We start from the raw sequence: 144179 nt of genomic DNA, 5'->3' as shown, positions 1-144179 counted from the left end.
ATCTCTGGAGGAAGGATAGACTCTTTCCCTTGGCTGATTTGTTCTTTTCTTGAGGTGGTTGGAATGGAACCCAGGGCTTTGCCTGTGCAAAGCAACCACTCTACCACTGAACTGCATCCCAGAACTTGGCTGATTCGATGCTAATGCATTTCCTAGTGGTCACATACAGCATGGTCCTGATTATGAACTGTCTACAATGGCTCCTTGGTCATTTATGGGTACCTGTCTTGTCTACCTTATGGCCCTGGACCCATGGCTCACACTATGAATTCTTTAGCACAATGCATTGTGTAGATCCACACAGAGTTCAGTAACCACTGTTGGGTTGACAGGTAGCTCCAGAATTCCCTTGACTCACTCTGGTTCCTTTGGCTCTTCGCTCATCTCCTTTTCTTACTCCCAAATCTGGGAGGATCCATAATCTTAAATTAAGTTAGATTCAGGCTAATGGTATACACATAAGCTTTGAACTCAGCTTTAAATGCTAAGTGTCAGCATAGGGGAAATAGTTGAAGGATTTGTAAATTCATGAAGCACTTTCCAGCAGATTCCTTTAATAACTCCATGTAGATCCAACATGGCAGGATGGGACCCAAGATGTCTCCACAGGTATAAACAGCCAAACTATTCCTTTTTGGAAATGTAGGATCTGACCAAGAATAAATATAATGGAGTAGTGGAAGGGGTGGAGTGTATTCTCTCAACATGGTGCTTCTAGTCTATAGTTTATGAGTTGTTTCAACTCCTTCATCCAGAACCTAAAATCATGCCTGGCATCCTCACCCCCAAGCTTATCTGTATACCAAGTAACTTTGGGGGGTCTTTAGAATGCTGCACCCAGGACAGAATAGATGTTTAAAGGACTCTTCATAGCTTACTGAAGGGTTTTTCCAGCAAACAAACATCTTAAACTTAGATAGAAGAAAAGGGTCTGGAATGAAGGGATCTAATAATGGGAAATCTGGTAGAACCCTGTTGGGCTTCCTGCTCAAGACAGTCTTTAATACCAGAAACAGTTCCTGTTTTGTGCAAAAAAAAAAAAAAAAGAACAGCTACCTGATTTTCTTTGGGCCTACCCATTAATTAGTGAATGCTTTAATTCTGCTACAGCCTGACATCCAGGGGAAGGGTCTAATGCTGGTTTGCTAATTGGCCCTCTTCAAAAAGCCAGTTCAGTGACTTTCAAATGGTCAAGAAGCCACCTAAATTGATCTTTCCTGGAATGGGCAAGAGAAGGAAAGTGCCTGGGGAAGAAGGTTGGGCTAGGCTCAGGAGCTTGTCATGCCACATTTGTCCTCACAGTGCCTGCACTGTTGTAAAAATGTACGATTCTGGGGAATTAGAATCAATTCATGTGTCAGGTGTTTAGTCAATTGAGATGATTTTATGCCACCCCTTGGATATCCCCAGGTTTTGGAATTTATGGCCACCACAGGTTCTCCAGGGAACCCCAAGCACAAGCACTGTTTGTAATATTGCAGTTTTTCTCTCAAATGCTTAGCAAGTTGGACTGATCACTCAGCTTCAGACTGGGCTAATGCTGACACCCAAAGCAGATTGAGGGGCCTTGATTCCCTGCCCTGGGTCCCTCTCTACTCCCAGTCTTCCAGATGAGGACAGGCAAACAGAACTCAAGTAAAGGAGGAAAATATCAAAGCTTACAGGAGAAAGGGGCTCTACTAAGGTCGCTCAGAGATCACCGTGTCAATTCTTATGTACCTTCTTATCCTGGGATCCAAACCTTTCTAGCTGCTCAGAGGACAGGGTAGGGAGTTTCCAAACAAAAGGTAACACCAGAATCATTTTACTGTGCCAGCCAAAAACTGGATGCGATGCAAAAGACATTGAATACCAAAACCCAAGAGAGACTGGAAGAAGTGGAGGGCTCTTATACAGGGCTGCTGAAGGTGTAACACTGATCCTCACAGGGTGTTGATATATGCGTGGGTTCACCCATGGTATGGTGTGCATTAGCATTCCCTTATTGTTTGTTCATGGTTTGTGTATACCACAATTAATTTAGTTCCTTTCATTTGATGGATATTGGAGTTATCTATTTTGGGCTCGTGGGGAAAAAGCACCATGAATACTTTTGAAAAAGCAGCTGTGGATGTTTGCATGTATTTCTAGATAATACTGTGGTTATATATCTTTATTAGAAGCTGCCAATGAGTTTTCTAAAGTGGATGCACAATTTTACACTCCCACTGATGATGTGTGTAAATTCTAGCTGCTCCACATTTCAACAACATTTACATTATCAGTCTTTTTAATGTTAATTCCAGTGTATTAGAAATACTATCTTGTTAAAAAACTTAAAAAAACTTATGAAGTTCTAACTTATACATAATAAAGCATACTCATTTTAAATGCACAGGTTGATGAGTACTGAAAATTATGCACCTGTGAAACTACCACCACAACCCAGACACAGTGTATTCCCACACTCTTGACCCTCCTCCCAGTCAGTAAGGATCCCACTCTTATCTCAACCTCAGAAACACTGATTTTTGTCGCTACTGATTGTTTGTCTTTTCTAAAAGTTTGTATGATCAGAATCACACAGTATTACCTCTTTTGTTTCACCCAGCATGAGTTTCTGAGTATAGCTGTGCTGTTGCCTGTATTTAATTGAGTAGGATTTCATTTAATGAATGCACAGCTGTATGTTATTCATTCACTTGTTGATGGACATTTGCATTGCTTCCAGATTTTACTTACTACAAATGAAGCTGCGCTAACGTTTGTGTAGAAGTCCCGTGTGGACACAGAAGGCAAGAAGAAACAATGAATTATGGAAAAAATATAAACTTTAATACACTTTTCAATACGAAGAGTTGGTTCTTTGAAGAGAAAAACTGGATGAACTTCAAGCAAGGCTTATGGTGAAGGAAAAAGAAGGCACTTTTTTGTGTAAGAAAAAGATAATTACAGATAGAAAAGCAATATGAGAAATGAAAGAAAAACTTTTATCTCACTAAATAAATTTATTTTTATGAAAAAATAATAAAATCATCTCAAGAAAAAAGAAGATTGGATGCATAGCATAATTTTTAGGAGCAGGTACAGCTGATGATAGTGAGGCAGGAGTGATTAGTGAAGTTGCCTTATTTATAATGTCCAGAGCCTACACACTAGGAATGACCATTATTAAAGCAAACTAATTAAAAATCTCCACATCCAAATGGCATAATATCCAGAAAGATTTACAGACAAGTTTTACTGAAACCTTAAGAGACAATTTCTATCATTTGCAAATTTTTTTCAAATGGAAAGCTACACAACTTATTTTATGAGGCTAGATTAACCTTAACAAAATAATTGTAAAAAACCCACGAAATAGTCAATTCATATGCATGGATTAAAAAATCCCAGCACTATATTATACATTTACACAGAAATTTATTAGTGTAATTCTTCACTTGATCTGAGCCAAAAGGCTGAGAAGCAATAGGATAATTCCTTACATTCAGAGATTAAAGGGAACGCTACATACTGATTTCCCAAAATTTCTATTCTTAACTGATAAATAGAAAACAAGATTTGTGCGTATTAATGAGGTGCCACGTAGTGTTTTGATGCATGTGTACATCGTGTAATGTTTCAATCAGGTTAAAAGTAGCTCCTCAAACATTCAGGAGCTCCTGAATTTTGTATGAAAACATACAAAAGTCCTTTCTTCTAGTTTTTTATGCATGATGATTTTAATAGGTGCATAAAAAAGTATTTTAATTGCATAAAAAATATTTATGAAATTTCAATACACATTTGTGATTAAAAAGAAACTTAAAAAAATTCCCCAGTGCTGGAGAATGAACCCAGGCCTTGCTACTAGGCAAGAGCTTACTATTGAGCTATACCTCCCAACTCCCAAAAGAAACTAAGAATGAAGAATACTCTCTTAACTTAACAAATAACATCTTTCAAGTACTGTACCAAGCATCATATTTAATAACTTAAACTCAGGAATAAGAAAAATATGCATTCTTTTAAAATTCACTGTAGTATTAGTCATAATATGAAAAGACATGAAAAATGTAAGATACAGGAATTGAAATAAAAAATACAAAACCATCATTATATACAGATATATTGTTGTTTCCATAGAGAATTCATAAAGATTTAAAAGCAAATCAGTAGAAATTAAAGGAGAGCTTAACAAATTTGTTGGTTAAAAGATTTACATACAAAAACCAATAGCCTTCCTTACATCAGTAATAATCAATACAGAATAAAAAATATCATTCACTGTAGCAACAAAGCCCAAAGGTATTTCTGAATACATCTTATTGCAGATGAAAGGTGTGCAATTCTTTTATAGAGATTATTACTGAACACAAATTATTTCTGAATAAATGAGATATATACTGTGTTCCTACATGAGAAGACTCAATAGCACAACTATGTCAAGTCTCTACATATTTCATAAATGCAGTGAACTTCAGACCCAAATACCAATAACAGAAAAGACATTTTTGAAAAACAAGTTTAGGAACCTTTCCTATGGAGAAATAAAACTTAGTTTGAAGGTACAGATGTTAGAATAAGCATGCTCTTGACTGAGGGAGCAGTGATTACGTTGATAGTGCAGGTTTACATTCACAGTAAAATAGCAAATTCATCATGATGATGGTGGTGGTGTTAGTGCGGGTGTGTGTGTGTGTGTGACTGTGTATCTATATTCACTTAATGTTTAAAAATTCAACAGAAAAATAACAAATTCATATGTATATTCATATGCAGTAAACATAAAAACATGGATGATGCAAGCTAATTTCAAAGTAATTATTGTTTCTGGGAATGAAAGGAAGAAAGTGAGATTAAAGGGATATATGAAAGGTTTCACTTTTCTTATTAATGGCTGATATTTTTGAAACAAAAGACTGGGAACAAAGATGGCAACTTGTCAGGATTTGTTGGAGCTGTCAGGTGTGTGGAAATACAGCTTGTGTTATTATTCGCCATAGTTTTCTCTAACTTAAAACAGTTCGTCAAAAGAAGTAAATGAGAAAACTATATCGTGTGACAGAGTTTTCTTTTTTTTTCCTTTTTCTTTTATTATTCATATGTGCATACAAGGCTTGGTTCATTTCTCCCCCCTGCCCCCACCCCCTCCCTTACCACCCACTCCGCCCCCTCCCTCTCCCCCCCAATACCCAGCAGAAACTATTTTGCCCTTATTTCTAATTTTGTTGTAGCGAGAGTATAAGCAATAATAGGAAGGAACAAGGGTTTTTGCTGGTTGAGATAAGGATAGCTATACAGGAAGTTGACTCGCATTGATTTCCTGTGCGTGGGTGTTACCTTCTAGGTTTATTCTTCTTGAACTAACCTTTTCTCTAGTACCTGTTCCCCTTTTCCTATTGGCCTCAGTTGCTTTTAAGGTATCTGCTTTAGTTTCTCTGCGTTAAGGGCAACAAATGCTAGCTAATTTTTTAGGTGTCTTACCTATCCTCACCCCTTCCTTGTGTGCTCCCGCTTTTATCATGTGCTCATAGTCCAATCCCCTTGTTGTGTTTACCCTTTATCTAATGTCCATATATGAGGGAGAACATATGATTTTTGGTCTTTTGGGCCAGGCTAACCTCACTCAGAATGATGTTCTCCAATTCCATCTATTTACCAGTGAATGAAAACATTTCGTTCTTCTTCATGGCTGCATAGAATTCCATTGTGTATAAATACTACATTTTCCTAATCCATTCATCAGTGGTGGGGCATCTTGGCTGTTTCCATAACTTGGCTATTGTGAATAGTGCCACAATAAACATGGGTGTGCAGGTGCCTCTGGAGTAACCTGTGTCACAGTCTTTTGGGTATATCCCCAAGAGTGGTATTGCTGGATCAAATGGTAGATCAATGTCTAACTTTTTAAGTATCCTCCAAATTTTTTTCCAGAGCAGTTGTACCAGTTTACATTTCCACCAACAGTGTAAGAGGGTTCCTTTTTCCCCGCATCCTCGCCAACACCCGTTGTTGGTGGTGTTGCTGATGATGGCTATTCTAACAGGGGTGAGGTGGAATCTTGGCGTGGTTTTAATTTGCATTTCCTTTATTGCTAGAGATGGTGAGCATTTTTTCATGTGTTTTCTGGCCATTTGAATTTCTTCTTTTGAGAAAGTTCTGTTTAGTTCACTTGCCCATTTCTTTATTGGTTCATTAGTTTTGGGAGAATTTAGTTTTTTAAGTTCCCTATATATTCTGGTTATCAGTCCTTTGTCTGATGTATAGTTGGCAAATATTTTCTCCCACTCTGTGGGTGTTCTCTTCAGTTTAGAGACATTTCTTTTTATGACCAGAAGCTTTTTAGCTTTATGAGGTCCCATTTATCTATGCTATCTCTTAGTTGCTGTGCTGCTGGGGTTTCATTGAGAAAGTTCTTACCTATACCTACTAACTCCAGAGTATTTCCTACTCTTTCCTGTATCAACTTAAGAGTTTGGGGTCTGATATTAAGATCCTTGATCCATTTTGAGTTAATCTTGGTATAGGGTGATATACATGGATCTAGTTTCAGTTTTTTTGCAGACTGCTAATCAGTTTTCCCAGCAGTTTTTGTTGAAGAGGCTGCTATTTCTCTATCGTATATTTTTAGCTCCTTTGTCAAAGGTAAGTTGGTTATAGTTGTGTGGCTTCATATCTGGGTCCTCTATTCTGTTCCACTGGTCTTCATGTCTGTTTTTGTGCCAGTACCATGCTGTTTTTATTGTTATTGCTTTGTAATATAGTTTGAAGTCAGGTATTGTGATACCTCCTGCATTGTTCTTTTGACTGAGTATTGCCTTGGCTATTCGTGGCCTCTTGTGTTTCCATATAAATTTCACAGTAGATTTTTCAGTCTCTTTAATGAATGTCATTGGAATTTTGATGGGAATTGCATCAAACATGTAGATTACTTTTGGGAGTATTGACATTTTTACTATGTGATTCTACCAATCCATGAGCATGGGAGATCTCTCCACTTTCTATAGTCTTCCTCAATCTCTTTCTTCAGAAGTGTATAGTTTTCCTTGTAGAGGTCTTTCACATCTTTTGTTAGGTTTATACCTAGGTATTTGATTTTTTTTGAGGCTATTGTGAATGGAATTGTTTTCATACATTCTTTTTCCGTTTGCTCATTGTTAGTGTATAGAAATGCTAATGATTTTTCTATGTTGATTTTATATCCTGCTACCTTGCTTTAGCTATTGATGATGTCTAGAAGCTTCTGAGTAGAGTTTTTTGGGTCTTTAAGGTATAGGATCATGTCGTCTGCAAATAGGGATAGTTTGACAGTTTCTTTACCTATTTGTATTCCCTTTATTCCTTCTTCTTGCCTAATTGCTCTGGCTAGGAATTCCAGTACTATGTTGAATAGGAGTGGAGATAGTGGGCATCCTTGTCTGGTTCCTGATTTTAGAGGGAATGGTTTCAGTTTTTCTCCGTTAAGTATAATGCTGGCTGTAGGTTTGTCATATATAGCTTTTATAATGTTGAGGAACTTTCCTTCTAGTCCTAGTTTTCTTAGAGCTTTTATCATGAAATGGTGTTGGATCTTATCAAAGGCTTTTTCTGCATCTATTGAGATGATCAAGTGGTTTTTGTCTTTGCTTCTGTTAATGTGGTTTATTACATTTATTGATTTTCGTATGTTGAACCACCCCTGCATCCCTGGGATGAAGCCTACTTGGTCGTGGTGAATAATCTTTTTGATGTGTTGCTGAATTCGGTTTGCCATTATTTTGTTGAGGATTTTTGCATCAATGTTCATTAAGGAGATTGGCCTCTAGTTCTCCTTTTTGGAGGTGTCTTTGCCTGGTTTTGGGATAAGTGTAATATTGGCTTCATAAAATGTGTTTGGCAGTTTTCCTTCCCTTTCTATTTCGTGGCACAGTTTAAGGAGGGTTGGTATCAGTTCTTCTTTAAAGGTCTGATAGAATTCAGCAGAGAATCCATCAGGTCCTGGACTTTTCTTTTTGGGGAGACTCTTGATTGCTGCTTCAATTTCATTTTGTGTTATAGGTCTATTCAGGTGATTAATTTCCTCTTGGTTCAGTTTTGGATGATCATATGTATCTAGAAATCTGTCCATTTCTTTTAGATTTTCAAATTTATTTGAATATAGGTTCTCAAAGTAGTCTCTGATGATTTCCTGGACTTCCATGGTGTTTATTGTTATCTCCCCTTTTGCATTCCTAATTCTACTAATTTGGGTTTTTTCTCTCCTCATTTAACTCAGGTTTGCCAGGGGTCTATCGATCTTATTTATTTTTTCAAAGAACCAACTTTTTGTTTCATTAATTCTTTGTATGGTTTTTTTTGGTTTCTATTTCGTTGATTTCAGCTCTTATTTTTATTATTTCTCTCCTTCTATTTGTTTTGGGATTTGCTTGTTCTTGTTTTTCTAGGAGTTTGAGATGTGTCATTAGGTCATTGATTTGGGATCTTTCAATCTTTTTAATATATGCACTCATGGCTATAAACTTTCCTCTCAAGACTGCCTTAGCTGTTTCCCATAGGTTCCGGTAGGTTGTGTTTTCATTTTCATTGACTTCCAGAAACTTTTTAATTTCCTCTTTTATTTCATCAATGATCCATTCTTCATTAAGTAATGAGTTATTTAGTTTCCAGCTGTTTGCATGTTTTTTGTCTTTACTTTTGTTGTTGAGTTCTACTTTTACTGCATTGTGGTCAGATAGTATGCACGGTACAATTTCTATTTTCTTATATTTGCTGAGGCTTGCTTCGTGCCCTAGGATATGATCTATTTTGGAGAAGGTTCCATGGGCTGCTGAGAAGAATGTATATTGTGTAGAGGTTGGATGAAATGTTCTGTAGACATCTACTAGGTCCATTTGATCTATTGCATATTTTAGATCTTGGATTTCTTTATTGATTTTTTGTTTGGATGACCTATCTATTGATGATAATGGGGTGTTAAAGTCTCCCACAACCACTGTGTTGGCGTTTATATATGCTTTTAGGTCTTTCAGGGTATGTTTGATGAAATTGGGTGTGTTGACATTGGGTGCATACAGATTGATGATTATTATTTCCTTTTGGTCTATTTCCCCTTTTATTAGTATGGAATGTCCTTCTTTATCTCATTTGATCAATGTAGGTTTGAAGTCTACTTTGTCAGAGATAAGTATTGCTACTCCTGCCTGTTTTCGGGGGCCATTGGCTTGGTAAATCTCCCAGCCTTTCATCCTAAGCATATGCTTATTTCTGTCAGTGAGATGAGTCTCCTGTAAGCAACAAATTGTTGGATCTTCTTTTTTAATCCATTTTGTCAAACGGTGTCTTTTGATGGGTGAATTAAGTCCATTAACATTAAGCGTTAGTACTGATAGGTATGTGATGATTCCTGCCATTTAGTTATCTTAGTTGTTTGAAGGTTTGATTGTGTGTACCTAACTTGATGTTACTCTCTACTGTCTTGCTTTTTCTTTTCCTGTGGTTTGGTGCTGCCTGCCTTTTCACGGTTAAGTTGGGTGTCACTTTCTGTGTGCAGAATCCCTTGAAGAATCTTTTGTAATAGTGGCTTTGTGGTCACATATTGTTTTAGTTTCTGCTTATCATGGAAGACTTTTATTGCTCCATCTATTTTGAATGATAGCTTTGCTGGGTAGAGTATCCTGGGGTTGAAGTTATTTTCATTCAGTGCCCGGAAGATCTCACCCCACGCTCTTCTTGCTTTTAATGTTTCTGTTGAGAAGTCTGCTGTGATTTTAAAGGGTTTACCTTTGTATGTTACTTGTTTTTTCTCTCTTACAGCCTTCAATATTCTTTCCTTGGTTTCTGAACTTGTTTTAATGATGATATGTCGTGGAGTAGTTCTATTTTGATCTGGTCTGTTTGGTGTCCTGGAGGCCTCTTGCATCTGTATGGGAATATCTTTCTCTAGATTTGGGAAATTTTCCGTTATTATTTTGTTGAATATATTACGCATTATCTTTGCTTGCACCTCTTCTCCTTCTTCGATGCCCATGATTCTCAAGTTTGGTCTTTTGATGGAGTCAGTGAGTTCTTGCATTTTCTTTTCACAGGTCTTGAGTTGTTTAATTAATAGTTCTTGTGTTTTTCCTTTAATTACCATTTCATCTTCAAGTTCTGAGATTCTGTCTTCTGTTTGTTCTATTCTGCTGGATTGGCCTTCCATTTTGTTTTGCAGTTCTTTTTCGTTCTTTTTTCTGAGGTTTTCCATATCCTGGCAGTTTTCCTCTTTAATGTTGTCTATTTTTGTCCTGAGTTCATTTATCCTTTTATTCATTGCGTTCTCTCTTTCACTTTGGTGTTTATACAGTGCTTCTATGGTTTCCTTTATTTCTTCTTTTGCTTTTTCAAATTCTCTATTTTTGTTGTCTTGGAATTTCTTGAGTGTCTCCTGTACATTTTGGTTGACCCTATCCAATATCATCTCTATAAAATTCTCATTGAGTACCTGTAGTATATCTTCTTTTAAATTATTCTTGTGGGCTTCATTGGGTCCTTTGGCATAGTTTATCTTCATTTTGTTGGAGTCTGGATCTGAGTACCTGTTTTCTTCATTCCCCTCTGGTTCCTGTACTAATTTTTTGCTGTGGGGAAACTGGTTTCCCTGATTTTTCTGTCTTTCCGTCATTGTCTTTGGTGTTGTTACTGTCCCTGTACTGTGTGCAATTAAGTATTTTCTAGCTTGTAATAATAACAATGGTAATATTTAGAATGGAAGGGTGAGCTGAGATGGAAAGCAAGAAGTTAAAGAAATGGGAAAAACAAATACAGTGACTGGAAGGAGAAAACAGAACAAGGTATCAGACAAGAAGATTTCAAAGGTATAAACAGGGAACTTTAGTGTACTAATCGACAGTAAGCTGAACAGACATTAGAGAGACAGAAGGAGGATTGAAAATAAAAAATAAAAAAAAAGATAAAAATAAAAAATAAGCAAATGAAAGAAAAATCTATATATAAAAATGTATTAAAATAAAATGAAAAAATAGAAAATTTCCAGCTTACTGTCGATTTTTTCCTCCCACTGCCACTTTCACAAGCTTTCCTGCTCCTGATTACTGGGTGGTGCTGCTGCTCTTGCCAGCCGCCATGTTTGTTTACAGTTCACGTGGGAAGTGGGTCTTCAGTCCTCTCCCGTGGAGTTTTCCTCCCTCCGCCACTCTCACAAGCTTCCCCGCTCCTGGTTGCTGGGCACACGCCCTGCTCCCACCAGAGCCTCTCCGGCCTGCCCGGCTTGTTTATTTACAGTCCCGGGAAGGATTCCCTTCCCCCAATCTTCAGCACTCAGGGCGCCCCACCCTCTTTCCAATGTGTCTTAATTGTTCTTATTGCTTATTACTCAGTTTCTCTTTTTTTTCCTGGGTGGAGGTCAGTCTGTCCAGGGGGCTATGCTGCTCTGGCCCAGGCTTGTCTGTGGGAGAGCCGCGGTACCATGAAGCTCACCTGGTCCGCATCTTCCCAGTGGGTGCCGGCCACTGGCGGCCCGGGGACCCTCCTCGTTTCTCCGTTTAACGTGAAGTGGAGATTCTCTGCGCCAGCTGGAGGTGTGGAGGCGTCAAAGTTATGCCTTTTCTCAGTGATTATGCCTGCAAAGTGTGTCTCCAGCGTCTCTCCAAGATTTCACTATAGGAGGCTCGCTTTCTGCTTCCTACCTCTAGCCGCCATCTTGGAATCCTCCAGAATTTTCTACAAAGATTGGATTGTAAGGACTTGGTGAGGATATTGAAATCTAATAAAAGTACAGAGAAGGGGGCTGTGTTCTCATTCTTTAAATTAGAAAGATGCTTGAGTGTCAATTCATTTTCTGTTGCTATAACTGAATACAATAGACTGGAGAATTTATTAATTAAAGAGGTTTATTTAGCTCAGAATTCTGGGAGCTCAGGACTATGGTGCTGCATCTGGTGAGAGCCTTCTTGCTGTGGGGATTTTCTGTAGAGTTCCAAGAACAAGTTTAGGAACCTTTCCTATGGAGAAATAAAACTTGCTTGAAATACCTTGCTGTTGTAACAAATTGCTCCCCCAAACAATGAACATATTGATCCATGAGTGAAGTTATCCACTAATGACCCATCCACCTCCCAAAGTCTCACTTCTCACATACCATGAGCATTAACTTTAGGGATTAAGTTTCTAATCTGAAATTTGGGACACACATTCAAACTATATCACGATATGGCATATACTTAAGCTTTGGAGTAAGATGACCCAGGTTCAAATCTTAATTGAGCTGCTTTTTAGCTTTGTAACTGAGTATTTCATTGTGTTTTCATTTTCATATCTATGAGAAATAGGATTGTTGTTATGAGGGTCAAAGTGACATTATGCATGTGAACTTTGTGGCATAGTTGTCATCCTTAAACTGTAGGTTTACATACATTAATGTGGATTTCATTCCTTTCCTTTATGCCTGGGACTTTCCATGTACCTTTTGCATTTCCCCTCTACTTCAAAGTCAAGAGGAGATCTTCCCAAATAAGAATAAAACTACAAACTCGGTGAATGCAACCTTGAGAAATGTGAAAAGGCGCTACCATTGTATTTTGGAAAAATGGACTTTACCAAAGCTTTATTGCATGTTGAACACCTGCCTGATTGATCTTACAGAGTAGCTATGAAAATTAATTCTGTGATAGGGATGAAAACTGCTCTGAACTCTTAACAGTCTTACTTTGAACTCTAACTGCCTACTTTGAAGGCGGTAGTGGGTTTGTGGCACATTTTCTCATTTTGACAGATTTGAGTGGAAAAGACCAAGCCATGGGGGTCTCTGAAACCAAGAACTGGCACTATGGAGACATTGGATGTTCATTATCAGAATGCCCTTAAATCCCCTTCCGATGAATGCCAGCTTGCCATCAGAATTGACAGTGATCTTCGTGCAGTTGTCTAATATGCTCCCTACAGGTATGCAAATATGAGATATATATTCCTAAGGTATATAGCATTGTGTTGTGTTTACAGAAAAAACTGCCTGACTTCCTTCCTCAGTTGATCAGTCACACATCTGTCTAAATGCACAGCCATTCATCCTTTTGACCAGTCAAAGGAGAAGGCAAATGATAAAGGAGAACTGACTATATGTTGAGTACCATGTTGAGTGCATTTTATAGGCAGTGTCTCATGTAATTCTATGATAACGTGCTGGGTGCTATGTGAGTACTAAGACTACCGGGGTCACTGAAGCATGGCCTCCATGTTGATAGATAGGGTAACCAGGGCAAGAGTCTGAGAACACAAATAACTAAGAAAGCACAACAAAAAGCTATTGGTGTCAGGTGAAAGAGATGCCCAAACCAGAGGGCGGTGTTAGGAAACAGAAAGCTGTGGGACTGCTTATGATGTCATCATGAAGAACCTGGAACAGGGTGGGTGAAGAGCACACCAGGTGGAGGGAAACAATGAACAAAAGCATGGATGAAGGAAAGATCTGAATAGGTGGGGACTACATGCAAGGTCTTAGATCCCCCAAAGACTTAAAGATGGCATGCTTATAGCAATGTCCTAGAACCAACAAGATTTGGAGGAGCACATGTTGGAACCACTAGGGTTTGATTTCTTTCTTTCTCATTGTTTCCATTTTCTGTGCTATGTGGTCCCCTTCATCATCTCTGTCATCCTCTTCATCATCTCCATGAACATGTGTCTCTTTCCTCTCCTCTGCCTCGCCCAGGACCTCCATGCATAAGCATTTTGGTTTTTCTCCCAACTCTTTAGTTCTTTTTGGCTTTTCCTCTCTCTCTCCCTTTTTAACCACTGAATAATTGCTCACAGTCAAGTTTCATGAAAAAGTTCTACATTTCCTTATTCTATTTCCTCTTGTCTAAATCACCATTTAATCTAGCGTGTCTTGGGTTCCATCCCATTGTTCTACCAAAATAACTCTCACTCTATTAGTTATCTATTGCCATGTAATAAATTTCTGAAATACTTACCAGCTGACAGTTACAAACAGTTGCTATTTCACACATTTTCTAAGGATCAAGAATTTGGGGGTTCAACTGGGTGGTTCTAGCTCAGGTTTCTCAAATGCTTATAGTAAAGCTACTAGTTGAAACGATGGTCATCTCAAGATTCATCTAGGCCTGGAGCACCAACTACCCATTCTGCTCTTGCCCCATTCCTCCATCACACCTTCTCTCTTGGTGTCTGTGATTTTCTTCTTTTTTGGCTTGCCTGCTACCTCTTAGGCTGTTAATTTCCACCCTCCACTTCTCTTTCTTATTTGCCTCCTACATATTAGCATGCTCTGCAGGAGATTTCTTCTTGTTCCAATTTTCTTTCCCAAATTTTTTGGCCCTAAGGTGGATGCATAATGGTTCTCTCACCTTGTCCTCCTGTGTTGATCACATCCGCGTCACTGACTGCTCTGGGACTGCTGCTGCCCCCAACTTCAGAGATCTCAGCAATGCAAGAATGATAGGCTGAATCAGAGGCTATAAACTATGGAGTCTTGAGCATATTTATTTGTTTAAACTAGGTGGTGTTTCCAAAATTGGAAAAAAATAACAAAAATCCAGATTTCATTTCTTTCTGAAACCTGGATTTCTGTATGGGGAGCATACAACAGCCACTCTGTTTCTTCTAAGCGTGTGGCATCCAGTATGCTAAGCTGTTGGCCATCAGTGTTGGCATGCTTTTCTGGTTTTTGCTACTTCACAGACTGTACTAAAGTATGTCTTAGAGTTATCTGGAAACATCTGATGGTTTTCTAATGCTGCAGAACTATTCATTGCAGATACAAAAATTTAGAAACTTACTGCAACCACACAGGAAATGTGGACTTTGCATTATGTCAGATTACCTTCTAAATAAAGGAGATGGAAGTCGAGCTCCCTTTGAATGAAGACTGGTGCCTTTTAGCATCCATGGTAGCTTCTCTCTGTTCCCTGCTGCTGTTAATTACCAATATAGAAAACAAACTGCCTGATTGGTTTGAGCTTACACAGCATTTAGAAAGAGAATTTAGGGAGAACATATTTGGTCTAAGGACCATGGAAAGACCCCCAACCAAAACTTAATTATTGAGTCACTTAAGTTTGCATGGTGATTTCTGCTGTCATGGCTCAACTTGTTTGAGTCAATTGAGTTGTTGCTGGCCAACATATTTTTTCTTATGTGGTACTGGGGCTAGAACTTGGTGCCTCAAGCTTACTATGCAAGCATGCCACCACTTGAACCACACCCTCAGCCCTTTGTGCTTCAGTTTGCTTTTTTAGATAGGGTCTGTGCTTTTGCTGAGTGAACCTAAGACCATGATTCTCCTAGCTCTCCCTCCTAAGTAGCTTGGATGATAGGCATATGCCACTATGCCCAGCTCTGGTCAACAGATTTGATAGGAACTATGGTGTCACATTTTTATAGCATGAACTTATCCCAGTGGAAATGGAGTCAAACCTCAAAGAAGCTAAGCACTTGTTCATCTTTTCTAAGATTCATTTCCTTCCTGGGTTGTGTCTACAGGTAAGGGATGGTGCTAGGCTTTGGGAACACTGGTTTGTGATTGGTTAGCCTCAGCTCTATTGAAGAGGGACCCCAAAGTCACACAACCTGAGCCCAAATAACTGCTTCTTTATAAACAAAATAGAAAACTACATTTTGAAAGCCTCAAACAAAAATTATTATATTATTAAACTGTGAGTAAATAATCTGTAGAAAAGTAATAAAACTGCTATTGAATGGTAGATGGTTTGTTTAATCTGTTTCATTTCCATAGAAATGAAAATCACCCCAGAAATGTCAAAATGGGCTGCAAGTCACCCCAGGAACATTGTCTGCCTGCAATTTTCTGGTCATATTTACAATCAGATTTTCCACATATAAAGATCTCTAGAAACCTAATATTTTCAAGGGTCTTCATTTGCTCACAAAAGTTTATCTACTTCTCCCCTGCTTCCTTTCATAAAGTGGTAGACACAGTTTAAGAGTAGGTTTCTTTTAGAAGGTCTGCATACAGTATTTTTCTACTATACTAAGCTATATTACATAAATAAAGAGATGGCATGAACCAAATACACTCCTATTTCAACAAAATAGCTTCTCTGCAGGCACTGAGATTTAAGTATCCAATCAAATGAAATCAGCTCCACACTGAATTCCCCTCTTGCAGCCACTGTATTTCAGAGATCTCATTACTTTTAGCTGCAGAAGGAATTGGTTGCTCCTCCATTAATTCAGGCTGGACGGGTAAGGGGAATAAAACCAGGTCTGTCTCTTCATTCAAGTGAACACAAATTGAGTTAGTTTCAAATGGCACAATTTGCTGTCTGAACCTGAGAGTCTAAGTTCACATCGTCAAAAGTAGGGTTTGAGAAGGCCCAGTTCATTTGGCCAGCTACTTCAGTTTCAGCTTTCTTTTTGCCAGGTTCTCCTTTGGCCGAGTATACACAAGTTTACTCTTGATTCAAGAAGAAAAGGAGGCTAAAAAAGAAAGGGAAAGTAAGTAGATACTGGTGGGAAGGAGTAGGAAAGGAAAAAAAGAAACATTTATTGAGAACTGAGTAGAACCAGGTATTTTGTATATTTTATATATTTGGTGTCTTGAATCCTTGATAAGCAGGTACTGTGCCCGTGTCATTAGACTTGTCAACTCTGGCTAGGATTCTATCCCACGTCTCCAACTCCCCAGTCCATATTCTTTCTACTATTCAATGCTACCTGGAGCATAAGGAAAGAGACAAGAAACAAGTTTGAGGGATCATGACCCATTCACTTAAGGATATTTTGAGAAACTGATGCAACAGAGGTGGGTTTTGAGGTCAGGGTGAGGGTGACACAGTTAGAAGTACATGTTTCAACAGCTGAGAATCAAATACAAGCCCTGGGAGATCTGGAGAACTCACCGAAGGCTTAAGTGTACATTTTGATAGTTAGAGAGTTTGGAAGGTTCTTCTTGTTTCTTGAGTTAGCATGATGTGAATGGTGAATGGTAGAGAAGGCACCACTCATTAGAAAGGGGAAGGGTGGCAAATCCCAGACGTAATCTGATTTATGTGCTGAGAAAATGACTGCTTCTTGTGTGGAGATAGAAAATAGGGGACCAAAGAACCAAGGAAACCAGTCATGGGATTGGAGCAGTGGTCTAGGTGAGGTAGGGTGGTGATAAGAACCATGGTGGTCATGGAGAAAATGACAAATGATAGTATTTTTATTATATTTTAAGGTAGAGCTGATACTATTGCTGATGGATTGGATGCAATGTGAGAGAGAAGTCAAGGATGATGTCAAGACTGTTTTTGGCCTGAGAAATAGATTGAACAATGACCAACTGTTATGAGAAAATATCAGAGGGGAAAAACTTTTGAAAACAGAGAAGGGAATCAAGTCTAGTTTGAGACATAATAATTTTGTTCTATCTACTGTTTACTTAAATGAAAATTCGGGGAAGACTATTTTGGAAATATGAGTCTGCGGAGAGTAAACACAAGTTGGATATCAGGACCAGAGGTTTGACAACTATGTATGGCATTTAAATTCATGGTACTGAGTGTGGCCACCAGAGGAGTGGGTGTAGAAACAGAAGAGGTCCAAAGACCGAGGGCAACTTTGGCTTTTGTGTTAAGAATTGCCGCTGAGCTATCTTGGAGCCAATTTCACTTCTGTCCTCTTACACCCACATCCAATTCATCAACAACCCTCTTCTAGTCACTTTCCTAACTATAGATGATCCCATATCTTGGTGATGATTGCAGTAGGTTTCTGGCTGCTTCCACTGCTGGTGCTGTGTATCCCATTCTTAACACAAAAAACAGAGCAGTCCTTTTAGAATGTTAACTGAGATCATGTCAGTGCTGTCAAACTCTTCAATGGCTTCTCTTGTCACTCAGCGTAACAGAAAAGGAATCCTTACCATGGCTTATAAATAGAGTGGTTATGTTTTGGCTAGTCTGGCACAGTTCATTTTATGCCTGTTGTCCCTGTATTAGTAGTATCATCTCCTTCATTCTCAAAATGTTCTGGTTTATATGATAAGATTAAATTGTCACCTGCATTATAAGATCTGTGATGTGGTCTCCCATCTCTTTCTCTGCTTTCATTTTGTACTATTATTCCTTGTTCATTCCATTTCAGGCACAGTGGCCTCGTAGATTCATCAGAAGAATCAGCATGACCCCTACTCAGGAGTCTGCAACTGCTAGTCCTTCTTTAGGGAGGCTTTGGATTTATGTATCTGCATAGCTTTGCTCCTTTGTTCCTTCAGGTATCTGCTCAAATGTTATTAGAAAAGCTTCCATGCCAGATGTTAGCTCTTAGTTCTCAGAGGCATGGCTGATATCTATGTCCTCTACTGTGTTGCAAGGGCTGGAAGCCAGAGTCCATTTCTAGTAGAAATGCAGCTGTGGTCTACCAAGTGAGGCACTCATCCAGGATCACAGGAAACTATTCTGTTTCTGGTAGTGACAGCATCTTCAGCAGAGTACTCTTGGTGGCCATGGAGGAGGCTCCAGTATACTACAGGCTGTGATGATCTCAGCTCTTACAGCAGTGACTGTTCTGAGTGGAGTGGCAGAAAGTCACAGGTGTGGTCAGGGCACAACAACACTGAGATAGAGGAGCCTTTGAGTGGGAGTGCAGTCCCCCATGGAGATGCCACACGGACCACCACAGACTGCTGGAAGAGTGGGTGAGTTGTGAAGCAGACCAGTGTGGGCTCCTACAGGGGTTATGGACTAAACTGCATTACCTGAAAATTCATATGTTGAAATCCTAACCCTTGGTACCTCAAAATTTGACTGTATTTGGAGACAGAATCTTTAAAGAGGCAATTAATATGAGGTCATTAGACTGGACCCTCGCTCAGTATAACTGGCATCTTTAAAAAAGAGGAAATGTGTATATAAACACAGAGGGAAGATCACACAAAGACACAGGGACAAGATGGCTCTGTAGTGTCTGATAACTTGACTGGGTCATAAGGTGCCCAGATAGCTGGTTAGACTTTATTCTGGTTGTGTCTGCAAGGGTACTTTTGGATGAGATTAACATTTGAATTAGTAGACTGAGTAAAACAGATTGCCCTCACCAATATAGATGGGCTTCATTCACTGTGTTAAAGACCTGAATTAAACAAAACACAAAGTAAAGCAGAATTCACTCTCTGCCTAAAAACTTTCTGTCTTTGAACTGGAACATCAGACTTCTACCTTTGGACACAGACTCAGACTGGGACTTGCACAGTCAGCTTCCTAGTTTTCAGGTCTTTGAACTTGAACTAGAATGATACCAACAGCTTTCCTGCGTCTCTAGTTTGCTGACTGTGGGTCTTAGGACTTTCATCCTCCAAAACCTCATAAGCCAATATTTTATAATATGTATGTACGTATGTATGTATCTACCTATCTATCTATCTATCATCTATCCATCCACTCTTCTTATTGGTTCTATTTTTCAGCTAGACTAATGCAATAACCACTCCAAGTCAAGGGGAGAAGACTCGGGAAAAACTAATCTTACTGACACCTTGATCTCAGACTTCTAGCCTCCAGGATTGTGAGAAAATAAATTTCTATTGTTTAATCCCAAGTCTGTGGTACTTTGTTATGGCACTGCTTACAAACTCGTACTGGTGGTAGTGGTGATCTGTGGATAACATATGTCCCCCCATCCCCACTTCAGTCATTTTAACTCTTTAAACAATACCCACTATATTAAGTCCCCTCATGTTTAAAATGTCTGAGGAAGTTCCTTTCTCTGACTAACCCTGACTGGCACAGTATTGGTTACCATGGATGATGACACATTATGTTGGATCAAATTACATTATCTGTATGGGCCCAGTTGCCAGGGAGTTTGAATCTGTATATTACCATGAGCAGCTAGTGGTTGCTATCAGTTTGTTTGTTTAGTTGATTGAAACCTGGGCCTGACAGTGGCCTAATCCAATGAAGTTAAGGTGCCATGACTTCTCAGTACAATGGAAAAGAGGGAACACAAAGGCTTAGAAAGAGGAAGGGTGGAATACATTTTTCAGGTGTGACCTTCCACTGTGTCTCCAGGAAGCCTGAGAGCATTAAGAAATGCATCAATGCTGAGGAGAGGTAGCTCATGCCTATAATCCTAGCTACTTGGAAGGCTAAGATCAGGAGCCTCATGGTTTGAGGCCAGCCTGGGCAAATACTTAGTGAGATCCCCATCTGCAAAATAAGCACAGCAAAATGGACTGGAACTGTGGCTAAAGTGTTAGAGCACCTACTTTGCAAGCATAAAGCCCTGAGTTCTTCAAACCCCAGTCTCATGAAAAAAAAAAAAAAAAAAGCAGCAGCAGCATGCCAATGAGGGAATTATAACCTTTCTCCAAAGTTCTGTAGTATCTATCTCCTGCCAGCTGCAGGTGAAAGTGATAGATGCCACCATCATAACAGATGTGCTCCAAGAGTGGCTGACCCAGCACTTAAGATACTGGGACAATGTGGGTTCAGTCACTGAACTGCTTAGCAGAGGTGGATCAGGGATCAGAATGCCATGCCCCAGTGTGGCTTTTGGATTGACGCTTTTGTGTGAGTGCTTCTTTCTTCTTTGAATTAGTGGAAAGTACCAAGGGCTTTCACTGTGCTATTTCACACAAGTATGTGTTGTACTTTTTATCAGATTACCCTCTATTGCTCTCTCTTTCCTTCATCCCTGTCTGCCCTATTTTTCAACAGCTTTCAGTGGGGCTCCTATGTCATCTTTATGCACAGACACAATGTATTTTTGATATTGCTCACTCCCATCATTGTCTTTCCCTTTTCTCCTGCCCCTACCCCATAATTGCAACCCCACAATTGCAACCCCACAATTGCAACCCCACAATTGCAATCACATTGTTTATATTCGTTTTTAAAAAATGTTTATATTAGTCCATAATAGTTATGCAGGGAGTTTCATTGTGACATTTCCATATATGCATACATTATACCCTGGTTTGGTTCATCCCCTCTATTATTCTCCCTCTTCTCCCACTCCCTTTCTTGAAATGACTTTGACAGGTTTTAAATTTCCATATTCATGCATGCATAAAAAATGCATCAACCATATTCACCCTCCTTTACCCTTCATTTACATCCCCTAGCCTCTTTATCCTCTCCTTAGAGAACCTGTTTTACATTCCTGTGTCTGTTCGTTGTTCAGTGGTGTTTTGCCTTGGTATTTTACCTGTAAATGTACTGTATTTTAATCAGTCAAACCTCCTCTATTACTCCTCCTTACCTTTTCCCCCTACCCTGTGTTGTTCAACAGTTTTCAGTGTTTCATTATGTCTTGTTCCTACACAGATGTGATGTATTTCATTATTATTTTCTATCATTCTTTTCCTCCTCCCTTATCTCCTCTAACAGTCCCACTTTTGGAAACATGTACTGTACATATATATATATGTATATGTGTGTGTGTGTGTATGATAATGCTTGTACTTGTATTTGAATCTATCTTCCACATATGAGAGAAAACATGCAACCTTTATCTTTCTGAACCTGGCTAACTTCACTTAACATGATATTCTCCAGTTCCATCCATTTACCTGTGAGTGACAAAATTTTGTTCTTCTTTATGATTCACATTTTCTTAACCCATTCATCAATTGTAGGGCCTTTAGAATGTTTCTACAGCTTGGCTATTGTGAATAATGCTGCAACAAACATGGGTGTGCAAGTGTCTCTATTGTGTCTGACTTGCATTCCTTTGAGTATCTGCCTAGGAATGGCATTGCTGGATCATATGATAGCTTTATTTTTAGTTTTTTGAGGGATCTCCATACTGCTTTCCATAATAACTGGCTACTTTAGATTCCCACCAACAGTATATACTGGTCTCCTTTCTCTGCATCCTTTCCAGCATTTGTTGTTGTTTGTGTTTTGATGATAGTCATTCTGAGTGGGGTGAGATGAAATCTCAATGTCATTTTGATTTGCATTTCTTTTATGGCCAGGGATACGAAGCATTTGTTCATGTATTTATTGGCCATTTCTCCTCCTCCTCCTCTTCTTTCTTCTTCCTGTTCAATTAATTTGTCCCTTTATTAATTGTGTTATTTGTTCTTCTGGTGTTTCATTTATGGAGATCTTTATATTCCACATTGCCCAGGCTGCCTTCAAATTCATGATCCTCCTGCCTCAGCATCCCAAATGCTAGAATTATAGGCATGTACCACCACACTCAGCATTATCAGTGTCTTTAAGACTGATAGGTGGGCAGGCCAGTGAACTAGAAACATTATCAGAAACTTTGAGAATTGTGCAACTGATATTGTCAAGTAGCCACCATAGTGGCTCATCCTTGACACAAACTGTTCAGAAACTTGATGCCTTTTATGTGGAAAACAGATTAAGTGTCCCTGAGGAAGGTGCTTGTGACATCATCACAGTTCTATAGTGTAAAGGACCTGTGTCCATATGTCAGCATGACAATGAGTTGAAGGAGAAATAACAATATATTTAGAAATTATAGGCAACAAGAGTTAAATTAATGCTCATCCCTAGGGACCCAAAAATACATCCAAGATCTACCAGAATGGGGGCTTATAGAGTGGGTGACAAACGGAGTTTTGGTCTAAATCCATTTCACAGTGGTCTTAGAAAGTCTTTGAATTTGCTTCAGGGTTGTTTCCAAAGTTCCTAAATGCAAGACTGGGAAAGACCTATTGGTGACTGGTGAATTCCTATGCAGGTTTCCTGACTGGTGGACAGAAGGCTATTAAACTAGGAAGATCTAAATGGAAGCCTTGGGAACATCTTCTCCCCACCAATAGCAATCCAAAGCCAATGCCACATACCTGGGTGAAATGCAGAAGTTAGTCCACCTTCAAAGACTTGCAAGATGAAAGGATGGTGATTCTTCCAATATCCACACTTACCTTGCTTGCTGGTCTAGCCAGAGGCAGTTGAGTTATGGAGAGCAAACTGCAGTTTTGAAGACTTAATCAGCTGTGATTCCACTTGCAGAAGCGATATAGGGGCCGTGGGAGACTGGAGCCACCTGCTCATCCAGCTGACTTGTTTCAGGACCATTTCTACTTAGCTATGGCTGCTGTGCATGCACAGTGCTGCAAATGGGGGTTCAGATAATGCCCAGCTCATAACTTTCAGTGACTGTGTTTGAATGACATTTTAGGTTGTATGGTCAGGCATTCGGTCTTAATTTTGCTCAGTAGTAAGCCAGGGGCAGTTTCTCAAAATAAAATAGTTATTTGAAGAAGAGGACAAGGCTTTGGTCTAGGGGTCAATATCACCACTGCTTGCCACAGATACCATCTATCTGCCACAGACACTGAGCAGCACTGGCTCTTCTAAATTATAAGCTCCAAATGGTTGAGCTGCTTTCACTAACTGGACTAATTGCAGAGTATTCTCTTGCTCTCAGTCTAATTTACATCTGGCATGCTTGTGGGTTTTTTGGCCTGTGAGTCAGAGTAACACATTTATGTGTGGTAGAGTACAGTGTGGCTTTCCATCCCAGTTTGCTCAGACCAGTCCTAGTGGACTCTAAAAGATAAAAATCTCAACCAACAAGGAACTCCTCCATGTTTTATTTTTCTGTACCCTTTCACCTTCTCTTATACAGATCTTTACCATTTGGCTCTCCTAGAAAAAGGACTTGTCTGGAGCTTGAATATATTACTCCCTTAGCCAAAAAAGTGTGAATTTTTATACATTTTTAATATTTACCAGGCAAATATGTATCCTCTTTTGAATGTATGCTATCAGTACCTATTTCAAATAGCCTATTTTGTTTTTTGTTTTGTTTTGAGACAGGGCCCAGATATGTAGTTCAGGCTGTCCTTGAACTCACAATTTTCTTGTCTCAGACTCCTGAGTGCTGTGATTACAAGTATCAGCCACCACTTTTGGCTTTCAAATAGCCTACTTGAAAAGCATCTAATTTATGATGACAATATCCAATCCCGTCATCCTGCTGAGGTCTTGTTTCCCTGTCTGGGGCCTCAACCTCTGAGGACTTTAAGGCAACCCTGAGAGGATTTTTGGCTTACAGTTTATATAGAACAGAAATGTTGACATAGTGAGGGTGTGGTAGTCAATGCCCTCGTCTTTCCTGTAAATCATTATCTGAAACAAGAGTCTTAAAATTTAAATTCCAATCTGGGGTCTTGTAGTTCCATAGAAATCTCCAACTGCCATTTCTTACCAAGGCTTTTCGAAGCCTTCAGCATGGCAAGTCTTAAAGAATTAAGTTTAATGATCCAATTTATTGGTATTTTTGTTAGGGTCACAGTGGGAACATACGTTGGCTCCCATTCAACTGCCAGTTTCCTCACAGATAGAATAAAAGATGTAGATACCATCTACATCCAGAAAAGGGTGAAAAAAAAAAAAGGCCGGGGGAGGAAGCTGAAACTCTGACACATGCTTAGCTGAGAAGACTTTCTTTCTGGTAACAAATTGTAATTACATGCCATAACGGGGTGTTATCAATTGTCAAAAACAAGCCACCATCACTTAATGCCTACTGAGTCCACTATTGTGAACAGAATGGCCAGGGTCCAGCCGTGTAAATAGGGTCATCTGAAAGACCTCAGTATAGCACCCGCTTCCTTCTCTTCCTACACTTAAAATCCTGCTTATCAGGAAGAAAGTTGTTGCCAGCCAAGTGAAAATTGTAAAATTGCCTTAGTTCATCCTGCTTTGAAGGGAGACAATGGGGGGCTGTGTCACCACAAAGGGAAGAGCCAGAGCAGAAGTTGTAACAAATGCCACAGTGGATTTGGACAAGGCTTTGTGAGGTGCAGAGTGAACTGAGTTCTACGGAGGAGTTTTGATAGTTTCCTGGGAGATGATCCCCATCCTCACTGCCTGTCACAGTGGGGAAGGGTAGCCCCACCTGGAGGCAGGGTCATGGTTCCCTCAGCCTCCTCAGAAGAGTCAAGCTAGAATTGACAGCTCTCTCTGGGCCCTGCACACATTGCAATTCAATTATATGTGAAGTGCTAGTAAAAAGGGTAATTGGTCTGTGCTAAGGTAACTGTGGATAGTTCTAATGTCTTTGCAAGGTATTGAGTTCCTTGAGAAGAGAGTGGACTCCATCTTTGTCCCTGTGAAGCCATCCTCTGCTCAACAACTAGAGTGATCATTTTAATAGCCCATCAAATGCTGTAAGATAAAGATCCCTTACTCCTTCCTGAGACTCCTTTTCTTCATCAGCTGCCTCCCTCATGCTGTTCTAGTCACTCTGGTCTTTTCCCAGTTCCTCAAACATGCAACTTTCCCTACACCTCTGAGTCTTTCCACGTGCTCTTCCTTCTCTGGAATTCTTCTCCTTTTTGCTTAACCAGCCTCTAATATTTCAAGTCTCAGCTTACATGTCCTTTATTCTCAGCAGGACCCAACTAAGGGAGGGGCTACAATTCTTCTCTCTTTTGTCATGCTTTTTGCCATTGTGATTTAAGTTTTTATTTGTGAGATTAGTTATTTAATGCATGTCTTTCATACAAGATTAAATACTGCAGAAAAGCCAGGACTATATCTCTTTGTCACACAGCTACATCACTGAACATGGTATTTGGAAGAAGCCATATACAAATTTGTCGGAAGAATGAACGGAATGAATTCGATCCTTGGTAGCTCTGCAGGAAGCATAGAACTTCGTAGAGCAACAGAGTTTCATCAGTGGCTGTGGAATTAATGGAATTCATGGTCACCTGTAACTCTGAGCACCAGTGGCCACTCCTACTATTTGGCTTTCTTTTCCTGGCTGCCGAGAAATTCTGAGGACTCAGTTCAGCCTTCTCCACTGGCTTAGGAAGTCCAAGGAGTCTCTTGGAACAGACACTTGGAACAGAAGTCAGGGACTTGGGTCCTGGTCAACTGTTGTTCTGATGGGACCATAAACAGAGGTACGAGAACAGCCTCACCACTGAGGCCAGATGCCCTTGTTCAAGGGACCAGCCTGTCAACAGCACACGATTCAGTCCCTCCACCTGGCAAGGCTCCAGCAGCACTGGGTGCCATGTCCTCCTGTTTCCAGGCCTTTGTGTTGGGGGCCCTGCTGCTTCTCTCTAGCAGCCTTTCCTCTCCTTGCCCTCCTGCAAACACCTACTCACCTTTCTAAACCAGTCCAACCACTGACTCTATGTGGACATTTCCAGGACTCACTCTCCTTTCTGTCTTTCCCAGAACTGACCACTCAGCTACTGTGCCTGCACTCTGCACCCAGTGTCTAGTCATGGCTCCTAGAAAGGCTAGTGAAGGTATCTGCCCGTATGTGGTCCAGGTCCTTGTGGTTATGCTCTCGTGTGCAGAAGCTGATGAGGAATCCATGATTTCCAGGTCAGTGTCTGCCTCTTAGAAAATGAATGAGAAGGTCAGGGAGCCCAGCCCATTATTTCTATCCTTTAGAGATGGACACTCGTTAGGTGCTTAAAGAGTGCATGAAAACACTCTGTAAGTGAAGTGAATGGCACGTTACGGCGATGCTGTCTGGGGTAGGGATGTTTTAGGAGGATAGAGTCTCCTTCACTTACTAGCTTTGGTATTTGGATCAAGTTACATCCTATGGTTTGGGTATAGTTTGAGTGTCCTCCAAGGGTCTACTGTGATTGGAGGCTTGGTTCATAGGGTGGCATCATTGGTAAGTGCCGTGGAACCTTTAAAAGATGGGGCTGAGTGGGAGGTCTTAGGTCAATTGGAAGTATGCCCTGAAAAGGGATTGTGGGATTCCAGTCTGTCTCTGATTCCTTTTTGAAAGGTGACTGTTCCTACATGTGCTCCTGCCATGATGTCCTGCCCTTGCTGGCCACACCACAGGCCAGACCAATGGGGCCACCCAAACTTGGACTTTGAGCTTCCAAAACTGTGACCTAAGTTAACCTTTTTTTCTTTATAAGTAGCCTGTGTCAGGTATTTCATTACAGCAACACAAAGCTAATACATTGCTTCACCTCTCAGCCTCAATTTTCCCAAAACAGTGGATAAGAAGAATATAAGCTTTATAGGTTTGCCATGAGGACTAAAGAGTCAGTATGTAAATAGATAGCCTTTTTATATGACTATTTTCTGTCTCAAGTTGTTTACTAAACCCCTTTAGCTGCCTTTCTAAAATTCAATTCATTTACCAGGCCCTGAAGAGTCAGTGATGAGCAAATCTGGGGCTGACAGTTTCTCAGAGAAGAGAGATTGTCAAGCAATAACAGTGTAGCCCGTGGGGCAAGCTGCTTCATTTTTAGAACACAGAATGAATGTCTTTGAGTCTTGCAAGTTCAGACAGTTATGGGAATCTGTCTCACTGTTTCTCACGGGTCTTTCTTCAAAGGCTCCTGATCAACTGTGGGCAGATCTTTACAGGAAAGCTTAGACCGCTGCTGTAAAGCTTTATAGCCTGGGCTGCTGTGGGTGGTGGCAGGAAGCCAGTCACAAGAGCCTGGTCCTATTCTTAATACTTCGTTGTTTGATTCTGAAGAAGAGATAAGGTTACTTGACTAGGCTTTGTGAAGTGGTGGGTGTGGGGTTCCGTGTGAGTGGAGTTCTTAACTCTCCTCTCTCCGGTTCCTGCTGCTGTTTCCTTATAATCCCTCATGCCACACACTAGGTTCATAACACACACACATACATACATACACACCCCCCGCCCCCCACAACTTTGCTCAAAATATGCCACATTGCCCTAAATAAGTAATCAATTCTCAGCTCTCACCAGCTCCTTCTGAATCTTGGAAAGTCCCTGCTCCAGGAGGTCACCATATGCCAGCAGGTCTCCCTTCCATTCACTGTGGCTGCTACATAGATGAGAAGGTTGGCCATTTGACTCATGTCGCTACCCCTCAGGTAGTGAGGGGTTATGGCAGGTTTAGGGCATGGATAGGAAGGAAGAGTGGGTCAGCAAACATTTTTTGTTATGGGCCAGATAGTAAATATTTCAGATTTTGCTGCCCATACAGCCTGTATTGCAATTACTCAACATCATCAATGTATCATGAAAGCATCCATAGACAATATACAAAAAAATGAATATGGTTCTATGTTCCAACAAAACTTTATTTACAAAACCAGGTGGAGGGCAAGATTTGACTTGAGGACACCATTGTTCACCCTTGTCCTAGAACATTCTAAATGAAACAAAGTGTGTCATCAAAAAAATTATTTTCTTCCAAAAGTTTAGCTCTGACCTACCTCAAAAAATTCCAGTAGAACAATTCTGTATCCACAAAATCCATTGACTCTGCCATTTTTTTTCCATCTTTCTCTATCTGGCCTCACTTTCCCCCTTACCCATCACTTGGGTTCATTAACTATCGCTATCACTATAACTAGTTCCTTGCTCACACTGGTAATTCTCTTGCTAAGCTTCCAACCTTTACCCCATTACATGTCTGGCAAACCCTCAGCCCAGATGAACCTGGCTTTCTCTGGGCCTCTATACCACCCTGCAGACTGGTCTTATTCTAAATTGATGTCCACACATTTCAAATGGCCCTCAGACTTCCTACTGGGTTTCCCTTATCAACTGCCCTCCTACTGAGTCACCCTGGCCTCCTCTACTCCCCTCAGCAGCCTTCTAACCCCCAGCCACCTGCTCATTCTCCTCTGAGCAGAGAATCACTTCTTATTTCAGGGAGAAAACAGAAGCAATTGTCTCATCTTCCTTCCACCGAGTCCACAGGCCAACCAGCCACAGCCTCTCTCCTGTCACAGGGCTTGAACGGCCCTGCTTTTATCTCAGGCTTCCTCCTTTCAGAAATCCCTCCTGGCCCCAGAACAATTCCATTTACTACCGTTTTTATCTCTGTCTCCTTAGCTGCACCACTCCTTGAAAGGCTTGTATGTTCTTTATTTTGCTATATCCTTACTTCCCTTTCTGTCATCAGCCACCTATAATCCAACTGACCAGAAACCACTTTTGTGGAGATCAACAAAGATTTTCTTGTCTGATTCAGACCACTGCAGAACCATATCCTCACTTTGGTTCTGGGATTTCACACTCTGTTTTTCTTCCTACCTCTCTGGTCTCTCTTTCTCAGTCTCCTTTCTGGTTCCTTCTTGCCTTAAACTCTAAATCCTGAAGTTTCCCAGAATTCAGTCGCAAGCTCACTTTTCTTTCACTTTCCTGGTGATTTCAAACAGTGGCATGATTTAAGATATCATTTACTTGTTGATAACTCTCAAATTCATACCTTAAGTTTTGACATCTCCTCTTGTTTCCAAACTTGTAAATCTGTCTACTCAATAAATCAACTCAGTAAATATATAATATAAATATAATAGGATCATGATAGAACTTGATCTTCCCATCCTCTAATTGACTTCATTGGAGGGTGCTGCCATTCATCTTGTTGCTTAGGTGAAATTTTGGAGACATTTTAATTCTTCTCTTTTCCTCATACCTCACATGCAACCAATTTGATAATCTTTCAACTGCATCTTCAAAATATATCCTGATCTTCCTGTTCATCCTCACTTCCACTCTTGTCATTTTAGTCTGTGCCAGTGTGGTTGTTTCCAACTAGTTTTATTCTTTCCCTCAAAAAAGTTTGGAGCTTACTTTGCTTTCACGTGAGTATGTGTTACTCTTTAGTGACTCAATTCTAATGAATACAGTGTGGTAGGATGACAATGGAAAATCAGTGAGAGAAGCTAGATGCCATGCCCTGAGGACATTTAAGCTCCCCTTTGGAGAAATCCCTGTAATAAGGAACTGAAGCCTCCAGTCAACAGTCATCATGGAAATGGATTAGTCAGCTCCAATCAAGATTTCAGCTAATGCCAGCCCAAGTTGATTCCATGACAATAACTTCCTAAAAACCCTGAACCAGAATTACCTAGCTAAGTCATTTCTTTTTTTATTCATTTATTCATATGTGCATACATTGTTTGGGCCATGTCTCCCTACCCCGTCCCTTCTCCCCCCACCTCTCTCCCCTACCCCCCTCGCCAGGCAGAACCTGGTCAGCCCTTTTCTCCAATTTTGTTGAAGAGAATACATAAGAAATAATAAGAAAGACAGTGTTTTTGCTAGTTTGAGATAAGGACAGCTATACAGAGAGATTCCTAGCATTGCTTCCATGCATATGTGTATTACAACCCACATTGATTCATCTCTACCAGGCCTCTACACTACTTCCTGGTCACCTTCCCAGATTGACCTCAGTCCTTTTAAGGTTACATATTAGCTTCTCTACAGTGAGCACATCAAGCACTTTCAAGTTTTGGGTTTCCTACCTTTCCCTATTCCTTCTGTATGTGTCCTCCCCTTAGTGTGTGACCCATGTCCAATAATATTACTGCATTTATTTTAAATCTAAAGTCCGCGTATGAGGGAGAATATACGATTTTTGGCTTTTTGAGCCTGGCTAACTTTGCCTAAGATGATGTTCTCCAGTTCCATCCATTTACTTGTGAATGATAAGATTTCATTCTTCTTTATGGCTGAGTGAACTTCCATTGTGTATAAATACCACATTTTCTTAACTCATTCGTAAGTAGTGGGGCATCTTGGCTGTTTCCATAACTTAGTTATTGTGAATAGTGCCGCAATAACCATGGGTGTGCAGGTGCCTCTGGAGTAACCTGTGTCACATTCTTTTGGGTATATCCCCAGGAGTGGGATTGCTGGATCATATGGCAGGTCTATGTTTAGTTTTTTAAGAAGCCTCCATACTGTTTTCCAGAGTGTACTAGCTTGCATTCCCACCAACCTTTTTTCCCCACATCCTCGCCAACATTTGCTGTTGTTTGTGTTCTTGATGATAGCTATTCTAACAGGGGTGAGGTGGAATCTTAGTGTGGTTTTGATTTGCATTTCCTTTATGGCCAGAAATGGTGAGCATTTTTTCATGTGTTTTTTGGCCATTTGAATTTCTTCTTTTGAAAAGTTCTGTTTAGTTCAGTTCCCCATTTCTTCATTGGTTCATTGATTTGGGGAGAGTTTAGTTTTTTGAGTTCCCTATATATTCTGGTTATCAGTCCTTTGATGTATAGCTACCAAATATCTTCTCCCACTCTGTGGGTGGTCTCTTCAGTTTACAGACCATTTCCTTTGTTGTGCAGAAGCTTTTTAATTTCATGTAGTCCCATTTGTCCATCCTTTCTCTTAGTTGCTGAGCTGCTGGGGTTCTATTGAGGAAGTCCTTTCCTATACCTGTTACTTCCAGAGTGTTTCCTGCTCCCTCCTGTACTAGCTTCAGAGTTTTGGGCTGAGATTAAGGTCTTTTGATCCATTTTGAGTTGAGAAAAACTTAGCAGCTTAAAATGATAAACATTTATTAGCTCATATATTTCTTTTGTAGAAGTGATAAACATGTACAGGGTGATAAACATGGATATAGTTTCAGTTTTCTGCAGGCAGATAACCACTTTTCCCAGCACCATTTGTTGAAGAGGCTGTTTATTTCCCATTGTACGTTTTTGGCACCTTTGTCAAAAATAAGGTGAGCATAGTTGTGTGGATTCATATCTGGGTCCTTTATGCTGTTCCACTGGTCTTCATATCTGTTTTTGTGCCAGTACCATGCTGTTTTTATTGCTATTAGCTAAGTCAGTTCTGCAAAAGAAATATATGAGGTAATAAATGTTTATCATTTTAAGCTGCTAAGTTTTTGGACAGTTTGTTATTCAACAATAGATAAACTTATACATTTTGTTATTTCTTAGCATTTCCATAACAAATTACCACAAACTGGGTGACTTAAGACAACAGAATTTTTTCTCAATGAGTTCTTGAGGCCAGAATTAAAGATGCTGGCAAGGTCACGCTCTCTCAGAAGTATCTGGGAGGAATCCTTCCATGCTTCTTCCAGCTTCTGGTGCTTTCAGACATTCCTTGACTTGCAGCTCCATTACTTCAGTCTCTGCCTCCATCTTCACATGGATTTCTTCTCCATCTCTGTAGTTTCTCTTCTTCTGACATATACAATATTTGTTATCAGATTTAGGGTCCACCTGCATAATCCCAGATGATTTCATCTTGAGATTCTTAGCTTAGTTATATCTGCAAAGACCCCTTTTCCATATAAGTCACATTCACATGTTAGGATGTGGACACATCTTTTGGAAGAGATTGTCTTTCAACCCAAGCACACACCACTATAATTTCTTATCAGAATCAGCTTTTTTTTTTTTTTGAGACAGTCTTGTTATGTAGCCCTAGCTGTCTTTGAACTAGTGATCCTCATGCTTCAGCCTCCTGAGTGCTTGGATTAGGAAGTCTCTTAACAAATCTCCATATTTCTATTTTTCTATACACTTAAGCATACACACACACACACACACACACACACACACACACACACACATGCCATCCAGAATGAGATAGTGTCAACATAATTGGAAGTCAGGTTGTCACAGTCTCCTTTAATGGTTTTCAGTCACATTTAAAATAAAATGCAAACTCCTTATCATGGCCTCCAGGGTAGTAAGAGTTAGCCTCTGCCTACCTCTGACCTCAATTTTCAGACACTTTTGATATTTTTTAGGATGATAGGGAAAAACAGGAGCCAGTAGGCTCTCATGAGGATGGGAGACCAGTCATTCAAAGGAGAAGTTTGTGACTAACACACAATCAGAGGCTTAACTGAGGTTAGTGTATTATTTTCATGAATGCTAGAAACACCATACAGGGAATGTGATGGCTGGCAACATTTGCAGGGGACAAGGCTCAGAAAGAAGGTATAGAGTAGACATCAGGGGAGAAGCTAGAGATACACCTGTGGGATTAATCATAGAGGAAGGACGCTCAACATTGTTAGAGCCACTGATTTTAATGTATTTGTTCCTCATTTCTCCTTTGTGTTCCTGGAGCCCACAATGTGTACAAGAAGAAGTAAGACTCAATAGAAAATTGTAACAAAATTGTAGTAGTTACCTCAGGTCTAGGAAATAAGACCCTTTACAAAAGCAAATTAACCAGATATGTGAGTATCAGAATGGTAGAACAAAAACAATATGAATTTACCTGTTGTCAAATTCTTGTTCTTCCACTTATTAGGTAAAGACTTGCCTGTCTGCTGTAACTCTGGGAGAGTTCATTTGTTAAGCAGAGGTGACGTCTCCCCTGGATGCTATGCATTGGGTCTCTTTGCCTCTATCTCAAAACTCTTATGAGAGAAACTACATTTCTCAGACTTTTCTGTAGCTGGAATTCAGGATGTGAATTTGGTTTTTCTAATCAGACAGTTGGGCATTTTTCTAATTTTTGAAAAGTTAGGGTTGAAATGGAGTCCATTTTTCTTTTAAGTAAATGGTAAGAATATTTGGCGTTCTTGCATATGGTTCCAGGTTCTCTCTTCGGCTTCCTGGGGACAGAGAAGGGGTGGTGCTCTCCATAACCACTGGATCTGATTTTCATAGCTGTTCAGTGAGTGGATTATAGGAGCAAAGGAAGAGGCACAACAGGAGAGGACTTGCTCCTGGGTCAAACTAACCAGGGCTCTTTGGTACCATCTTCACTGTACAGTGCTTGAATGGACTATCCAAAATGGTGTCGCCGAACTCCTCCTTTTCTGTGCTTCCAAGGGGATCAATTTTTTTCTGATCCTACACATGGAAGGACAGGCAGATGAGGGGAAACTGTAATGGAGTCATAGATTGTGCCTCCCTAGGCAATCTCCCAAGGAGAGACTCAACCTGGAGACTTTGCTCCTTGAACAGGACTTCGTCCTAATTTCTGTCTGACCCTCACTACCTTTAAAAAGTGTGCAGCACCTGAGCAAAGGTCAGCTATGGGCAGGAACAGTAGGTTTGACATTGATAATGAACAGGAAACTATGCCTTTTAGACAAGGGACTGTGTTTTGACAAAACATCTCACTGCACTATTTTTTGACAATAAAGAGTAGCCCTTGGGGAATTTGCTGATTGGCTGACATCAAAGATGATGAAACCCTACTACACAAATAATAAAAGGAGAATTTTTGATGTTCAAGGACAATCCAAGAGGGACAAGGGGAAGGTACCTCTGTGTTCCTTCTTTATTCCTTCCCTAACCAAAGCCACAGAGAATAATCTAAGGAGAAAGGAGAGGGTGTGTTGGGCAGAGGGCCTACCAAGGTGATGAGACAGAGAAGGGGAGGGAGATGAGAAGTTCTAAAGTCAATCTTGGGGAGTTTGTTAGCTCTGTGTTCTCTTTGCCAGTATTCCAAGAGCCTCAATAAAATCTACTTTTCATCTTGCCTATGTAAATTATGTTTTGGGAGCATCAGGATTTATGCAAGGTGGAGAAGAAAAAAAGCTTCAGAAGGGACAATGAGCAGAGTACAAGAATTCTGTGAAAGGAGAGGTTTGGACCAAGCAACATCCAGGAGAACTATGGTTCTAAGAATTTCCAGAAGTCTTAGTCTTAGTGGAGGGAGGAAGGTGCTGAGTGCTTGTCACATGCTCCCAGATTTAGTTTGATTCACTTTTATTTAAATCGGAAAAGTCAGGGCAATCAGGTAGGCTGGAGAGCTTGGGGGCAACCAGGATCTATGCAGTCAGGAGCTGTAAGGTTTATCTTAATGGAGAAGAAAGCTGTCAAATCCTGAGAAGTACATTGCAGAACCTTGCATCCTGCATACCAAGCAGATATTTCAAGTCTTCCTGTCCTCCTAGAAGGCGCTAACACTTAGCTTTCCAGAGACAGAGATGGAAACTTTTCCTGTGCTATTCCCTCTCACCCCATATGTACTGGACAACTGGTGTCCTAATAAAAACTTCCTTATACTCTCTTTTCATTGTACACAGCTTGAGGTCATGCCAATTCATGCTAGCTTTAAAAGAAAACTGGGTATCTCTTCTTTGTTCTTAAGTCTTGAAAGAATTTTGATTAAGAGCAATAAAATTCCATCCCAGTAAAGACAGTGAGCGAAGGGTTTTAAATCCTTATGAAAATCTCTTCCCTTTGAGGGGAGAATATTTTCTTTCAATTGAAACAGATCCTCAGCTCCAGAACCTTGCTTCCTGCCTGGTGCTCACATGAGAACCTCTATGGACGCCCCATTCAGGTTTAAAGTCCTGAGATATTAACAATTTCTTGTTATGGAAAAGGGCAAAGAAGGGTGAATAGTACCAGTCATACAGCTATGCATGTGTGCCTTCTGGAAGTTTCTGTGTGGCTGTCTGATGCTTCTCCCGAAAGGGTGGAACAGAGTGTCTATGAGAAAATTTGATACCAGGATGTGTAAAGCTTTTAAGTGCCTTAGTCAGAGCCAGGAAGTTTTATTCATCAGAGAGGACTTTGTAGGAGAAAGGAGTTTTAGAGTACATTTTTTTAACCCCATGAGTAGCATCATCATGAAATTTGCAGTAAAAAGGCTTAGTGAATCATAGGCATTTTTTTATAATAGCCAAAAGATGGAAAGAACCCAGTAATAATGTCCATCAATAAATCAGCCAAAATGTGGTAGATATGGTGAAATGTCATTTCACTTTAGAAAGGAAGGGAATTCTGATACATGCTACAACATGCACGGATCTTGAGGACATTATGCAAATGAAACCAGCCAGTCATAAAAGAGACAAATATTGCATGATTCCACCCATATGAGGAACGTAGAATAGGCAAATTCATTGAGACAGAAAGCAGAATGGGAGGAGGAGGAAATGGGAGGATTATTTAATGGGTATGGAGTTTCAGTTTTGCAAGAGGAAAAAAATTTTGGAGATGCATAATGGTGATGGTTTCACAACAAGGTGACTGCACTTAAAGTCACTGAGCTGTACATTTAAAAACGGTGAAAATGGTAAATTTCACATCACATATATTTTACTAGAGTAAATAAAAACCCTAATGAGAAAGATATTGTGTTATTTGCAAAATGTTGCATTTCTTTACATTACATTTTCAACCTGTGTTCCATAAAAATACTCATGAGAAAAAGATTCTGATGTTTAGGTCAGCTAGGGCACCATAGGAAATTTGTAACCACAGAAAAGTGTCTGAGGTCTGCATTGGGAAATATCTTACTTTCATGTGTGTGTTAGACCTCAGGATTCTTTTTCCTCCCCAGAGATCCCTTAAATAACCATTGTAACTGGTTTTGGGCAAAATATCAGTTTAGAAAGCACGATTTCAAATCATCCTCCAATCTATATAGTAGATGTGTCTTGAAAGCAATGGCTATTCTTTTTTTCATGGACTTTGGAAGCCCAATTCCCTATAGATTTTCTTAGTGAATTTTGTTATTTGTCATTAAAGATTAGTTTATTTTGCTCTGTTATTTCAATACAGAGACCTTAAATAACTCGCAATGAGTTCACCTGCTTACTTGAAAACAGTTGTTTGGATTTGACTGACAATGGAAACACCACTGTCATCCTGTAAGCAGCTACCTGAATTTCAGACATGTGACGTGCAAATAGAAGTCAATCAAGTGACAATAACTGTCCCACAACTGACTTTGCTTATCTTCACCTTGCCTGATGGAAGGGGTCTGTTGTTTCTGCTTGGATGGAGAGGCTGATGTAAGAAACAACTTTACTCTTAGTTATTATTTCATGCTTAGATTTCCACTCCCTGGCACCTCCATCCATGAATAGCTGCAGAAAAAGAGATTCTCTCACAGTGTGTTTCATGACCACAAATCAAAATTAGGGGCAGATTATTTCCACTTTCTAGAACTAAGGAGGTTGGAGTACTTTCTACCAGCCTAAAACAACAACAACAACAAAGCAAAACAAAAAGCCACCTTTCTTCAGGTAAAAGAGTAATTTTTCTTTTTTCTTGGCAAGTCAAAAAATTTGTCTTTACCTCATGAAAAGTTTGAAGTGAAGAGATTTTCTAGGTATTTGGAATTAGCATAGACTTTGTATTTCATACCCACAGAACACTTTTTGTAACCATTATTCTGCTCTTTTGCCATGTTTATTGCCAGATTTTGACAGATTGCTCTAAGAAAAGGTAGACATTTTAAAACTTTAGCTCTTTCTGAAGAGAACAGAACCTTTAAAAATGAAACATTCTTGTAAACTAATATATGCTAATAAAAATGTTAAATTAAAAAATGAAACAAAGCAAAGTTTCAAAGCCCTGGTAAATGGTAACATTCAAGAGCAACCACTAAAAGAACTAAAATAGGATTATAAAACTTCCAAACCAGAGAAGAAAAAGAGTGAAATAAGAAAACAAACATGCCACAAACTGAATATTAAAAAATATAAGAAAAGAGGAAAAACAATCATAGAAAAAAAAGTAAGATAGCAGAAATAGTACCAAAAATTTTTAATAATAAATGCAAAGGAGTTAAATATGCTACTTAAAATATATAGATTTGAAAATGGTAATACAAAGTTCTGCCATGTGTTTTTACAAAACACATCCCTAAAACTTAAAAGATGTGAGAAGCATAAGTAACAATAAAAAAGATGGAAAAAAGATAAAACACAAAAACCCTAAACAAAAGAGAGCTGTGACAAGATAATAATTTGAGATAAATTAAGACAAAAAACATCTTTAGGAGCAAAGAGATAAGTCACTAGGAAGATGACTCAGCATAGTTCAAAAACAGAAAGTAAAAATTGGTAGGATATCTAGAATTACCAGGAGATATGGACAAATGCAGCAGCAGGGTAGAAGTTTTCAATAAAACATTTTTCAACAATCAAGTAGTGAAGCAGACAAATATTAAGGTGATTGTTAGGATTACCTGAAAATATATATGTTGTTTAGCTTTTAAATTTTGTTGAATGTCTGTTTAGTACTAGGGACTCTTCTAGACTTTGGTTACAATGGTGACACAGAGATACAGCCCCTCATCTCATGCCCAGGATGAGCAGCACAGAGAAGGTGAACAGGACATTCCCTCACCATTGGATGGAATTTGGAGTTACAGCTTAGTAGTTAAGTTTGCAGTTGACTTAGGTTTTTTTTGAGGGGGGAATCTTGTCTCTAGCGCATAGCTATGCCTCGAAATAGTAATCTAACCTCAATCTACTCATCTATAAAGTGGAATGCAGAGTTTACCTCCAACTGTTGATGGATAATATGACATAAAAATTTGAAGCTCTTAACACAATGCTTGGCATAAGTTCTTACTAGTTGGTAGCACTTTTTATTACCTGTTACTTTGCCCAAAGCTTTGAATCAGCAGTAGCTGCTGAACTTGATGATCAAGATTTAATAACACTGTCACTAGTAAATATGGTACTCTGTTGGTGAGTATCAGATACATGAATCTGTTTTCCCACAAATCCTAGTCCTCTAGTTTTTCTTTATTTTTTTAAACCAACTTTGCATATTTGGGACTCAAAGTTGGTGAAGTCGAATGCTATCACTACTTTTTTTAAAGAAAAATGGAATTTAATTTTTAAAATTTTTTAAATAATTTTTTATTAGGATACATTCATGACACAGTTGGGGATTCATAGTGGCAATTCCAATTAGATTTATATTGTACATTAGTTACATTGCCCCCATCCTCTCTCCCGCTCAACCCCCTCCCCACCCCACTTAAAACAATTGCAAGAGGTTTCTTAGTTCTGTTTCATATAGGGATATGGAGTTCATCAACCATATACACTCACCTTAGTCTTTCTTCACCCTCTCCCCTCCCCCCCCACTGTACCTATTTTACAGTCCTGGTTTTTGTTATTAATATTTAAGTTGATGTTCAAAAGAGTGTCTCAATGTATCCCTGATGTGGTTGTGCTTTACTTTGGTTTGTTTAACCCCTTCCATTATTCTCCCTTACCCCTTTACCTCCCACTCCCCATTTTTCAACAGCTTTCAACACACTACTTTTAAGAGTTCTTTGTGTGCTTAGAATTTCAGAGTTAGAAAAGTAGATTGTATCTTACTTTGCATCCTGGTCAAATGACTACCTTTGTCTGGACATGTCTTGACAGGATGTTTACATAAAACTCAGAATCTAAAACTACTAGTATTTTAAACAATTTCTTTTTACCAGTTATGAACAGTCACTTCAGTTGAAGAGATCAGCATCAGATGTGGCCAGGAATCAAAACATGGGCCAGACAGCATTTTTGCAATCTGTATCCCTCAGCAAATATTTACTAAATGATTCTTGATTTCTCCATCAAGAATGGGGAAAATACAATTACAAGTAGGTTTTGATTCTTACTCTGAAGGATCTTACTATGTAGGGGGAGAAATAAGATAGGTATAAAAAATTACTCTATGAGGAAGAACAAGGCAAGGCATGGATGTCTACTCAGCATTGTTCTGGAGACCCTAACCAGTATAAGGCAAAATTTTCAGAGGGAAGCAAGACAAATATTGGGCAAGAATAATTAAAACTCTTATTCTCAGATAAAAGATACTAAAACAAGTGAATTTGCCATGATTATAAATTTCAAAGTCAGTCTACAAAAATTAATTGGAAATGAAAATAAAAAACCAGGATCACTTATAATAACATCAAAAATATAAAATACAGCCATATGTGGTGGTACATACTTGTTAATTCCAGCTCCTCAGAGGTAGAGGCATGAGGACTATGAGTTTGAGTCTCAAACAAAATCCCAGTAGACATTTTTTGTTGAAATTTATAAGCCAATTTTAGTACTTACACAAAAATATTACAAAAGACACAGAATAGCTAAAAAAAAAATCTTGAAAAAGACAAATTTGAGGCCTTCATTTCCTAACTTTGGGGCTTATAAAACAAAAGTAATTAAGATCATTTAGCGTGGGCATTAAGAACAGCAAAGAGACAAATGGAATGGAATATACAGACCAGAAACAGACCTACACATGGAGGTCAATTTACTTTTAAATTGTTAAGCTGCTAAAGCAATTCAATGGAATATAAAAGTTAATAAAAGTTATTTTAACAAATAATGCAGAAACAGCTAGACAAAAATTTCTATACTAGAATAAAATTCATTAACTATAAAACAATTGACAAATTATACTGAAGCAAAATTTAAAAATTTTCACTAACAGACACTATTAAAGGCTGTGTGTTGTGGTACACACCTGTAATTCCAGCACTTGGGAGGCGAAGGCAGGAAGATTGAGTTTGAGGCCAGCCTAGGGTACACAGCATGATCCTATTTCAAAAAATCAAAAAAGGCACCATTAAAGAAAGAAATTAATAGGCAATACGTATACCCTAAGGAGGTACTTGAATTCAGAATACATACAGAATCTTTATAGCTCAATAATCCAAAGACAAAAATTAATTTAAAACAGACACTGCACAAAGCAAGATAAGTAAATGACTAATAAGCACTTGAAAAAATACTCAAAGTAATAGTCATCAGGGAAGTAAAAATTAAAAGCACAAGACATCATTTTACTCCCACTTGAGTGGTCAAAATGAAAGAGAATGAAAAACTTAAGCATTGGACAAGATGTAAAATAGCTAAGATTCTTAATTTATTGCTAATTGAAATGTAAAATTATGGTTTATTCTTACAATGCAATACCATTCGGTAATAAAAAAGAATGAATTACTTAAAGCACATAACAGCATGGATGAATCTTAAAATCATTATTCTGAGTGAAAGAAAGCAGACACAAAAGAATGCATACTTCATAATTCCATTAGCAGAAATTCTGAAACAAAGCCATTACAATGCATAGTGATAGAAATCAGAGCACTGGTTGCTACTGTTGAGGGTAGGGAGTGAGAACTGAGAACAAAAGGCATTAGAGAACTTTCTAGGATGATAGAAATGATGGGGGTAAAATGGGTGAATACATTTGCCAAAAAATCATTAACTGTATACTTAAGATTTGTGCATTAATGGCAGATGAATTAAAAATTAAGAACTCTGCTTTAAGGTAACCACTTGTCAATGTAACAACTCCTAAATCAGATTCAGTCATCCAACTCTTGGATTCCCTTCTCCTTGACCTCATGAAGCCCTCCACTTTAATGACTTCACCACTTTTTCTTTATCTACCAGTGCATTTTGTGCCTTTGCGTCTCTCTCATCCAGGTTGGAGCTCATGGCCCATTATTATTATGGCCTCCTTGCAGATATCAATTCAGTACTGCATAAACCTAGACGCTGCCTTTTCTGAGCCTTCTTCTTTTCATGCAGCTGACTGTTTTGGGGTAGCAATCCAACAACTGTAAATCAATATGACTTTTCTCTCCTATGATAGCAAGTCTTACTCTAGGCTCAGGATTTCCAACCTCAAACAGGAGGTCGACCCTGCCTGTTGTCGGTTGTCACACTGTTGAAAGAATCTCTTCTCAAGGGATAAGCAGTACATTCTCCACTTTGCTAGCTGTTCTCATCCCACCTTCGTTTCCTCCCAGTTAACGCCCTTACCTGATAGTAATTAAAAACAAAACCACAACAAGGGGATTGGACTATGAGCACATGATAAAAGCGAGAGCACACAAGGGAGGGGTGAGGATAGGTAAGACACCTAAAAAACTAGCTAGCATTTGTTGCCCTTAATGCAGAGAAACTAAAGCAGATACCTTAAAGCAACTGAGGCCAATAGGAAAAGGGGACCAGGAACTAGAGAAAAGGTTAGATTAAAAAGAATTAACCTAGAAGGTAACACCCATGCACAGGAAATCAATGTGAGTCAATGCCCTGTATAGCTATCCTTATCTCAACCAGCAAAACCCCTTGTTCCTTCCTATTATTGCTTATACTCTCTCTACAACAAAATTAGAGATAAGGGCAAAATAGTTTCTGCTGGGTATTGAGTGGGGGAGCGGGAGGGGGTGGAGTGGGTGGTAAGGGAGGGGGTGGGGGCAGGGGGGAGAAATAAACCAAGCCTTGTATGCACATATGAATAATAAAAGAAAAATGAAAAAAAAAAAAAAAAAAACAAAACCATCAGCCCCCCCACCCATCCTCAGTATGCAACACAAAAACTACTTCTCTCCACTACCAAATCCAAACACCTGGTGGCATCACTACCCAATTTTTCTTCTTCCTAGACCTGGGAAGAAGCTTTCCTTCTTCCTCTCTACAAAACCATGATCCCATCCCCTTTTTTCCAGGCAGTTTGTACTATTGTTGGCATTTCCATCTTCACTCTCTAGTGGATCCATTCAATAAATATCCAGACATTTCTTTACCATCCTTGTGATCTCAATCCCCTCCCGTATCCCAATTCTCTCTTGCCTTTCACTTGCTTCTTCCAAGGGTTGTCTAAAGAAACACCCTTTTATTCACTCTTCAGTGTATTTGATTCTGGCTTCTGCCACTCCGTTCTGTAGAAACAGATTTACTAAGGTTACTTTGAGATAAATGGTCATTTCTCTGTCCTCATCTTTGTGAACCTTTCTGTGATATTCAAGGCTGTTAACCACTTTTGGGTGGGGGGCACAGGGCAGTACTGGGGATTGAACTCACGCCTTCTTACAAGCACTCTAATACTTGAGCTATACCCCCACTCCTTTTGCCTTTAGTTTTTCAGGTAGGGTCTCCTGCTTCTGCCTGACTGGTCTCAGGCCATGATCTTCCTGCCTCTGCTTCTCAAGAAGATGGAATTACAGTTGTGCACCACCACTCCCAAAGGCTAACTACTTCTTTCTTGAAGCATACTTCTTTTCTTGACTTCCATGACACCAGATCCCCCTGGTTTTAGCCTAATTCTCTGGCCCTCTCAGACTGCTTTGCAATGAGTGCTTCAGGGAGTGAACAGTCCAGATCCCTCTCCAATTAAAGCCTCATTCCATCCATTCCCATGACTTTTGATATTGCAATATGCTATAACCCTGAAATGAATATCTGTAGCCAAAGTCCCAAATAAACTTTTGGTTTCCCCATTCCTACACTTTCAGCCTTCTCCTTCTTCTGGGTTAACTGAACCTGCAAAAAGCCAGCTCTACCTTTCTCACCTTCTTCTTGCTCATGGCCCTTTCCCCATATATTCTAATTCATAACAGATTGCTACTGATACTAAATTTATTATGGACATATCCACATCCATCACCACAGATTCAAATAACTGGTGGCATCTAAGCCGAACCACTAGCATCCATTGTCTGACTAATCTCCAGAGTGGTCTTCCTGTTTCAACTCCAGTCCCACTGTAAGCTACTTTGTACATAGTAACCAGAATGGTTAAACAAATGGATTCAGGGTGGTGTCTCTCACACATGCAAACTCCCCCAACCAATGGAAACTATCCATGAGTTCTTTCACATAAACACAGCCTAAAACCCTTAACACGATCTCGAGCATGCTCTTGCTTTCCTCACCAATCTTCCCGTAAATTACTCTTCCACTCACTGTAGTGCTTATTGCCATCAGTACCTGCCCTACCAAATTCTTTTCATTCTCAGGGAGTTTGTACAATCTGTTCATCCTACCTGGAATATTCTTCCCACCACTTTTTGCCTGGCTAAACCAGATCAGCACTGAATTTCACATCATTTCCTCAATATAGCCCTCTCTCTTATTCTATTTTGACATGCAGCCCAGTTCTTTCCATTGTAATTGATAGCCCAATTTGTAAATATTTATATTTATTTGTGTGTTTATTGATTTAAGGCTACTTCCTCTAAAGATATTTGATCTCGATGAGGGCAGAGGCCAGGCCTGTTTTGTTCACCATTGTGTAACATTGGGTACTCACAGTAGATACCCAATAATAATTTGCTGAATGAATTTATTGTTGAATATAATGTAGATGATGATATGTTTTCCAACCCCAAGCCTGAATCAATTGCCTGTTTTTCTGTGTAACTATGTTGAATTCCCTCCAGGCAGCATACATCATTTACTCCTACAAAGTTTTATTTTATAGCCTTCTGTGTTTACATTTATCATGCTACTAATGGGTTAGCATTACTAATATTCACTAATGATCCATTCTTCTCCATTTGAGTTACAGTTGTGTTAAATTAAGTTTTTATAACACTATGTTGTCTTTCCATGTGATAAGATTATTATTCCTCCCAATGCTTTCTCATCAGGCTTGGCCGTGGGGCTTGTGGTAGGCTCATCTCCAGATAGAAGGACTATGCTTCTGTGATGTCGGATACTGGTCTTGTCACCTGCTTTGCCCTGAGAGCAGGAGTGAGGCACGCCACTTCTGAGCAGAAACATTACAGTCATTGTATTGATCCACAAGCTTTCTTTCTTTCTTTTTTTTTTTTGTTTTTTGTTTTTAGCAGTCATTAGAATGGCAATGTCCATATAGGGGCTGTTCCTATTTGTATCCCAGGGTTTTAGATGACCTTCAGGCCATCTGTCACATAAAATAACTGTTTCCATAAACCATTGAGATTTGACAGCTGATCTTCACAGTTTAACCCAACCTGAGGTCACTGGTGGACTCACTTCCTTGAAGCTGTATGTGGCATGTGACTGGTTCTGCTCACAAGATGTGAGTAGAAGTAATGTGTATCACTTCCAGGAAGGTATGGCTCAGTCAAGAATCTCCAGACCTCAGAAGTTAGGTTCTTTGGATCCAAATGCAATGGGGCAGTAAAGAATTAGGAACAGACTAGATATTTATGAATTGGTAGAGAGAGAGGATGAGATTTCCCAGAAGCTCTTTTGTTCCTCATGCAAAAACAATTTGACTCTAAATGGAAACCTTACAGCTGGTCTGTGAGCTGCTAGGCATTTTCTGAAGCTCTGATGTCAGAGACCACTTAGTCAAATGTCTTCTTGGCTCTCAAGTGAGATGAAGGGTGCTGTGTACTTCCTTCAGCAGCATGGCCCTAGACAGGCCTGGCAGGAGAAGTCCACATTTCCTTGTTGCCTGGTGGTCACTGGTATGTCTCAGTGTGGGATGCAGGAGTTTTTCCATGGGAAGTGTCAAATGAACATAACTGGGTTATTGATAGATAGATATGGTCAGGGAGTTCTTGGGACAGTGGCATAACTCACTGTAGAGGGACACCCAAGCTTCAACTTCTGCTTCTAGAAACATTTCTTAAATACCTTCTCTATTCCTGGAAATTAACAAATACTGTCTCCTTACAACCACCAGCTAAGGTATGTATTACCATTTCCATTATGCAGATGGGGATGTAGGTTCACAGAATATAAGAACCTTGCCCATGGTGCAGAGTTAGTGAGTGGACACCTGAGATTTGTAAATATTTTAATTCTATTCTTCCTCTTCCCTTCCTGCCCTCTCCTATGACACGGTATGATGAGAATACACTGCCATCAGAACTGTCTTAACAGTCTTCTTTCTAAATATCACCCCTGGGATCTTTTTCCTTGAAAGCTATTTCTTGCTGGACATTTTTTTCAGTCTCCCAGAAACAATTCTTATGTGACAAAATTAGTTCTTATAAGTGTGATAGGGCAAGATTTTGGAATCAAAATAGCAAACCTTTCCCCAGCTCCTATTAGTTACTCTAGTATGTGCTGTGCCAGAAAATCCAAGCCTTAGGCTGATGTAGGAAGTCAGGGATGCACAGAGATCCCTGGCCTGAGACCATCCTCTCAGCTAGGCTCCTCAGACACTCAGTCATTGCTTTTTGTCTATCTGAATGCTCTGGAAGGCTCCAGAGGAGGAAACACGGGTTATAGGGCCCTTGTTCCCAGAATGCTTCCCAAGACTAATTGTGGCCTTCCCAAGCCAGTGACAGCACCATAATTAGGGGACTTGCTGATGCAATCACTGGCACCCAGAGCTCAGACAATGCTACACACTAGTCCTGCCTACTGCTGCCATGTCTATTCTCAAGTTGGTCTACCAGTTCTTGTGGGTGAATAATCCTCTGTCATGGCTCTGCCACACATTTTGGCTGGGAAACTGAGATCATGGATGAGTTCTGTTAAACTTTGTACAGAAGCAGTGCCTTCCCACCCCAGGACTAAAGTTTCCTTTCCTTTCAGTGGATTTTGGTAGGAAGGAGATGGAGTTCCTTAGTGAGGGAGAAGGCAGGTACCATGCATGTGAAAATGAGTCTTTAATTCAGGTCTTGCCAATTATTGCTTCTTGGAGTTGATATCTGATTCTCATGACCTATTCTTACACTGTGGGAAACTGGACTTACTGATATGAGTTGAGTATAGGCATTTTACAAATGCTCAACCGAGCATCCTGACTTCAACACAATGCAAAGGTGAGTTAACAACTTTTCTACCCCATGTCAAAGTAGAAGAGACTTTGTGTGGGGCTTTTGCTCTCTGAAGGGACAAAGGGAACCCAGGGAACTCTTGGATGGTGAAGGGCCACTCTAGTCCAGTAGCGTGAATGGGAATGGGAAGGGATTGTCTTACTTTCCAGGGCTTTTCCTGGGGAGGGGCAGCCAGCCCAGCCCCTGATCTTACTCATTCTCAGTGACCTCTTCTTGCCAGAGCTGACACACCTGGCTTGATATGGAGTCAAGCTGGCTACAGGAGACAGAGAGGCTGCAGAGGTGGCTGGGGGTCAGCTCCTCTCCTTCTGAGGGTCAGCTCCCCTCCTTTTGCCTTTCTCTGACCTCCTTCCTCACCCTCTGCCCAGATGTGTTTTCCTACCTGTCTCTTTCTCACTCCTTTATAGTCTTTATTCACCCATTTCTGACCTACTTCTATCACTCCCACTGCTTCAGTAAACATTCTTTCCAAACCCTTTCAGGAATGTTCTTCATAAACCAGTTTTCAGCAATCATTGCTCTGGCAGAGGTCCAAAACTTGAGTAACTCTCATCTCATCCCATCTGCCTTTTTCTGGGAAGTCCTACTTCTCATTAGCTAGCATTTCTGGTGACTTTTTTTTTTTCAAGTAGAATGTACTTCCTTGTCCCTAGATTTCTCACTGTGGGTTATTATTTTGTTTTTTAAACATTTAGGGTTTCCTCCTTGTTTCTTCCTTATTGGTCCAAATCCAATGTTGGTTGGACCTCTGTGCTGGTCAGTTACCAGGCTGTGTGAGTGGCTCAGTCAATAGAACAATGTGGGCATGGAGTCATAATTTTGGGGATCCAGTAGGGTGAAAAGAGCATGTCTCTGGAATTAAAACCTGGGCTTCAGGTTCAAGTTCTGCCACTGGCTCACTGTCAGAACCTGTCTCTTCAGCTGAAAACGGGGCTTATCATATCACGTGTTTATAAGGCTACAATGACTTGATGTATGTAAAAGAACCATAATATTGTAAGAACCAAGGTGCATGATGATGATGATGGTGGAAAAGAAGGAAAGGGGGAGTAATGATAAGAATAAACACAAGATTATGATGATCTTTTCCTCTGGGTAAGAAGGAAGAAAACTGTGTAAGAATTGGTACCTTTCCCCCAAACCCTTAATCTAAACAGAGAGCATTGGGCAATATTTACTGACTGCCATTGTGCAACTGGGTGTACAAAAATAAGTAAGGATTAGTTTCCTTGGTTTTGGCCATAATAGAGGTAGGTATAAATACAATGGAAATAGACAAATGAGAAATACTTTTCCTGGATGTGGTAATATGTAGGAGTTTGAGGTCTATGACTTTGAAGATCTAGTTTCATTTAAGCTGAACTTTAAAGGATTTTATAGGGGGAATGTAGGGAAAGAAGTTCTAGACTGTACAACCTAGGCAAAGGCAAGGAGGTGTAAAAATGTTGTTGATGAGTTTAGGAAGCAAAGAGTAATCTAAAGATTGGTTATATAGGAGGCTAGAAGGTGGGCTGTGTCCACATGGGTCCTGGTAGGACAACTTTATACTCTAAGGCAAGATGGGTTGTGCTAGATTTTGAGTCCTGCTCATGGCCCTTGGACTGTCTGTTTGCATTACTTTGTTTTTCAAGGGAGATTTTTCTCTAAAGTTATATGCCTTTGTAATTGTTCCCCTACTTTTTCTTCCTCTTTAGTACTATGCAGTCAGACTTTCATATTTATGGGTTCTATGTCTGTGGATTCAACCAGATAGAACTTTTGAGAAAAAAATGATGCCTGCATCAAACATGCATAGAGTTATTTCTTGTAATTATTCCCCAAACAAGTACAGCAGCTACTTATATAGTGCTTACATTGTATTAGGTATTATAAGTAAAGTGGAAATGATTTAAAATTTACAGAAGGATGTGTGAAAATTACATGCAAATACAGTGCCATTTTATGTAAGGGAGTTGAGTATTCACAGATTTTAGTATTTGATGGGGACTATGAAATCAATCTCCTACAAATTTCTGAGGAACAGAAGACTGTATCTACAGTCTGTTGGAATAGCATCACTTTCCAGACCCATACCTACATTTACAGGTCCCAGGGCAAGGATACAAATGGAGACCCATGTGCTATGTCTATGAATCTATACATTGTAAACCAATTTGAGCAAAATTTTCTTTGCTCCTCACTTGACAAACATACTCTCCTGATCAAGTTGAAGACCAGGATTTAAATGATAATTTTCAGACTCTGCAGAACACCACCATCTTCCCTCTCCAGTCTGTCTTCCCTCTCTGCCTTAACTTTCCATCTTCAGCTCTATCTCACTCTGTGATAGTCCTCTTTTACGCACATGAGTCAATAGCACATCATACATATCCAAGGTATGTCCACCTACTGTCTCAGTAGGACCTAGGAATGCATGTATCAGGAACCAAGAGCTGGGCATGCCAGAAGCACAGCTGTTCTCTGGGGGCACAGACCAACTTCAATGACCAGGTAGGGCCTTGGAAGTGAGCTGGGAGCCACTGAGCCATGTGACACTTGCTATAAAAGTGACCACATAGACTAAGTGGTCACTTTCCTTAGGCCTAGTGGACTTCTTGCCTGATGGGGAGAAATATAACCATAGGTAGTCCAGAGAAGAGCTCTGAATAGTGCTATACCTGGACAAGGCCACCTCTTGCCTGGGCCACAGGATGGGCCTATGGTGAGCTACTTCCTGCACTGAAACCTATTTTAAGGTCATTAGTTAGAGTTTGTAGGCACATCAGACCTTGCCAGCAGGAAGACTTCTTGTCACCTCCACTCCCCGACGGATCTTTGAAATGATCTACTCTGCCCCTTGGTGGACAAGAGTTTTAGGCTGACAGCTTATTTGATCATGCCCTAATATTATTGAGAGCTTCAGAGACTTACTAAAATCAGGATTACTCAAGGGTATTCTGTATTAGAAAATGCTGGTCCAAATGGTTACAGGAAAATGGCAATTGTAAGATAGACAAGAGCTCCTCCTTAATCTGGTGTTTTATCTTTTAACTTAGCTTTCTGGCCACACCAATGTTGGACGGGAAATGTTAGCTTCCTGAAGAGGGACACAGACTGCTCAAAGATGGCAAAGACAAAAAAGGCCATTGCAGTCACGGGCAGGTCTTTCCATCAGGAAAAAGGGTGAAAAAAAGTACCCAGTATCATCCCATGCCATTGTCTCAACCAAATGTTTGAGTCCAGAATTCTCTAGACTAGTTAAATAGGGCCTCTGTCTGTTCATGGCAAAGGCATGGGAAGGCCAGCAAAATTTTGTCTAGGAACAAGTATACAAATAAGTATATTTGGAACAAGTTCACAATCTTTGCTCAGAGATCCATATTTGAAGAGCTCCCCTTTAGCCTCCAGGCAATGTACTTCAAGTATTTCCTGGGAGCTGCTATTTCCCTGGCACCCAAAACATGGTCAGATTCTTGTCACCTCAGTTCCTACTTCCACATGGGATTCTCAGAATAATGATGATGAAAAAGACAGAGATGATGAATAGGGAAAGTTGATAGAGTGGAAATACTGCTGGTAATTAAGACTAGAAAATTCCTGTTGCCAGGTTAGTAAGGACTATTAACCATTCTTACCTGGCTACCAACAGGGTTCAGAAAATGGCCAAGAGCCACGGGGATTGGAAGCCTGACTAAGAGATCATGAGGTAGTCCTTGTGTTTACTATGGCCGACATTCGGTGTTCACCACCCTTTGGTCCCACCCTTCTTCTTTTATTCCTTCCTTTAGGTCTTTTGTGTTCCTTCTTTCCTGCTTAGTCATGTCTATCAATCCATCTGCTCAGACCCACAGAAGTCACATATGGAGAGTTAAAACCTTCACGTTGAGGTTAATGTTCTATCTGTATTCCGGGAAGCCTCCAAGCCACCAGAAGCCTCCAAGCCACCAGAGGCCTCTGGTCTTCCTGAGAGAATGAGGGCCAAATCCAAATGGTGGGCAGATCCCACAAGAGTGCTTCTCTGCACATCCTGGGCCTGTGGTCCTGGGGGAAGTGGCAATAGTTCACAAGTTCCACTACATCTCTTTGTCCTGGCAGATGGAACTTGGTCCTGGGAACCTCCTACAGGTCTCCAAGGAGTCAAAGTGTCAGGAGGGTGATAGCTAAGATTCTACCAACCTCTCACCATCTGGCTCTTCTCTTTCCCCATAAATTCCTATATTCTGTACTTTAGTTTAGGATCATAGAATTTCCCTAGATTCTTATAGTCATAAGTTTTTTGCTTCTTCTGAAAAGCACTTTATAGTGACTGTAAGAGTAGAAACTAATAAACAAACCTCAGTGTGCTAAAAGACAGGTCTGAAAGAGCCTGTGCCTGCTTGTGCCACACTACACACCAGAGTTCCTCATCCTCTTCCCTCCTCACTCTGATTGTCTAAAGGCCAAACTCTTGCTGCTGCTACCAACTCAGTGTTCATGAGGCTCTGCCAGTGAGGTGTTCTCTCCTCTGTCCCTTTCCGATAAAGTGCGAACGGACCATTCTGGATGGTATTTGATTAGGAAAGCCTGTTCTCTACTCTAGAATCACAGGACTTAGGTTCTAATCTGAGCTTCACCTGACTAAGTCATATGACTTGCTTAATCTCTCAGAGCCCGCCAACTTCCTTCTCTATAAAATAAGAAATTATGTCTACCTTGTAAGGAGTTTTTGAAAGATAAATGAGATCCATAAGGAAAACCAGCCTGGGATCTGGCACATGTTGTTAGCAGCTTCATAAGTCATTGTCCTCTCCATAGTGGAGACCAACCTTGACCTTAGACCAACCTCAGAGCTGGAGGCTTCTGGTGGCAGTATTCATAGTAAGAAGTATATATTCTCCTAAAAGAGCTTGAAGTTGCTTGCTATATCAGTAAAATTTTCCAATCCTCATAAAATGCAATAACAATGCAAATATTTTCTTAAAACTTTTAACAAGAATTGCTTAGTGGCTAGGTGTGGTGGTCTAGGCCTGTAATACCAGTGCTCAGGAGGCTGGGGTAGGAGAATTGAGAGTTTGAGGCCAGCTTGAGCTGCTTAGTGAGACACTGTCTCAACAAATTTTTGTTTGCTTGGTTTCCTGAGATTTAGCTGTAGCTCATGAGAAAAATTTCATGCTTCAGAAAAATAGGAAATATTAAGTCATGAACCTTCAGAATTGTTCATGAATAGCTAAAACCTCAATCTCAATTCACAAATGCCAAACATTTGAAGAGAGGGTCAGAGCTTGTCTAACACTGTGACATGGGATGGAAGGGAAGGTCCCATCTGCACAGGACAGCACTTGTCAGGAATGGATAAAACAACTGGCAAGTTCAGAGAGAGCCAGTTCAGTTTCTTTTTCTTCTCTTGAGTGCTGGAAAAGCTGAACATATTCCAGAGAATAGGTCTGAGGTGGCCATCTTCTGCTCTTCCCCTGATTACTTTGGGGCTTTTCTCTTTTGAGGGCTTATGTTTGGAGATGTAAACAGTGTGCCTCTTTTTGCAGGAGAGAAGGGGGTTTCTTCCTCTTAAAAAGACAAACAAAGTGAATAGCAATAGCAATGCTGTGCTCCTGTACAGAGAGTTCTACAAGGACAAATTTAGAATAGGAACAGCAGGTGATCCTCTGGTAGACTTTTGAGCCCTAAATTGACTTCCCAGAGACTAATAAAACTAGGAAGTCAGCCTCAAGAGATCTGAAAGAAGCTCTTAAATTTTTGTGCGAGAGCTGTTTTAAATATGTGACTATGTAAGCTTGTATTTTGCATTCTCTTCTGGGGAGTGGTGACATTTAGAAGGGCAGGTAAAGAGCTTTGGATTCAGTTTCTGCAGTGGTGGCCAAGGGAATCATAGATTATCTTCATGGAACAATAATAATGCTTCTTAAACCTTTTTGACCCTAGAGTTAATCAATGCTCAGCACAATGTTTGACACATGACAGAGAAATATTAAAGTTTATCAATAAATAGATGTGAGAATATTGCCCAGTGTAGAAGATATATGAAGCCCACCCTTAAAGTGTGGGTATCAGGACACTTAAGGCCTGAGAATAAGTCTAATGTTCTTCTACCCATGAGCTCCCAATCCTTGCTGTCACCATTTATTTATGCCAGACATCCAAACCATGTTGCCTTGTCTTTAACTAAAACCTGGATCTGTCATTACTGTCATTCTTTCATTATTGTTCAACAAGTATTTCTTGAATAAATTACAGTAGTATTGTAGTGATTCCCTTATATGCAGGGGATATGATCCAAGAACCTTGGTGGAAATTTTCTCCTTAGCTATAGCTGCATCTCAGTGCCTTGACTAAGTATATAGGATTCAGTACTTTTCACTAAAAAAAAAATTTTTCAGTTGAAAACCTCTTAACTTAAAAAAGCACTTTCTAGCTTCTTATTGGCATATCTCATCTCCCAGCCTCCCTGGGCCATAATGAAGTGATATAATCGGTATTTGAACACAAACACTGCAATACTTGGTCACATACGTGTCGATGTGCTGGATCAGGGCTCACTCATGCCTTGGTAGGATGGAATGGGGAATTCAAGATTTTATCACCCTACTCAGATCAGCAAGTAATTTCAAAATTATAAATTGTTTATTTCTGGAATTTTCCATTTAAAATTTACAGATCATGACTGACTGAGAGTAAATGAAACTGTGAACAGTTAAACTGTGGGTAAGGGGGCTGCTGTATTGTGCCTACCACATCCAGAGTGTGTGTTGTATTGAGCAAAACAAATGGCCATCTCTGTCCTGGTGGAACTTACTACGTTAGTGAATATAATAGACAAACCCAGAAATCTCTGTGAGTAAACATACTGTAAGTTTATTTCTTGTTCCTGTAAAGTCAGAAAGGTGAAAAGAATGGGGGACAGAGATGTTCAGCTCATGGTACTCATTTAAGGACTGAGGTCATTGGAAGCTCTGCTGTCTTCAATGTGTGCCTTTCAAAGTCGCACTAGACATTGGCATTGACATCAGGCAGTGGAAAAAAGAGAACAGAAACTGGGACGTTGGGTACATCACTCACTCATATTACACTCCCCAGAACTCAACTGTATGAGGGAAATGGGAAATGTAGCTCTTTGCTGTGCAGTGACTTCTCATCAGGAATTCTTCATTAGAGAAAAAGAGTATGAATATTTGGTGGGTAGGCAGTCCACCCTTTCACACTTATATTCTGTTGGGGCCTGGGAAGAATGACAATAGACATAAATGTGTTTGTTGTGCAGGATTTCAGGTGATAAGAATAGTAAATCAAGGAAGGGGATTGGGGCTGCTGCAGTTGTGCAAATAATTTCCCCATTGATTACTTATTGCCCAATATTATCTACAGGGCACATATGAGTTGGTCCTTTGAGTGAGCAAAGAATTAAAGACACTTCTTCCTGAATTCAGTGAGAGCAAATCAGATTAGAGAGAGAGACAGACATTCCTATGGGTCTAGCTAGCCACCAAGCCCATGTTGTCATTACCACAAATGTCCCTGGGATTACACAGTTTATTGAGATAATAAATATTTTATTGATAATAAAGATATTATCAAAACACAGAAGGATTATGCAAACAGACCAAAGTGGGTTTAAATTTGCTTCTGGACCTTTTCTATCTCTTGAGTTTTTGTGTGTCTGCAATGCAGAACCAGTTGAAGTCCACGTGCTTTTCATCTGGACTCTGTCCAGTTTTGGATAATCTGTGTAGGAAATCATCCCTTGCATTGTGGGCTCAATTCAGCAATTTATCGATTCTTCTTCTAGACCCTGCCCTATGCTAGGAACCAGGGATATAGTGGTAAACAGTTCTGCTCTTGGTCTCAGAGGCTCACCTTCCAGGCAAGAGAAAGATATTTCCCCAACCAGAAGGCTGTATTTCAGGCAGACTAGGAAGGGTCATGAATACTATATTAAAATTTTGATTTTATTAGTGCAGTGCCATCAAAGAAAAAATTTCTTTGTTAGGGAGTGGGTGACAGATGTAGAAACTGGCATTCACCATGTAGCAGTTGGCAAGCCTTTTCTTTGGCCTTTATTTTCTTTGTCTAGAAAGGGAAGATAATAGTAACTTCCCTGCTCACATTACAGGACTTTTATAAGGATCAAATGAAATTGAGGTATATGAAAGAAATTCTGTTCAGGTGTCAAGAACTATTATTAAGACTAGTTAATAATATAGATGTCTATGAGGGCAAGAGACGACTTGGGCATTCGGCAGCCATATTGTGAAAACAGTAAAAACCTTTCATCCACAACAGAGCTTATGGAAACCAGTTTTTCTTCTTCTTCTTCTTCTTCTTTTTTTTATTATGGAGGTTGGAACTCAGAGCCTCACGTTTGCTAGGCAGGTACTCTACCACTTGAGCCACTCTGTCAGCCTGAGTAAACCAGTCTTAGTTAAAAAAAATATTCTGAGGGAATATATTGAAAGAAAAGTTATCCTTTTCCTTTCAAGTAAAATTTGTCAGACATGAAGAAAACAAAACAGAGGTTCCTCAGTTTACAGAGATGCAGAGGGAGACCAGGAGAGTGACTGCTACAGTGGTAGAACAAAGACCATAGTGAGACTTCCAAAGGGAGATGGAGACACAGTCAGGGATGAGGGTCAGGGATCAAGCTAAAAACAATAAAGGCTCCATAGTTGTTGGGTTAGCCCTGGACTTTAGGGAATACTCTAAAGTCTTTCTTGAACTACCTCTTCCTCCAGGGAGTACTTGACCCTGATGGAGCTCACCCTTCCATAAATAAAGACATAGCTCTTGACAGAGCCAAGTGATTACTCTGCTAAACACTTGTGATTTCCTGGAAGTGTGGTTTCAGTGGGGAAGAGGCCCACTTCTAGGAGGCCTTGGGCCTTATCTGGCTTTTCAGTGGACTTTAGAACCTCACATACTAATGTAGTACATTTTATGAGCCAAGACATCTCTTCGGAAAGAGTAGGTTAATGCAATGCAATGTAAGTTGCAGTTGGCTTATTCCCAGACCATGAAATTCAATTAATACAGCATATACAAGATCTTCAGTTCGGAAAACATTCTCATTTTAGGTTATTTGCCCCTAATTTATAATATCTTGAAAAGTTGCAGAGAGGGGTTGATGACAGCAAAATGGCAAAATAGTACTTCCTAGTGTTCATCCTCTTGCAGAAGCATCAATTTGAGCAAAAGTCTGTGTAAGAAGACACCTTCAACAAAGCTAAGGGAACCTAGTAAGAGATCACAACAGCTGGGTGTAGCACAGCATTGGACGAGGGGGAAGGGCAGTTTTACATTATTGTGTCACCACTCTCCCAACACCAAGCAGTGTAGTGTGGAGTGAGACTCTGTCTACTTGGGGTAAGAAGAGGGAAGTGGGCCCTAGCCTTTCCTTCAACCACAACATTGGGGGATACTCTGACAAACCCAGTGCTAAGCAGATTGCTACAGTTCTAGGCGCTATGCTGGTACTTGGGACTAAACCTTCTGGCACAGCGTGGGGCCAGGTGGGATCCAGAGCACCAGATTTCATGTTAGTACTGGCCAGCTCCGGCAGACTGAGGTTAAAGTTCACACCCTCATGCCAACCCAGTCTCTGTGTACCCAGGTTTCAGGCTGGCACTCATGGAAACAGGTCCCAGGATTACACTCACAGACACAAGACCACCTCCTTCATTAAATCAACAGGTTCACCCTAGTGGATCCTGGTTTCAGGCCCAATCCCCTGGATCCTGGTACCAGGCCCAACCACCTACTGACCCAGAGATCATGCTAGACTGTCTGAGGACTTCAGCAGCAAGCCTGCCTTCAGAAAATGCTGGACAGATTGCCCCCAATCTCTGGATGGACTGAATTCATTAGCACATTAAAAGGATCTTTTACCATGGTTAAGTGAGATGCAAAGATGGTTCAAAATATGCAAATATTTAATCCATAACATGAACACAATAAAGGACAAAAATCATATGACCATTTCAATAGTTGCAGAAAGACATTTGACAAAATCTAGCATCCTTTCATAATACAAACTCTTACTAAATTAGGCATAAAAGAAATGTACCTCACCACAATACAGTAGCATCATATCCAGTGGTGGCAAGTTGAAAACTTTCTCTCTAAGATCAGGAACAAGACAAAGACACTTAGAGTACTAGAAGTGCTAGCCACAGCAATTAGGCAAGAGAAATAAATGAAATTGGAAAGGAAGAATTTTAATTGTTCCTACTTATAGACTACATGATCTTATTTGTAGAGAAAGCCCTAAAGACTCCCTGAAAAAACTGTTAAAACTAGTAAGTGAAATCAGTAGTTACTGGATATGAAATCTATATAATTAATAAAAATCAACAGCATTCTAGACACTAACAATGAACTACCCAGAAAATAAAACAATTCCACTCAGAATAGCTAGCAAAAAACCAAAACAAAACCAGAGGAACAAATGTAACCAAGGAAGAGAGAGACCTGTGCACTGAAAACTCTAAAACATTGATAAGAGAAATGGAAGACATGAATAAATGAAAAGATATCCTGTATTCATGCATTGGAGGAATTAACATTGTTAAAATGTCCATATTACCCAAAGAAGTTTGCAGATTCAAATGTGCTCACTATAAGCAGTTCAAGGGCATTTTTCACAGAAGTAGAAAAAAAATCTTAAAATTCATATGGAATCAATGAAAGCCCCCCAAGCAGTATTGAGAGAGATTTACAAAAAAGAAAGCTGGATTGGGATCATAGTACTTGACTTTAAAATGTATTTTTTTCTATAGTAGTCAAAGCAGCATGGCACAGGCATTAAAAAAAAAAGACACATTGCTCAAAGGAACAGAACAGAGTCCAGAAACAAACCCACTCCTTTACAGAAAATTGATTTTTGATAAAATTGCCAAAAAACATGCAATGAGGAAAGGGCAGTCCCTTTACTCAATGGTACTGGGAAAATTGGAAAATGAAATTGGATCTTTATCTCCCACCATAAACAAAAGCCTACTCAAAATGGATTCAAGATTTACTCCTAAACCCAGAAACAGTAAAACTACTTGCCATGACATTGGTCTGGGCAATGATTTTTTCTTAACATGAGCACCCAAATCCAGGCAACAAAAGCAAAAATAGATGACTGGGATTACATTAAAGTTAAAAACTTCTGCACAACTGAAGCAGAGAAAAATAGAGTGAAGAAACCACCTATGGAATTAGAGAAAATATTTGCTAGCATGCAAAGCATATAAGGAACTTAGCCTATTAGCAAGAAAAGAAAAAACCCAATTAGAAAATGGGCAAATGACCTGAACAAACATTTCTCAAAAGAAGGCAATGACTATATGAAAAAATACTCAATATTACTAGTGATCAGAAAATGCTAATTAAAATAACAGAGAGATTTCTCCTTACTGTTAACAGCTGTTATCAAAAGGATGAACGATAACATGTATGGAACAAAGGATATGGAAAAAAGTACAGCCGTTGTTGGAAATAGTATGGAAGGTCCTTCCCAGCCATCACACTACTGGGTATATATCCAAAGGAAATGAAACCAGAATGTTGAAGAGATGTCTGTACTTTCGTGTTATAGCATCATTCACAAGCCAAGAAACCTAAGTTTCCATCAATGAATGAATGAATAAAAGAAAATATATACACAAGGAAATTCTGTCATTTGCAATAAGAGGAATGGACCTGAAGTGTATTATGTTAAATGAAATAATTTAGTCACAGAAAGACAAATAACACATGATCTTACTTGTATGCAAATGTAAAAAAGTTGAATTTATAGAAGCAGAGAATGTTGGTTCCTAAGGGTTGGGGAGTGGGAGTTTGGAGAGATGTTGGTTAAAGAACACAAAATTTCAATTAGAAGGAATAAGCTCAAGAGATCTATTTTACAACCTAGTGACCATGTTTAATTACTATGAATTATATTTTGAAAATCATTAAAAGAATGTTCTTACTGTAAAATGATAGATATATGAGGTAAATACATATGCTAATTAGCTCAATTGAGCTATTCCACAATGTATACCTATTTCAAAACATTTTGTACATGGTAAATATATACAATTTTATCAATTTAAAGAATAAAAATCACAGAGAAATAAAATGGTGCAAATATTTTGCTGAAAAGAATTAATCATATTAGCTAAATTTCTGTTAAATTTCAGTATTTGGGGTTCCAACTAGGAATTACAGAAATAAAATTTCTGAATGATAGTGTAAACCCCCAGCATTGAAAAAAATTTCCCTTCCAATTCTCTGTAGACACATTGAGGAATTTTGCCTCCAGTTAAGAGAAGGGATAGAAGATTGGCTGAGTGGAGGGAAGCAAACCAGTACATTGTGTTGAACATCTACTGTGAGCAACACATTTATTCTTAGAAGAGTTGGCTCTTACAAAGTAGGTCTAGTAACACTGAAACATTGAAGGACATTGAAACCAAGAGATTGATTTTGGCAAAGGTCTCACAGAAGTGATGGAGCTAGGTCTGGGAGTTTAGTTGAAGAGCAAGGTCCAGGGTTCAATCCTCAGCATTACAAAACCCAAAACAAAATCACCCCAAACCTAGAAGTGATGGAGTTACTATTCAAGCCAGTCGATCTAACTCCACCCCTTAACCTCAGGGGTTTCCTGAAACTTTGGCTAAGGGAGTGCTTAGGTGGAAGGGGAGGGTTTGTGAAGCCAGGTGGATCAGTGAATAGAAGAAAAGCCTGCCAATCAAAGAGTTGGGAAGGGCAGGGAGAGTTGACTTCTAGAAAAACAAACTCCAGGTTCAGCCATGATTCCTCTCCCTTCCTTCTCCCTTCTTCCTTTCAGGGAAGGATTTCTCAACTTCGGCTTGACTAATGTTTTAGGCTGGATAATTCTTTCTTGGGAAAGTTGTTTAGTCACATCCCAGGCCTCTTTCCACATATAGCAATAGCACCCCTCCCTAGTCATTGACCACAGAGTCAAATGACCCTGTGGTGTCAGACCTGGCTGACAACCACTACCTTATGGTGACCAGCCTCCTGGTTTGCCTTGGACTGAAGGACTTGTTAGGGATTTGTGCTAAATCCAGGACAATCCAGGGCAAACTGGTGGGATGCTGCTTACTTTTACAAGTAAAGGTTCATCTGGTTACACCAAGGCTGTACTGGAAAGGGGTGTTATGTGGACAGTGTGGCTGTCCTGGCAGTCTTCAGTTCCTCTAAGCTGCTGCACACCCAAGCAAAGCCCACCTGCCCATGTCACTCTCTTCCCTCCATGTAGCCTGCCAGGGGTATAGGAGAAGTGTCCTACTGCAATAAAGGCTGGCAGAGTAACTTCAGGTTGCTATAGGCTTGAAGAAGACCAGAACGAATGCTGGTGGGTGTGGTGGCAGCTGGGAGATGCTGGACCAGAGGGAGTCCATTGGTGCTGCTTGGGTAGACAGTGTGCATGTGTGTTTACAACAGGAATGAGTGGGTACTGGATGAGGGAAGGGTTTCAGCTCTGAGTTAATGTGGCCTAAGCCTATGTAGGGGATGTGTATTTCAATTTATTTGGTATTTGAAATATTTTTATGAGTTACTCTGACAACTTTTCAAGGACATTTTCCTGAGAGAAACAAAAGTCTCAAAAATGGTTTGCTATCAGGATTGAGTGTAGTGTCGAGAATACTTGTGCAACAATGATAAATATTTTGGTTCTTTGCAAATTTATAAGGTGCTTCCAAGAGAGCATTTGTCCCTCAGCCCTCAGCCTTTGGATCTTGGTGCCATTTTTATGCCCTTTTCAAGATGAAAAACTGAGTTCTGGGAGTTCTGTAAGAGACAGGTAACGAGTTGACATCAAGTGTCAAGATTTGAGTCTGGATCACTGGGTTCCATGGCTGTGACCTAAAGACTCCACTAGTTCGTGAGAGAGTGAGTCTTGCCAGGGCTGAGTTTGTGTTGCCATAACCTGAATGGTAAACAACAAATGTAGACCTGGAGGGAGTGAATCAGCAAGAACTGGCAATAGTTCTCCCCTTGTCTGTCTGGCAGCAGACAGAAGATGAAGCAGGTTCCATGAGGGCAGGAGCCAAGACCCACCCTTACCTGGCACCAAGATGCTGGCCATACTAATATCTTCATGCACTTTCTCTGTGCCCTTTGACACAGGTGTAGAGAGTGTGATTTGCTGTCTTTGATGGTTTCCATTTTCCTGGCTTATATAAACCAGTAACATTTGCCAAGAACTGTCTGTGCCCCAGAGCTCTGAGCTGGTTCTTGCCTATTGGCCAACTTCCTTTCATTTTATTGGAAGGCGTGTCTTTCAAGTTGCAGAGCAGTGATAACTGCAGTGTCTCTTAGGAGTGAGATACCTGGAGTTCAGGAACTCCACCAGTGACAATGCCAGCCGACGAGTTGGTTTTCTTTGTGAATGGCAAAAAGGTAAGCAGAAATTGACCTTTGGTTTAGAGTCCCCACTCCTTGGGAGGGATTGTGTATCCTCTAGGAGAGACATGTTCTGGTTCTCTCCCTTGCCTGTCCCCTCTTACTTGTTCTTGTTTCCTTCTGTCCCTTCAGAGGTGTTGCTGCATTTTGGTAATAGTGGGCTAGAGAACAGGCAAGAAACTCTAAGGGCAAAGGAGTGAAGAGGAGTGGGGTGAGGAGAGGTGTCTGTGAGCTGGCTGTCAACTCTGTAGTAGTAGACACATGAGCTCAGAGAGATAAAGAGGGACAGATTTCTAGGTGAGGGGGTCATTTACCATACTTCCATGTCTGTTTGGTCATGTATGGCCTACTGCTTTAGTGGCTGTCTTTACTGAGAGAAGGAGCAGGTATGCTTTTGTGATAATATCAGGATATAAGATGTACACAGCCTTTGATTTTGTATTATGTGTATGGATGTGACAGCTAGCTCTGATGTACTGTGTGGGAACATATACTGACACCTTGTGGCAAGTCATGATTTTTTTCCTAAAGGATATCTTCCTTCCCGCAGTTCTGCATGAGTGTTGCAAATTCCTTCCTGCTTAGGTTAACTTCATTGGTGCATAGGCACCTAGGAAAGATGGTATGGGCACCAAAAAAATCCTGGACACTGCAAGGGTGAGAGTCTTTGCAGTTTCAGTGTATGGGTCAGGAGAGAGGAGGTGAGACCATCGCATTGTCTCTAGCTCTGCTGGTCCTCCCTACTGAGACACCCACAGCACAGCCGCTCACCACTTAAGAATGTAAAAGATCATAAAAGAGTGGCTGCAGTTGCCTATTGTAACTGGTCACATGGACCATGTGAATGATGTCCATGCCCAAGGACTTCCAAAGAAGGGCAGTTTTATTTGCCTTGTTATTGTGACACTTTTGCATTGAGTTAAGAAATAAAGTGACTTTTGAGGTAATTTTAAAGAGCTAACATGTCCTAGGATTCCTAAGACTTAAACTATTGGGATGTATTTGGAGAATTTCCGGAGTCATTTCAGCATTCAATTTAAAAAAGCTGTTGGGTTCAGGTTGAATTATGTCACTGGGGGCACTGTGTTTCAATGTTGTCTCTGAGATGCTTCCTTTTCAGGGCTGGCACCTGGCACCAAGTCATGAGGTAGGGCAAAGCTTCCAAACTGGTGGTAGTAAGACTTTTGCACTCTGCATTTGAAGCTTCTTTTGTATTCAGTGATTATATCATAGAGCTGAAGGAAATAGCTGTTGAGTTAGCTTCCTGGAGATGCTGCTCACACAGACGTGTAGAATTTTAGAAAGTGATTTCACAGTAAGTTACCAGCTGAATCCAATGACTTCCAAGGCCATTTCTTACCTAAGGTTTTATTATTTATTAAGCCATCAATTTGAATGTGAAAGTGCAAAGTCCTGTTCTTTAGGGATGGGCTTGCTGTTGTTCTGTGAATTCAGAAAGAAGCACTTCAAGGCAAACTAACTTGTTAAAAATTGTTTCCCTTGAATTTTACTTGAACTTTGGGAAAATGATTTAAAATTTTTAAAAGCTTCTACTACTGCAAGATTCTGCTGACAAATGTCCATTTTGCAATTTATAAAGACGTGGGCTCTTGAGAAACTGCTGGAAAGGCAGAAAGGCAATGTAAAGGCTAGTGACATGGAAGCAGTGCTAATAAAACAAGAACAAGTGAGGGAATTCTGGGTAGATAAAGGCAGATGTGAATAAGTGTTCCCTGTTCTATTTTCAAGATGTTCTAGACCTTTAGTGATGGACATTGTGTAAAGAAGTTACCAAAGAAGCTGTGGAAACATGGTGACTCATTCTTAACGAGAAGTCTCTTCCTCTGTTTGTTTTGTACACTGTCCAGGACTCTGTCTCCAAGAAGAGGGACTAGAGTGGGTGTTAGATGCAATACACCACACACCTATGGGGTTTTCTGGGCTGGGATCAGTCTTGATAACTATAGTTTTCACATTTGTTCTGGAGTCAGGATAAAAGGGCAAGCGCTTTGTGGAGTTTTATTACCACTGTAATGATCATCTTTTGGGGGCAGGACTCTGCTTTTCTGAGCAGTCACCCTGTTTAGTGGAGATTGTGGCTCTTGTGGGAATCTGGGAGAATTCAACATGAAAGATGCAAGGTTTCCAGGAGCAATTCCCACAAGAAGCAAGTGTCAGCTCCAGAGAGTTCACTCACTCATTCACACTTACCAAGATCCTTTAGACACCCAAGGCTATGGCATGCACCCTGGAGGAATACGATCTCTGAAACCAAGACTTTGCCACTTGGTGAATTATGAATTATGAATTATGATTAGGCAAAGTGGTATATTCCAAATGTATTTCATAGAAATAGCACCAACAGATGCTCATCTTGGATATTTTTAAACCTCCTAGCACAGCATTCGGAACATAGTAAGTATCCAATTAATGTGGATGAAATGAATGGATCAATATTAAAAGCCATGGTATATAATTGGTATGAAAACCCTATAATAAACATTTGCTTTTTAAACTTTGTATTTCAAAATTATTTTAAATTTACAGAAAAGCGACAAGAATACAAAGAAATATTAAATACCCCTTACCCACATTCATTAACTTAACATTTTGTTATGTTTTCTTTAATATTCTCTCTTTCTGGAGATATATATATATATATATAAAATGTATATAATCATATACATATACTGTATAAACACAGATATACATAAATAAATATAGATGTACACATGTGCGTATCTTTCTTTTTTTTGTGGTACTGGGTTTTGAACTCAGGGCCTACACCTTGAGACACTGCACAAGACCTTTTTTTTGTGATGGGTTTTTTTGAGATAGGGTCTCAGGAACTATTTGCCTGTGGCTGGCTTTGAACAGCAATCATCCTGATCTCCGCCTCCTGAGTAGCTAGGACTACAAGTGTGAGCCACCAGTGCCCAGCACCATAGTTCTTTAGTCTCCTTTAACATGGACCAGCTCCTCAGTTTTCCTTTGTCTTTGGTGACATTGATGTTTTTGAGGAAAGCAGGTCAGTTGTTTTTTAGAATGTCCCTTGTTTTCTTGTTTTGAGTTTTACTTATGCTTCTTCTTCTTTTTTTTTTTTTGGTACTAAGGCTTTGAATTCAGGGGCTACACCTCGAGCCACTCCACCAGCCCTTTTTTGTGATGGGTTTTTTATAATTAGATTCTGAGTCTGCTTTTCAGGCTGGAATACCATAGATGCAATGTGTCTTTCTTAGCGCGTTCTATCATGGGGCCATGCTGTCAATTTTTCCCATTATGTGTGATATGAACTTTGACCTTTTGGCTAAAGTGGTATACATTAAAGTTCCTTCACCATAATTCTTTTTAACTTTGTAATTAATAACCTGTAAACAGATACTTTGAGATTATATATCTTGTTCATCAAATTTTCACTCAATAATTCAAGTATCCATTGATAATTCTTAATCAATTATTACTAAAAAATGGCCAATCAGGTTTTTAACTTGGCATTGTTCTGTCAGGAAGAGTTTGTTGGTTGGTTGGTTAATTATCAGCTTGAACATGGATTTAAATTTTATTTAGTGGGTTATAATCCATTTTGACCATTATTTCTTTTAATGCTTGAGTTTTCCCAGAATAATCTACTCAACCCAACTTTTCCTAAACTCACTTCCCATCAAATTTTTTTTCTGGGAATATCCATTGGCACACCATTGATAGAGTGCTCCATGGAGCACACCATGGCAAGCCCTGAGCCACACCCATGGGAGTGGCATGGTTATTCTCCATAGGAATTCAAAGAAGTGTGGACCACATTTGGCTTGGATGATGTAGAAAGTCTTGAATAGGGAGTATGTGGTCTTCTGTTAAGTCAAGGTCCATGTGGAAAGGGCTGGGGACTTGGCTCAAGTGGAAGAGTGCCTGTCTAGCAAGCATGAGGCTCCTAATACCACCAAACAAATAAACAAAATGAACAAACAAAAACAAAGTGCATGAAGAAGAAGAGCAGCATCCTTCAAGGCATCAGAGCTGGAAGATATAAGATGTATTTTCAGTGTAGTGAGATCAGGTTGCGGACAAGTAGGGGGCAGAAAGTGAAGGTAGGGAACACAACGGAAAGAGCTTTGAAAAACAGCCTAAGGAGCTTACCTTGAATATGTAGGAGGTCACAGAAGGCATTGGTGTGATGTGCAGGACAGGAAGAAGGAAAAATGTGGAGGGAAGTAATAAGGTAAGAAAAAGGTGGTTACTGTTGCCTTCCAGAAAAATGATAAGGGTTGTTATTATTTGCATTCATGATTTCTTCTCCAGGAGAAAAGAAGTTGCCCCTTGTGTGAACTTTGTAATTAGGATATTGAGCAAACTGGACTCCTGAAGTAGAATCATGTGAGAGAATTAATTTTATCTCTCATTTCCCTTTAAGTTTTCTTCAAAGGGCAAACTCTGGAAGTGTCACAGACTTTTTTGTGGGGTGAGGGGTAGTAGTGGGGTTTAAGCTCAGCCTTGCACTTGCTAGGCAGGTGCTCTACCACTTGAGCCCTTTCTGATTTTATTTTTCTGAAAGTATTTGGCACTTTTTGCCTGGGCTGGGCTTGGACTTCAACCCTCCTATGTCTCCTAACTGGAATTACATACACCACCACACCTGACCTGTTCTTTGAGATAGGCTCTTGCTAACTTTTTTTTTTTTCTTGCCCAGGCTGGCCTCGAACTATGATCTGCCTATCTTCATCTCCCAAGTATCTGGGATTGCATTTCATGAACTTTTTGATTACTGTTGGTCAATATACAAAAAAGTCCTCTTATTGATTTAGTTGTCAAACACAGTCTCAATTCAGGATGGTATGGTGGTGTAGCAGTAGCACTCTTATTTAATTGGTACCATTGCACTATAGCTTTTCAAGTGTAGGTTGACACTTTTCTTACAGTGGCTTCAAGGATTCTTCAGGGTCCACCCATGACATGAATGATGTGCATTTCTCAGGGCTGCTGGTCTCCCTTGGCCTCCAGTTTTGGGGAGTCCACTTCACACAGAATGTATTACAGATCCCATCCATTGCCAGTCTTTTTGGGAACAATTTAAACACCCCTAAGCCAGCTCTCTCCATCTCATGGATGATCTGCACTAGGTCTATGACCAACCATATCCTTGGCTCTACCAAACTCTGGGAGTGTTCACAATCCTAACGCTTCTGCTTCTTCAGTATTAGTTGAAGTAGGACTTTAAATGTATCATTGTTGGTTGTTAATTTTATGTTAAGTCTACCCTTAACTATTCAGATATGCCAGGCCACTACATCCCCTATACTGCAACAGTGGCATGATGACTCTATATGTAGATGGCCCTCACTAAGTTTGAGGTCTGAAGCAAATACTCTGCTCCCATTTTATGAGATCCACAAGGGTCTCATAGTACAGTTCTCTCTAAAGAAACCATTATCACAATTCTCTCCCTTGATCATCTTAATAGTCTAGATCCTCTTAGCATGAAAAGCAGTGAAGTAAATTTTCATAGATTTCCATAGGCAATTCATATGGGGACTAGCATCTCACTTTGTAATCAAACTTTTCTACCTTATTAAACAGAATGATGGGTCTTTGCTCTGAGATGGCTGCTCCGTTTCATGTTTCTGGCTGTGGTTGTCTATCACATACTACACTGTGGTGAACACAGCCAAATGACTGGCTTCCCATAACCACACACAGGGTGAGAGAAGGTCTGCATGCTGATATTCCCAGCTGTCCCTGGCATTTGGAGGTGTGATCTAGCAGGACAAATGAGAAGACATGCTTGCCTTGCTCTGTGTGAATGGCAGGTGCAATACCTGAGTGTCCTGAAGGGGGTCCAGGACTGAACACTAAGATAGAATTTTAGGACATAAGGATATGAACATGTGTTAGTCCTGTTTGTTGTTCATGTGTTCATTCTTATGGACCGGACAAGAAAAATACCTTGGCTTTCTTGAGCTATTTAGTATATTTCCATTAACTACAAATTCTTAAGTGAGACATTGAAGGAGAAATCAATTGTGGAAGGATGGTTAAGTATACCCATGACAGATTGTTCTTTCATTTTTTGGTAGGTGGTGGAGAAAAATGCAGATCCAGAAACAACCCTTCTGGTCTACCTGAGAAGAAAATGTATCCTGACTTTGGAGTAGGAATAATGGAGAGGGGATGACGAAGACTGATTCTCTGGGCCTTACATCATTTCCTAGTGACGGGAGTGTCCATGAAGTATGGAGGAACAAACACTGGATCAATGATAGAGTCTGGACACTTATGTTTTAGCTGTAGTTGCATCACTCAGTAACCAAGTGAATTTGAATGGTGTTTGAGCTCCCTAGAACTGAACTCTCAAGTGAGAGGATTGGTTGTGGTACCGTTTGAGATGTCCTCCAGCTAAGAGTCTAGCAATTCTAGGATTTAAGGCCATGCTTGAGAAAGGCCCTCAGTAGCCTCATGGCCATTTCCACTGGGAGGAGTGGGCCATTTCCTAACTGGAATTTGCTCAGTACATAAGTAGATCACCTGGGGAATGTCCCCAGCTCTGTCTAGCAGCAGGGTGACAAGGAAAGGGGGGGGTCTATTGGAAAAGGATTCTTGAGGTGGGAACCATTTAGAGGCACAGTCTGTTGTAGCAATGGCAGGCCTGGGAGTCATCAAAGGCAGGGGACTCCTCAGAGTGTCTTGGGATGCTGCTCTTCACCTTGTACGGGGCGAGCTTCCTTAAGAGCCCTTGTATCTTTTGTTCTTTCAGAGTATTAAAGTAATCCGAGGCACCAGATCAAACACAACAGAAATTATAATAGGACCGGACATTTGATGAATGCTTACTATGTACAGGAACAGTTCAAAGTGATCCTCATAGTTCATTTCACTTAATCCCCACAGAAGTCCCATGGGAGTGGGGAGGACGTGAGGCCTCTCACTAGTGTATTCTGAGCAATTGGTGTCAGAGCCTGTAGTGAAGCCTCGAGTCCTGCTCTTGACCCCTCACCTATACCAGAAAACTCCCCAGGGATCTGTTGTCAGGACTGTGCTCATTCTGACATCTGTCAATGAGCCCTCTTCCTCCCAGAAAGATGCCTGTGACTCTTTCCAGTGACATATTTGAGGACAACAAAGGCTTGCTTGACACAGAAGTGAGCCTTAAATCCATGGTCTTAACTCTGGTTTGTCACCTCCTCTCAGACAGCATGTTGGTTGACTTGGTGTCATCTGGAGGCTTTTAGGGATGACCCCTGTGGCTTTTGTAGCAAAGGGATCAGCGGGTGGGATCAGAGAACTGCACAGAACTCCATTTCCCGCCCATCTACCTAGGAGGTCTGGGAAGGGCATTCTCAGATACTGTTGAGATCAGTTTCAGTTTTCTGATAATAAAACTAATTTTAGTTTTCTAACAATTTCAGTTTTAGCTTTTTTTTTTTTGAGACAGGGTCTCACTCTGTAGCCCTGATTTGACTAGAACTTGATATGCAGCTCAGGCTGGCTTGGAACCCACAATTCTCCTGCCTTAATCTTTTGAGAGCTGGAATTATAGATGTGCGCCACTACGGCTGACGCTCAGTTTTAGCTTTGAAGGCTCAGAAGCCTAAGAAATTCCTCAGCAACTGGCTGTTTTAAAATTCAAAGCTCAAGTGAAATCCAAAACTGAAAGTTGGTACGTAGATAGGAAGTCCTCACCCTTATTGCAATCTGTGGTAAGGGTTCATTTGCAGAGTTCCCAGTAAGAGAGAACCCTTGATTCTACCCTGGCTTCTAGAAAGATCCTCAGGCCAAAAGAAGACTTTACTAGACTTTGGTCTGCCACTACCTGTTTTCATGCAATTATCAATTGTCTGAATTATCAATCAATTATCTGAACTGCAGGTAATTGCATATATCCTGACCAGTGAAAAAAGCACCTTAGGATATAGAAAGACCTCTTTGGTGTGCTTAGAGAAAAGCAGCATTGATAAGGAGGTGTCCACCAAAGCTGGAGTCACATAACTTTGTTGGGGCCCTAATATGCAAGTTAATATTTGTGCAATTCAAGTTACATCTTGGGTCTTGGCTTGTTTTTGTTTTATTTATTTATTTATTGATGGCACTGGGTTTTGAACTCAGTTCTTCATACTCGTAAAACAAGTGCTCTACCACTTGAGCCACACCTCCAGTCCATTTTGCTCTGGTTATTTTGGAGATGGGGACTTCTGAACTATTTGCTCAGGCTGGCTTTGAAACATGATCCTCCTGATCTCAGCCTCCCAAGTAGCCGGGATTATAGGCATGATCCACCAGTGCCAGGCTTGTTTTATCTTTTAATCTGTGGGAAAATAGTAGTTGCTGCCCCACCTGTTAACCAAATATTGTGAAAGTCAAATGCATACATGGGTATAAGTGCTTTTCAAGTAAAAGATACTGCATTACTGTTAATCATTAATTCTTAAAATGAAGGAAGTGGCCAGACAATACTAACCTAATTCTCTGCATCTCCAGGAGAGAGCCAGGGCAATTAGTGGGCTGCAAGTCTGACAGAAAACCAGCAACAAAGCCCTTGTGTCTCAGGGAAGGTGACCACATAATTGCTGTTTTCTAGAACAGCCTACTACTTAGCAGAGTATCAGATTATCTTTCCACAGAATATGTAAGAGTCGGACCCGATATTGGTCTTAAACCTCAAAAATATTTTAATTTACACTTACATATGTCGTGCACTAGATATTCAAAAACTTCTGTCTAGTCCTAATTTTGGTTCCTGGGACTTTATCAGCCCAACAGGTTCAGAGTGAAAAGCCAGAACTCAGTGAGACCCAGGAAAGATCACTGCTTGGCCTAAGTGACTTTGATGCATACCCAGTCACCCTGGCATGCTCCATCTTTGAGGTGCACAATTTATCTTCCCATAAGACCACACCTGGGAGACCTTGAACAAAGAGCAGTCTTGAGGAACTTGCTTCTCAGGAGTTTCTACTTGGGTGCTATCTGATGGTACTCTGATACTTACCTCTCTCTTCTGTTCAGTGGAGAGAGTCCTGTTCACACTTCCCTGGAGTGCAGAGCAGCTGATCTAGGTGATGAGGCCATGGCTCTGCTGCCTCTCAGGTGGAGGGTCTGAGCCATGAGTGGAAATGGAAGAGTCTACCTGTGAGGCTCTGCCCAGGCATTCCCAGAAACCCTATGGCCTCCTTTCCCCCATCTTGTTCCTTAACTCATGGTTGCCTAGTGGGACTGAGTGGGACCAAACTTGGCTGTGGAGAAGGGGGCTGCGGGGCGTGCACAGTGATGCTCTCCAAGTATGATCGTCTTGAGAACAAGATTGTGTATCCTTTGCCTACTTGCTGCCTGGTGGCCCATGCAAGGGCTTGGATTTAGGGTCAGCTTGTGAGTGAGTGTGTGAGTGTATGTGTGTATGAGTATGCAAGTGTGGGAGCCCAGTGTGTCTGAGCAGGCTCTGATCATGGGCAGGACATTATAGAATGATGTCTTAACAGGTGTCCTCCTGGCTTATGAATGCTGACCAATTTCTGAACTGCTGATAAAATGATCTTTCTAAAATCCAGGCCAACATCATATCCACAAAATCCTTTGCTAGCTAGGACAGAGTTCAGTCTTCATCACACTATGCCCCCACTTTCCTCCTCAGTCTTTTCTTTCCTCATGGGCCAAAGCCCCTTTCAGGCTGACAATGGTAACTACCAGCACCCCAGGCCCACTCATTTCTTGATTGAGGCATTTCTGAAGTCTTCAGTGTCTTCTCTTCCAGGACTTCTCCCCTTGGTAAGCTCTTCTAGTTCTTTAGGACTGAGCCCAAACAGCATCTCCTCTAGGAAGCCTTCCTCGATCTCCCAAGACTGGGGGTTAGTTGCTGCTTATGAATGTGGATTTCACAGTGCCCTGTGCACAGCCCTCCTGAAGCAGTTGCCATAAAACTCTTAAATTGCCTCTTCACACCAGCTTCTACTTTCCTATGCTCACCTTTACTGCCACAGCCCTCAGCAGAGAGCTGGTACATGGGTGGCACTCAGTGACTGATGTTGATTGTGCATATGAATGAGTGATGACTGGAGGTGGGAGGTGAGGAGCTCTAAGAGAGTAGAAGGAGATGGAAGAAGAGAAGGGGTGAATTCAGGGAGGCAAAAGTGATGGGAGGTTCTGATTCTGAGGTGAGTAAGGAAGGGTCTTGTAGAGACAGGGACATGCTTCAAGGCTACAACCTGCTAGAACTTTCCTCTCAGCAGCCTCTTGGGTTCAGCCAAGTAAGAGGCAATTAAAAGTGACCCTGGCTCCTCACTCCAGCTTTGTGCCTGACACTATAAGACTCTGAAGGGGCTTGACCTCATCTGGGGAGGGCCTCTCTTGTCCCTTTCTTGGATGGAGTGACAAGGACACCAGAGGAACCTAGAGTGTAATGCAGAGTGAAGAGACATAAATAAGCCTCACTGCGTCCCACAGGCCCTGCACTTTTCTGATAAAATGATGACCTTAATCTGGGGTTCTAGTCACTTTTCTGCCAATGCATGCCTGGCCCCCATCTGCTCCTTGCATCACGTTGCTGTGACAACAGTGGAAGGCATCGGAAGCACCAAGACAAGACTGCATCCTGTGCAGGTCAGTGAAGGAAGGGAGCTGTGTTCCTAAGGTCAGGGAATTTTGCAGGGTAGCTTATGCCAAGGCTGCAGACTTGCTTGGGGTTTTTGGGTGGGAATTTCATTGCCTGAGCAAGAGTTGTGCCAGAGCCGCCTCCTCATCTCCTCTGGGTGTGGTGAGACGGAAAGTACCCAAGCCCAAAGCTCCCCATGTGGCCAGGGCTGATGGAACATTGACCGCAAAGGAAGCAAGGGATTAACTGAATCTGGTAGCAGGGCTGTCCAGCTTCTCCAGACCTGGGACAATTTGGATGTTTCCCTGCTGTCCAGTATGCTTAGGAGAGCCTCAGCCTTCCCAGATTCTGGATTCAAATTCTCTGTGCCCTACGATAACAAACTCATCTACTTCCTGCTCCTTGAGTGGTAATTCCACTTGTACCCCTCACCTCCCACCCACAGACAATGTGAATGTGAACTGTCAGACCTCTACCCCCATTGGAATGGAGGTTAGCAAGCACTAAATAAGACAATAGACTTATAAGTGCCTAACCACACTTTTCTACCTGATGGAACCAGACCACCTGAAAATGGATAAAGATTAAGAGTAGGCCATAATCTGAGGGGTTTGATGGATGCTTTTAGGCTAAGTGGAAACAGATGTGAACAGAGCACTGTGGAAAGAGAAGGTCATGGTTTTATGTGGGGAAACTGTGGCAAGAACTCTTTGGGAGATTACAATCACAGAGGGCTCCAGAGTTAGGCCCATCTGAGGAAACATGTCATTCAGGAGATCATGCCTTTCTTGGGAACTTTTCCTGACATCCTGGAGCCAGGGCCTCCGGTTGAGTGAGCTGATTCAATTGGGAGGAGCACCTTGTCCAGTCTGTGAAGTCAGAGCAGGGTGGGGTGCCATTGCTTCACCTCTCTAGTTTTGCTTCTTAGGCAGGAAAGGGGGACATTACTAAACTTGTCCAACCTGCAGGAAGTGTGAGAAGTTACCTAGGGCCTGTCGTTTTCTTTGAAACGACAGGTGAAAGAATAAATAGCTTAAACCCAGTGACCATACACGTATCATCGATCAAAAATCCTCCCTTTCCAATGGTACAGATCTTTACTCCTTTTTTTTAGACATACAGATCTTTAATTTTATTCAACATTTTGGAGTTTTCATAGTCTAAGTTTTGCACTGCTTTTGTTAAAAATTTATTTCTAAGTATTTTATTGTTTCTGATGCTATTATAAATGGAATTTAAAGATTTTTTATTAGCATAAATTAATTTACAAAGGTGTTTCATTGTGATGTTTACATATATGTATATACTGTACTTCTACACTCTCTTTTCCCCCACCTACCTATTTCTGGTTCCCCCCCAACATTCCTCCTTTTATGATCATCAGACCTTTACTGTTAATGCACTTACTTTAGCTTCAAATAAGCTACAGAGCCAGATTCTACTTCTTGTCCATTTATTTGTTTCTCTTGGTTTCTGAGACCCTGTGCTTTCCTACTTTTCCTCCTACCTCCCCATCTGGTCTCTGATCTCACATTCTCCCTCCTTAAATTTTGTACCCTGTACCTGCAAATGGCATGCACATATGATTTTCAGCTTTGATGTCTCCTCATTCTGAACTGCCTACTTGACATCACTACCTGGATGTCTAATCTCAAACTTACCAGAAGCTTATTTTTCCTCTAACTTCTACCTTCCCAGATCTTCTTCCACCTAAATCAATGGCAAAACCATCTACCAAATTGCTCAAGATAAAAATCTAGGAGTCACTTTGGAATCTTTCAAACACCACATCTAATCTATCCAGAATTAGTTTCACTCTACCAACAAAACCTACCATGACTCAGTTTTTGCTCTTGCCACTTGGTCCCAGCTGCCATCCCTTTTTGCCTGGCCTGCTGCAATATCTTGATGCTTATTTTCATTCTTGCTCCTTCCAATCCATTCCCTGCCCAACATAGATTTCAGCATCTTTTTCCAGTTCAAATCCATTAGTGGCTTTCCATCACACACAGAAAGATCCTTGCCCCAGCTTGTGAAGAGCTGCTTCCCTAGCCAACTTCTGAAGTCCAGCAAGTTCCTCCCACACTGTCCTTTCAGCATCTCTAGCACATTGAGCTGGTCTGTGCTCAGAGCCTTCACACTTGCCTCTTTCTCTCCCTGGAATGTTCTCTTCTCTGAAATGCAGCTTCAAGGGCCCCTTTTGAGAGTGACCTTTTCTGATCTCTCTTGAATAGCTGGCACTCACTTTGGGTCATGTCATCCTGTACAAACTGTCTAGCCATCTAGAATTTCTTGCTTGTTTTTTTTTTTCCAGTATTTCCCCTAACTAGAGATCTCTCCTCTTTGCTGCTGTTTTCAATGGCTTTACAAGCTTGGTGCATAATAGGTTCTTAGTCAATGTTCATAAAATCTATCTATCTATCTATCTATCTATCATCTATCTATCTATCGATATCATCTATCTACCTATCTGTCTAGTATTACAGTTATAATATCCTGGCAAGTTCACTTAAGATAAGTACCAAGAGAGACTCCAAAGAGATCAAAAAAGAAACAGGAAAAGAAACCAGAAGAAAAAAAAAAGTCACAAGGACGAGAAAATGCTTCTTACAGTAAATTTCTTCCAGTTTTAATGGAAATTCCGTGGCATTCAATGCAGAGAGTAAATCTGACCTGGCATTTTCCCAGTTCTCATGTTCCCCTCTGGGCTTTGAGGCTTGCCTTCACTTAAGAACACAAGAACACAGTGGCACTCCAGTTTGGAAAAAGATGTGTTCTATGGTCCTTTAGGAATGCTGAAGGGTAATGAAGCCAAAGGAATACAACTCTTCCAGTGTTCATGTGTGTGTGGTAATTCCTAAATTCCCTATTCTTTGAAGGCAATTGCCTGTTAGTAGCTAAAAATAGACTGCGTGTCTATCACATGCCAGGTACAACATCAAGAGTTTTACAAGGATTATCTACTTAAATCTTTTTTTTAATAATACTGGGGTTTGAACTCATGGCCTCACACTTGCTAGGCAGGTGCTCTACCACTTCAGCCGCTCCACCAGCAAAACCTTTTAAGCAGTAAGATGGTCCCCTGCATGCAGATATGGAACCTATAGCTCAGAGGGGCTTGGTGACCTGCCTGCTAACCCCATTGCCTCTTAATATGGGCTGGCTTCATGCAAGTCCTGCAGGGATCTGGGGAGGTTCTGCCAACACAGGCATCTGTCACCTGTCCCTTCTAGGAGAGAGTTGCTAAAAGCCATGGCTCCCAGTGCGGATTCTGCACCCCCGGCGTCGTCATGAGCATGTATGCTTTGCTCCGGAACCAGCCTGAGCCCACCATTGAGGAAATTGAGAATGCTTTCCAAGGTACAGGCGTGGAGGTAGAACGGCAGAGGGGCAGGTGAGGGCAGGCTGGGTGACAGGCAGGAACGGGTTAGCGGTGTGAAGTGTCACCCTTTGGAGGAGAGCTTTTAATCATCCCAACACTGTGGCTAAGATGTGCTAGGAAGTTAGCCTTTTTTTCAGTTTGGAGAACATTTGGTTGGCCTGGAGACCTCCTGGGGTCCCCTGCTTCCTGGGGTGTCTTCCTGCCCTGTCTCTGCGTCAGAGGGCCTTGGTCCTAGGCAGATGGCATGGGAGACCATAGGCTAGTGATATGTCTTCCTTCCCTCGGCTTCTACCAGAATACAGTTCTCTAGGACACCAACCACCCAAGAGAAAGGTGGCCAGGCTACTGAGCCACGGCAGGGACCGGCTGCTCATTTTGCCTCCTGGGAGTGGGCCCAGGAGCCTGATGTACTTTTTATTCTTCTGAATTAAATGCAGAAGGCTCCCCATACATTCAGCATTTCAATCTATCACTTGTTCAAGCAGTTATTTTGAATCCTGTCTTGTGTTTAGCACAGGCCACAGAGTCCCAGGATGAAACATGCAGTCTCTCCTTTCAAGGGGTTCCTGCTTGGAAGGGGAGGCAATTTTGGAATATAGTTTGATAAGCTCCCTGACAAGGCTTTTACCAGGTACCCAGGGAACACCAGGAGGGTCTCAGGCTGGGCATTCTAGGAAGGCTTCCTGAAGGAAGTCATGCTGAGTGTTTTGAGGTTAGAGATAAGAACAGCAAGAGAGCCTTCTGAGGGAAGAAACAGAATGTCAGAAACAAAGTAGTAAAACAAGCATGTAGCCGAGCTGGAGTTCACAAGTCCCTCGCCCTCTCAGGGGGATAGCACTGACGCTGTGGCTTTTCTCTCTGCCTGCAGGAAACCTGTGCCGCTGCACGGGCTACAGACCCATCCTCCAGGGCTTCCGGACCTTTGCCCGGGTAAGTAGGGTCCCTGAACAGCAGTGGCCTTGTTCCTAAAGCAGCAGCCTTCAGGGAGCACAGTTGGGAGGGATGTCAAGTGCTTCTGGTCTACAGAGAAGAAAGGTGAGATGGCCAGTTAGCGGGTACTCCTGCTGGGACACATACCCTGGGTTGTGGGTTCTGCTCTTCTTATCCAGAGCATGGGTTTTCCTGCCTATAAAGGCCTGGAGCCCTCCTTCCTGGAAAAGGCATACTGCCTAAGTCAAGCCTTTGGGCCTGACTGCTTTTCCTGGAGACTGGCAGGCTTAGCACCAGACAGGTGCTGAGTGTGGGTTTAACAACAGGCCAGCCTGGCTCACTCAGCCTCGTATCCCTCCTCCTTCCCTCTTCTGGCTGCTTTCCACAGTTGGCACCCTGCTGGACTTACGCAGCTGATAATTAGATCTGGAGACATTTTGTGGACTTCTGTGGTGTTCATGTAATTTCGAGTGAGAAACCACAGCCAGTGTGTGGGCATTGATCATATAAACACAGATGCACACCTGCCATGTGGCAGGGGGAAACAGATGGCTGGGATCTTTTTTCTTGGCTTACCCTGTTCAGCTTTACCCAGCTCCTTGACTGGTCCTGACTCCAATTGAACCTTTTCATCTCAATTTGATTCTGGGCTCAGGGGGGAGTTACAGACACCTGTGCTTCTCGCTCACCTTTAGGATTGCCATATTTTTTAAAGGAGTGTTGTGTTCACATAACCTGAGGTGGAGGCAGGCCTTCTGAGGATAGAGAACACTGTTGAGGATGAAGTAAGACATGCACAATTAAATGAAAGTGATGGAAAGAGCAGATTTGGAGTCTAATACCTGGGCTTTAAATCCTCTTCTATCCCTTAATTGATGCATGACCTTGGGCAAGAGTCCTTGTTTCTAAAATGGGGATTATAATGGGTCCTACCATAGTGTTTAGAAAAGTTAAGTACTTCTTTTAGGACAATGCCTGGCACATCTTGGGTATTCAATAAATGGAGGTATAAATTATGATGCTGACACATTTATCCTCTTACTCACTATATGACCGTCATTAATTGCTCAGGCTTTTCTGAGAGTCAGGGATTGTTAATCTTGTCTATTTACATCATGGAAGCCTTCTCAGAGACATACACTCTAACTAGTCCTATAGTGTTTCAAAAAAGAAGGGTTTTTGACTGTAGCAGATAATTGCACTCTTTTCTAAGGTTTGAGTTTTATTGATATTGAAATGGTTCCTGATTTCATTGTGTAGCAGCACCTGCCTCAACTTAGTTCCCATGGGACAGAGCAGACCAAGACTCAGAGCTCAGAGCAACCAAAATTCCTGGGACATAGAAGGTGTGGAGAAATTCTTCCCCAGAGACCTTTATTCTGAGCTTTTACTCTTATTTTACACACAGTTTGAACAAACTTGGATTTTCTAGTTTCCCTGTACCCAGCACACACTAGGGAGGATGAGGAGAGGCAGCTAGAGTTGAGCTCACTGTTCATGGCAATATTGACAATGTCCCTCTGGCAGTAAGGAATGAAGTGGAAGAACCATAAACATAGGCACAAGTAAGACTTCTGGTTTCCAAAGTGTTATGTAAGGACCTTAGAAGTTTTCATTCCATCCTGACAAGCAAAAAGCTGAAAAATCAATTCTTCTTAGATCCATCAGAGAGGAGAGGTTATAGGACCAACTATTGCTCCTCACATTGGAGGCAGCCAGGACATAGACAGTCAAGACCTATTAGAGCAGAAACCTGTGCGCAGAAACCTCTGCGTGACCCAGTACTAGAACAGGAAAACAAACAGTAATTGGTGAATTGCTGCTACTTAATGTGGGCAAACTCAAGGATGGGGGTAGCCATAGATGCCCCTCACACATTTATGAATTTGACCTCTAGAAACTGTGTGAGGTCCTCACAGTAAATACTGGAGAAAATCCCTCTGAGCTTCTGATAGAGAGAAGACGTCATTTTGAAATGTATATTTCTGTTCTTCTAAATAAGGTCTGTTCTTAGAAAGCACTATTGCTAGAACCTAAACTCTGAAGTTATGTCAGAGCCTAACCTACCTGAAGGAAGAGAAATTCCTAACCTCAGCTCCCTGCAGTCACCTTGGCCTACCTAAGGATGGAATAAAAGACAGAAAGGCCTTTGTGAAGATCGTAGTCCACAGGTTCGGATTCACCAAAGACTAAGACCTGATTCTAAGACTATAGGACTCCATCCCCCACATTTTACAGTATCTTATTCAAGGCCTATTTTTAGCATGTCCCTTGATCCAGTACAACATGGCTGCCTTTCAGTAAAAAAGGTCACAAGGGCCTGGTTCCAGTGGCTCACACTTACAATCCTGGCTACTCAGGAGGCTGAGATCAGGAGGATTGTGTTTTGAAGCCAGCCTGGGCTTCCTGTCTTGGAAAAACCCATCACAAAAAAAGGTTTGGCAAAGTGGCTCAAGGTGTAGGCCTTTAGGAAAAAAAAAATCACAAGTCATACTCAAAAGCAAACAAAATGTGAAGCAATCAGAGCTGATATGGCAAGATGTTTCAATTATTAAATCAAGAGGTTTATTGATGAATATGCTAAAGGTCTTAATGGAAAAAGTAGACATCATGCAAAAATGGATAATGTAAGTAGAGAGATAGGAGCTCTAAAAATGAATCAAAGAGAAATGCTAGAGATTGCAAACTATGGAACAAAATGAAGAATTCCTTCAGTGGGCTCAGTTGTAGGCTGGGTATGACTCAGGAAACAATCTCAGAGCCTGAGGATGTGGCAGGGCAAACTTCCCAAACTAAAAAGCAAAGAAAACAAGTGGAGGTGGGATGGGGGGAGGGAGAAAAGAACTAAAAATCAAGAACTGTGCTACAACTACAAAAACTGTGACCTGTGTGTAATGGGAACACCGGAAGGAGACAGACGAGAGAAAGGAACATTGCTGTTTGAAGCAATGATGAGAATTTCCCAAAATGAATGTCAGACTCCAAACCACATAGCCAGGAAGTTTGGCTAACACCAAGCAGGATAAATGCCAAAACAAAACAGATTGGATAAAAAATATGGCCTGGATTTATGTTGTCTAAATGAAACCTGCTTTAAGTATAAAGTCACATATAAGTTGAAAGTAACCAAACGTGGTGGTGCACACCTATAATACCAGTGCTCACAGGAAGCAGAGGCAGGAGGATTGTGAGTTCAACGTCAGCCTGAGCTACATTCTGAGACTTTGTCTCAAAACAAACAAATGAACAAATAGTAAATGGCAAAAGAAAGATATACCAGGCTAACACTGATTTTTAAAAAGTGGGAGTAGCTATATTAATTTGAACAGAACAGACATTACAACAGGAAAGCCATCAGGGAAAATTAGGGGCATTAAATAATGATGAAGAAATGAACACTCTCAAAGACACAACAGTCTTAATGTGTATGCACGTAACGACAGAGCCTCAAAATATGTAAGGCAAAACCTATAAAATTGTGAAAACAAGTAGATGAATTCACTATTTTATGTAAAGCCTTCAATACTCCTCTATCAGAAGTGGACATAGTCTGCAGACAGGAAAATAAGCAAGGACATAATTGAACTTGACAGCATCATCAATTAACTGGATATAGTTGACATTTATACACTATTACAGCCAAGAACAGCAGAAAAGACATTCTTCTCTAGCTCACATGGAACTTTGATCAAGATAGACCACATTCTGTGCTAGAAAACAAATTTAAAAGGACGCAAATCATACTGTGGGACTACAGTTAAACCTAGCTAGAAGTCATGATAGCTGAACAACCTCACAAATGTTGTGTATGAGACTAAACAACACACTTCTAAATAGCACCCAGGGCAAGGAAGAAATCCCAAGATAAATTTCAAATTATTATGCAGTAACTGAAATTGAAAATTTGTGGAATGCAGTGAAAGCAATGCTTAGAGGGAAATTTATAGCATTGAACACAAATATTAGGAAGGAAGAAAGACCTAGAATAACCAACTCAATATTGAAGGACAACAAACTCAAGACTGATAATACCTAATTTCAAGACTTACTCTAGAGCTACAGTTATCAAGATATTGTGCTATTGGCGAAAGAATAGACAGACAGATCAATGGAACAGAATAGAGTCCAAAAATAGACCCTCATAGATATAGTTAACTGGTCTATGACAAATAAACAAAGATAATAAATAGAGTAATGATAGTCTTTTTTAACAAATGGTGCTGGAACAGCTAGATATTTATTTGCAAAAGAATGAATATAGACATGGACTTTTACCCGTATCAGAAACTCACTCAAACTGATCATAAACCAAAATTTAAAGCACAAAATCTCTTTGAAGATAGCCTATGACAAAACCTGGATGGCTTTGGGAATGCCAGTAAGTTTTTAGACATAACACCAAAGACATGACATATGAAAGAAACAATTGATAAGTGGGGCTTCATTAAAATTAAAAATTTCTGCTGGATCATATAGTAAGAGTATGTTTATTATTTTTGGAAGAAACTGCCAAACTGTTTTCCAAAGTGGCCATGTGTTTTGCACTGCCACCAGCCATGAATGAGAGTTCTATGTCTTCACCAGCCTTTGGTGGTGTTAGTGTTTTTGGATTTGATCAAAGAGAACACCAAGAGAATTAAAAGATGCACCATAGACTGGGAGAAAATCTTTGCAAAAGACACATCTCAGAAAGGACCTTTCCAAAATATACAAAGAATTTTTAAAGCTCAGCAATGAGAAAATGAACAACTCAATTAAAAAGACCTGAATAGACATCTCATCAAAGAAGATATGTGGATGGCAAGTACAAGAAGACTTCAACCTCACATTTTTGCAATTAGGGAATTGCAAATTAAAGCAGAAATGAAACACCATTACATGTCTATCATAAAATCTTAAGAGGGCAGAAGTGGGGAGCGGGGAAAATCTGCCTTACTCAACTTCAGTAGACCTCGAGGGCAGTGACATGTTTATATCATAAACATACCAATGAATTATCATGGAAAAAGATCACAGAGGTAATGAGCTGGCACACTAGTTGTCAATGTACTTATGTGACTTACGTCCTTCTTCAGGAAGGTCTGGCTTGCAAAACTGGCACTCTACTACATGCAAATTCCTCTCACTTCCTGTAGGCCTGAGAAAATTCCCCTGCATCATTTCTCCAAAAAGAGAGCTGAAAAAGGGCACCAAGAAACCTCTTTTCCTTCCTCCCTAAGTATAGAGGGGAGGCTTAAGCAGAAGGTGACAGTGGGGAAGTCTGGCATCCAATGACAGAACTGTCTGTGATGCAAGAGAACTCTGCATATAGAGCCTCATGGACAAGGAAATGAGGCCAGGGGAGGTTTCTCTCTGCTTAGAAGTTCTCAAAGGCCACACCTTCAGCCTGTGGGGCTTTCTGAGAGTTTTCTTGGTAAACAAAGGATCGTGACACATCCTTTGAGAACACAGCGCGTCTCCCATGACCCATGTGCAGAAGGGGTGTTCCCATCCTGCTCCTTCAGGAATTGCTACCCTAGAAAAGTGCCTGTGACTTTCTCCCACTTTTGTGTCCAACACAACTCCATGATTTTGGAGGGTCTTCTGAAGCTCCTGGTTGCAACTCCTACCTTCTTGGGGTTGAACACATTCCTTTTCCACCCCGAAAGTCCTCATTTCTGGAAGTGATTCTGTGCTCTATTTGTGCATTGACACTGGCCTCCTGAGAGGTCTTAGGCAGGTCCTTCCCCATAGGTGATGGTGATCCAGCCTGTACCATTCCTCCAGAACAGACCAACAGTGAAGAGAGTGTTTAGTGGGAAGTACCTAATAAGTGGTGGGGAGGCAAACTGGCTGGACACATTTCTGGGACCAGCACTGTTCTTGGATGTCCTTGGCAGGGAACCTCAGAGAAACCAGGCTTGGACCCACCCAGCCAAGCCCCATAGAACCTGGCTGATCTAGAAGTAGCACATCTTGTGTCTAGAGGGAACCAATGAGAATTTTTCTCCTAGGGGCTTCCTAAGGAGGTAACACGTAGGAAAAGAAGGAAAATGGGCATAATGATATATTTACATAAAGTAGGACCTAGCTTTCATGGAGAAATTTCCTTGAGAATAAATTTCCTTGTGACTCCTATGTCCAATGTGTTTATCCATGAGTCGTTTAATTTTCAGTAGTCAAGCAAGAATGTAACAGAGATATCAACTCTTTGCATGGTGGCATGTGGGGTGGAGTGGAGGTCTCTGCTCCTCCTGTTGACACGATAGGAATCACAAGCAATTCATAATCAAGTCTCCTTCAATTCTGTGAAAACTCTACAGATATCTTTGTGTGAATGTTTGTCATTTTTCTAGGATGGTGGGTGTTGTGGAGGACAGAGTGACAATCCAAACTGCTGCATGAACCAGAAGAAAGACCACACAGTAAGTGGGTCCTTCTGCCCCTGGAAGCCTGGGGGCAATCTCAGACTCAGAAGAGTCACTATACTCTCTTCGCTTCCCTGCAGCAGTGGCTGGAGGAGGGAGTGACAATGAGAGTTGGTGAAGCTTAGATGATGAGGGTGCTGAAGGCTCTCATTAGCCCTGGATCCTCCAACAGGACCTCTTATTCCTGCCTCCCAGGAGCTGCCTGCCCTCCTCCACCAGCCTGCCAGTGGCAGCACTCACCTGGAGAAAGGGCTGGAGCAATCCTCCTGGGCATCTGAAAGGAGAGGCTATACCACTTACTTGTTCTCTTTCCCTGCAGATCACTCTCTCACCATCTTTGTTTAAGCCAGAGGACTTCACACCTCTGGATCCCACCCAGGAACCCATCTTCCCCCCAGAGCTGCTGGTAGGTAATGACAGGGAGAGTCCAGCCAAGCCTCTTTTCCAAGAGGTACTGATACCTATTTTACTTTCTTACCACAGAACTGTATGTCTTCTTGTCCTTTAGATCCTCTTCCTTTTTCTGACACCCTCTGGCTCATGCTTCCACAGTACGCTATACTTCTTATATGTGTCATACTTTCAATTCATTGTCTATGTTCCTCGCTAAATCATAAGCCCCACAAGGAAAGGGACTGGAAATAGCAGGTGCTCTACAACTATTTGTTGACTTCCTGGATATTTAATGTGTAAGCCTACAAGTCACCTATTTTCCTCTCTCTAAGCAGTCTATTTATTTAAAACAAGCAAACAAAGGTTAAAGGACATGGTCCATGGCTAACAGTTCCATCTTAAGGACATTTCCTTACATCCACATCCTCACCTTCACTCCAGCATTTATAGCAAGGAAAAGAATCCAGTCCCTCTCCGGGTTTCCCAGATGCACATTTCTTGAGGGTGCAGGCACATGAAAATTTCCTTATAGATTCAGCAGGGAGATGCAGCTTTTAGCTGGCTCCAGGCTTATCTTTCTCCAGATTGTGAAACCTTGCAAACACCATCAGTTTGATTTTTGGGACTTTCTTTCCCCACCCAGTGTCACCTCTCTTTTGCATTTCCTTCTGACACCCATCCTCCAAACCTCTGTCCCTTCTCCCACCTTGTCCATTATACCTCCTGGGGACAAGTGTGGGAACTGCAGAGAATCTGAGTCTTCAGCCAGTCAGTTTGGGCCCCTCATGGTGTGAGGTTAAGCAGGTTGCATAACCGCCATGACGTTCAGGTTGCTCCTGTATCTAAAATGAAGCTTAGAATGTTTCCTTCCCCGAGGTCTGCCCAAGATGAGGTGGGCTGCTGTGCCTCCACACCTCCTCAGAGATCCTGCATGCGTGTGGTTCCCCTCGCTTCTCCCTAGCATGTCCAGACCTCTCTTCTGAATACAGTATTAGACTGGTCAGTAGAGGAGCTGACTCCATTGCAGACTGAAAGCAATTTATCAGGGGAGTGGGGTAGGAAGAGGAGACAGTGCCAACCACAGAGTCTGTCCTTTCCCAGAGACTGAAAGACACTCCTCAGAAGCAGCTGCGGTTTGAAGGGGAGCGTGTGACCTGGATCCAGGCCTCAACTCTGCAGGAGCTGCTGGACCTCAAAGCTCAGCACCCCGATGCCAAGCTGGTGGTGGGGAACACCGAGATTGGTAAGGTCTTGGGACGTTTATGTTGCCTGGGACGGTGCCATCAGTTGCAGCTTGGAATCCAGAATAGTTAATACGCCAGGGAGGCTCAAGACATGCAACTCTCAGTCCTGGTGCTCTGTGTGACAGGGAAAGATGGCAGAGAGGGAGGGCCCAGGTCCCTGCTACCCTCCATCCACTTCTAACCCAGAGTTGGCTTTGCTGGGTCCCAAGCCTAGTGAGGATCCAAGGAGAGGATCATGGCACAGTGGAGGTTTATCTTAGAGGACCTCTGGTTTGGGGAGGGCATGCCACACTCTTAAGTAGTCAAGTATAACTCACGGGAGCCTTCCAACTCTGGTTCCTGAAGGAGCCTGACAACTGGGTTCTGGTTAGAGGAAGGCCTGGCTTGGTAGCACTAACCTTGCCCTCAGAAAGAGTACAGTGGCTGTGCAGAGTCCCCAGCTGCGGTTTTGTGACACTCTGGTTGGGGGGGGCAAGGCTGTGAAATGTGCCTCAGTGGTCCTCATGGCTGTGGCTCAACAGGACTTATTGCTGTTTGGTGCTCTCTTTACTATAGAGCCAAGACCCTAGGGTGCAGGGGTAGCATGATATAAGGTGGCTGGAAAAATTTTGGGAGATCTTTGACATGGACATGGTCCTCGCCATGAGTCAGAAGATGCCTGGATTCCAAGGGAAAGGAACTCCCAAAGGTTTTACAAATTGTACCTGCACCTGCTTCACTCCTCCTCCTTACACACCCATCTCACCTGAATTCCTCACAGCCAGGGCAGGGTGTTGGGCGAAGGAGGGCACAGAGAAAACTCAATGCCTTTCTCAGCAACTCTCACGTAAGCTGGACTCCTCAAAGCAGGGGCCACCTGTCAGAAGTCCTAAAGCAGAAACTGGTGGGGTGTAACCTTTCCTGTCTGTGGCCCTACTGATGCATTGGTAGAGGTGCTGCACCAACCTGGACTAAGGAACAGAGGTGCCACTATTTAACAGAGGTCTTTAACTTTACTAGCCAGAAGGAGAGAAGCCGACACAAACCTGTGGCCGTGCAAAGCCAGGCGCCTTGAAGAACTCAGGCAGATATTGGGCACTGGAAGGTGGATTGGAGTTCTATCTCTCATTTTCCTTTTATTTCAGACTTTCATGTTTTTATTACTGTTATACCCAAACACACACAGTATCTCAAGTACTGAAATGGGCCTGTTCTTAACTGTGCAATTTGGGCAAAAAACTTGACCTCTCTGTGCTTTACGTTTTCTATATGCAGAAAACCACAGTACATAATAGGGTTGTTGAGAGTTGAACTTAAATGAGTTGAAATAGATAAAGCGCTTAGAAGAATTTCTGCCATACCCTAACACCCTTTGTTAATGTTGTACACACAAACACTATAATGAATTCCAGTGGATTTGAATTTGGATAGGGTGTTTTTTGAGAGGGAGAGAAAGACACAGGATTAGGGTTGCCTTAATTCCCAACCTTGCTTGCTGTGTCTCTTAATCCTGAGGACCACCCCCCCACCCAGAGCATGTGATATGGAGATGTCTCCCATCCTGTGTGTGATGTGTGATAACTGAGATCTGTAATGCCAGGCTTCTCCTTTCTCTAAGGCATTGAGATGAAGTTTAAGAACATGCTGTTTCCTTTGATTGTCTGCCCAGCCTGGATCCCTGAGCTGAATTCGGTGGAGCATGGGCCTGAGGGTAAGGGGTTCTCCTGAGCCCACAGCCGGCTGTGACACTGGGTCAGGTCAGGGGAGAGGGAGGTGCTGGGAAGCCTGTCCTTTGGCTTTGGCTGTCATCTGTTTCCCGTGGAGCCAGCCTGGCACAAGGAAGAGGGAGGGTGAGGGAAGGTGGCAGCTTTCATTGCCTTTCCTTCACCTGGCATTCATGATCAGGTGCCAGCAGGCAAGAAGACACTGTGAGATTTGCATTAGTGTCTTTAGTCCTGACTACACTCATGGGGGCTGAGCTGGACAGACGAGGAACTTTTTTAAGAAAATGCCAGGACTTTGCCCCAGAGATTTTGATTTGATTGAGTTAAGAACCACTGGTTCAGAGAGAAGAATACCTGTTACAGAATCCAAAGGCCTGGCCTTGTGTTCTCTTTTATTAGCTGTGTGACATTGGTTACATTGTTAACCTCTCTGGGCCCTAACTTCCTAATTCCTATAAAAAGTCAGCCCTGGTTCAGCCTTGCTTGGGTTTCACAGAGGCTGCATATGAAAGCTTCCTCAGAGCTATAGAAGGGTGGCTGTTATTCTGCACGTGTTCCCAGGTATCACCTTTGGAGCCGCTTGCACCCTGAGTTCTGTGGAAAAGGTCCTGGTTGATGCAGTTGCTCAGCTTCCCATCCATAAGACAGAGGTGTTCAGAGGAGTCCTGGAGCAGCTGCGCTGGTTTGCTGGCAATCAGGTCAAGTCTGTGGCGGTGAGTCCCTGGTCAAAGCCAGGCTGATCACAGGATAGGTGGGGGCCTCTCATCAGAAGGCAGGGGGGTCAGCTGTGGGTTCCCTCTTGCTTCAGCCCAGTGAGCCCAAACTTCAGTGCTCAGAATTGACTGAAGTACTAATTAAAATGCAAATTCCTGGGCCCCACCCACAGGTTCTGACTCAGTGAATCCAGGGTGGAGCCCAGGGGTCAAGTTTTTAACAAGTCCCCAGGTGCTCCTGAAGAAGGGGTATCTGAGAAACAGTCTTTGCCCTTAAAGTTGGAGAGATGCAGCTTCCTGCCTCCGTCTCCCTGAACTTGACTGAGGCTATCAGCAAGTGAATGAGAGCTGTATTATAGAGAAGCCAAACTTGAGGCGACTCCTTTCAGAGTGGCAGAGAACCAGGGACAAAGCCCCTTAGGGAGGAGGGAGACGTTCACCTGTCGACAGTTAAGTCAGCCTTCCAACTAGCCCTGAAATTCCCAGTCTGCAAATACTGGAGTTCGCATACACTGGGCCATTTGGGGTTTACAATAGTGAGATATCCCTTCTGTTCTATTTTTTCTATTTTTAAAAATTAAGCAGAAAAGAACAATATAGCCACTCCCCTCCCCTTCCCTTCGCCCACACACCTGCCACTTTTGTTGGCAGATGAGGAAGCACAAAAGCTCCACCCAATTCCCAGTTCTGCTAAATCTACTTCTAGGAAGGATTTTATTCACATTGCCTTCTGTTTTTCCTCCTCATTTCCAGTAATGAGAAACTGCTGATTCTTCTTCCACTGTTCTTGCCAAGTTGCCCAGAAGTTCAGATGGAAAGAGAGCAAAATGTTCATCCTTAAGTTTTCCTTGATCTTTGTTTTTTATTTCATTTTATGAACTGCCTACAGCTTTTGTGATAGCCACCTCATTCAAAGGTTGAATGAGGGTAATCAATTTGAAAGAGCTTACCTCTGTTACTGACTTGGATGTCAGAGATGGGACCCTATCCCAAGTATTCTGATTCCGGTTTTGCATATTTTCCTGAAGAGCTATGTTCTGGCTATGCTGCTCTGTGTCTTTCTATAGGGGATGAGGGTCCTTGGGTGTCCCCTGCAGCAGCTGTCACACCCTGCCCTGTATGCAGGAGCAGCTGCATGAATGAGTCCTGCTTAGGCTCTCATTCTCTCTGCTTGTCCTAGTCCATTGGAGGGAACATCATCACTGCCAGCCCCATCTCCGACCTCAACCCTGTGTTCATGGCCAGTGGAGCCAGGCTGACTCTCGTGTCCAGAGGTGAGCCTCCTAAAGCAGAGTTCTAGAAAGACAACGGTGTAGAAGAAAAGTCCCATCAGATAGGTCATTTTCCAGAGAACCAGAAAAGTTCAGTGGCTCCGTTCTCTTGAAGTTTGGATTCATGGAAGCTGCAGGGGATACACCCAGGTTGGGGACTGGGATAGCCGAGCCTTTTCCTTATAGAGGATTCACAGCAGGACTTGTTACCTGGATGTCTCATCTGGGGGTGGACGGGGTCCAGAACGTATCTTCTCATCACAGTGAATGATGGTTTATGAGGAATCTGTGAGCCATTGTTAAACACAGTCATGACTGAAAATTAAATTATGTAAACATACAATGAAATAAAATATTTTCAGAACAAAGGTAGGAAATGCTCAAAATTCATCACTCCTATTTTACTTCATTTGACTGTTGTCTATGCTCTTGAAGCTACTTTTACCTACTGTACCTTCAGTGGTGTGCTCCTGTGCCTCTCTGGCTCGTTGGAGGGTCCCCAGGACCACCCTCAGGTCTAAGGATTTGCTAAGAGGATTTGGCATATAGTTATGACTATGACTTCTTTCAGCGGAAGGATACAAAGAAAAATCAGCAAAGGGAGAATGCTCCTGTCTCCATACAGGCACAAGCTTCCAGAACCCTCTCCCAGGGGACTCATAAGACAGGCTTAATTTCCCCAGCAGTGAGTTTGTGACAACACACGTATTGTCTATCGGGAAGTATGTCAGATAAAGACTTGGTACTCAGGGATTTAGGCAGTGCTGCCTGGCATGTTCCAGAAATTCAGATTCCCAGAAAGCAAGCAGATGTTCAGCATAAGCCGTGTTGTTTGTACCAATAGTTTACACAGTGGGCCACTCTTACTATGAAATGGTGGGAACCCTTCTGAAATCCAAGTTCCCAGATGCTGGCCTACTGCCATCTTGTAAGCAGTCAGGGCTTACAAGCATCTTATAGCAGTCAGGGCTGCCATATAACTTTTTGTTGTCCCCATGCTAACTTCACATTCAGTGATGGCAACATTGGTTGTTTGGAATTGGCTGTAGGTGGAGTATGTGCACCACAGACTGGCAAATGCTACGTATCAGGGCTGGTTGTTACAACCAGCTCCAGAAAGCTGACATTCAGCAGCGCTCACTACTTAAGGATTTCACATGGAGGATTTGGCTCCAATGTGCCAGCTGCTCCATCTGATTGCAGAAAAGAACCAGTTCCACTGGTGGACTGTCCTTGTTGTCTATGTGAACCCAGCCTTTCCACATGGTCTTCTTTATTCTGTCTCTACATAGGCACCAGGAGAACTGTTCAGATGGACCACACCTTCTTCCCTGGCTACAGAAGGACCCTGCTCAGTCCAGAGGAGATACTACTGTCCATTGAGATCCCCTACAGCAGGGAGGTGAGATGGCAGGAGTTGGTACAGGTTTTGGCCAAATTAAGTCCATTGCTGAGTTCCAGATAAGCAGCCCAAAGTCTGCCTTGGGACCATCTTTGACATTGATTGTTTCTCTCTGAACTTTGTCTTTGATGAACCAACCCTATCCTCTCTGGACAATGAGAAGTTGTAGGGTAGACGTGTACAGGTGCCCAAGTCCTGCATTATGAAGCAGACAGCTAGACATGGGATCCTGAGAGCATCATCTCACCACTTGAGCTGCAGTAGACACAATGTACCTGCTGTGCAGGTCATTGTGAAGACTGAGAATGCAGAACTCCTCGGGCTCCTGGCAGATGTCTGGAAGCCAGTTAGAATCATGAGCTTGTAGCTAAAAACACAGTCCTGAGAACATGTCCAGCCACAGGGTATTCCTGCTCCGTGTCATGTAGGCCCCACATGGTGAGTGAAGAAGCAGCCCACGAGTCAGATTCTTACATGCAGACATGGCCTTGATGGGGTGCTGGCTCACAGACCTTGCTCCGGGCTGGCATGGTGGGTTTTTGCTTCAAGAACAGCTATTCTGGCCTGTTCAGGCGGATCTAGGGGCCTCTCACTGTCTTGTACTTCTTCTCTGGGACTTGGGGTGGCTTAATCTGATATGGTTCTCTCTGCTGTCAGCACCCACCAACTCAGGACAGGTCCACAATGGGCCTTTCAGAAAAGGCCTCTGGGAGAAGCTGGGGAAGCAGCTATGGAGGAGAGTGAAAGTTCACCCAGCTAATGCTTTAGCAAATATGTGAGGCGTGTTTGCCTTTGCTGGTTTTGACCTCCTTAATGAGAATACTAATTCAATTATAGCGATTATGTCCCTGAGGTGGCTTCTTAATGATTTTCCAACTTGTCTTTTAGAGCATTTTGAGCAGTGATTCTCAGGGTTTTGAATCTCACAGATCACTAATTTTTTTTAAAAAAAATTATGAGTAGGGAAAGGGGGAAGAAACAGGCTTAGTACATTCAGTTTTTATTTTGTCATGTACGGTCATTAACAATAACCATCAATTCTTAAAAGAAACGAGGTTTTAATGCCCTGAATTAGAAAACTTTCTCCAGAAAGGATGCCTATCACTCTGATGATGACAGTTGGTGGCATCAAGTGAAAATGTCACAAGGACAGGCACATTCCTGGAAGTGAGCACCTGGACCCTCTGCTCCAAAGCCAAGTTCAACCCTGGGCTCAGTGTCCCAGGGTCATGTTGTCACTCAGAAGTCTGAACTGGCTTAGTCATCAGGAGTGGCTCCATGTCTCCATCAGAGCAAAGACCTTTAATGTTAACGGGAATGTGTGGGGTCAGGGTGTGTGCAAACCTCAGGGACCACCTGACACAAGGGTCAGGATCTGATGGTTCTTCCCTGGAACGTGGCTCACACTGTCCTCTCCCCAGAGACAGACACAGGCTTGGCCCCAGGGGAAATGCTTGCTTAAGCATAAAGGCAGCACTGACTCACAGTGGGACACTGACTCTCAGGAAACAGGATTTCTCCAAGTCACCTAGGCACAGATGGGAGGACAAGTTAGGTGCCACCCCGGAAAGCCTCAAGTGAGGTGGCTTCACACAGTGTGTGATATCTCCCTGTCCTACTGGAGAGGCCACCAGGCCAAGTGAGGTTTCAATGCAGGTTTTGGAGAGATCGGGCTGCTCTGATACTGGGTGCCAGAGTGGGTATCTGGGGGCCTTCATGGAGGTACCCTTCCTTCTCCCAGCTGCTTGCTCAGTGGAAAACATCTGGCCCCTGACTCAGTTTTCCTGAGGGGAGAAAATCCTGACCCTTTCCAGCTTCTGGGAATGTGATCTGGAACTCCTACAAATGTAGTCAGTTATATCTTGTCTTTGATTCTTAGACCAGATCTCTGCTGATTTGCGAGGGTGTCATCGTCTCACCTCACCTCACCTCTGCTCTCCTGACCTCACAGACTTGTGTTTCAGGCTGGCCATTTGCAGTCTTTGCAAACAAGGTGAAGGACAGGCATCTACCTGTTCTGTTTCAGGGTGAATTTTTCTCAGCATTCAAGCAGGCGTCTCGGAGAGAAGATGATATTGCGAAGGTGACCAGTGGCATGAAAGTCCTGTTCAAGCCAGGGACCACAGAGGTAAAGGAGCTGGCCCTCTGCTATGGAGGAATGGCTAACAGAACCATCTCAACCCTCAAGACTACCACGAAGCAGCTGTCCAAGTAAGAGATAACACGAAATGGAACTGCAGCTCCTGCCATGACCGTGACGTCAAGAGTACTACCACTGTGCTCCTTCTCTTATTAATACTGCCCATTGCTGCTGCTGTTACTAATGCCACTAATGTGTCATGCACACGGTAATGACATTTGGGTCAACAACAGTCCTCATATATGATGACAGTGGTCCCATAAGTTTACAATAGAGTGGAAAAATTCCCATTACCTACTATCTTTACTTTACCTTCTCTATACTCACATACGTGTAGATGCACCAATACTTACCACTGTGTTACAGTTGTCCGCAGTACACGCTTTGTAGGCGAGGATCGATGGGCTCCTAGAAGAAGCTGACACAGCCTGAAGAGTAGGCTATGCCTTCTAGCTTCTCCACAGGGAAGAAAGCCCCCTCCTCCGACATGACACATTTCTCAGAACATTTCTCCATCACCAAGTGACACATGGCTGCATTATTACTGCTTTCTAGTTCCATCATCATTGTTACTGCTGCTACTTTTAACACTATCGTTACTGCTGTTACTATCAGTTCAGATGCAGCGGGAGCAGATGTTGCTCTTTCTGCTGCTTCTCCCATTACAATCACTACTAAATGCTACTAGCATTGTTCCTGTTGCTATTACTACTATCATTATTGCTATTACTGCTGTTTTTCCTTCTGATGTCCTTGTGACTATTCCTACCACTTCTAACATCACTATGACTACCGCTACTGTACGTAGTGTTACCGTTGTGGCTGTCTTATTATTACTATGCTCTCTACTACTTCTTTTGCTACTGTTACCACTGACACTTGCAGTATTTATACTAATAGCACTACTACTGCTATTACTGTCACGACTGCTCTTTCTGCCACCGTCACTATCGCTGTGAGAGTGACTGCAGTTATTATTACTAGTAGCAGTGTCACTGCTGCTGATTTTGTTATTGCGGCTTTCTGAAATCGCTGCTGGTATTATTGCTGCTGCTACTGCTGGTAGTAGTGTTATTACCTCTGCTAATTCTGCTGTGAATAGTAATATTGCCACTATTGTCACCCTGCCAATACTATCACTTCTTCTACTATTATCACTGCGTCAACTTCTACTGCTATCATTGCTGTCGCTGTCATTGCCATTACTTTTACTATTAGTGGTATTGCCACTGCCAGTGCTGTTGCCACTGCCACTGTTACTGCTGCTAGTCGCACCACTATTACCATGACCAGATATGGCAGCAGTTGTGCCAAGCACATCACTGGCATTACATAATCCTTACAATAACCACACAGAAGAGATAAAGCTTACCTTGAACTTTGGCTCCTTGGCTCCAGTACTCAGCAGAGGAATAACACGAGTCAAGTTACTTAATCTCCCTGTGCCTCAGTTTCCTCATTGATGAAATGGATATGAGGATCCCCCCCCTACTGTGGATTTAAATTAAATTAGAAGTGATGACCCACAGAAAGCATTGGACTTTTCTTAGCATTATTGTAAGGACTTGATAGAGCTGACTATTATTATTCTTGTGATTTTTAAAACTTGCATGTATTTTAAAGATGACATTGAGGCCCACAAGGGTTAAGTAACTTGTATGAAGCGATGTAGCTCTAAGAATCTGAGCCACTTCTGAAAGGAGGCTTTCATGAGCCAGAGGTCTTGGGTGCTGTGATTCAATGCAACATGATAGAGGTGGGTGGGAGGTAGCACACAACATGCCCTGCTTTCTGGAAGGTTCTGGAATGAGGAGCTGCTGCAGGACGTGTGTGCAGGCCTGGCAGAGGAGCTGACCCTGGCCCCCGATGCCCCCGGGGGCATGGTGGAGTTTCGGCGCACCCTCACCCTCAGCTTCTTCTTCAAGTTCTACCTGATGGTGCTTCAGAAGCTGGGCAAAGAGCACCCTGATGATGTGAGTGTGGAGCAGACTGACGTGCAGAGTCTTTGTAGAGTGATGTTTGGGAATTAGGGAGGCTGGTCTGGGTGGTGCACCAGGGATGCAGCTCAGGAACCATGGAGATGGGAGGCAAGCAGCTGACTTGGAATCAGGGACATGGGCTCTTGTCCTGCCTGTGTCATCAGTCATCCAGAAGTTGAGTAGTTATGACTCTGTGTCCCAGATGTGGTTTCTGCAAAAGGGCAGGTGGACCAGAAGGACCTTCTGGAAGCAGAATTGATGCGGTGGTAGTTTTGAGGTGCAGAAGGAGGGCAGAGAATGTAAAGCAGGTAGAGAGGGATGAGAAAGTAAGATGCAAAGTGGATGTATGAGAACGTGCGCTCAGTAGACAGCTGGACTCAACTCCCAAGATGTCTCCACTAACAAGCATTTCTTATTTATTTTGCACCATGTTAACCTTGGTGTGTGTGGGAGTGGGGGTGGGAGTGGGCAGCCTAGTGTGATAGAGAAGAAGTCAACAAAGGCCAGCTGGTGTGACAACTAAGGAGAGGGAGTATAGAAGGAGCACAGAGGAGAGAAAGCTGTACAGATGCAGACACAGCACAGCTAACTCCCTCTTTAAAACATTAATAGTACTTCTTTTTTTTATTATAGACATGTAGGGACTTTTAGAAAACTTACAAAATACAGAATTGTATAAAGAAAAACTAAAATTGCCCCTACTCTCAGATCTCAAAGTCATGGTTAAGATTTTGGTTTGTTCCTGTGCTCTTTTCCTTACACTTGTTTGTCCATCTGTCTGTCACGATGTTTGTCTGCCCCATCTCTCCCTGTTTCTACCTGTCTTGCCACCCGTCTATCAACGTAGCTATCATTTTGCTATCTTTAATCAGGACATTTCATTTTCTAAGCAGATTTGGGATCATGCTGCATACTGAGTCCTAGATCCTGCTTGGTTTAGTTGAGATTATCTTGTGAACATTTTCCATGTAATTTAATGTTTCCCACAGGATTGAGGAGGACAAGGAAAACGTTTCCAGGAAAGCTAGGGGAGAAGGATATTCCCAACAGAGAAAGCAGTGCACATAAATGCAGGAAGGAGGGAAAGTTTGGTGTGTTGAAGAAAGTGCAAGCCATTCAGTGTACAGACAGGATCAGGGTGGGTGCAGATGAAGCTGAGGTGGTCATTAAGTGTGGCCTCTCAGAGCCCACTTTGGATACTGAGATACATCCATCCAGCAGCTAAAAGTGAGGGGATGAGGGATACTTACCACCTTTATTACTTGGGACACCAGCGCAGTGATCAATGGTGCAGCATAGTCATGACCACCTCTGCTGTCTCACCTCTACAGAAGTGTGGCAGACTGGATCCCACCTTCACCAGTGCCACTCTGCTCTTTCAGAAAGACCCTCCAGCCAACGTCCAGCTCTTCCAAGTGAGTACATACAGTGTGTGCTGGTATCAGGGCTTCTGCAAGCCACTTCTGATGATTAATGGTTGACCCATGGTGAATGACTAACTTGACTTGTATGTAGATATACAAAGCTCCTTATGCTTGTACATAAACATCCAGGGAAGAAAGTGGGAATCATATTGATGTCAAAGTGGCTATTTCTCCTTCATTGGCCTAAATTTCTCTCTTAGGATTAGGCTCTTTTCTGAACCTGTTCCTTAAAGGGAAAACATGTTTCCATTTCATCTTTTCTGGCCTCTCTGTGGGGCTAATGTACAAATCCAGAAGTCTTCTTGAGTGCGTACACACATACCACACACACAAATAATTCTCTCAACTGAAACTTTTTGAGAAGTACACAGTAAAGGGTCAGCAAAATTTTCCTGTAAACATTTGGGTTTTGTGGGCTAAACGGTCATTATTACAGCTTCTTATTTCTGTCATTGCTGCACAAAAGCAGATATAGGAATGTGCTATGTTCCAGTAACTTTATTTACAAAACCAAGCCGTGGCCCAAATTTAACCCAAAGGCTACCATTTGCTGACCTCTGAGCTATGATGTAGAGAATGTGAACTCTGGGATATGATTGCCTGGCTTTGAATTCAAGTTCTTCCATTTCATAACAAATTTCTTACTGGGCACCTCTTGGGCAAGTTAATTAGCTCTACCTGCGCATGTGGATGATAATGGTACCCGTTTCACAGGATGCTTGAGGATTGACTGTGCCAATAAAATGGGTGAATTTTGTAAGGCCAAGAGTGCTGGCACATACAGGTAGGAGGATCTTAGACCCTGAGCTCAGTATACCAAAAAAAAAAAAAAAAAACATTGTTTAGATAGTTTCTAGAATACAGTAAGTATTCAATAAATATTAGATATCTTATGAATTTGAAAAACAAAAATAGGACTTTATTAAAAAATTAATACATCTTAAACATTTTGAAAAATATAGAAATGTATAAAGAGCAAAATCAAAACCATCCAAAATCCTACTTCCAAGAGAGAATCGTATTTTGTTTTCTTCAATTTCCTTATGCATACATTGTCCTGCACATGTGATATTTATAGTAGATTTTTTCATACAGAATTAGAATCATTATATACACATACAGAATGTTTTATGTCTTGCTTTTACACTTTACTGTGAGCATTCTTTACTTTTCATTAAGATTATTCAGAAGTACGTTTTAATGGTTGCATTTGACTGGTGACCATGTTACAGGAAGTACCCAAGGATCAGCCTGAGGAAGACATGGTGGGCCGGCCCCTTCCCCACCTGGCAGCGGACATGCAGGCCTCTGGGGAGGCTGTGTACTGTGATGACATCCCTCGCTATGACAATGAGCTGTCTCTCCGGCTGGTCACCAGCACTAGGGCCCATGCCAAGATCACGTGAGTGCAGCTTCTCTGAGGTGCCAGTGCTGTTCCAGGGAGAGGTACTGGAGTCATCTGGAGATACACAGATAACAAGGTTCCTCCAGGACTTCCCAGCCTGGAGAGGAAGATAGACAATTCTTTCAAACCACTGTCTCAGGAGGAGTAGGAAGTTAGAGCTCTGTGATGTCTGCAGATCTGCTCGTGGGAGAGTGAGGGGGCTGCCATCAGAGAGGCAGGTAGGGGCAGATCAGAAAAGCCTGGGAATGCTAAGCAGGGAGGTTACACCTGGCCTGAAAAGCCATGGGAGCTGCCGACAGGCTCTTAACAGGGCCAGGATAGGTTTGCATTTTGGATATTGGGCTAAACTTAAGTGCATCATTTTCAGAGACTTTTAGTTAGCACTAAAGCAGAGCTGGAAGTGAATACCTGCTCCAGGGCTTGGCCATTGAGACCTACGCCTTTACTTGGAAGTTCTTAGTTTTCCCTGTAATAGGGCATTTGTGAGGACTAGAGATCTGTCCATGCTATACCTACAGAGATAGTCATTTGAATGTGTTTGTTGAACATCAAGAACCTAAACATCAAGAGTTGTCACTTTAATAATTATGATGATGATAATATATAACACACATATGGTGCTTAGTTATTTGCCACCACCTCCTTTCAAGCATTTTCCACATAGCAACTTATCTATTCCTCTCAACAACCCTAGAGGCAGGTCCTATTATTATCCCTCTGTCGCAGCCCAGGAAAGTAAGGCACAAGCATCAGAAGTTACTTGCCCAAGGCCATAAGGTTGATAAGTGGTGGAGTCTGAAGTCAAGTAGCATTTGCCTCTGGATGTTCAAACCAGAGATTGTGAACATCAACACCTGGTGACAGTAGACACAGAGTCCACAGTGGAGTACAACAGTCAGGAAAACCCTCCCTTGGCCTCTGCCATTCCATAGCTAATCAGGTCTCCTTCTCAATGTTTTTTTTTCCACTGCTGCTCCAAGCCTGGAGGCAAGCTCTAAGAATGGTGAGCCAGACACACATAAAATCTAACAAATACTGAAACTTTTCCAGGCCTATGATACAAAGGTTTATTTCAGTTGATATGGTGTCCAGCTATAGACTGAATTTTTTTGCTTTTGTCCCTGCCTTCAGCCCATGTTGACAGTATCATGACTTATACTGTATATACTCCAACAACCTCTACCAAGCAGTGTGAGTGGATGTAGGAGGATGGTGGATGGGCAGTTGTGGCTTTTATGGCCTGCTCACACTTTGAAGTATGCATGCTAAGGCAGAAGCTGAGCCAACTCTGGCATCCTCATGAGCTAATCTCAGCTCTAATTCTAGCTACATTGCTTTCTTGCTGAGTGACTTTGGATAAGCTACCCAACTCCCTTGAGCTCAAGTTTCTGCACATGTAGAATGGAGATAATGATAATTACTTTCAGGGTCACTTGTGAGGATGAAGTGTTGGGAAGATGGTTTCTTCAGGGCAATTTCCAGACCTTTGGCTGAGATGTGCCTGCCCTGTACTCTCCACAGGGCAGGGCCTCCATGGGAAATAGAGGGGAGCAGGGCTCAGTGCATGATTACGAGAGGTTATAATGAGTAACCGCTCCAGGCACTCTTCCTATGAGGTTTGGATTACCTAGTTATGTCTTGGACGCCCTGCTAGCTAGGATAGCACTATTAATGTGGGAGGAGAAATTCACTGTGTGCAAATGTTTAGGGCCATTGGATCAGTGACACAGCAAAGGCCTTTGTGCTGATTCTACGTGGCTGTTCACTGGTGAGGTGAATTTTAGCCAGAGCTCTCTAGAGTAAATGCTGCTCACCAAGATGTGGCTCCTTTGTGCCTGGAGACCTGACAACATACAGTGTAAAATCCATGTACGTAAGGGCCGTCTTATTCATTTTATATCCCCAGTGGTGTTTGCCACAATGACACACATGGTAGGCATTTACTCAACATTTGCAGAAAGAATAGAACACTATTAGGATCTTTTAGAACAGAGGATAGAAGAGAGAGGAATTTAAGGTGGGGGGAGGCTCATTACAATGAGGACAGTTGGTTATCCAACCCTCCTGATGGGTCTCCTGCTTCAGTGTGCTGACCTGGTCCCTCCCATGGCTCATTCTTATAGGTCCATAGACATTTCAGAAGCTAAGAAGGTGCCAGGGTTCGTTTGCTTCCTCTCGGCAGCAGATATTCCTGGAAGTAACAAAACTGGACTTTATAATGATGAAACAGTCTTTGCAGAGGATAAGGTAAATGGATTTGTTATATGAAATAAATTGAATGAGCATTGAAGTTTTAATTTGATTGCTCTAAGTCCCTAATCTCAAAAGATGATTAATTTGTATATATCATGGCCATTGTGCAATGGCCAGGATTCAGGACAAACTATAAAGGAATAGAATATGTTACTTGTTTATTTAATTGACGACTGCTGTTTGTATAAAGTAGGATAATTCCATACCAAAATGGCAGTAAAATAAGGCTGGTGATTGCATCTGAATTAACAGTTGGGTTCCTAATGTGTAATATTAAGTTCCTTTATTAAAAGAAAATGAGAATACATTAAACTAACTGGAAAAGAGAGGATATAATACCACTACTAATGTGTACTCATAACCTATTTAATATAAAACTTCATCTATTGATTTAAATTATATGATATTCTGCAACAACAGTTTTCAAGCTGTGAGATAGTTGCTATAAAAATCCTTATATTTTAATCATAGCAGAGTTCCCAGATGGTCATTTTTAAATTTCCACACGTTGTTGCTAATTAGATGTGAGTAGGTGTTCTGAGGGGTAAGTTCACGTTATAGTGAAGTATAGGTGACGGAAAGAACAAGAAGCTACAAATATGGAAAACAAGGAATGTATAAGGAAAGACTTTAGTAGAAAAACAGTTTCCAAACTTCAAGAGCTCCCAGGAGTATTGCGAGTATTTTAGTGAGTGACAGTGAGCTAGATACTGTGTTAGCCAACCAAGTCAATAACTTATTTGGGTTAAGAGATAATTATCAGAGACTTTCATGTTTAAGTATTGCTTCCTATTGTTAGAAACCTTGTATCCCAAAGTAATATAAATTTTTGGTTTATATTTTGGGGATGTTTGATTAATGTTATCCCCAAAGGAGATTCATTAAGTTTTTATGGAACTGGATTATTAAAAGAATCACCATTCTATAAGTTGAAAAGATTTATGGGTCAAGTCTAAGACCCAGCACTTTTGAGCTACACAAATCTAGGTTTTGGGCATCTAGATGAAGTATAAGACATGATTGTGGCCTTCGAGGAGCTTATGGTATAAATCTGGGAAACATGAGAGTGGTGTGGTGACAAGATACTAAAGTTGAGAGTCAAGGCCAAGATTTAGTCATGATCTAATAATCAGCCAATTAGGACCTTGCCTCTTGGGTCTCCATCTCTTCATATGAAGACCAAGGGTATTACATATTGGTACTGTATCTCCCATTCTGTCCATGTAAAACCAATCTCCACTTTCTCAGTAGGCCACCAGAACCAAAATACCAGAATTATCCATTAAGATGAAACCTGTTTTTACCCTGATAACAGTGATCTCTATGTCCTATTCCTGTCTTACTGCTTCTAAATACTCATGAAGAGGCACGTAATCTCAGTTAGTAAGAAAAAGCAATGGAAAGGCCCCAAGGTATTCCTAAAATGTGCTCAGACTACAAGGGCAAGGACTTCCTTTGCCTTTTTGAACAATCCATAAAGAGTTTGCTTCACTGGGTGTTTTCAGTTATATTCTTTGACAGTCTGCCTCTGCTCCTAGGTTACTTGTATTGGGCACATCATTGGTGCTGTGGTCACTGACACCCCAGAACATGCACAGAGAGCTGCTCAAGGAGTGAGAATTACCTATGAAGACCTTCCAGCCATCATCACAATTGAGGTAACAGAGAGTGGGCCAGCAGTGTGGAGGAGTGAGCTCTGTCCCTGCAGGCACAGTTAGAGGATCCTCCAGAGAAAGTTGGGGCAGCAGGTGGGATTTTGATCTACAGATAGTTCCCAATTACCCTGGTTTTACTTAAATGATTTTTTTGATTTTTCAACTTTACAATGGTGCAAAAACATTCTCAGCCACTATTCTGCTTTTCACATTCAGTGGGATATTCAGTAAAGTTACACAAGATATATGCCACTTTATTTTAAAGCAGGATTTCTGTTATTGGGATAGGCTAATGTAAGTGTTCTGTGTATATTTAAGGTAGGCTAGGCTGAACTGTGATGTTCAGTAGGTTAGGTATAATAAATGCTTTTTTGACTTATGTATTTCCAACTTATTCTAGATTTATCAGGATGCAACTCCACCATAAGTAAGGAGCAGCTGCAAGTGGGTTTTAGAATCCTTTATTCCGGGTTTTTTTTTTCCCCATTCATAATCTTAGGTTCAGCCCACCAACAGCCAAACTGAACTTCTCTTTCCCCAAATTTCATCTCAGTTGGTTCCTTCTGGGAATCTCTACTTTTCCTAAAGACCTGGGGTTATCTAACTACAACTGAGGAAATGGGGGACAAGATTTCCTGGGCTGCAGTAGAGCTTGCTTTGAGTCTAAGTTTGAAGCTCAGAGATACCCATGAATGAGAAGAGAGAGAAAATAATTCAGAGAGCTCCCCTTTCCCCAGTCAGAAACCATCTTCTTTCCCTAAAAACCATATCACCAAAAACTTCTTTTTGATTCTCAGGATGCTATAAAGAACAACTCCTTTTATGGATCTGAGATGAAGATCGAGAAAGGAGACCTCAAAAAGGGATTTTCTGAAGCAGATAATGTTGTTTCAGGTACACCTGTATCATGTGGCAGTAGTGATGCGTGGTCCTGGTTTGCAATTAAATTCAAGAGCTATTCATGGAGCCCTGGGCCAGGGAAGTGATTGCCAAACACTTGCCAATGGAAGATCCCTCTGATGTCTGTAACAAAACAGTACAGTTGGCTAGGACAGAGCCTCTCTCATTATAATCTCTACTCTCTTGTCTCTTGGCTGGGAATAACTAAGTGATCCTAGAGAGATTATCTGTAGTGTTTTCTGGTTTGGAATTCTGTCTAGGAACAATGGCAGCCACAGATGTGACCAGCTTTGGGTCTGCCAGACTTCTCAGCACACAGACTCCTCTCCCTCCCTAGCTGCCTGAAGGTGCTCCTTACCTGTCCTCTGTAGCTCTCTCCTCTTCCTGTCTTCTGGGTCCTCTTTCTGCTCTGTCTCCAACTGTGAAATTAGGCTCACAGCTCTAAGCCCAGGACAACAATTGTTTTAGAAATCCCTAATTTTCATTAACTGAACTCTGTACCTTGTGTACCTCAGTGTCATTCTAGTTTCTTTACTGGGGGGGGATATAACATTTCCAGATGGCTATGACTTTGACCTTTTCGCACCCCAGCTGGGGAGCTCAGAGGTCACCTGTGTGTAGGTGGTTCTTATGTGGGTGTCGTGGGTTTATCATGGGCCTCTCATTGCTTTCCCAGGAGAGTTGTACATTGGTGGCCAGGAGCACTTTTACCTAGAGACTAATTGCACCATCGCTGTCCCAAAAGGGGAGGCGGGGGAGATGGAGCTCTTTGTAGGTACACAGAACACCATGAAGACCCAGGTATGTAACCTAAGGTCAGTGGAGGCTCTGGGGTGGTGACCAGGGAGCCCCTAACAGGCCAGTTGAGCAGGGTAGAAATGGGGAGATGGAGATCTGGGTTGGTTGTGAAAGAGACTTAAGTATAGTGGTCCTGTAGCCAAATCCTGTCACTGAACTTGTTATATAACCATTTCCTGCCTTGGTTTCCTCATTTGAAAAATGGAACCTGATAGGGTTATTGCATCAATTAGATGAGTTTTAATACTTGAACTAGAGCCTGGTAAGTCCTGGCTCCTATCATTCTAGTGCTGTATGGCTCTGGTCAAGGCAGATCCTGCCTCAGTTCCTCATCTTTAAAATGAAGGTGTTGGGCTGAGTGATAGCTTCAGGGATCACTAACTTAGCTGCTGCTGCACGAATATTTTCTACTGCCTAGAAAATATTGCTTTGATTTAGAGCAGCAGGTCTTACCCTCTTGACCTACCAGCCTCTGGCCAGACCCAATGACTTTGTCTCTGAACATATGCTGTGATCGCTCCCTTCTGGTTACAACAAGGTGTGGATAGCATGAGTTCAGTGTGCAGTGACCAATGAGTGACTGGACCCCAGCCCTCTCCAGTCCTGGATGGGGAGGGAATTTTCACTCTAGGAATTCCAGAATTTACAGCAGAAATTAGACCCATGCATGTCAAGCAGGCTGGGATCAGGCCTGGAATGAGTCCAGAGGATGCATCAGTGTGTTTTCTTCCCTCCCCCTTAGAGCTTTGTTGCAAAAATGTTGGGCATTCCAGCAAACCGTGTTGTAGTCCGAGTGAAGAGAATGGGAGGAGGCTTTGGAGGAAAGGAGACACGGAGCACTGTGGTGTCCACAGCAGTAGCCTTGGCTGCATACAAGTGAGTTGCCAAGCCTGCTTTTCCCAGCAGGCACTGGGAAGAGGAGTAAGGCCACCTTTGCCTTTGCTTTCTGGATTTCCCCCTGCTGGAAGTAGTTTCACACTGTTTTGAATTCTCATAAACCTCTTTTTAGAACCCTTGGGCAAAAGGACAAGGAACATTGATCTGTTTCTTTATGTTTGATCTATATGTCCACTCTTATCTCCCCTCCCTGGCTGCAAGCTCTCTGAGGGCAAGGACTGGCCTCATGTCCTAATGTTCCCTATCTTGTGTATCATAGTGCAGTATCAAAGCAGTCCTGTATAGGTCTGCTCAGGGTGCCAAGCAGAAAAGAAAGGATTCCCTACTGTTTGTATCCCTGAAACTCACATGGCTGTGCTTGCTGAAGGCTCAAGGGTTTCTAACCGCCTTGATCCCCCCGCCCCCCTCAGGACAGGCCGACCTGTACGCTGCATGCTGGACCGTGATGAGGATATGCTGATAACTGGTGGCAGACATCCCTTCCTGGCCAGATTCAAGGTTGTTGATAGGGGGTGTGTCAGGGTGGGAGGAGCCCTTTTATTGGACCCTGGGAACAAAGGTCTAGGAACTCTGGACTTCACTCTTACTTTTTACATGACTGTCCATAGAAATTCAAGAAGAAATGGTTTCATGATAAACTCAAATCAGTCACGAGCAACTAGAAACGTGTTGGAGGAGCTGGCAAGCCACCTCCCAAGAGAAGCTCAGAGTCTTCTGTGAATCTGCCATGGTATAAATCTGATCTTTGGCCAGTCAGGCTAAAAGACATTTTTCAATAGACCTAAGCTAATCCCATCACACAGGGCACCTGATGTCAACGTGTTGGTAAGCTTGAAGAATGATTGCTTCTCAGGGTCCTAGATAGGCACAAGTTGTTAGGATAAGCCTGGTCTGCCCAGGACATGGTCAGGAGCTACCCAAACTTCTCTCTGGAGCAGTCCTTTTGCTGGGCTTCTATGGAGGACCAGTTCCTGTTCTGACCAACACATCTTTTCACTCTATGAATCAGTATAGACTTATAGGGCTCAGCATACCTCTGAACCTAGGAGTCCTCTCCATGAGCTGGCATTGAACAACTCTGTTTTAACCTCTTCTGACTTTGATCATGATTTAATTCCTGGGAAGGAATTGCATTTCTCTTATTCTTAAATTCTTGTGATCTGAAGAAAGCAGCTTGATCTTTTAGGATCTCCCTTTCCATACTTATACAATGGCCTGTAAAGGGTTTTTAATGGTTAAATAAGGTCAGAGAAAACACACACAGGCTAACTATTATTATCTGCTGCTCAAAAGTTTCTAGGGGAATCTCCAGTATCTGTTCTGATTTTGTGTTCCCAGCCCTCTCAACCCTCCCTAGTGTGACCAACTTCCTCTTTTCTCTCTTCTCCTTCCCTTGGGAGCTGGAGGGCAGGTAGAAGGATTGTGGAGTGTGGGTCAGTGTGTCAGGGTCAAGGAGCCAAAGGCACAGCACTGAGCAGGCTTAGTTTAGTTCCTGTCCACCTGTTATAACCTGGTGATCTCTCAAGGGCACTTTTTTTTTTCATAGTGGGATATCTTGACCTTTCTGTGGTAATGGGGATGAGGAGATCAGAGACAGGCAGAGGAAGGGCACTGTTGAGAGATTACTCTCTCTTTTTTTAATCAGGTTGGCTTCATGAAGACAGGGAAGATTGTGGCTTTGGAGGTGGATCACTTCAGCAATGCAGGGAACACCCAGGATCTCTCTCAGGGTGTAAGTAGGACCCTCCCCTGTGTGGGGGGTGTGTGTATGGGGGATGACTGGGAGGTCAAACACGTGCCCCACAGCCTGTTGGCCAAACTGATTCTTGCCTGTTGTTGGCCCCTACCTTCAGATTCTCATCCCTGGTTGTTCTCTAAAGCACAAGGATGATCATATCACTCCTCTGATTAGAAACCCATCCTTCCTGTCCAAGATATTTCCCCAAGCCAGCAAAGTTGGTTGCAAAGCTTTGTGAATAGTGAGATGACAGTGTGTATGTATATGCATGTATGTAAAGATATGTAATATTACTTCATATGTAGTTAAAATAAAAACTTAAGACAAATTTAGCAGAGTTTGAGCAGAGGATAGTTTATGAGTCAGGCAACTCTCAGAGGACCAGAGAGCTCCAGCATGGACAGGTGGCATTTGTGGAATGAAAACAGATGTGAACTAGAGAAGTGGCTTGATTGGTTATAGCTTGACATTTGCCTCATTTGAACATGCATGGTCTGATTGGTTGACTGCCTATGATTGGGTGGCTGTTGAGTTTGACTGAGACTCAGCTATTTGTTACCAATGTCTATGTTAGACTTCCAGTTAGTTTATGAACTAAGTTAGGTTGCAGTTTGTTACCTAAAGACTCAAGTACAGAGGCATCCTCAGGCAAAATGTAGTTTAATTTACAGTGAGAATAAAGCATATTTTTAGAACTGAGGAAACTTTAAGTGATCTTAATAATAAGTAAAGTAAATGAAAAACTGAAGTCAGTGATTAACAAGTGCTATCTAGAAAGAGGGACTGGAGCCAGGTGTGGTGGCTCATGCCTGTAATCCTAGTTAGTTGGGAAGTTGTGATCAGGAGGATCACAATTCAAGGCCAGCCAGGGCAAATAGTTTGTGAGACCCCCATCTCCAAAAATAACCACAGTAAAGTGGACTGGAGGTGGGGCTCCAGTGATAGAACGCTTGTGAGCCCCTGAGTTCAATCTTCAATCCTACCCCCCTTAAAAAGAAAGAGGGTTGTAGCTCCAGTGGCAGAGCACTTGGGGGCTCTGAGTTTAACCTTCAATAACACACATAGACACACACAGACACACACAGACACACACACACACACACACACAAATAGCATGCACAAGAGAGAAGTAATCACAGTTTAACTGCATAGTTCAGCTGTAATATTAAACTGAATTTTGATCAATATTGATCAGATAAAAATTAAACTGTATTAGGAGATAGGCAGTTGGCATGCCTGTGGAGAGAAGGGATGAGGCAGGATGTAAATCCTCCTTTCTTATAGTGGGAAAATAATATAAAGCCTAAAACTGAAAAAGTCAAGACAGCAACATAAATACATTTAGAGATGTAACTGTTAAGAAGAAGCTATGAGAAGCCAGGTGCAGTGGCTCATGCTAGCAATCTTACATACTCAGGAGGCAGATATCAGAAAGATATAGGAGACCAGCCAGGGCAAAAAGTTTATGAGACTCCATCTCAACCAATAAAACCGGTTGTGGTGGCTTGCACCTGCCATTCCAACTATGGGCGAAATATAATTGGAGGACTGTCATCCAGCCTGGCCCAGGCAAAAACGCAGGACCTTATCTGAAAAATGACAAAAAAGCAAAAAGAATTGGGAATGTGGCTTAAGTGGAAGAGTGCCTGTCTTGCAAGCATGAGGCCCTGACTTCAAATCTCAGTACCACAAAAAAAGAAGTTACGAGAATTATAAGTGGCTGCTGCTGGAGAGTGGAAGGAAGGAATTGGGGAGGCCGATAGTCTGTGAGGCACGTGCTAGGCCTCCCAACATTACTTAGAGAGGTATTTGACTCTTCAAGCTATGCATAGTACAAGTTTACTGGAAATTTACGATGAATAACAAAAATCAACTATTTTTTAAAAAGAGGCAAGTGACCAGTTCCAACCAGAGGGCCTAGGAAGAGCTTCCCCCTAGAACAACTGGATGAGGCTCTTCATAGGTGGACAAAGTGCAGCTGAAGTAACTTGGGTCTGAAGAAGAGCAGTGGGCTGGAAGAGGCTGGACTGAGCATAGCCCTTGGAGTTCTTAGTTTGAGGATCTAATGAAATCAATACATCATTCTCTTCTGTTTTATTTCCTCTGCTTCAGATAATGGAACGAGCTCTATTCCACATGGACAATAGCTATAAAATTCCCAACATCCGGGGCACTGGGCGGATGTGCAAGACAAACCTGCCCTCTAACACAGCCTTCCGGGGCTTTGGGGGACCTCAGGGGATGCTCATTGCTGAGTACTGGATGAGTGAAGTTGCAGTGACCTGTGGGCTGCCCGCAGAGGAAGTAAGCTGGGAAGTTGGTGGCCTAAGTCAGAGTGGATTAGCATACTTTGGGGCAAGAGGGAATTTTTACCTTGGACATCTCCCATGGGGCCAGAGGATAAGCATGTGCCACTGAGGGGGCTGGAAGCTTAACTTGAGATTGCCTCCCACCCCCTCCAGTTTCTTGCCACCACAAGCCCTAAGAATCTCTCTCCTTGGGAAGGTGCGGAGGAAAAACATGTACAAAGAAGGGGACCTGACACACTTCAACCAGAAGCTCGAGGGGTTTACTTTGCCCAGGTGCTGGGATGAATGCCTAGCAAGCTCTCAATATTATGCTCGCAGGAGTGAGGTGGACAAGTTCAACAAGTAAGCACAGGGACTCGGGGGAGACCAATATTCTCTCTTGGGTTTCTCCTTTTCTATAGACTTCATACTAATCTTCAACTATGGAGCCAAAAATTTAATGGGCAATTTAGGAGATTGCTGAATTTGCCAACTCAGTGATAGCCACCCCTTTAAGATCTTGAAATGAGGCAGAGGCCCCACGTCTGCATTCAGCTTCAGAGTCTATCAGTTGTGGTTGGTTCATCTTTGCACTTTTGTGCCTTCTGGGAACACCATCTTATTGAGTGCACTGGTTGAGGACTAAGAGCACTGCAGTTGTGTGCCTGCCTCTGACAGTAATCTATAAATTTGACTTTGATGGTCAGTCCATCTCTCTGGAGTGGACCTCAGTTTCACCATCTGCAAAGTAGGGCTTATTATACTGGTTCTGTCTTCTTTACAGAGTTACTCAGATAAGCAAATGTACAACACAGAAAGGACATCAATATCTTCCTCCCTAAGTCAAGGACAGTCCATAATCATTAGGGAATGCTGACAAATGCAGATTCCACTCACAAATGAAGAGTGATATGTCTTTGAAGTCAGGACTCACAGGTGATCTCTATATCAGTTGCACTCCAGGAGCCAGAATCAAATTCCCACCTCTCATTTTTTTTGAAGGGAGGATACTGGGGTTTGAACTCAGGGCTTCATGCTTGCTATGTAGGTACTGTACAACTTGAGCCATGCCTCCAGTCCCCCATTTCTCATTCTTGTTTACACTATTGGAGCATAACTCAGGATGACAGTGACTACATGAGTGGCTCTAAGGATGTTCTGTCTGATTTGATACAAGTACATTGACAAAAATATATCCAATCAGACACCTCAATACATAGAGAAGACTCTAATGAATGTTCCTTTTTCTCCAGGGAGAATTGCTGGAAAAAGAGAGGACTATGCATAATCCCCACCAAGTTTGGAGCAAGCTTCACTGTTCCTTTTCTGAATCAGGTAATTGTTTTACATGATTGTCCATTTTCACTGGACTTGGGCCTCCAATCCTTGCCTCTCCCCACTCTGCTCCCTGTTTTCAGTGTTGCAAGGGAAATCCCTTTTCACTGGTAACAGAGCTCACCAGGGAGCTATTTGCTGTTGAAATGAATGTTGGACTTGCATATCCTCTTGGTCCAGTATTCACACATGAGTCTTGGTAATCTGAGGTCAGCTTCTCGTTCTTACCATTCCAGATTGCAGGACTGTACAAGCTATTTTGCCTTCCTCATGCTGTGTCTAGAGGGAGAATGAAGCTAAATGGCCTGCTTGTCTCTGAGGATGACAGACAGAGAGATATCAAAGCCTTTTCTTTGCCAACTACCAAAGGGCTATATGATTAAATCATGAGTTATACCATATAATTTTTGTTTGGGGATAGTATCTAAAATGTTGTTGGTGTTCTTCTTTTTTCTAGGCTCCATACCTTTGGTCTTAAGCCTTAGACTAAGTTAAGATTTGCCAAATTTTGTGTTTGGCATTCTTCTTTTTCCTTAGGGAGGAGCCCTGGTTCATGTGTACACAGATGGCTCTGTGCTGTTGACTCATGGGGGGACTGAGATGGGCCAAGGCCTTCACACCAAGATGGTCCAGGTGAGCAGTCTGGAGACTGTGGATGTGGTGTCTGTTGTGAGGGAAGATGCTGTGAGGAATTGAGCAGGGGGATGTGCCAGAAGCAGCAGCAGGCCTAGGATCTCATATTTCATGTGGCCTTCTCCCTTCTTAGCCTTGGTTTCCTCATCTGTGCAAAGGGTTTGGCCAGGTGATCTCTGAGTCACTTCCATTGTCAGCGTTAGGGCCCTGGGGCTCTGCGTGTAAGGTGGACGTGTGTGAAAAGGCAGCTGACTTTACACTATGAGACTCCTCATGAGGGAGCTAGGATAATGGAGCTGGATTAGAGTCAGCACATATGCTTGGCTTCTAAGGATTAGTCAGATTGGCCCCTCTAAAAAGCTAGCAGTTGTTTAAAAAGGCACTTTTGGTCACCATTGGTGACCAAAACATGTGATAAAAAGGCTGTTAAGAATTCAACCAGATGTGAGAATACCCCAGAATCAATTGGATTAGAATTTACTAAATTATTTTCTTGCCTTTAACAGTAAACCTAAACTCTGTCTTGGGAAGAAAGCAGCCAAGGCCCATGGTAACCTCTTCCTTAGAGGATGATGTTTTCTCTTTTCACAGGTGGCCAGCAGAGTTCTGAAAATCCCTACCTCCATGATTTACATCAGTGAGACAAGCACTAACACTGTGCCTAACGCCTCTCCCACAGCAGCCTCTGTCAGTGCTGACCTCAATGGTCAGGCTGTTTACGTAAGGAGCTGATGCAGCTGAGGGACATCTTGGGGACCGGGACCTGCAGAGGCTCGCCTGGGTGGGGCCAGAATGAATCCTTGAAGACCCTTTGGCTCTGCTATCTGGGAGGATGCTGTTCCACCAAACACCAAGCTCAAAGGGAATCACAACCAAAATCACTTCTATTTAAGCCAGGAGAGACAGGCACAGAACAGGAGGGAGGATGGAGGGAAAGCAGGAGCTTCTGGGAAGTCATACTTCCTGGTCACAAGATAATGGGCTAAAAGCAAAATGTGATTATGAGATCAGCCAGGTCAAAGTTTTGTTGTCTCCAACTTGGGAGATGTAATCAAACAAGGAGTTTGATGGGAGGAAGCACTTTCCTGGGGTCCCTCAAAAGTTTCCTCCTGTCATCCTAGGAACTGATTCAGGAAGTACTCTCCAGATAAGGACTAGTGGAAGCCCTTGGTTAGGGTCTTTTGGCTTCCACCCTGGGCTTCTGTCACCCCTGGGAAGTATCAGGGCTATCTGAGTGACACCCTTGAGCTGGCCTTGCCTAGACCTTGGATTTTACACATGGCCTGGAGTGTCACCTGGGCTGTGGAGTACAGAGGACTGACATGTCTGATGTGTGTATGGAATTTCTTTAGATGGCTTGTCAGACCATACTGGAGAGGCTGGAACCCTTCAAGAAAAAGAATCCCAGTGGCTCCTGGGAAGATTGGGTAAGTCTGAACTGATCCAAGCCACTTTTACAAATGAGAGGGGCAGTAACAACAATAGGGCCTCTGTTCTCACCCTGGAGAAGTGTAGGAGATGATGGCCTAGTCACACAAGCAAAAAGAAGTTGAGGTGGTTTGTATGATTTCACAGGACAAGGATGAGCTCAACCTTGCTGGCCCCTTTCTCTATGGTTTTCAGAGTTGAGGGAAGTCACTAGAAGAAAATTTTTGATCCACGATCTTGAGAGCTTTGTGGAAATTGGGGTCTCGACTTCCCTGAGTCAAAGACATCCTTGGGACTGCTGCCTCTCCCTTCACCCAACTTTTGAGTCCGGGCCACTAGGATACCTGCCATCCACGAGAGAACCAGGAGATGTCCCAAGAGCTTCCTGTGATTATAGGACTGACAGAACAAAACTCCCAATAAGAATGAACCTAGCTCTTGGAGTTCTAGACCAGATACCTGCCTGCAAGAAACGCTCAGAGGGAAGCTGCAAGAACTCCTTTCTCAGGTGGGAGGCTGCAGCTCATCCGACAGGCAGAAATCGCAATGGCAGCTCTGTTGCATCGCCCCCTAGAGTTAGAATGGGAGAGCTGTCATAAAATGGGACTGTACAAGAACCAGCTAATAGTGAAGTAGTACAAACCCACCTCCCAACAGGTTCAAAGACAACAAGCTTCTCTGTCACAGCTGGTCATCTTTCCATGTATCACATGACCTCTGTTTACCTTCCCACACTCATAAGTACCATATGCATGAATGCTGCTCCAATGTAGCTTGATTCTGGTAGTTTACGCCTGAGGATGGATTTGTCGGGCAATTTAAAATGTTTTCACGACACCCTTGACAACAATTGTCTTTTGTCTGACCTGTTGATCTGAGTTTTGTCCTTCACAACCAGTCATGTAGTCCAGTAGTCCAGTGTCCCTCGTGAGCAGATAGCCCCAAGAAATAAGCCACAATCATCCATCCCCTCCATGTACATACACACTTATATGCCTCTAGATCCTAGGCCAGAATCTTTTCTGTAAGCCTTAGTTTTCTCATCCAAGCATAAGGATGATAATAGTGCAGATCATGTAGGGTTGTAGAGAATATTAAGATCACAGATGCAAAGTGTTAATTAGCATTTGCTACTTAGTAAAGAGCTTGCCAGGGATATAAATTATAGTAAGCACAACTTAAATCTTAGTGTTGCGCTAGTGCTGGGAGTACAAAAAAATCTATTAGGTAAAGAAAGTATGGATGGATATCTTTATTACTAGGAAACTATAAATACAAGGTTAACTAAACACTACAGAGACTGGCTTTTATAATGACTGGAGTAGGGCAAAATCACAAGGAGAGGTGATTAAAGAGGCATTGAGGGAAGAAAAAAGAGTTGGACAGAAATAGCAGAGGAGCCACTTAAATGTGGGGTTACAGAAGAGTTTGGAGAAGGTTCACACTTGAGTTTGATTGGAGTGTCAATGGTGTGCTACAAAAGGCTAGAGAGAAGATGGTGTTCCTTTATATCAGGCATTTGCTCCATGGGCAATGGGGAGTCATCAAAAGTTCAAGAGTAGGGGAGGGCCTCACCAGTGTGGTACGTTAAGATGACCTGGCTGGGCTGGAGAGATGACCTGCAGCAGGAAGGTCAGTTAAGAGGCTGCTGGCGTGCTCTAGGCTTGGAATAATGCAGACCTGGTGCACTGGTGGCAGCAAGGATGCAAGGTAAGAGTTGTAGAAGTGGAATTCACAGTAAAATGAGTCAATCAGCTTCCAGATGCAGAAGAAGGCTCACAAAAGCTTAGTGGTGCATTAGGGTTTCTGGAAACCACACTTGGCCCTTCCTAAAGGCTGTTTCTTCTCCTCAGGTCTTAGCTGCATACCAGGACAGAGTGAGCCTATCTGCTACAGGGTTTTATAAGTAAGTCTGGCCTGGTTCCTTCTTATTTCTCACTCTGTTGTCATCTTAAGCTCCCAGGTCCCCTTCAGTTCTGATGCTGTTAGCCCATGGTCAGGAAAAAAAAAAAAAGCGGTTCTATCCAAACTTTTATCTAGTCAATAGATTTCTACTAATTTCAGTCTAAAGATGTTCTATCATGTGGGATTACAAACCTGTGTGCCATGGAGGCAAAAGCAGAAGCTTCCATATCCCAATACCCAAGTTCTAGTTCTGGTCTTAGAGTGGACATTTTCACTAGGAGAAGGAAATCAGGGAGATCCTTCTCATTTTGCAAAATCTGGAATGTCTGTTGCTCTGAGTTGGGCATCACTGTAACCTGCATGCTTCTTTGTGCTAAACCATGGGTTTCTTCCTTTCTTCCTCCTTTCTTTCTTTCTTTCCTTCCTTCCTCCCTTTCTCTTTTGTAATCCTAGGGATTGAACTCAGGGCTTTAAGCTTGCTAGGCAAGCGCTCTACCCCTTGACCCACAGCCCCTGCCCATGTGACTTGGGTGTTGTAAAAAGATGTGATATATTTTCTGTTGGTCATAAAGATTTAGCTATCTCCGGGAAATTTAACTAGGAACTTTTCTTTCCCAGATCAATTGATTGAAAGCTAATTTGATGTTTGTTCAAAATATCTTGCATGAATATGCAAACATTATGAACAGATCTACATTATATAAATGTATATGGAATGTTTTTCCCATGCTTTCTAGGTTATGTAAGATTTGACCTACACAAACACAAACCAATGGAAGTTTTCTCCTAAGTTCCTCTTACAGTTTTGGAGTTCAACTTGGGTTTAAGCAAGGTTCACCTAGATGAACATGGTGAAATCAGGGGTCAAAGAAGGTGGGGTTCCTTCTGGGAGGAGTCAGATGCCTCAGCCTTAGGTTAGTTTTTCTGTGGATTCTGGTCATATCAGTTCACATTATTTCTGTGTAATATATAAAATAACACAGGTACAGTGTACTATAAACTCTGGATGTGTGAATACCCATACACATATGACTCATGCAAAATTAGAACTGCATAAGGAACTCAGGATGGAAAAAGAAACAAATGTATAAGGGAGCATCTGTTCCTACTAACAACACTGTCCTCCAGTCACTGTGGGAGTTCTGAAAGGGTCAGAAGGTGGGAGTGGCTGTTTAAAGACGCAGGCTGACATGGGAACCTGCTCTGGTTACCTTAAGAAAGGTGAGCAAGTGAACATACGTTAACAGTCCAGCAACATCCCAGGCAGAACCGCGGTGCTGGAGACCTTGGATTCTAGTTCAGTTGATCTTTTAGAAAGTGACTTCCATGTCCTTCAGGAGCCCAGACACATCTGTCCCCTTTGTTTCTAACCTGTAGGAGCCAGCACACTGATACAAAACCCCAACACTCTCTACAGAATGATTATAGTTCATACCTTGGAAAAATGCCCAGGAATCCCTGAGTTTCATTAAAGGTTCAGAATATTCAGAACACATGGGCTTTTTTGGAGAACAGCTGAAAGAAAAATTAAAGTGTCGAGCCTTAAAGATTTTTGTGGGATAAATTGTGTGTGCATGGGAAAGGTGTGGGTTTTCTTACAACAGCATGTTCTCTTTTCTCTCCCAGGACACCCAACATTGGCTACAGCTTTGAGACAAACTCTGGGAATCCCTTCCACTACTTCACTTATGGGGTGGCTTGCTCTGAAGTAGAAATTGACTGCTTAACTGGGGATCATAAGGTAAGATGTTTGAGGAATTTAGTTTTATGAAGGAAGAGAAGAGAAACAACTGAACTGTACTACTAAGAGTCAATAGAGACAGGCCTTCTGGTTGGGAAAAGAATGCCATACGTCAGAAATAACCAAACACTTGATGAAAGGCCAGAGAGTACATATTTTGGGCTCTGGGGACCACAACATGGTTGCCTCAACCACTGAACTCCATCATTGTAGTGTCAAAGCAGCTGTATGTATGAACAAATGAGTGTGGCTGTGTACCAATAAAATTCTATTTGTGCACACCAAAATTTGAATTTCAGATCATTTTTCTTTGTCACAAAAACATTCTTTTCGGTCTTTTAATAATGTGATTATCAACCTATAGACCCTACAAAAAGAGAAGATGGGCTGGGTTCAGCCTGCAGAGTATAGATCTATCTAGACTCAGGTTCAATGCTGCAGGTCCCTGGGAACCTGCCCTTACTACTTGTGGGGAGCAGAGTATGAAAAGCCTATGAGAACTTGACATAAGAGCAGCTGTCAAATAGTATGCAGGCTGAGTTTGGCATGGCCCCAGCCACAGAAGGGTGCAAAGGCAAAATGCAGCACAGCTGCTTTTCCTAAGATGTTTACTTCAAGGGACAGCAGGTTTCTCTTGTTATGGTGTCACACCCCTCCCTGAGAACTGTTGCTCCACCTCCTTGCTTACCACTGTATATAAAAGATTCCCTGAAGGAGGATGGAGGATTGGATTGATTGGTTGGCTGCTTGTGAGGGGTGGAAGCTACTGCCGGGACTGCTTGTGGGGTTGGCTGCTGCTGCTGCGACTGTTGAGTGTCTGCGAGATGAAGGACCGAGACTTAAAGGAATAGAAAAGAAGCAAGGTTTTGAAGAATAGAGAAAAGAAGTAATGAGGTTGTTGTGCATCTCCATCTGAGCGCCCAGCACACCTGATTCCAACTTTACGCTTGTTTGTCTATCTTTTGTCCTTGCTGCATCTCCAGTCACCCCCCCAGTTAGGTCAGTAGGACAGGAGCTCACAAAGTTCATGAGAACTACTCATGTGTGAAAGTGTGCACAGTTTTTACTGATTACCAGGAGATCATTGCTGCTTCCCAACCCCTACCTAATTTGCTAAGATCTCAACCTTCAGCAATGACAATGGTAGTCAAGACTTGGTGAGAACTCTAACACCCGAGCTTGTTCCAGGCTCTCTGCTTGTAAAAAGCGCTGTTTGGATTGGGATTTACAGTCTAAGTGTCACCCAGACATATCTATAGCATTCCAAATATTCATTTCTTCTCAAACTGCTTCTATATTGCCACCTACTAGAACCTCCGCACAGACATTGTCATGGATGTTGGCTCAAGTTTGAACCCTGCCATCGATATTGGACAGGTAAGGCTCATGGGGAACAAGGGTGGTCACAAAGTAGGCCACTAGTGTGCCCCATCCCCCACCCCAGGGTCACCAGCTACACAGCATGTTGTCCAATGTCATGTTTAAATAAGCCATGGTACTCCCAGAGTGGAATTTGGACTGATGATAGCTCACCCAACTATCAAGGCAGAAAACAAATGAATATGGATTAACTTGGAAAGGGCATTTCATACCCCAGAGGACAAGGTGATGAATGGGGAAACATTGGATGCATGTGCACACATGCACACACAGAGTTTGAGATGAGCACAATATGGAAGGGAGATGGAGTTTGGGATCAATGCCCAGGAGCAGAGTCTCTCTCCTCATTGCTTTTCCACCCAGGACATCTTTTATGTTCCAGGAAATAAATGGTACAAGCATAGGGTGGTGGAGGCCCCCGAGGCAAAAGACTTGGGCTCAACTAGAACTAGAAAGAGTAAAGAGATCGTGCAAAGAACATCACTTTTGAAATATGGGGTTATTGGGCAGAACAGGTGAAGCAGGAGAAGAGATGAATCAAGAGTTGAGGTTGTGGGCATCTGATAGAAAATACACATCATATTTCTCAAAAATGGACAATTACCAAGAATGCAGAAATCTAATTATTGGTCACTGTTCACAAACTTACTGAATGACTGTTTGGAGAGCCCCTTCCCCCACTGTGGGTAGGTACTGAAGATGCAAAGATGATTGACAGTGGCCTCTTCCCAGAGTGCTTCTTTGGCTACAGTGGTGCCACATATAACTCTTTTTGGTGGTTCTGGGGTTAGGCCTTAAGGCCTGTGCTTGCTAGGCAAGTGCTGTACTAATTGAGTCACACGCTCCAGTCCTTATCCATCATTCTTTTGAGCAGGGAGATGGGAGATAAAATATAGGCGCCAGCATAGTGTGGCAGGTGCCCTAGAAGAGATCTGCAGACTATAGCAGGGACTCTTCTCCTAGAGACAGGCAGAGGTGGGGATCCAACAGGGCTGCAGGTAAATCTCAGAATCCTCTCTTCATGAAATTCTTCTTGTGACCTTGCTTCTTAGTTTTGGGTCACCCTTTCCCCAGTGACAACATGGAGGGAACAGCTCCATCTGCCTGGTGGCAGGTTTAAGTGGGAAATTACCAACCACTATGTGACCTTCTTAGAATTGCTGTCGAGTTTTGAAGTGACATTCATTGTCAACAACTTCGTTCTGCCTGAGACAGTCCTGCTAGGTTATCCTAGGCCTTGGGCAGGAGCCAGTTAAGCAGTTGAAGGCTGTGTTAGCTTCCTTCCAGGCTTCACTACAAGTGGGGCTTTGTGTCCACTATGGATAGCAGTCTCTGTCCTTGGGGAGGGAGAAGCAGTCACCACAGTCTCCATTATCTTGCAGGTGGAAGGAGCATTTGTCCAGGGCCTTGGTCTTTTCACCCTGGAGGAGCTGCACTACTCCCCCGAGGGCAGCCTGCACACTCGTGGCCCCAGCACTTACAAGATTCCCGCATTTGGCAGCATCCCCATTGAATTCAGGGTATCCCTGCTCCGGGACTGCCCCAACAAGAAGGCCATCTATGCCTCCAAGGTACTTGGGTCTGTGCTGCCTTCTGACCTGCACATGGGTGCACCAGGGCATGGGTGGTGATGAGGGGCTTCAGGCAAACCTGGAGTGTCTGCACAGGATGCTTCTCGAAGAAGGAAGAAGGTTGATGCTGGCCTTGGTGAGGACAGCAGAGGGCTCTGGGCAATCTCTCTCGAGGACCAGCTGAATGGGGCTGAGGACGCCAGCTTAGTATGGTCCAAAAGAGACTCCATTTGGTAGATATTAGAGGAATTCTTTAATGAAATCCCACAGGTCAAACTGCGACCTACAGCCATATGTCAGGCTTCTTCCCTGGTGCTTAATCCTTGGATATGATTTTGCAGATAGAGCATCCCATCCCGTCTGTGGTCTTGTGAGAATCAGAAAATCTGCTGTGGCTGTGGACAATGTCCTTGTCTTCACCCTGCTCTCTCCTTCAGTTGCCAAGGCCCAGTTTTATGATTTGGCCAGCATACTTGGGGAGGATTGTGAACAGCTGTCCTCTATTTCTGGCCTGTCCCCAGTTTAGCTGATTGATATAGTCTTACCTCTATTCTTTCCTTTTTTTTTTTTTTTTCAGTGCTGGGGATTGAACCCAGGACCTTGTGCATGTTAGGCAAGCACTCTGTCATTGAGTCACACCCCTAGTGATACAGTCTTACATCTATGAAGGAACACAGATAATCATTTGTAACCAATGAAATGTCCATTTGCCTATCTCATGGTTTACTTTACTGTGACTGTGTGGTGGCTCTCACACAGGGTGTGTGGTTGCTTCTCACCCTTTACCATGTATTGGAGTCACCAGGGCTTATGACAATAAAAATATACCTCTATAATCACACCTCTAGGAAGTTTTATTAAGTAGTTCTGGGTGGTAGGGCCCTGAAACACGTACTTGTAATAAGAATCTTTAGTGATTCTGATACTGGTGGGCTCTCTTCTGTGCTTTAGGGGGACAAAAGCCAGTTGTTGCTAGGTAGTGTTTTAATTCCTGTTTGTCTATTTTATGCCTATAATTCCAGCAGATGTTTAAGTGTAGTTATGGTGCCTGTCAGTGTTGGTGTTAGAATTGCAGGTCAATTACTTCTCTAGGCTAGTAACAGTGAGGAAAGGGTTAAAACTCATTTGTAACTTTTAATGGTACATTACATGGTAGCATCAGATAAAATTGCATAGGAAGAACTGAAAGAAATATGGCCATGAGGTCTGGTCATTTAGGAGATGTGTGCTCAGCTTCACATTAATTCTGGTGTGGCCCTATTAGTGCTGGGCGGGGATGGGGGACTTTGCTGACATCAACAGTGAAGTAACTGGCAACCTGTTCACAACCTGGTCTGTATGGTGATGTAGAGACTGGGGCCACTCTGCCTGATCCGCTGGTTTGGGCTGTCTTTTCAGGCTGTAGGGGAACCACCCCTTTTCCTAGCTGCCTCCATCTTCTTCGCCATCAAGGATGCCATCTGTGCAGCTCGAGCTCAGCACACAAATTATAATGTGAAGCAACTTTTCCAGCTAGACAGTCCTGCCACCCCGGAGAAGATCCGCAATGCCTGCGTGGATCAGTTCACCACCCTGGTACAATGCCTCTCAAGTGCCCTCTCTACCTGGGATGGGCTGGCAAACTGTGGGGGAAGCTTCTGCAGAGAGGAGAGGTGTCGGGCTCTTCCTCACCTGGGCAGCCTTGGGTCAAGGGCTGCCTTTGCTGTGTAGTGTGGAGACCCACTTGAACTTGCAAGAGAATAATAAGAAATCCCTTTAAAACTGCAGATTGTAGCTGCGCTTCCCTAGGGGTGGGAGGATTGTGTGGTGCATAGTTACCACGCATAGATTTTGCCATTTTCCATCAGGCTGCAGGTGATGGATAAACCTCCAGAAGAGCCTAATGTCTGGTATTAATCACTACCTTCTGGTGACCCTTTTTGTCAAAGACACGGGATGAGGCACTATGGAGGTGGAGGGAAAGAGAAACTAGTACCATCAACTACATCTGTCTCATGATTACCGTGTGCCATGCTGACATGGGACACATAGGTGCCCTTGGGGATGGTGCAGCCTTTTGGGAAACCAGATGACTGAGTTGTGTGCTGATTGATTACCTCCATGGAGGGGAAGGTAGTTGAGGAATTCCATGGTCATCAGAGTCACCTTGAGGAACCCACAGGTGATACTTTTAATGGATGATGACTGGCAAAAGAACTTGGTGGGACTGCTCCTTCCACTGTTGCACTCCCAGAGCCAGCCCAGTCTGCGTTGTGCTGATGCAGTTGCTTCACACACATCCTATTGTCTTGCACTCACAACCTCTGTTGGGTTGGCCAAGCCTGACTGTTCGTGATTCTTGGGTTAGGTTTCCTCCTTTTGAAATTCGATAGATCTTTGAGTTTAGAGGTGAAGTGGGTACTCATGGACCCAAAGTGTTCCAGGCATGGGGAGGAGGTAGGAGGCAAATCTGGTATCCTAGACCTTTGCCTGAGGGCAAAAGAGGTATGTGGGTCCCCAGTCAGGCCACCTTCAGCTCTGCCAATAGCTTTTGCTATGAGGTGAGAACTATACAGAATCATGTGTGAGCATTTAGGTTGTGAAGTTTGCACAACTGGGCAGTCATTTTCCCATGGGCTAGAACCCACTATTGCTCCCAGTTACCCAAACCCCATTTCCTTGACAGTAGTGTTGCTTCATGCCTCTCAATAAGCTCATACATGGTGCAAGGCAAGCTCAACTCTGTAAAACGTCCCTCAGAGGCTTAAAATCCCTGCAGTGGGTTTGCATGAGCAGCTGATTCTTTGAGTCAGTTGTGCTTTTTAAGGACTGTGAGTGCCTTGTGAGTAGGGGCCACTACTAAATTGTGTATCACCATCTCTCCAGAGCACAGCAGCACCATGGAAAGTATTCAGTTAAAATAAAAAATAACTAGGAAATAAAGGGGTCTTGCACTGGAGCATTCCTATTGGCTGAGACTATAGAATGGGATTTGGTCTTGGAATGTGGTTGGCAGTGGGGGGTGGCAGGTAGCATGTGTGGGGCAGGGTGGGAGTGGCACCATCAGAGGACCCTGGCAATGAGAATGCTCTCCTTCTTTCCTAGTGTGTCACTGGAGCACCAGAAAAGTGCAAACCCTGGTCTCTGCGTGTCTGAAAAGAAAGTCCCTAGAAGTGTTCTTTGCTACAGTTTGGCCTCCATGGAGCACAGGCTTGTGTTGCAGAGCACGGATCTATACAAGCTGGATGTCATAGCTGTGATTTAGCAGGATGACTTTTGGAAGAAAATGGAATGTGTTGGAAGATTTTAATCAAAATCCATGATTTGCAAACATAATGATGAGCAAATTCAGAAATGATCGGCCTAAGTAGCAAATAAGCAAGTCTGTTTTGATTGTGCCTTTGAAAGAGATTTGGGGGGTGTTTGTGCTATGTCCCAACAAATCCTCAAGTGCTGACAGTGTCTGTCCTTCTAATAGGATTCCCACAACCTCCAGAAGCATAAACCAACGTTACTCAATCTGTGTGCCTTCCTCAGAAAGCCAATGAATGTCATATGACCTCAGATCCATATTCGCATTTCACAATGAGGCAGTTGGGTAAGGTTAAAACCTCCAACCATCTCTGGGTCATTTGAGAGAATAAAGAAGAAACAAATTCAAGGTTAATTGGATGCAATTTTGTTTATGCTATACAAAACAAGATAATGCAAAAATTCAACCAAACTAATTATTGAGTGCCTAAAACATGCCAGATTTCTTCCCTCTTTCCCTGGGGCATTAAAAAAAAATTGATCAGGTTTAAGGATCATCTTCATTTTGAAGCCAGAATAATTTTCACCTGGAAATGATTCTGTTGAAATCAATATTAGCTAGAGGGAAAAGAGTCAAGGAGCGTGGGTTCTCGTCCCAGCATTGTCTCTGTCTGTGTGATCTTCAACAGTCATTTCCCTTTCCTGTTCTTCATTTTACTGCAAAATGAAAGGGTTAGACTTAGATAATTTCTAAGATCTTCTCCTGCTCTAAGTCTATAAATATATGACCCTAAAATTCCAGTCATATAAGGTACCTGCAGCTATCAAAGACATGGCTCCCTTTGCTGTTTTACAATGTCTGGGTCCAATGAGCTGTGCCGAGATTCCCTCAGGTTCTTGCAGGTGGTAAAGAGAACAGGAGAAAGACAGGTCCATTGCTCCAACAGGTGATTCCATCACAACATGGTGCTGGGTGGACTGTGTGACATTGTTTGTGCTGTCACTGTCTAAAACACTCACCTCCCAGACAGAGCCCACAGTTCTGGCCATGGAAGGAAGACAGGGGAAAAGATGACATTGAGCTAATGGTTGATGTCACTAAAAATTAAATTGTTGGTTAGCATGTGAGAAAGGCTTATTAATCATAATAATTACACCAAATGCTACTACCATCTTCCGTATCATAGACAACCTTCATTTTTAAAAAGTACACACATACACACACACTTTCTTACAAAATTCTTTCTTTAGTGTTTTTTAAAATATGGTGCCTCTTTTTTGCTTAAGGCTAAAGAGCTCTAAAATCAAACTGGCATTTACAGTGAGTTATGTGAATCTATTTTTGGATGATTTTCTGTAATGTTTTGAGGCAGGAATTGTGACTTGTCACTCATTACTAGTGAAGCTCTCAGGGTTGAGCAGTGACTGCCTTTGGTACCAAGGCAAAAGTAGAGTGGTTAAGCAAATCCAACAAGAAAGTGCTTTTTGAACTATAAATCATGGTGCTACTTTGATACCTTGCTTTGCCTTAATGTCTTAATCTGTAAAGTGCCCTGTCTACAGAGTGGGATATCTAGGGTTTTTTTTTTTTTTTTTTTTTTTTGGAGTTGGACAAGACATGCAGTCAACACCATCTGCAGTGTGACACTTTAGCCTGCAGAGGGCAGTATAAGATCGTAGATGAGACAGTTCTCCAGCTGGCCCAGCAACATGGCATCTGCGGTTGTTACTAGGGCACTGATTTGACGTCTCATAGTAAATCAGATGTCCTCAAGGGCCTCTCCAAGAGCTGGATCTGAACCTGACAGTCTGACAAAATCTCCTCAAAGGAGCCCTTTAAGGACGTGGGTCAGCATTGGGAGCCTGAGCTCCAGATGGAAGGCTAGCAGTGGGAATGTGATTCTTGTTTTTTTGAGCATCTGCAACATACCAGGTGCCAATTCTAATGCTTTACCTGCAGGCTGTCATTTAATCCTTCCAGTGACCCTAAGGAGTCATACTGTAATCATTGTAACCATGGGAAGGAGAAACTCTACCTCTTGCCATGGCAAACCACTTATTCAGGGTTGTTTAGTCTTAGAAACCCACCACTGTGGGCAGCAACTTGGCCTTGTAGGCTGAGAGACCTGGCATAAATTGGGAATTGATCTGCCTGTCAGAGAGGACCACCTGCTGTGCAGGCTTACTGAGGCTGGTAGGGAGTCCCATGTTGGTGCAGCCAATGTGGACAATGGACAAGCCTCATCCTACTCTAGGGACAGGATGGAGGTCGTAGGAGGCGCCCTGGGCAAGGCATAAGAACAGAAATAGTCCTGGCTGATTGATTTATGACTGGGAACATCCCAAGATCTGTGATATTTTTATCTTTAGCTGAGGGAGAGCTTGGAAACCAGTCCATACACTTCCAATTTGGATCCTGGGAAAAGGCTATTGAGAACATGCAGCTTCCTTCAAGTGGTGAGGCCTGACATTGCCCTGGTGCCCCCCTCACCCTGGATTGCCCTTTTGTTTTGTTTCTATCCTGAAGTGGGGGAGGACATGTCCCTGAGGCAGGAGACAGATTCTATGACAATCTCATCACCTGAAACAAAGCAGTCCATTGATGGGAGTGGAAAAGCCAGGATCTGCCCAAAGGGATTCTGGCGTCATCTCTGCCCTTGACCTGACCTGCCTTGGCCTTGTGTAATGTCCCAGATCAACTCAGCATCCCAGAAACACAAGGACCTTGGGGAGCATCAAGTGCAATCCCTTTATTTTAGAGACAAGAGATCCAAGCCCGTAAGGGTAACTGGCTTGTCTAGGGTCCCAGGCCCTTTAATGGCAGAATCAGACTTACATGGCCTTCCAACTCCTGGTCCAGCCTTTTCAATGAAACCATGCATGCCCTAGTCAATGGGCCTTTGGGTCAGTGAGCTGGGGAGCTGATAGAAATCTAGTTTCACTGGCTGGGAATGAGGCCTGGATAGCACAGGGCCCAAGATGAGCACTGTGGCAAAGACTGGGCATTTCCCTCTCTGCCTGTGCTCCCAGGACAAGATGCTAAAATGGGATTCTTCCCCAAGCCCACGTGCAGGGAACAAAACAGTAAGTGCAAAAACATCACCTCATTCCAAATTGAGGCGCTAAGTCATCTGCAGAAGACTTGCAGAGGGGGGTGGTGAGAAATTGAGCTTGCCTCTGTTAGTTCAGCGCCCTCTGGGAGAAGAAGGTAGTAGAATGTAAAGTCTGAGAGGTTTTATTTGGAGATAACATGCTGTACATCCTCCCTGACAAGTGGGGAGGGAGCATGTGAATGTGTGGGAGGAGCTGTCTCTCCAACAAAGCAGGGAAGGAGGAACTTCAGTCGATCACTCAGAGACCCAGACTGAGAGATGTGCCTGGGGGTTGTGCGTCAGGGAAGTGAAAGGAAGGAGGTAAGCTACACTCTTATAGGAACACAACAAGGATGCCAATGTGACCACATCAGAAAGAGACATCTAGGAGGACTGCCTGGAGGGGGCAAGGCACTCCAACAGAGGAAGGGACCATCTGAATGCCCCAGGATCAAAATGGTGTAAGGCCAGTTTGCTCCAGCAAGGTCCCTGAGGAATACTCATGCACCCTTACCTGCCTCTACTGTTCCAGCCTAACATCCTCCCCTCCCACTCCTTCTAGTAGGGAGGAAGGTAGCAGAGCTTCCTATTGGACCTTTGTGGCTTGGAGTGAGACCAAGGGTTGGTCTTGAGTGTTGAAGGAGAGGCATAAAAATGGGAGTGCATTCGCTGTTCCCATTGTTCTGACATGTTGCTGCATTAGCCCTGGGAGTCCAGAGCACATTTCTGACAGTCTTAATGGCCTGTGGCTTGCTCCCCTCTTCTCCTGCCTCCCCACCTTCATCCCACCTAGCAGGTCCCTTTCCCTGTTCAGTCAGTGGTTCTAACCCATGAGCTGCTGACAGGTGCTGAATTGGCCTGTGTACCAGCCTTAGTGGAGGTGGGAAGCAAGCAAAGGCAGTGACCACAATACCATCAGCAGTCAGCAGGACTCCAGGAAGTACACTACCTAGTGGTGCCACCTCGGCTAGGCTGAGCACCTGCCCCAAGGCAGCGACACTCATGTCTCAGCCCACTCTTGGGTGTTAGGAGCTGAGTATTCCACCTGTGGACTGCAGACCCTTCTGCCTCTCCTCTTTCCTCTTCTCTCTCAGGCCATTAGCTCCTCTGAACTTCAGAATTTTCATCTGTGAATAAGGCATAGATGATCACTGGGCTGCCAGGAGGATTGAGACTGAGTGAGGATAAAAGGCACATTGTAGATAGCAGAGTTGTGGTTTTCAGGCTTTGATGATGCCTTATAAGGGGAAGACCACCAGGAAATCATGAGCGAACTTTCCAAAATTCTGGTGGAAAAAAGATGCAGGAATGAGTCAAACTTGACCATAATGAGGTGTGGGGCGACAGGGGAACAGGCAGTATGTGGATAGCTGTGGTCTTCAACCAGGCAAGACCACTGCACATCGTTATATTTTGAAACAAATAACACGAGTGGTTATTATCACGTCTCAGCTTTTCACACTAATGTGATTTTCCCAACAGCATGGACTAGGGAGGGGGGGGTCCCTTTTCAGCTCCCCATATCCAAGAGACACAGATGAGATTAGGGGAAAGAACCCATAAACCTCTGCAGCTTATTTCACAAGCCTTTATCCTAGCTTGCAATCATATTTATTTTATATATTAATTTACACCTAAGGGCCAGCAGCCTGAGCACTGTCAAATTCCAAGCACCAAAAATATTTAGCTATCCTCCTGCACACACCGGGTTTTTAAAAATGCTATCATTATTCATCATCAACCAGCTACTCCTTTCTACATTTGCAAATATTCTTAGGTTCCATATTTCAATTTGTAACTGCCATAGCAATTCATTTTATTAAACAATAACCATTCATCCAAGTCGTCAGCCATCCCCGAACAAAAATTTAGCCCTGATGTACATGAGGTGTTGTGCTATGTGCTGAAAGGAAAATGAAGATGAAACAGCCTCATCCATTGCTCAGAGTAGCACCCAGACTGGTAGGAGAAACATGATGTCACAGAAATAACTCTAAGGCCAGGGAGACTGTGATTGTGGCTAAAGAGACTCAGGAGCAGTGTGCTGGGGGAATTTAGAGGAATGGACACTCATTGATAGAGGGAGGAATCAGAGGCGGTTTCACAGAAGTGGCATTTGTATTGATGCTGAAGGGCAGTCAATGTATCAGTCTGTTTCGTGTCGTTGCAATGGAATACCTGAGGCAGTTAATGTTATAAGGAGAAATGATTTGCCTAGCTTGCAGTTCAAGGCCATGTTTGGGCCTCTGGTGAGGGCAGTACGTTATGACTAGAGTGGGGGTGGGGCGCAAGTGCTCATATTTTGAGCCAGAAAGCAGAAAGAGAGAGAGAGAGAGAGAGAGAGACCAGAGGGGTCCTACAATCTCCTTCATGGGTACACTCTCGACCTAAGGACTTCCCCACTGATCCTACCTCTTAAAGGTCCACAGCACCTTCCAGTACTGCCACCCTGGGAATCAAGCTTTTGTATTTAGACCTTTAAGGGACACACATCTAAACCATAGCAACATATTCATTTTCTATTGCTGCTGTAGTACATCACCACAAATTGAACAGTTCAACACAACGGCTATTACCCTACAGTTCTGTAGGTGTGGCCACAGTGTGGTTTTCCTGGTTCCTCTACTTGGAGTTTCACATAACTGAAGTCAAGGTGTCGGCACAGCTATGTTCCTTTCTGGAGGTTCTGAGGATAAAATCTGCTCCCAAGCCCATTCACATTGTTGGCTGGATTCAGCTTCTTGTGGTTGTAGGACTATTGTAAGGTTCCCACCTGTGAGCTGGGGAATGCTCACAGTCCTCATGCTTTCCTTGTGACCCCTCCAGCAATGGGGGACAAGTCTCTCTCATGCTTCCCATCTCTCTGACAACTTCTGCCACATCTTTTCTGACTCCAGCTGGAGAAAGTTCTGCACTTTTATGGCTCATGTGATTAGATTTTTTTGGGCCCACCTGGATAATCCAGGATCCTCTTTTGATTGAGGATCTGTCAAGTAAAGCACACCTGCAAAGTCCCTTCTGCTATGCAATTTAACATATGCACCAGATCCAGAGATTAGGACTTGGACGTCTTTGAGGAACCACCATCTTGCCTAGAATTAGGTAGAATTTATATCTGCTGAGTCAGGCCTTGGGGCTCTTTAGGCATAGAGAGTGAAAGGAACAGAGCCATGAAGACAGGAAACCACCAATAGGGAGCAGTGAAAACAGTCGGCCTTCCCAGGATGCAAAGCAGCCAGTTCCTCCAAATGATGAGATATGGGCAAAGCTCTTGGACAGAGTAAGGCCTTCTGAAGGACACTCTAGGTCCACTGAGGTGTGCGGGACATTCAGCGCTACTCATTCTGTGGGTGAGATAGCTGTTAGCATCTCTACACTGTACATGTTCCGTTCCTCAAGATGTGACTCTGTGAAGCTGTGTACCTTCAATAAGCAACTCTTACTGAGTATTCCGTTTTCCTTGCATAAGTACTGGCGTATCAAAATCATGATCCTGACCCTCAGAGAGACAACCTGTTAATGCTTTGGTGTTTTGCCTTTAAAACTTGGCAGTATATCCACCCAGCCTTCCATGTCTATTAATATTCTTCCTCAATGTTATTTTTAATGGATACGTAATCTTCCATTGTCTGGCTAGTGCCATAGTTTATTTAAGAATCCTCACAATGTTGACATTTGGCTTGTTTCCAAGTTGTCTTACCATCATCAACAAGGCTGAGATGAACATAACAAGGTTGTTTTTTTGGATATGTTAAACAGGATGTCATCAGACCCTCAGAAGGAATGTGGAAAGGAACCTGGGTGTAGTTACAGTTAGAAGGGTGACCAGTCCCTTCTAGTTTCTTCACTGGGGGGCCTCTTGGTAGAACCACTGTGTATTGTTTTGTCTTTTAACTTGATTCAGCTGCACCTGTGGGCTCCAGGTGGGACCCTTGGCACCCAGAGGAAAGATGCAGGTGCTGTGGCATTGGAGGAGGACTCCTGGAAGGAGGAGGTGTCAGCTATAGAGTACAGTGGTGCTCCGGTTGGGGAGGTCCTCAGGTGGCAGACTCCTTGAGCCTGGTGAGAGGAACCACCAGGGAGAAGAGCTAGAACTTTCTGGTACCTTCTCTGGGAAACTGGTTCTTTAGGAAGGAAGAAAGCAACAAAGGACTTGTTGCTTCTTTAGAACAAAGGAAGAAAGAACAAAGCATGGTGCCAGGCTACGACAGTGGCAGTGGCAAGACCTGTCCTGCTTCTCTTTATCCCACTCCTGCTTCTGTTTCCTCCTGACTCCCTCCAGATGCCTGGACAAACTGGAAAACCTTAAAACAGAGCCTCTTCCTCTGGAGTTTCCTCTACAGGGTGGGGATTGACAGGGGACAAGAGATCTTTCTGGGGCAATGGAAACCTTCTATATGTACATTGGGATGTGGGCTATGCATCTGTCAAAACTCATTGAATGGTGGACTTAAGAGCTATGCATTCCACCACATGTAAATGATTCTCAATTTAAAAAAAAATGTGCTCTAGATTTGCAAACCAATAACCTCGCTGTATTTATGTACATTGTATGGGGTGGGGCTGTGTACAGCACATTTCCAACCCTTGCCCTCTCATCTGCAGAAAGCCCTGCCCGTAGGAGGGGTGTTTAAGATCCAGCCTATAAAAGTCTAGCATGGCACCTGACAAGAGATAGGGAATGCACATGTGGGATCTATTCCAGAACCCACAGGAACTTTTCCAGAGAGATCTGCAGCTGGTGCTGGGTTGCCTCTTATACTCTTGGTTTCCTCTGTGGGGAGGTGGTGAGTCAAGGAGCCCCTGGGAAGAAAGGAAAGAAGATAGGGGTTGGGATGCTACTAACTGCTTATTTCTGAGAGCCAGAGAAACCTCAATCCAGTACAGTGGCCTGTGTCTGTCCGGGGTGGTACCTGAGAGTTGAATGGAGAACTGTGAGGGGCAAGGAAGAGGGTGCTGAGGAATTTACATTTGTGACAGAAGGAGGTGGGACTAGGGTATAAGGGAAGATGCTTTATTTTTTCTTTGCCAAGGTAATGAAAGGGAGGAGTAACAATAGTGACAGGCAGAGCCTGGCTCAGGGCTGCTCCAGTGTCTCTGCCAGCCCTCCTCTATCCTCTACTGTCTTTTATGCCTCATGTAAATGAAAATGAGCCTGATTACTGTGGTGCCCTGTCAACTGACAGCAAAGTCTGGAGGGATTATATACACTATCTGCTTTAGTTCACATGTTATTTACATTTGAACAGCAAGCTGCATGTCTTAAAGTCTAGTTACTGGGAATGTGTAGGCCATGATTTGTGTTGATGTCGATCTGCATCTCTACACACAATAAGGCTAACCATACAACCTGCAGTGAGGTATAGTCATAGCAATGAACCAACCATATGTTACCATTAAAGATCAAGAAGAGCAGCAATGGGAAATTATGGCCAGTTCAAGCCATCAATAACGCTCCTCTGATTACAGGGAGCCCGTCTAAGTGTGAATGAGGGTTTGTAGTGACTTTTGTGGACAAGTGCCTTATGGAGGTCTGCTGGATGGCTTGGTACTGCAGTAGTAGTTTGGGTCCACTGTGAGCCTGGCTAAATTCCTCATGTGATGTGTTAATCCAGTTTTCTATTGCTGGGACAAAATACCTGAGATAAGTAACTGGAAAGGAAGAAAGGTTTGTTTTGCTCATGGTTTCAGTTAATGACTGCTTGGCGCTGTCACTCTGGGCCTGTGACTACAAAATACATCATGGTGAGAGTGCACAGTGGAGGAGGTTTCTTTGCCCCACGGTGACTAGGAAGTGAAAAAGAAAGAGGAAGAGGTGGGGTTCCAATATCCCCTTCAAAAACAAGTCAGTAATGACTCAACTTTCTCCAACTACACTCCACCTCCTAAAGTTCCGCCATCTTCCTGTAACGCCAAGGCTAGGGACCAAATCTTTAGCATATAAGCCTTTGGTGAAGTTTACAAGCGAGTTGTGACCTTACAAGTTCCAAATAATAACAACAATAATAAACTTGATAAACAAATAAATAGATAGGTTTTAATAAATGATTTTTTTTAATGGAAAAAATTAAAGGAAGATCAGTGAGTGGCTTAGCAGAATCTTTTGATTGTTCCATGGGACTATTACACCATGAGAACCTTTTACGAGAGCAACCAAATTGCTTGAGCTGGTTATTGAAAATGCAGCTTCCTGGGTCCTCTCAGAGAGATTCTGATTAAATGAGTGTGGAGTGGGCTCAGGAAACTGTAGTTTAAACATGTGCTGGAGTGGATGCTGATATAGGTGTCCACAGATACAAACAGATGGAAACTGCCCAAGAAGGAGAATGGGGTCCACGATAAGCCAGGTGCTGTGTGCACCTGCCATTCAGAGAGCATTTCCAGGGTTGGAGCTTACTTCTATGAATTCTGGGTGGGAAGTGGGTTGGGCTTTTTATGTATCCAGAGAAAGGGAAGACAGTGAAGACGAGTCCAGAAAGGGTAGGATCTCTACATTGGAAAAACTTTCAGTTTGATCATTGAGTTTTGATAGCTTAAAAGGCACTAAAGATTTCTTAGAGGAGATGGGCCTAGGAATGAGGGACTTAGCGGCTCAGGCCAGAGAAGCAGTGTGGAAGGAGAAGGGACCACGGAGAAGGATGGAAAGACATAGGAGAGGTGATAAAGGGAAAGAAGAGCACATACCTGTTGCACTCATTACATTCCAAGGGCTGTATATGTGTCATCCCACTCACTGCTCTCAACAGTACCCCAGGATAGGCAAGCACATATCTTCTTTCCATGGCAGGAGGCAGTGGCTCCCAAAGGTTAACTAACAGAGGCTAGAAATCAGGATTTCATGCCTGGACTATGTGGCTCTTAAGCTCTTGCTTTTTACTGTGGCTTCTTAAGGCAAGTAAAGGATTGCAGCCGCCATTCATCTGTGTAATTCTTCATTATTCATTCACTGACCACGTGATGGGCTCCTACTAAGTGCTACAATGCTGAGACAGAGCTGGAGGTTGATGGGTAAACAAAGCACACTGTCCTAGACCTTAGTGGAAACAACCTCACACACAGTTATCAGTTATCACATTGCAAACAGTTGTAAAGAAAGGAAAATTGCAGGTTCTCTGAGAAAACAAACAGGGAATCTTCATTTAGACTGCAGGGTCAGAAAAGGCCTCTGTAGGAATTTGATATTTAAGCTGAGAATTGAAGGGGTAGGAATTAGGGGTAAAATGTTCCAGAACTATGTTGTCTAAAAGAACTTTCTGTGATGATGGAAATATTCTGTATTGTGTTATCTAATGTGATAGCCACCAATTACATGTGACTATTGAGCACTTGAAATGTGTCTAAGTATGACTAAGGGGCTGAGTTTTTCATTTTATTTTATTACAACTAATTTAAATATATATATATATATATTTCAAAAGTCACATGTGCTAGTGACCACTGTATTAGATGGCACATCTGTAAAACAAATGAGAAGTTTTAAGAAAGGGCCTGAGCTGAAAAGGGTTTGGTAGCTTCCAGAAAACTAAAGTGTGTTGAGACAAGAATGAGAATGAGGCAGGGCAAGTGTAAGACCAGGGCTTAGACTATGCAGATGCTCAAAGTATCAGGGCTGAGTATGAAGACACTCAAGGGAGCAAGGCTGGGTGTCAGGTAACCCGAGAGGCTTTCAATTTCAGTGAAATGAGAAAACTTTTGAAGGGTTTGGAGAAGGGAAGTAGCGTGGTCAATTTTTGTGTTAAGATCACTCTGCACTATACCAAAGACTCCAAGGGGGCTAAAATTCAAGGAGGAACATTGTCATTTCCTAGGCTAGGGATGTATGTGGCTCAGCCTAGGCTGAAAACTGGGGAAATGAATAAGCATCAGTGAATACATATTAATTGTAACTTTTAGCTAGACTCAACAGAGCCTACATTTTTAAACAGGCAGAATCCAGCAACATACACTTGTGTGGTCTAATATAGTAGCCACCAGCCCCTGTGCTAATTTAAAATTAATTAAAATTCAATGGAATTTTAAAATGTTGCTATCTGCGCTAGCCACATTTCATATGCTCAAAGGCCACATGAAGCCAGTGGCTGCCATTATCGGGTGGAGGGAGCTTTGGGCAGGGAGCTTCTAGTGAGCGTCCCATCACTGCAGGAACATCTGGATAGTCCCAAAGTCACATGGTGGCACTTAAACAGGATTGAGAAGAGATCGAAGAGGTCGTCAAGTCCAGCACCCTTACCGTAGAGATGACGTGCCACAGGACACCTAGTGAATGACATTAGAAATCGCAGCCTCCTCCACTGGCCTGCTTTGGAAGCATTGTTAAGGAAATACCAGCTTTTCAAAGGGCTTTGCTTGTAGTGACAACAACTTATTTTTCTCCAAGTTTTTGTCTAAGAGAGGTGGATGAAGCAGAAGTGAAGGGGACATGGGTGGAGTAATGACATCTGTCAGCTGGCTAAACAAAGGAGTTACTAGCAGTGACCACGTCAGGAAAGGATCCTGGAAGGCTCAGGACTGATTTTTACTTTGATAGTTAAATAAATCATGGCAGCCCTAAGAAGGAAGGGTAAGATACAAACCACAAAAACACAACTACCGCTATTGTTTCTGAGTCTCATTGTTAAGAGACTCAGAAGTTTCCTTCAGTTCCTTTGGCAGACAAAAAGGCACCACACAGGGAACCTCATTTAGCCTTTACATTGAAATACTAAAGAAGTGGGTTCCAAAGAAAGATGGTTACCTCACACTTTGCACACAGATTAGACCCCAAGTGGCCCTTGAAAGCTCTCAGGAAGCAAAAAGGAGGAGAAGGAAAAGGAGGAGGAGGAGGAGAGAAAAACTGAGATAGCAAAGCCTCCTGCTGATTTGGCAATTCTGGGAACAATGAAGAGAGTTAGGAGATGGTAGTGAAGAGGGGAAAAGCCTGGCTTTCCTCACCTCTGAACTTCTGGTATGGGCAGGACTTGGCTTCAGATAAGTTATTGGTAGAAGGGAAGTAGAGGTAGCCTGAGAAGCTTGCCTGAGGAGGAGAGGAACACACAGTGGGAGGAAGGCAGACGACTAGGGGTTCATGGTTCCCTGGCACCCAGTTACTAAACCTGGGACGAAGTTCACTGTGCACTGTTGGGTTTATCACCATCTCCCCTACCCTGCTCAGGCTGCATCAGGACTGTAGGACTCAGGTCACAGTCCTGTGGGAGAGTATCCGGTTCTACCTCCATGGTAACAGTGGCATCCTGACTGTCTTCTGGCATTTCCTATTGCCCCGTGCCTTCTTGGAGTGTGGACGGCTGAGCCATGAGTACTATATGCCATGTCATACCCTCAGTAAATACGTGGATATATCTCTTGCATTTGTATTATCAGAACACTTAAATAGGACATAAGGAAAGTTACCTGTCGTTGAGTACTATCTATGTGCTGGATGCAGTGCTAAATGCTTCATGTGTATTATCTCAACTCGACTTTATAATAACCTGGTAGGATTATTGTCCAATCCTCTTTTCTAATAAAGAAAATGAGGTTAGGGAAGATTACAGTAAGTATGATACAGAGTCATCCTCATTGGTACTTACCCAACTGGGTTGAAGACTCATGTCCATATGAAAACCTGCACAGGTAGGTTTACAGCAGCTTTACTCATAATTGCTATAACTTGAAGCAACCAAGGTGTTCTTCAGTAGGTGAATAGATAAACTGTGGTCCATCCAGACAGTGGAATATTATTCAGCACTATAAAGAAATGAGCTATGAAACCATGACAAGACATGGAAGAAACTTAGATGCGTATTTCTAAATGAATGTAGCCAACCTGAAAAGGCTACACACTGTGTGATTCTAGCTGACAATCTATTAAAGGCAAAACTGTGGAGACAACATAAAAATTGGTGACTTCACTGCTCTGGGGGCAGTGAAGGATGACCAGGCGAAGCATGGGGGCGGATTTCTAGACCAGTGAAACCTCTCTGCATAATACTTAATGTATGCCATCATACACTTGACAACCCATGGAATGTACAAACACCATGAGGGAGCCCTGATGTAAGCTATGGACTTTGGGTGATAATGACATGTCACCCTAGGTTCATCAGTTATAACAAGTGAACCCTATTGATGAGGGATGTTGGCAGTGGGAAAGGCTAGTGTGTATGGGAATTCCCTAGCTCAACTTTACTGTGAACCCAAAACTACTCTAAAAAATAAGTATACATTAAAAAGATGTTTTAGTGTCTGTTCAAGGTCCCAGCTCTAGTGATTGAACAGAGATCCTAGATCTGAGTGCAGGGCTCAACTTTGAATATGTGTTCTTTACTTTCATGCCATCCCCCTCACTGTAGTCTTTCATACCTCACACATACCTTTGCTTTTAATATGCCACTTTAATTCAGTGATTTCATGATGTGAATATTAATTCTATCTCCCAGATAAGGAAATAGGCACAGAGAGGTTTGCTAACTCACTTCTGTCATGAATTGGATGAGTGGGAAGCTGAGTTACAACAGGAATCCAGGTTAACTGACTCACATCTCTGGGTTCTTTTCAGATAACACACTGGTCCTTTGATCCGGAGACTCAAGTGATGTAGGTCACACACAGTGGTGTCTGGGTTCATTGCCTGCATCTGCCTGCTATAGTGACCTGATCTAGTGTTGGACCTTGAATCATTCTGTCAGCTGCTGGCAGTGGATGGAGCTCACATGTACCACAGGGCTTGGGTCATGTCTCCATCAAGGCTAGATGCATGAAAAACAGCTATGTCATTGTTCTGCCCCCAGAATACATAGTATGTGATAAATAGAGAGAGGAGAGGTGAGGGTGGTGACTTATGAGGGTGCTGAGAAACTGAAATGCAAACCAGCTCCACGATTCTCCCTAGAGAAGACTCAGCCCTTCTTCCCCTGGGGTCAGGGAATTTTGGCCAGGGGTTACTTCCTGGTGGTGAAGGGAAAATTTGCAACAGCAGTGGGAAAGGACCTTTGGAAACACTAGGGAACGTGTGAAACTCTCATCCCTTTTCTAAAGGCAAGTGTGACAGTGACTTCCTTTCTCTATAAGCTGAGAACTCACCTGGTTTACATCCTGATCTCATGCTGGTCTCCCCTGTGCTTCTGGTCCTCTTTCTTCTCTGCACTTCTAGGCCACATCCCCTTCCCTATTCTCTCCTAGGGAAGGAGATGGAGGCTGATACCTTGGTCTGTCTCACTGTCCAAGGGCACAGGGATATTTTTACTCCTGTGCCAGCCAGCCATTGGATACAGATGTTCTGCAGTTCTGAAGAGGTTATCAGCTGGCAGCACTTATGGCAGCAGAAGAAATTCATCCTTTGGTCCTGAGGAGTGTCTGGGCTGTTCATCACAGCATCTATCATGGTCCATCTTTTGTGCCACTCATATTCACTTCTTATAGATTCTGGAAGCATCTTTTTTCCATAACTGCATCATTTTCCATTTACTGTCAAAATGAGTCCCAAGACACCCACGGGAATTACCCGGTGCCAAAGTTGTCCACCTCACCCCATTGAGTCACAGTAGCTCTACCTCCTCCTGCTGATCAGGGCTGATTACCTCTGCCAGGATGGTGAGTCACTTGTTTTCTAGATCCTTGGCACAAGAAACTAAAGTGCCCAGATGGCAGCTGTAGCTTGCAGTTCAGTGAAACTCTCTCTGTGATCCCTAGCTGAAGTTCCCTGTTAGGGAGCAAAGGCTTCTAATCCATAGAGTTCAGAACTGCAGGGGTCAGGGGCAAGAGCTCCCCAGAAGAATACTGAGGGTGATGGTGAATCGGCTTCTTCCCTTGCTTTCCGGACACATGCATTCCATACTTTGTTCCCCTCAAAGGGGACCTGGAGGAAGAGTTAAGACTTTATACAAACAACTCAAGATTGAAGTGGTGAGAGCCTCAAACAGCATCAAGCTGTTTTCCTCAATGTTCTGGGAAGCTTCTAAGTGGGACTCTAAAGTCAACTTGTGCTCAGGAAAAAAGTGATGTGTCCCCTGCTCAGGGGACCTTTAGTTATAAATTTCTCCATGCTTAAGACTTTTTCAGCCTTCTTTCTCTCTCTCTCTCTCTCTCTCTCTCTCACACACACACACACACACACACATACACACACACCCCAGAAGAGTAGTACTTGATCACAGTCTGCTTCACAGGGTTGAAACTTTCCCTTATGTCCCAGCCCCTCTCTTGGGACTCCTTAGGACTCGACCCTAAGCCAGCCCAGGCCACCCCTGCAGTGTTGAAAAGGCAGGAAGTCCTGGTCGAGTCATGAGGGAGCCACTGGAGAAGAAAATGCAACGCCTAGTTGCATTTCCCACTTAGTGATAACAGCAGGCTCTTTTCTTTTCCACTTTCTACTTCATTCCATGTCTTGGCTAGAAGAAAGGAAATCACAATAGGCCTTGGTTAGGTTTCGGTCTAGGTAAGAATCAACAGATTTCTTGTATGGTTTTCTTCTAAGGGCTTCCAAGTTCCAGGGACATCTCTGATTTCAGCCTTCCTGCCAAAATCCAGTGGAGAAGTCCCCCATGGGGGCTGAACACAGCCTCAGCTTTCTATTTGGAGGGTCTGCTCTCGCCCATCTGAGAGCTGGGTGTGGGTGTGGGGGTGGGTCTGGTGAGTGAGAGGCCCTTGTAAGGGCTGTAAGTATTTTTAATCATTGGGTGTTTATGAGCCCTTACACAGAGTGGGGGACAGCAGGGGCTCTGTGGCCATTTTTCTCTTTTCCTGGACAATCGGGGGGCAGGAATTCCAGGCCTTCACTATTTACGGAAGGCTGCAGGGAGTCCTGGGAGAGGAAAGCGACACACTGACCTCCATTCTGACAAATGAGCCCTGAGCACTGAAAGACTATTCCTTTCCATCCCTCCTGGCCTGTTGCCCCAAGTCCAGGACACCATCCAAGACACTCCATTGAGCTGTGCAAGAAAGAGAGTAGCTGAGCAGCCCAGCCTTTCTCAAGTGCAGCTTCTGATCCAGGCTGTCATCCCACTTTGGGTGACAAGTTTTTCCAAAATGTCTCATATGAGCACAGCTGTGCTTTTCCTTACCTGGAGAAACTGCTGAACCCTGGCCATATAGGAGGGGATTAAGAACCAAGGACAGCTGTATGGTCCCTGCCACATAGGTGTCACTAACAAGTATTTACTGAGCAGATGATATTCTGGGCTGACATCCATAGTTTATAGCCAACTGTGTGTGTTTCTTTTCAGTCCAGCTCACCTGCAGTGCAATATCTTCCCATAGGGTCCTCTCCAGGGCCACATGGCAGCCCCAAAGCTATGTCAGCAAGCTACTGTGTAGGTCTTAGAAGCTGGCCTGCATGTGACTGACCACCACCTCCCTCCTGGCCAGCTCCAGGCTTCTGGATATTTTTGTGGGGTACTTACCAGTCTAGGCACAGACAAAATCTCCAGTAATCCCATTGTTGGTACACAGGTGTGAAAAGAACAAAAGCAGACACCCTGCCTGCTGACTTAATTACTGTCTTCAGGGAAGCTGGGGTGGGTCTGCCAAGCAACTAATGGCAGGTCTGTCTTGGACCAAACAGACATTGTGAGCTTTAAACTGCAGTTAGCAGGCTAAGGCTGACAGTAGCCAGTCAGCGTGGGCAGAACATTTGGGTTCTGGCTCTCTTATCTTTCCTGCTCCAGGGTGGAACATGTTACTCAGATGAACTCTTCAGCTGGCCAGGATGAGCCTGAAGCTAGGATTGGGTAGGACAAGACAGGGATATCTCACAGAAGTGGAGCCATGCATATCCAAAAGGTATGTGTCTTTTTTCATTTATTCTCTTAACAGACTTTTATTAAGGATTGATTGTTAGCCAAACACTGTTCTTCCCTGAAGACATGAAGGCAAATCAGTTGTGGAATGTTTGTTCTCTATTGCCGTTCAATCTGTACTTGTACCTGTCCATGAGTTTATGAGGGCTTCACAGCCACAGTGACTCCTTGAGCGTCAAGTAGAATTTGAAACCAGGCCTGAGGTAACCCCAGAGATGGTCCTAGAAAACCCCAGTGACGATATATGGTCCTGTCAGTATCCCCTTAGGAACATCTTGGTTGATCTAGATAGCCTTTTCTGATGTCATGGGAAGGCCATTTACCAGACAGTTATTTCAGATACTCCCAGGAGTATGGGAGGAAAATCTCAAGCAACCAAAGTCATTTCCCAGGGAGTCTGGGTGAGAATGAACCAATAACAGTGATCTCTCCATTTGTGTTCTAGCAAATGGAGAATCAAATCCAACATCTTTTTGAGGCTGGCCCAGCCCACCAAGCTGTAGCCTGCATGGCACTTCTAACCCCCTCTGCTATGGTTTGAATGTGGTTGGTCCCCTTCAAAACTCATGTTGAAATTTGATTGCCATTGTGGCAGTGTTGAGAGGTGGGGCCTTTAAGAGGTGATTAGGTCATTAATGCCTTTCTCTTGGGAGTTCTTGCTCTCTTAGGACTGGATTAGTCACCAGAGAGTGAATTGTCATAAAACAAGGCAGCCCCTGGTGTCTTCTCTCTTCTACGCATACTTGCTTACCCTTCTACTTTTTGCCATGAGTTGCAGTAGCACAAAATTCTCATTAGATGCTAAGTAGATGCCTGTGTCATGTACTTGGCAGAACTGTGAGCCAAAAATAAACATCTTTTCTTCATAAATTTCCTAGTCTCAGGAATTCTGTTATAGCAATGGAAAATAGACTAAGAGACTTTCCTTGCACCCCTAGCCAGCAGGAAGGAGCCGTGGCTTTTTCAATGGCCTGTTCTGGACATTCCTGACTCCCTTCACTCCTCATAGGGTGACTTCTGCCTCCTTATAGCACATCTTTTAAAACCGTCTGTCCAGTGGGGCTGAGCAATGAAGAATTATGCATCCAGGGTGTGTTTGGAGCAAGTGGATTCAGACTGAGCCCATGAATGCTGAAGGATCAGACCAATTCCTCTCCTCTTTGTGTTTCTGGGCTTACTATCCTTGTTACTTTCCACAGCATGGTTTTATTGAAAGCTAATTAAGTCATAAGGATGGCTTATTCTGTGTCAGGTACTGTCCTGACATGAGTTTTTAGTCTTCAAAATAATCTTGTGAAGAAGCATCACGAAACCTGACTTTGCAGAAGAGGGAATGGAGGTCTGGCAGAGGATATTTTCTCAGCATCTCCCAGCTGATTACAGGATTTGGCCTCCATTGTCTGAGCTCAGAGCTCTGCTCTTAACAGATGGCTGTGCAGACCCTCAAGGTCAGATAAGTGCTTATCACACTTGTCTCATTCACATCCAAGACAAGTTGGTCCTTGAAGCTGTCATTCAATGAATTTAGGAAGGTGATTGGTTTTCTCTTGTCTCTTGCTTAGGTGTCCCAGGGCTCAGCTTCCCCATGCCTGAGGGTAAAACCTGCCCAGTTCTATGGCCCAAAGGTCTCAAAAAGGTCACAGTCTTTTGTCCTCTCTTCTGGCTATCCTCAGAAGGGACTGCAAACCCAGGGGAGGGCTGATATTTATAAAACCCTAGAGTCCTGCTCCAATGCTCATTCTGGGTAATCTTGGGCAAGCTACTAGACCCTATAAACCCCAGTTCTGTCATCTGTGAAATGAAAGTATAATGAGAGTATAACTCATAGTGCTATTGGTGGCTTATGCGAGGTAATCACAGTAAGTATTTAGCAGAACATCTGACTGATAATGAACACTCAATAATTGTTGTCTATTATGGGCCCAGAGTGCATTACCTATAATTCTGAAATAAAAAAACCCGGAAATTATACAGTTAGTGTCAAAACTCATTTGGAAGCAAAAGCCTGCCCTGAAGTGGCATATGACTCTGTTTAGGTTTTATTTATCCCAATTAATGTGAATATGTCCATGTTTCACTGCTGAAATAATGAGGAGCTACTCTGGCTGCTGCTAGGGTTGTGATATGATACATTGCACATGTACCAGTCAGATCTTTCTAAAATTTAAATTCGGAATTCCCAAACATCTGGCTCTAAAAGCTTAAAAATTAGAATTGGGAACCCCTATTACTTCTTTATTTGTTTGTTTATTTTGAGACAGGGTCTCACTTTGTAGCCCAAGCTGGCCTTGAATTTGGAACTCGATATGTAGCCCAGATTAGCTTCAAATTCACAATCCTCCTGCCTTCACCTCCATAGTGCAGGGATTATAGGCATGTGCCACCACACCTGGTTTCCCATATTGCTTTTAAGTGCATAGTTGGTATGTCTCCAGATTGAGTTACAACAGCAGTACCTGTCAACTGTAGAACTGTGAGAGCCAAAACCCTGAAAGAATGGGATGTGCTCTTTTTTCTCCTAGAAGAAATTATGGATTGCTGCTTAAAGGCAGAAAGAACCAGAAGCAGTGAGGTCAGGTGGAACAATATATATCTGTGCTCATTTGCTCTCTTGATCTTGACTTCTATGGGGGTCTCGTCCTGAATGAAAAAGAGCTTTAAGAACCATTTCAACACTGAGATCCTAATAATGGTTGGTGCCTCAGTTACTTCCTGTTTACTCAGCTGTAAACAGGCTGGACAAGGGGAGCAGAACAGTCATTCTATCTGAAGGAACTGATGCTTTCATTAAAACAAGTAGTTAGATGCTAGGAGGTCAGATTAACAAAGATTGGAATATATGCAGAGATCATGAAATTAATGGTCAAGTGAGTAACAGAGTTTGTGTTTGGAAAAAGAACTCTTGATATCATGGAGCTAGACTGAGGCCAGCTAATTCTAAGAACAGCCCCCAAGGAATGGGTAAGGAAAGAGAGAAGGGGAACTAAGAGTTGAGTGGAGGGAGAAGCAGGGACTTTGAAAGTCAGTCCAAATTTTATATTTACTTGCAATGTGGCGTGGGCAATTTGGTCAACCCTTCTGAGCTATTTCCCTGTTGAATAGTTGTATCTTTTTCCAGCTATGATTATTATAAATACTAAATAAAATCGTATATGTAAGTGTGTTTCTAGCAAGTAAGGATGTTCTAGTAAGAACTCTTCTCTCTCTCTCTCTCTGTCTCTGCCCTGGGTCTGGTAATTTGGCTCTCAGAACCTTGACTGTCATAATCTTATCTCTCATTGACTCCATGATGCCTGTTAACTATGGTTGGACAGTTTACAGAACTACAGAAAGGTGTAGGTTCAAACTAGCATGTAAGTCAGGAAGAACAAGCAACCATTTAAGCAGCCAACTCCCTCCCCCCAAATAATCTCTTCACCCATAGAAACATTTGGCAACTCTTTTCCATTTGGCCCCTCCCTTTACTCTAGTAAGCCAAGTTCTCCATCCAATAGTGAAGAAGGGAAGCGCCAGCCTGCTCCTGGGACCTTTGTCCTCAAGTCAGAGATGTTTGTTCTGGGGAGATCTCACTTTATCTTGTCTTAGGACATCTTGGCTTTTGCACAGCACCACCCCTGGGAAGGTTCCTGTGGGTGGTGATTGTCTTGGTATCTTGGTTTTGATGGCATTGTCCTGCCTCAACAGGTCACACAGATACGAACCCACATAAATCCTACATATCCACCAGGGGAGAGTGAAGGGGAAATGTAGAACAAAAGGGAGCGGAGGTTATCACTGGTTGACACGCACTCCCTCAAGCAGGGAGCTCAGGAGAATGGATTCAATTCTCATGGGAAAACATCCCCACCACAATAGAAACCACCTAACTGCGTTTGGACAAGTATGGCGTTTGATGAATGGAAGCCATTAGCAGTAAGAGCAGAAGTTTTGGCAACATTGTTGTCATTATCCACCTTCATAGAGAATACTGGTCCATGAAGATGCTCCCCTGCAAAGGCTGGGTAAGGACAGCTCCCTACTCTAGCCTCAGAGAGCATCCTAGCGAAAGCAGAGGCTGTGCTTGGCAGGTTATAGAGGTTGAGACTGAAAGATGTGAACGCTAGGCTGAGCCCCATCTAAAGTTAGCTGGTGTTACTGGGGGGCATTTTTGAGAGAGCAAAACATCACGATTACAAATTATGGGAAGGGAGCCCTGTGTGACAGGTGATGGTGAGGAAAGGAAAGGAGTCAGGAAGACTCATAGGAATAAAAATGAAGGGATGGATCTCGATGGCATCTTGCTTTGCTTTGATCTATTATTATTTATTGACTCATAATTTAAGGTGAAATTGATGTAACATAAAATCAACCACTTAAAAATGAACAAGTCAATTAGTATGTTCAGAGTATTTTACAACCACCACCTCTAGTTCCCAAGCATTTCCATCATGCAGTAAAACTTCTACCCACTAAGCAGTTTCTCCCAGTTGCGCCTCTCTCCAGCCCCTGGTAGCCACCTATTTGTCTTTTTTTTTTGGTATGGATTTGTGCTAGACATTATTTAAATGGAATCCTGCAATATATACCCTTTATGTCTGGATTCTTTTGCATAGCAAAAGGTTTAGCCACATGGCTACATGTATCAGTGCTTCATTCCCTTTCATGACTGAACATACTTCATTGTGTAGATATACCATATTTTGTTCATCCAGCCATCCGTTAACAGATATTTGGGTGTTTCTATGAATAGTCAGTATGAACATATGTATGCAGTCCTGGTGATATCTTAAAGATGAATTTAAATGCCTTTGATTGTCTTTGTGTGTTCTCCACTTGGATACTGGGCAAGCCAGACTTTCTGAAATATATTTAAGAATTCAAGGCCTCAAATTCAGTTACTAGTGAGCCACAGGCCTCCGCAGGCAGCAGAGGCCGATGAGTGGGTAACCCCCAACCTAGGGAAATAGTTCCGACTCAGCTTTTAGGGAGTCTCTGAACCTCAGCTTCCTCATTCCTTTAAAGGGGTTGCAATTGCTGATTGCTGAAGACATCAACAAAGATCACACATCTGTGCTATGACTATTATTCCTGTTAGAAGACACAGCCAGGTGACACTTCTGACTCACTGTCAGTAGAATTTCGTGTTAGCCATTTTGTGCTAGAAGCATTATTTGCAAGTGTTACAAAATAGACTATTTACAAGAAGGCTCCTGGGGAGCCCACAGAATTGAAAGAGAAATGGATAGTTGGGCTCAAAAGGGCAGGGACCAGACAATATCTGGGGTGCAGGGAGAGGGACTGACTATTGGGGTAAATGGTGGTGCTTTTTTTGATTTTATGTCACTCCACTCAAAGTTCAAAATTCCTGGAGAAGGGCTGACTGAAGATATACTCTTTGAACCCCTTCTGCAGAAGCAAGCACAAGCTGGTACTCTGATCCCAGAGCTCTGGGATTACCCCAAGAATACAGCTCAAGTAGGGGGAGCAGGGGATTTGGGTAAAGTTTAAGGATTGGCAGCTGTATGCCCTACAGGATGCTGCCTTCTATACCATGCACAGTGCCAATACCTCAGGCCTCAGAAGCCTGATCCAAACTTCATCTAGCATCTAAAAATATCCAGGCCCCAGGGAACCAAGCAGAGAGAGCTTTTCCAAAACCAGCCAACGTCCTCAATGTATGTAGGAAATTATTCATCACACCCTGTGTATGAGCTGTCTTTACACTTAAAAAAAAATAAATGTGAACCAAGACCCACCCGGGCCCTCCTTTCTTTAACTCTTCATCTCGGAAATAGTTGGTAACCCCCACTGTCCATGCCCCCCAATAGAGGTTGCCCTGTTCCCTGGAAAAACAGGAATTTCTTATCAGATCAACAGGAAATTCTATTTTTACTTGATGTTCACATTAAAAATATCTCACACAGAGAGAAGCTCTCCCATATCTAAGCCATGCACTAAATTTATCCCCTAACTGAGAGCTCTGCTCCAAAACCATAGCTCAGGGTTCTCTGAGACTGATCCCTGGCAGCAGGGAAGACAAAGAGCTTTCATACCCCAGCTTGGTTTCTTCCTTAGTCCCAGGTGGCAGTGCTGCTATGAAGCTCACTAAGGAAAATGTGGAGGGTGATTCTCCACGTGAGTCATGCTTGGGCTCAGAAAGTTGCTCCAGAGGCAACCGTTAAAAAGTGAAGACAACTCAAGCTAGCAACAATTTAAAGCTCACTATAGGCCCTGACACAACGTGGCCCCAGTTAAAGGCAATCAGAAGTGAAGCCAAAATTTATTGAGACCTGACTGTGTGCCAAGTACTGACCAGCATGGGCCAGACCATTATCTTTCCAGAAGCCATCAATGGAAAGTACCAAAATCTTCAGTATCTTCCCAAGTTTACAAGGAGGTGGAGAGAGGTTGGAACCCAAGTCAACTTGGTTTTAGAGCTCACAGCGTTCTCCTAAACTCTGGTGTTTTGTTCAGCATCTTGTTCCAAGTCAGAAGCAAAGCTAAGAGTCCAGAGGCTGCCACTGTGGACATTACCAGTTGGATGACATGCAACACTCCTGGAAAGAGTGTCTGTGTTTACACTTTTGCTGGACCTTAACCTTAGCACAAATAACTACCTTGCTCAGTGAACAATAAGAAATTTCCTCAATACCCAGTTTGCTTGAACTTACACTTCTTTATAACCCTGCTAATATATCCTTTGGCTTTTGTCTGGGATTTGTGTAAACAAATATCTTATTTACTGAGTGCTTTTTGTTTGCTTTTAATGGTGCAACCAAAGACTATTGCCTTTGACCTGGGCGTTGACGTTGCCTCTGAAGCTGGAATGTTTATGAAATTCACTTATCTCAGACTTCGGTGCCCTCATCTGTACTGTTAAGAAGAGGCTGTGACTTCACATGTTGGACAGAGCGCTAAAGAACTCTGGAGCCTCTTTCGCTAAGGCACTAATCCCATTCATGAGGACTTCGCCTCATGACTGAGTCACCTCCTAAAGGCCCCCCTTCTAATATCATCACATATTAGAAAAGATTTTAAAGATTTTAACGTGAATTTTGTTGAGACATGAACATTCAGTTCATAACAGCTCTCACCTCTAAATATCTCAGTCTCCTGCCATGTCTGTCATCAGTATAAGGAAGAGGTCATCCATACTCTGAGATCTTCTCTGCTGTGGGGTTGACCACTCCTGAAGAAAGCTGGGTTTTGGCTAATGTTTGAGGGGCAGTCTCAACATTGGGCACCATGTCTAGTACTGAGAACTAGCCTTCCACATTTTAAAACCATAACTTTTAAAACATTCATTCCCTGTAAGCCCAAACTGGCCTGGAACTCACTGTATAGCCCAGGCTAGCCTCAAACTTGTGACCCTCCTGCCTCAGCCTCCTGAGTGCTGGGATTGCAAACGTGTGCCACCAGATCTGGCAAAAATTAGTTATATTTATGCAGAAGCAGCTATAGAAAGGAGATCAATAGACAAAGAAAAATGAATTAGACTGTGTTTGGATAGAAACCCAGTAGCTCAAGTTAAAAGGCTGGCGGCTCTTAGAATACTTGACAATTGGGGCATGGCACAAAAAGCAAGCTCATACTTTTCATTGAAGGATACACTTCATTGCTAACAGCAAGGTACTTGTGGAATCTGCTAAGGACTTTGAATGCTAATTGAATGAGTAGGAAATCCATGGCCTGGATGGATGAGAGTCAAACATAAACTCAGATACCTGTGGGCAACAGAAGGTGAAACTTGGAGGTGTGAGAGTTGGTTCAACAGCTGTCAGATCAGGGGTTTAGTCTGGACTTTGCCTCATCTGGAGAAGGCAGTATTAGTTATTCTGATGAAAGGATGAGATGTCTGTGAGACTGCTAGTGGATTTTTACCATATAGGAGTTCTTGCTCTGTGCAAGGTACCATGATGGATACGGAGGGAAGGAAAATGACAGGAGAGGAGTACACAACAGACTCAGTCTAGAAGGAATTTTTGCTAAACATTCTCCTTTTGTAAGTGGGAAACTAAGGCCTGAGAGGAGGGGCAACTTATTCAGTATCACATAGCTAAGTAGTGGTGGGCAGAGGCCAAGATCCCAAACTCTCATTCTTGGGCCCTTGTCTCCATTATCCTTCAAAATGGTGTCATGGAAGAAGTATTAAGATGTTAGGAGATCTTTGTTCTAGGCTTGAGTCAACTACTAACCATGTGACCTTGGGCAGTCATTTCACTTCCTCTCAGTCTCAGTTTCCTCATGTATAAAACAGAAGATGAAACTAGATGGTTTTAGTTCCAGTGATATGTAGCAGTCAAAAGAAGCTATTTGGGTGATAACAACCCCCAAATCTCAGTATCTTAAGAAACAAAAGATTATTTCATGGCAGGTTAGCAGTCACTCGGGCTGA

General features: G+C 42.6%; 1 protein-coding gene across 3 annotated transcripts; it reads left to right on the top strand.

Moving 5' to 3' along the window:
* The first annotated feature begins 60071 nt into the window (after positions 1-60071).
* On the top strand, positions 60072-119350 carry Xdh (xanthine dehydrogenase). 3 transcript variants are annotated; one of them, XM_020187219.2, is made up of 36 exons: positions 60072-60216; positions 66288-66345; positions 69413-69509; positions 70689-70797; positions 74023-74149; positions 75040-75101; positions 81437-81505; positions 81828-81914; positions 83003-83144; positions 84743-84835; positions 85410-85561; positions 86742-86835; positions 88125-88234; positions 90261-90445; positions 92173-92347; positions 93685-93768; positions 95010-95179; positions 97306-97429; positions 98974-99093; positions 99888-99984; positions 100667-100791; positions 101531-101664; positions 102096-102183; positions 103331-103417; positions 105536-105727; positions 105929-106074; positions 106965-107046; positions 107584-107679; positions 108271-108399; positions 109032-109106; positions 110961-111013; positions 112639-112753; positions 114065-114130; positions 115516-115704; positions 117103-117279; positions 118789-119350. In XM_020187219.2, exons 1-36 carry the CDS (start codon positions 60175-60177, stop codon positions 118837-118839), a joined length of 4002 nt encoding a protein of 1333 aa, XP_020042808.1. In that variant the 5' UTR covers positions 60072-60174; the 3' UTR covers positions 118840-119350. The 3 variants fall into 3 exon arrangements, with proteins under 3 accessions (XP_020042808.1, XP_073905551.1, XP_073905552.1); XM_074049451.1 differs by lacking the exon at positions 69413-69509 and having other exon boundaries at positions 60144-60216; XM_074049450.1 differs by lacking the exons at positions 110961-111013; positions 112639-112753; positions 114065-114130; ... (1 more) ...; positions 117103-117279; positions 118789-119350 and adding an exon at positions 109303-110924.
* The last annotated feature ends 24829 nt before the right edge of the window (positions 119351-144179 follow it).

This window comes from Castor canadensis, chromosome 12 (assembly GCF_047511655.1).
Source record: "Castor canadensis chromosome 12, mCasCan1.hap1v2, whole genome shotgun sequence".
Lineage (NCBI taxonomy): Eukaryota > Metazoa > Chordata > Mammalia > Rodentia > Castoridae > Castor > Castor canadensis.
Note: the sequence above shows the minus strand (reverse complement) of the source record. Positions and strands in the feature narration are given on the sequence as shown.

Coding starts and splice junctions, on each gene's coding strand:
- Xdh (XM_020187219.2), top strand. CDS start 60,175: ATGCCAGCCGACGAGTTGGTTTTCTTTGTGAATGGCAAAAAG. Junction 69,510..70,688: donor CGTCTTGAGAACAAGATTGT/GTATCCTTTGCC, acceptor CTGGGGTTCTAG/TCACTTTTCTGCCAATGCAT. Junction 86,836..88,124: donor GCTGACTCTCGTGTCCAGAG/GTGAGCCTCCTA, acceptor GTCTCTACATAG/GCACCAGGAGAACTGTTCAG.